This window comes from Pinus tabuliformis, chromosome 3_1 (assembly GCF_031772625.1).
Source record: "Pinus tabuliformis cultivar Carrire ecotype Pingquan chromosome 3_1, CPIR1, whole genome shotgun sequence".
NCBI classification, from domain to species: Eukaryota; Viridiplantae; Streptophyta; class Pinopsida; order Pinales; family Pinaceae; genus Pinus; species Pinus tabuliformis.
This window is the reverse complement of record NC_142301.1, coordinates 293069769-293213947: the sequence shown is the minus strand read 5'-3', so window position 1 is coordinate 293213947 and position 144179 is coordinate 293069769. Positions and strand designations below refer to the sequence as shown.

At 39.6% G+C, this 144179-nt stretch overlaps 1 protein-coding gene across 1 annotated transcript; it reads left to right on the top strand.

Moving 5' to 3' along the window:
* The first annotated feature begins 45116 nt into the window (after positions 1-45116).
* Positions 45117-122491, top strand: LOC149186939 (ABC transporter G family member 28-like). The gene is made up of 14 exons (XM_089411243.1): positions 45117-45772; positions 45905-45981; positions 50009-50284; positions 56898-56961; positions 57072-57218; positions 57534-57568; positions 60766-60839; positions 60961-61892; positions 62504-62800; positions 63080-63580; positions 63700-63848; positions 64120-64409; positions 64516-64649; positions 122223-122491. Exons 1-14 carry the CDS (start codon positions 45567-45569, stop codon positions 122386-122388), a joined length of 3348 nt encoding a protein of 1115 aa, XP_089267369.1. The 5' UTR covers positions 45117-45566; the 3' UTR covers positions 122389-122491.
* The last annotated feature ends 21688 nt before the right edge of the window (positions 122492-144179 follow it).

Genomic DNA, 144179 nt, shown 5'->3' with positions numbered 1-144179 from the left:
TTCTCCACTTCCCATTCTTCTTGGGAACCAACACTAGAGGGGACACCCATTCACTATCTGAGATGGGGTAGATGAATCCGGCATCCAACAGTTTTTGCAATTCTTCCTTGACAATGTCTTTAAGGGCTGGATTCATTCTCCTCTGAGGTTGCCTAACCGGTTTACAGTCCTCTTTGATGTATATATAATGAGTACAGACCGAGGGATGGACTCCTTTCATCTCCTTATAGCTCCAAGCAAAAGCATCTAGGTGGCTGGCCAACAGGTTGCACAGCTCCTTTTCCTGAGAAGGAGATAGGGAGGAGCTAATTTTCAATGCTCTCTCAGGGCCGAACTCCACACTCTTAACTCTGGGAGTGACAGGGTTGGTTGTACAAAGATCCACTAAGGTGCTAGCTTGGGCATCCTCCACCAATTTTTCTAAAGGTAGTGCACTGGTAGGTGGGTTTTGGATCAAGTTCTCGATCAAATCATCCTCGGTTGGGGGATTTCTTCTATTGGTTTCTATGGTACACAGAGGTGCTGAGTACACCTTGTCTTCTTCTCCTTCTTCCAACCAGAGTGGTAAGTCATGTTCCAAAGAGGGTTGGGCAGGAGGGTATAGGACAAGTTGCTTGGACATAGGACCATTTTTTATGGTCATATTTCCGGCACGACAACTGATATAGGCATCTGCAGTGGCTAACCAAGGCCTTCCCAAAATGAGGGGATATCCAGTAAGCTTTGCCTTTGGTTGCAGGACCAGGAAGTCTGCAGGATACTCCCAAGAGTCAATAGAGACCAAGACATCCTCCACAATCCCCTCGGGAGTCACAGTGGAGCGATCTGCTAATTGCAGTACTGTCGAGGTCTTCCTCAAGGAACCTTGAAGATTGAGCTTGAGCATGGTATCCCTGGTCATTACATTAATGGTAGCCCCCAGATCAATTAGGGTGTGGGGTATGATGGTGCCATTGATGTGGACATCTACTACAGGACTTCCAGGATCTAAGTACTTTGGGCAGATGACTTGTCCTAGCATAAGGTCAGACAGTTGTCCTATGACATTGATAGTTGAAGCATCTTTCTTCCGTCTGCCTGGATGCTTGAAACACTTCTCCTTAACCAGCTTGTTATAGATTGGCACATCCTTGATAGCCTGGAGAAGGGGTATCTTCACACACAACTGCTTGAGCTCTCCCAGAAGCTCATCTTCTTCCGGGTTGGGTTGTGTGGTGGCTGTAAGTCTCTCAGGAAAGGGTGGAATGGGCTTTGGTTCACTTTCCTGATGGTCTTCCTCATCCTCTAGGGGAGGAGGTTGGCGATCTGGAAGAGTCTTTCCAGATCTAAGATTGATCTCCTGGATCTCCACAGCATAGGTAGGGCATGAGGTCTCCCCAGTATATACCTGCTGAGCCTGTCTATTGTTGGGGTTCGGGTTCAGTTGAGCAGGCATTTGAGGTTGCCTTGGAGGAGCAGGAGGTAATGGTTGTGGCTGAACTGGAGGTGGAGGCAGAATGGCAGGAGGAGTGTTGTACTGGGGCCTCCACCCCGACTGAGGTGCACTCCATTGAGGCTGTGACTGGGCATGTGAGTGATATGAGTGAGTAGTGGGTTGAGTAGGATACTGAGGTGGATAAGACCATGGAGGAGGCATGGACCAAGAAGGATGAGCACGGGGACCCCAGGAAGGCATAGGAGTCGATTGGTTGGGGTTGTAATAGGCTTGTGGTGCCCCTTGCATTCCCTGCTGATAGGGTCTAGATCCTTGTGGTCTCCTTTGGTTGATGAAGTAGAGAGGTTCAGTGGGGGCTTCAGTCCCTTGGTACATGGCTTTAAACCCAGGTAAGGTGGGACACTGATTGGTAGGATGGTCCTCCTCACAAACAAAACACACTTCAACCGAATGCAATGGGCATTCGTTCTTAGGATGTCTTCTTGTGCACCTAGGGCAGAAGACAGCCAGGGCTCTCTCAGCTTCTTCTTTCTTCTGCTGGATCCTGAATGTGTCCAGCTGCATGGCAATGGTCTGTCTCACCTCACTCTTAAGATCTTCTAATTGGTTTGTAAACTCATGTTTGGAGAAAGGGAGACCAGTGCAGAGGAGATTTCCTCTACCCCGTTTCCTAGCTGCCCTAGAATGATTTCTAAACACAGTTTTGATGTCCTCATAAGGCAGTTGGTAAATGTCCCCCCCAACTAACAGGTGAAGGGTATCTATGAGTTCTTCAGGTACTCCTCGGAGCAGAACCAACTTAAGGGATTCAGGGTCAAGTGTGCACCTGGCCCGCTTGTAACTAAGTTGGAACCTTTCCTCATAATCCTCTAAAGACTCATCGTTTCCCATGGTCATCCGAAAGATTTCCCCTTTCGTTTCCTTGGACCTACAATAATCCCGGTACTTGGTGTTGAAGGCTTGCTGCATCTGGGCCCATGTGGTGATACTATTCCCAGGCAAACCCATGAACCAGCGTAATGCTGCATCCTTGAGAGTGGAAGGGAAAAGTTTTAGCTTTTGTTCATCTTCAGTATAGTCATAGGTTCTACAGAGGACAGCAAACTCAAATAGGAAGGTATCAGGATCCTCAGTGGTCAGTCCATGGAAGTGAGGCAAAGCAGAGGGGCTAATGTTTTTCATTTTCATCTCTCCATTGGTCTCTCGGATGGGGAAATCTCCTTCTATTCTCTCATCTTCTCTATTGTCAGCCATAGCTTCAGATGGAGTGGTCTCTAACTCTTCTTCTTCTATAGGGTCTTGGTATATCTTAGGATGTTCACCTATAGTTTCCTCTGGATCACTGTCGCCACCGAAGAGTGAAGGGTGACTAAGTGATGTGGTGGGGGTGTTAGGTAGGAATTTGCCTGATCTATCTCGGTTCCTACGAGGCATGAAATGGAAAGGACTTTTCTTTTTCGAGTGCTTTTGCTTTTTCTTTGGTACCTGCAAAACTGAAACAAAGTGATCTACAACTAACTATATTGCTCAAATGAAATTGCAGAATTAGAAAGCTAATCTAGGAAAGCGAGAAATACTAGTCTATGAAAGCAGGAAATGCTAATCTATGAAAGCGAGAAATACTAGGCTATGAAAGCAGGAAATACTAAGCTATGAAAGCAGGAAATGCTAATCTATGAAAGCGAGAAATACTAAGCTACTTTTGCAGAATGGAAACGAAATAAACTACTGAGCAGAAGTAAGAGTACGAAAGTAGAAGAAAAGCAACAATTACTAATACTCTGACGCTTCCCCGGCAACGGCGCCAAAAAGATGGTGAGCTCCAGTATTGTAGCAATAATGCTACAACTCCTGGGGCTTCCTGTCTCTCATTTTATCAACCCGGTAGTTCGTACAAACTTGGAAGCGACGGTGCTGTATGCACAAGTACTAGCTCTTGTCGCAGCTGTCACTTGGTCAGCTGGCACAAGTCCGCTAGGGCTCAAGCCAACTTCTATAGGCTCACAGAAGAAGCTTTATCAATGATGGACGAAAGCTAGCTCAAAGGAGACTAATCTACTTGACAAAAATGAACTGCAAGCAAATCAAAGCATGTAAACCTAGGAAACCCTAATTTAACTAATCTAACCTCTATAATGCAAAGAATGTGAAGGAAACTTCTACCAATGCTGTTGTTACCTCTAATAAGTGAAAATGCATGGATCTAAGCTGCTTGCATCATAAAAGACATTTTTTTGTATTTTTCCTTTAAGTGTGTGGAATGATTGTGATTGTGTGCTAATTAGGGTTTGGTTGTGCAGATGGAATGGAGAAGGAAGGAGAACGTGCGACAGGTTGGGAAGGCTAGGAGAGGTCCCTAGGGATCCTTAGCATCCATCCACAGAGGTTCCTCACATTCAGAAGCTCAGCAACCGAGCCAGTGGCCTCCTACAGGATGTCTGCAGGGGATCCTACAGGATACTTAGAGGTTTCTACAGGATGTCTATAAACTGCTACAGGATGACCTACCGTGAGTGTTTGAAGAGATGGAGGAGTGATGGAATGGTAGGGGGAGATGTGCAAGATGGGAATGAGGCTGGTGATGGCTCTAGAAGTGGAGGAATGAGATGAGAAATGAGTGTAGGGGGTAGGTTGGAAGATAGAGGGCTAGGTCAACAAAAGGCTAGGAAATGAAGTTACGTGAGGAGTGGAAGGCTTTGGGAGATAACAGAGCGGGGTAAAGGTCGAGGAGATGTGATGCATGCGTGATCAAGATGGAGAATGAAGTAATGGACGAGAGAGGGCAGTGCAAGTGAAACGAATGCTTATGACTGTTACCAAACTGAAAATGCATTAACCTAAACTACCTGTGCTTGTAAATTCAATGAACAGCAATCCAAAACGCGAAGGAGAATGTGCATGAAGCTGTGGTAAAGGAGTGTGGTGCAGGTGTGAATGACAAGGAAGCATCTAACGTAACGTGACTGTGTTTGCAGTAATCATGAGATAAAGAAATGCGTGTTTTTGGTGGTTAGTCATGGACTACACCCCAATCCCAAATGAGACGGCAGTGAGCCTTAACAACCCTTTTTGTTGGAGCTCCAATGGACTATATCTATCCTCTGCTACACTAAACAACTGTGAACAAACTCACCATAAGCAAATCCTATCTAACTCGTGAAAAAGACCAACTTAACAACCTGTAATTCGAATTGCATGTGCAAATGAAAAGCTCAAAGTGCTGAAATGAAATGGAAACAACACTACAGCAGAGGGGATCTATGGCTCTCAGGTTGGGCCCTAACCTGAGAGCTATAGTCTCCTTAAGAAACTCAGAACTAGATCACAAACTGCCTTCTTTATTCATAATCTGATGTTATGCCAAATTGGCTTACAAAAAGGAATGAAAACTGAACTGTGCTCCAAAATTACAATAGCAATACGAGAGTTTCAACAACCTATCCAAGGCTAAGGCCTCTATACTTATACAAAAACGATGATCCAACAAGTGTCCTTGATTTTAGGAGCTCGGCTGTCCAACTAGAGTTTAACTGCTGATCCTGTAGGACGGTCATAACTGCTGTTCCTGTAGAGCAGTTTATAACTGCTGTTCCTGTAGAACAGCTGGCTGCTTCTTAAGCTCGGAGGGGAGATGGATTGGAGCTCGGAGTTCTTGGTGGGAATCACGAGGAATGTCCCAAGACCGTGGACATCCTCTCCTAAAAACCAGCAGTGCCACCTCATTGTCTCTTTATCTCCTTTTTCGTTGTCTCTTGCTCCCTTTTAATGCCAAAACCTGGAATCATAATGCATTAGTCACGTAGATAAAGTGCCTACCCTTCTTCCTACAAACAACATGAATAAACTAAGAAATGCATGCATAAGCAATAAAAATGAATGGTTTGAGCAAGTAGAATAGGCCAAAATGAGCCCAAATTGTACCAAAATTGGGGCTCATCATATAGCACGGCAGAAGACTAATCCATATACACCTCAGCAAAAAGGAGTTGCGGAAAGAATGAACAAGACGTTGATGGAAAGGGCAAGAAGCATGCTCAGTGGTGCCGGGTTAGGAGAGGAATTCTAGGCAGAGGCGGTGGAGACAGCATGTTACCTGGTCAATAGATCACCTTCATCAGCATTAGAGAATAAGACTCTACAAGAGGTATGGACTGGTAAGAAACCCTCTCTTTCACATCTGAGGGTATTTGGATGTGATGCATATGTACATGTTCTAAAGGAGAAACGAACCAAGTTGGATAGTAAATCTGAAAAGTGCATATTTATTGGGTATAAGGATGGTTTAAAGGGTTATAAGCTTTGGAACCCAGTAACAAGGAAAGTTGTGTACAGTCGAGATGTGGTGTTCAGAGAGGTGAAAGATATTATTAAACATGAAGTTTAGCCAAAGGAACCTGAAAAGATAAAGTTTGAGCTAAAGGAGGAAGAATCAGACTCTACAGCAGAGGAGGAATCAGAAGATGAAGAGCCACAAACTTCGGGTGTGAGAAGATCAGTTCGAGAAAGAAGGCAGCCAGAAAGGTATAGTCCATCTGCTTTCTATTCAAATTTTGCTTTATCTGTTACTGATGATGATCCCAGAATTGTGAAGGAAGCAGTAGATTCAGAGGATGGAAAACTCTGGAAAGAGGCCATGGTTGATGAAATGGCATCTTTGCACAAAAATGAGGCTTGGGATCTAGTGGAGTTGTCGGCTGGAAGGAAACCCATTGGCAGCAAATGGGTGTTCAAGAAGAAGACAAATGCAGAAGGAAAGGTGGAGAAATACAAAGCTCGATTGGTAGGAAAAGGTTATTCCCAGGTGCCGGGAATTGATTTTGGTGATATTTTTTCTCATGTTGGCCAAGGTAACTTCTATTAGATTACTTTTATCTATTGCTGTTGCTTTTGATTTTGAGGTAGAACAGATGGATGTGAAGACAACATTTCTTCATGGGGATCTAGAAGAGGAGATCTACATGAAGCAACCTGAAGGCTTTGCGGTGAAGGGTAAGAAAGAACTAGTATGCAAGTTAAAGAATTCTCTGCATGGGTTAAAACAATCACCAAGGATGTGTTATCATAAATTTGATACATTTATACAGGGACTTGGCTTCACTAGAAGCAAAGTAGATCACTGTGTGTATTTTAAATTAATTGGTGACCGTGTTATTTATCTGGTCTTGTATGTGGATGATATGTTGCTGGTTGGAAATGACAAAGAAATTATCCAGGATTTGAAGACCCAATTGTCCTCCAAATTCAACATGAAAGATCCTGGTGCTACAAACTATATTTTGGGCATGGAAATTAAAAGAAATTGGGCAAAGAGGAAGCTCTGGTTAAACCAGAGAAAGTATGTCAAGACAATACTGCAGAGGTTTAATATGCAGGATAGTAAACCAGTGAAGGTTCCTATTCCTGTAGGTGTAATCTGTTGAACAGTGTCCCAAGACACAAGAAGAGGAAGAGGATATGTCCCGTGTTCCATATGCAAGTGCAGCCGGTAGCTTGATGTATACAATGGTCTGTACTAGACTAGACATTGCACATGCAGTGGGAGTATTGAGCAGGTTTATGTCAAAACTAGGAAAGGAGCATTGGATAGCAGTGAAGCGGGTTTTCAGGTATTTGCGTGGCACTAGTGATTATGGTTTGTGCTACCAAGGAAGACCAGGATTGGACAGAGTTTTGGATAACCGTGGCTTTGTTGATGTAGACTAGGCTGGAGATTTGGATCAAAGAAGATCTACAAGTGGGTATGTGTTTAACCTATTTGGAGGAGCAGTCAGTTGGATCAGTAAGAAACAATCTATAGTGGCACTATCAACTACAGAGGCAGAATACATGGCAGCCACTCATGCAAGCAAGGAAGCAGTTTGGTTGCAGAGATTGTGTTCAAGTATGGGGTTAGTACAGGGAGCTATAAGGATAGACTGTGACAGCCAAAGTGCAATTTTCTTGGCAAAGAACCCTACTTGCCATTCAAAGACAAAGCACATTGATGTTCAGTATCACTTTGTGAGGGATATGATAGAAGACAAAAAGGTGTTGCTGGTAAAGGTGGACACTATGAAGAATACTGCAGATGCATTGACAAAATCTGTGATCTCTGAGAAGTTCTCCTGGTGTAGGGAAACAATGGGTGTTTCAGGGCTGAAAAAATTACTAAGCTCTCTTGTGGCCCCTGAAAGAAAACAACAAGTGGGAAAATGTTGGGTTGTGTTATATTCTTTCCACGGCTAACCTACATAGTGAACCAGCGGGTTAGAGGGGGGGCAGAGCCCCCCTTCATTGCGTTGATTGCACAGCGAGGGGGTCACAGGGGTGGCAACAGCCCCCCCTGTCTGGGGGGTTTGAGGGTGGCGGGTAGCCCCCCTCTACAGGGTCCGGGGTAGCACCCCAGGAAAAAAAAATTTGGACCCTATATTAGGTTGGGCGAACCTACCTATGGTTTTCAGTCCATGGTTTTGGACGCGATGGTTTTCGGTCCATGGTATTGGATGCTTCGACATGTATAAATAAGTATTGTAACATTGAAAGGAACATAATGAAAAATCAAGCCAGTAGTCATGGTTTTGGGATCCAGTGGGAAAATATCTGTGTATATGTGTTTTATGTGTTATGCTCTCACATTGTTTATTTTTATGTGTTTTAGAATTCGTATGCAGGTAATTTCTGTATGGGGTTAAAACCTACAGGATGAGAGCCTCCGCTATGTTCAGTACAGCTACAATCAGACTCTCCGCAGCTCGACTGGACACAACCCTTTTTAGGTGGGCTTGGGATTCTAGCCACTATGTCCCATTGATGTGACCATGCCATTTGCAGCTACTCACGCAGATTCGTCTCATGTCCAGTCCAAAACAAATAAGGCAAACAGCTTCATTGAGCACATCTAACATATTCGCCAGCAGGTCCATGACATTATGGAGAAATCAAATGCCAAGTACAAGTAGCAACATGATCAACATCGGGTGCCGCACCAAGTTTCAAGTGGGCGACAAAGTCTAGTTGCATTTGCAAAAGGAATGCCTTACCAGAGCCTATCGGAAACTCAGACCACTCTGATATGGTCCTTACACCATTACCAAGGCTATGGGAGACAATGCATTTGAGCTCAGCATTCCCCCATTCCTTGGCCTGCACCCAATGTTCAATGTGGACCGCCTTCGGCCATACTTTCCACCATTACTAGACACATCTGACATTGCAGAACAGCTCACACCCACAGAGTTGAATCCAGATTGCATAGAACAGTTGTAACTGATCAGATCATGGACACACAGATCAAGCACACTTGCCAGCAGAATATGCAACTATATCGAGTTGTCAAAGCAGGCCAACTCCTTCACCAGGGCAAGTGGCTCACCAGGGACCAAGTTCAGCAGAAGTTTCCTCATCTCATGGAGGAACTCAATGCAATGGGGACCATTGCTTCCTAAGGGGGGGGGGGGGGGAACATGATCCAGGTGGATATTGGTGGCCACCCACCAATTCCACTTGGACCCCCACCATTACTTCTTTCAGTTTTTTAGTTTCCTTAATTGTAGCACAGTTTACTATTTTTAGCAGTTTTTTGGGTCCTAAACTTCCAGAGCCATTTTGAGGCCCTAAACGACATTTTTTTGGAAATCTACCGCCAACGATTTTCTGTCTAAAATCATCTTTTCCGTCGTAGTCCTCGAAGAGATCTTTCCAACGGGTTATCATGCGCATCAAACAGAGATAATATGACCAAGTCGTGACCCCGGGAAGTTGGTTGTCCAACTCACCCCAACGGGGCCCATAAACTCTTGGTGTTACATCTCCTCGGGTTAGGGTTTTGGTTGTTTAGGGTTTTCTCTTATTGTTCAATAATAAAAAGGCCCTTGAGCCTCATTGTAAGGCAGTTTAGAGGCATGTAGCGTCACATCTCTTCTCAGAGATAAGCTACCATCGCCCTAGCTGGTTTATTTCTAGTTCTGTCTGTAAGCATATTTCAATATTTTACATTAATGAAATGAAGTATTATTTATGTTGCATCTCTATGTTTATGGTTATCTTTGTAATTTGTTGCGTTCTTGTTTAAATCCGGATCAGTATTTGACATGTTAAGAAGAATATTAGCTAAAGAATTTCTTTGTTAGACTTTATAGCATACTCTTTTTTATATTTAGGGTTTTATAAACACATTGAATGTAACTTTTTTATTCTTGAATATAAAGTTACAATTGCTTTCTTGGAAACAAAAAATGTATTTGGTTACGCAATGCACGACTTTGATTAATTATTAGGAAGTGTTGTGACCAATATGAAACTTAATTAAAATTTAAATAGTTATTGGTTGGGATGTTCACCATTGTTTTACACATGGAACCATTAAGTACAATATAAATAGAATTATTGTACATTCCTTAGTAAATTTTCATATGCCAATTCAATGAGCCTCACATTGAAAAATTATTATTATTAGTGGTTTTTTGAAAAAAATCATAAGACTTTTCATCATGAATGTTAGGTTGTGAATCCCTGGACAATCATAAAGTTTGAGATCAATGCCTTGAGAGTTGTAATCTATATCTTTTGTTAAGGTGCCACCCTTATCTTTCTTCAAGGTGTCACTCTTATCCATCAATGAGTTGTCACTAATATTTAAATTTAGATTTGTTTAAATCGATGTACAATATATTGATATCACTCAATGAATGTGTGTTGAAGATGACATAAAGCATTTTCCACCATGTTCTTAACTAGTGTTGTGCTTCCTCTCTTTCTTATTAATGAAATTTCATCGATAATGTATCAATATTAATGTAATCACTTCATACATATTGTGTATTTATCGAATCATCCCATCATTAAAATAATTATCAGAAAAACAAATTAGAACTAAATCAATTTAGAAATTAATTATGGAACAAATCTATTGCTTAAGCAAGCATTCATCCATCATGATAAATAATAATGGAGAGTTTTCTACATGTTGGATATAATGGTTTAGAGTTATCTTTCCATTGAAAATTCACATTACATTGGAGTTAAAATTCATGATGTTTGACAATATGTTTGTAATATATGTGATTCAATGAACCAAATACTTTTTTTAAGCTCAAATCTATTGTTTGTTTGATTTGATTTGTTGTATTGGAGTTGAAAGTTAGATACAATATTTTTTTTAAAGATATGGGTATTGACATTATATTAATGTTGACGGTGCTAGACCCACCAAAATGTCAGGGGATCTCCCCGGTAAGAAGTCCCAGCTAGACCTCAGACCGTTTGGTGTAGGAGTCCCAACAGTGGGTCGTACGATATCACCTTGACCGCAGTTGCACAAAGAGGCAAGTAAGATGTACCTATTGGTAACAAGGGTGTGACATATGCGACATGTCAAGGAAGGTGCATGAGTGGTTCTAACACATGGAGGGTGAGGTGAGTGTGCCACTTAGAAACTTGTGAAAGCACAGAGTTAAGAAGGGAACACAAGAGCAAAGATGCATCACAAACTGGAAGGCAAGTAAGCTAGCAATCCAAAGTGATGGTTAAACCAATAACACATTTCAGTAAGATTCATACATACATATACAAAAAATATCTATACATGCATGCGTAAGAAAACAGATATGTATATCATTTAGAGTAAACAAGATAGATGAAATATAATACGACATATGCATGAAACGTGTTGGCTCTGTTATATTAAGGAGTGAAAGTTCCAGTCATATAATACAACCATCACCAACAACTAGTTCTGACAACGGAACTTTACAGTCACTACCCCCTGCTCCTCCAAAGAGATATACTAGATCTGCATAATGGAGAAGCCAAGGCTCGTTACAATACTCTCCAAGCTTTCTCTAAGATACTCCTATTAGAAGCTTGGCTGACCAAAAGCCTATATAATGAGTTATGAGGGACTATATATAGAAAAGGGTGGGGTGGCCCTTGACATTCCCCTTTGGACTATTCATCTACCCTCATGACTCTTCATCTACTCTATGACTGTTACATCCAACTATCGACACTTGAACTTCCACTTGACAATACATTACATACAATCTACACATGTACCCATGTGAGACAAAATAGGCTTGAGCAAGCCATGTAAGACATCACTATGACTCAGACAACTGTGGGAAGACCAGCTCTTCGACATCCTCACAGTGGTTGACAGTAGCAAACTGATGCCAAGCTCGGTAGTCCGTGATGGTGTCCATGTACTCTATGGTGACATCTTTATGGAAACGAACTCTTGCCTCTGTAGCATCCAGGTACACTACTCTAGCTCCTCTGTCCAACTCATTTGATAACATGCACATCATTTTCTTGAGTGTGGCCAGACCAATGACATACTGATGCATGGTGTCTGCACTGATCACCAAGTCTGCGCTGGTGGCTATGCGCATCAACTCGTCAAAGTACGAGTCAAGCTCCAGTCGGACTTGTGCCTTTGTCTTTGCCTCGGTGAGTGTCCCAATAGATGGGATCGCATGTGCGCACACAACAACATCCATACTCCTGAATACCCGTGCATGGGAAGCCTGCAAACTAGTGATGAGCTACGGGAGATCTTCATAGTTCTGGATCTGACTCCAGATGCATGCCTTTAACTCGACTGCTCTGGGCTTCATCATCTTGGGCAAGTGTAACGGGGCTCCCTTGTATCTCATTGTCCATGTTTGCATGTAGTCAACAATAGTATGCACATTTGACAAGATACGTGCTCTCCTAGCACATCATTGCTACCAACCGTTGAGATGGACAACTACCTTATGCACGGTACCAAACTTGGAATACAATGCCCACATGACTGTCTCAAGGGACAATACTTCATCTAGTATTTCCTTCTTCAACTCTGCTCGGGCGGATGCTATAACCAGTTCTCCTCCTTGCTTGGCCATCTGTAACTCCTTATCCATTCACTCATTCTTAGCTATCAAGAAGCGAACACTCGAGCTAGTGGCTTCGGCATATGCTATGGTAGCTTCGACCAATATTGTTGGATGTTTGTACATGTCAAACACTATCACTTGTTCCTCAAACTACGCAGGAGATGTGTTGTCATCCAGAGTAGACACTTTGCGAGATTGCACAACTCTATGCTACAACTCGTCAAATGATATGTTGTGCATCTCTTCTTCTGGATTGTCTCAAAGGATCTCAGTGTCTCCATGGTCGCTTGGGACTTGCTCCACTTCTGGATTCGGTGAAGATGGTAGGTCGACCTCTTGGTGGTAAGGCATGAGGTCGATGTCTTGCTCTAAATATCACTGCTCCATATATGTATCCATCTGCTTAAGTGCTTGTTCAATCTCTTGAGTGAAGTCATGCTCATGCGACTGCTCACCCTGTCTACTTGGTGCCAGCTATTCGGATGAGTCTACTACCTGTATGGGCGTAGTTTCATCTGTCTGTACATGTTGCACCCCCTGTTGTATCTGTTCTTGCTATGCTTCCTTATCTTGTCTACACAACTCTTGTTCCTTCTAGAGTTTCTCCTTCAACTCATGCAACTCCTTCATTGTTTCCTCCATCCTCTGTTTTTCTCTCTACCTTTGCGTGTTCCTCCTATCGTGTTGTTGCCTCTTCACCTCTATTGCCAAAGCTGCTTTCTGCACAAGTGGGTCTGCTTTGAACTTGCAGATTTGTTCTGCCTCCGCACTGTCGAAAATCTTCCTCTTGCCTTTGTCGCACGCCAGTATGTTTACCTCTATTGCCACTGCTACTGGTGCTCTCCTGGATGCTGCTTCATGTTGCTTTATGAACCATTCGACAGCAATGTCAACCGGTTCATTAGGCCTAGAGAAGTTGTAAAAATATCTCCATGGGTCTTCCTCCACCCAATGACATGCCCCGTGGATCCACTGAAACTATACTCTCGTGCAGTGATATTTCACAATACAATGTAGGTCATACGGATTGAAGCTTCGAACATCAAAAGGATATTTCTTGATCTCCTCTGTTTCGACATCCACATTCTTGAGGTTTTGTATCTCATACAAACCGATATGCAATGGAAGAGTGGGCCAAGGTTCCTTCTTCTTATGGTGCAGCTTAGCTAATAGTCCTTCCGAGATGTGGTATGATACTTCTTGCATGACAAGCTTGTCCATGGAAAACTTTGGCAAAACATGCGGAGGCTTCTCCGCGATGTACATCTGTATGAAGGTGTCGCACGAGGAGGCATACCAATCTGCTATATCGATCAGTGCCTCCATTGTTTCCTTTGACATGCAAGGTGGATCTTGCTCAAATATCATCTTGTACACAGGGGTGACAAAATGATCTGACAGCTGTGTGATAACTCCTCTGAGGCTGCATTCGAAAAACATTTTTCAATAAGTGTTCACAAAGGTTTCCTTCAATGTCCATGCCCACTTCATCCTTGGGAACTCCTGACGAGCGCATATTGCATTGAAGATGTAGGCGGCCATGTAGATTTATGCTTGTTGACCTTTGGGGGGCTGTCAAGCCCCTGTGACTTGTTCCTTCAGCCTGTGAGCCAATATATCAGACCAGTTGCATGCTTTGCCTTCACTGGCCAGTTCATCCAATGTAATCACCCAACTTTGCGGAAAGGTCTCCGTGCTCTCTTGGCCATACAAGCAACATGTAAAGATGACCAGGTATTGATACGCCTTCTGCAATATCGCTGTCTTGTAAATTTGGTTGGGTGTCATCCTGAATTTGGCTGGCTCCTTTACCTAGTTCTTCAAGATATCCCTGGAGTTAGCATTGTTGTTGGGTAGGTTGAAAGGTGTCCCCACGGTGATCACTGACTTTGACAAATGGTATATCTGTTGATAATCATGTGCCCTGAAGGTAGAAATCTTTGTCCCGCTGACACTACTCAATGTCATTGTCTCAGGATCAGTGTGCGAGATGATCCAATGTATCATTTCCGCGCATGGGAACATGGGGTACCTGCATGTAATCTGATACAAGCCGAACTTGTGAATGTTCACATAAACTTGGCGGTCTTCGAGATCTTCCCCAAATGTGCCTGAGAATGCATCATTGATCTCTTTCCATTTCATCTTGATCTCTTTGTCTACAACTAGCTTGATGTCTTCATAGATCGACAAACTTGTAGACACTCGCTCAACTGCTGCTCCACTTGCGCTTTCGTCGGTGTCCTTTGACCCTGCTCTCTCGGAGACCGTCGATCTTGAACTGCTGAGAGACGGACAAAAACCTGCTATATCTAGAGACATGGCGACATGCATGGCAATAAATCTGTTAGCTAAAAACAAAGCAAACTTGAGGGATGACATGCCACATCCCTAGGGATTGACTGGCAAGGATTGCGCAATTTTCATTGGGAGGCTGGGAGACTGGTTGTCGAAACTCCACAAAAGGCAGTCTGCACTGTCTGGAGGTTGGCTGGCTACTGGAATTGCACAATGCACAATCCAGACTAGCTTGCTAGGTGCTGGGATTGCGCAATGCACAATTTCAGCTGGCAAGTGTTGCAGGCCCAAGGACTGCATTGCACAATTTTCTGGGGTAGTAGTGACTGCCTCTCAAAATTGCACGAGGCAAGATTGGATGGCAGTCACTGGCTAGAATTGCACATTTTCTGGGAGGAAGGTAGAGCCTTCCCTCTCAGAATTGTGCAATGTTGTCTTGGTGAGGCAGAGTCTGGGCCAAGGTTGCCCAGACCCACCGACGGGCAACTGAAAGCAAATGTAGGTGTGAATGCATGGCGATGTTAAGTGTAAGCAGAGGTGAATGATCATGCATGCAAATAGTGAATGCAAGATTCAGAAAACGGAACAACATGCATGTGTGTGAGACGGGTTGTCGAATCGGCAACCGTTTGTGCAAAACATTGGCATGCATGCGACAGCAGTGAGATGCTAACGAAAACTGAAACGGTGCTAGTACAAGATAATATGCATGTAAACCACAACAAGTGTTCACATAAATCAAGCAGACATCACTCACACAAGCCAAAACACAAAAAGCGACAGAAATGCTGCAAAAGACAAGTAAAGCAGACTTACCTGGAAATAGCTAAGATGGATGTGTCAAAGACTCCTGGATGTGTTGTGGGATGTCAGAGCTCCAAGATCGATGTGAAGAGTGAGCTCTGAAGCATCGAATAAATAAGTTTGAGGTTCATGACGTGCATGCCACAAATCTAGGAAAAATGACACTTGGACGAAAGTTTCTAAAACTATATTTGCATGTAACCTCCAACTGCTAAAAATAGCTCCCTAAAATCTAGGAATGCTTTTTGCATGTTGCCTTTTGCTATTTTGGGAAAAACAACCCATGCATGCAAATCAAGTTTTCTTGGTCCCAATCATCCTAAGGGGAAATTTTGCACAATTTCTAGGATGAAGCTGGGCTGGCTGTCTAGAGGGATTGCGCAATTTCTGGAGGGAAGGTTGGTTCCCCTCCAGAATTGTGCGATTTCTTGAGGGAGCTACTCAACTAGCAGCTGGACCAAGTCCGGAGTAGCAGCCTGTGAGGGGAGTGAAGCAAAGAATCATGCACAGGTTGACAAATTGCTTGAAAACCAGTGAAGCTCATGTACTTGACAGTGCAAGACATGTTGTTGAGGATGGTTGGTAGGGAGGCTCCAAAACGAAGCTAAGGAAAAAATTTGGAGGGGGGATGTAGCCGCTACAACACTTGGTGACACACTAGTAGAACTCTAGCTCTCTGAATGGACCTTGTTCATGAAAAAGCAAGTCTAACACCTCTGGAATTATTGTTCAGTTCTCAGTTTGTCATAGTTTCCACACTTGCTTGATTGTAAGATGTAGCATCTGCCAAGCTCTTGGTCTATCGACACACATTCCAAGCCAAGTCAACATAGTTGTTTCGATTGGGGATGAGGGGTATGTTGGTGCACAAGCAGTTGCTCCGCTGCTAGTGGGCTTGGACAGTACCTCGACGAAGTCGCGTAGGAACACAAGCATCACTCCACCGCCAGTGAGCTTTTGATAGTACCCCGACGGAGTTACTTGCATCACCTCTCTGTGCAGGAAGCCTTTCACTTCTTTCGCCTTATTCAATTTTATTTATTTATTTTATTTATTTTTTAATTTTTAATTTTCAATTTTTTAGTTTATTTATTTATTTATATATATATATATATATATATATAGTTTTTTGTTAAGGACTTTTTCACTTTTCATTTTTGTTTTTCACTTTTCATTTTCATAACTGTGCATATCACTTATTCATTTCAGAGGCGGAAGAGGGATCTCGACTTATTGAGAGCAGAAGAGGTTGTTCCTTCAAAGAAGTAGTTTATATATACCTCTGACGTGCTTGTTAAAGTTTCCCCCCTCACCTTACTCTACTTGACTAAGCTAACAATGATTAACGCAAAAACAACTAACTAGAGTAGGTGACACTAGTTAGCGTGCAAGCATGGTGTTTTCACTAAGGTTCACTTCGAACAATACGTATTTTCCATCGACGTATAATGGACTAAGGATAACAAGTTCTTCACAAAGAGGCAAGACGATAGATGACCAAGTATTGATAACTACATAAGTCCTCTTGTACATTACCAAACTTGTTTCAAGAGTCACACAGGGTTTCATGCCAAACTAACCCTATGAGCACAAAACAGCAAACAAAAACACAAAACAAAGTGGAAGCAGAAGTAAATGCAAAATTAAAGCAAGTAAGAAAACATGCATGCAAGCAAATGAACATGCAAGGTAAGAAGCAAACACACATGCAAGATAAGAAGCAAGCATACATGCAAGCAAACACTACTCCTACACCTAAGCTAACGGTGCATGGGCCTGATCACGTGAATGGATACTTCCAATGCAGCGACCAGCGCATTGGTCGACCCATGTTGGTGAAGGTATGGTTCACGAACAACACATTTGTGCGAACTAGCAAAAATGAAAGATATAACAATGAAGACAAACACACTCCAAGTTTAAATGTGTCCACAGAACATCAGTGAGTATCAGTGCATGACATGCAATCCGTGGACTTATCATAGTTTTGTGCGACACTGCATGCAGCTGTTAAGCATACGCATACTCTTGATTGTGACATGCAAGCAAACGAAAGAAACAAAGACAACTTGTGTCGTGCACGTGTGCTTGCAATGTAAGATTCCTCCAATGCATGAGCGATGGGATCGTGTAGTTCAAGTGGAGGAATCATGATCTGCGTGTGAGATTGATCTTCAATGCATACATATGAGTGATGAGGAGCCTTGGGTGTTTCAATAATTTCCTGATCGAAAGTGAAACCAACCTCAGGACAGTGAGGGCCTGACATAACCATAAGCTCAGGCTGAAGTGCCTCGACAGTTTGGGGGGTTTCAACTTCATCGACAGATAGATCATCATAAACAGGTGGCTTCGAAAAATCAAATGCGATAGAATCATCATCATGATCGAATACGGGAGTAAATAGATCACGACAGCTATGATCAGCAAAATCAATGATTTCATCGGCATCCTCATGATCTAATGAATCAAACAGAGGGGTAGATGAGAAGCACACAAATTCACCCTCTATGTTCCTGGAAAAAAAGCAGATGAAAATTCAAGTGGATTTTCAATGAATAATTTATCCTCTTTGTTGTCAGATGATGGACTGACATCCGGTGTGTTCTGTGAATGATCAACAATGGGTGCATCTGTAGATGGAGATACACATGCAAAATCATGGATGACAGAATCACCAAAGATGTCAGGAAGACATGGAGGAGGCTCAGACAAAATGAAGTTATCCTTTGCTGAGGATTGATGCTCAAGCTTCCAGTCATACTCTTCATGAATGACAGCGCATGTTGTTTGCGCAACACCAACTCCTTTGATGGCTTTATCCTCGTTCACAACAAGTGTAGAGTTCGAAATGGAAGAATACAAGACAATGTCATCCGGAGGATCATCCGAGTACGAAGACGGAGGTTAAGGTACAAAATACATGTGAGAACCCAATGGATTCACAACCAAGCTTGCACGAAAATCGGAAGGAGCGATGTCGGGAGGATGTGACGATTGAACAGATGTGTGTGCATGCTCTCCCACATCACTCTGCGATGGTGGATCTATTTGATGAGGGGATAGTGGATAATCACTTGTGACAGCGACCATGTCCATTTGTGATTGTGCAACTCCATCACTGAAGTATGATGAGTGGGGCTTGGGCTCGCACTTCTTCTTTGGATTGACAGATTTGTTAAGACAATACTCGAATCTATCCCAAAGATATGGAAATTTCGTCTGGATTTTCGGAGCTTCAAACTGCAAATCACGAAAGCGCTGCAAAAAATCCATAGGTGATTCATGCAGGGCCTTCTGTTGTTGTAATAGTTTTTGGTCAAGAGGTTCTGGATCAAAATGATGGAAAGTAGATTCAATGAGATCACAAAACTATTCAAGTGAGTGCACGCTGTTAGCTGGCAGATTGCAGCACCAACGTTGTGGGGATTTACGAAGTGTGTATGCAAGCAGCAGGTTGGCCTCTTCATTAGAACATTCATCTGCCTTGTCAAGCATGGCAAAGAAGTCTTGTAAGAACACAGGCCAAGCCACTTCACCTTCACCATCATACGTGAATTCAGACAAGAGATAAAAAAAACTCCCTCGTGATGTTGAGAGGTTCGGCATGCAAAAAACATCGTGGAGGGGTGAGTGTAACAGAATCCATGATAGATGTGCAAAGGTTCAAAATAGGATGAGAGGACACAACTTGTCATATGGCCCTCCTTCTAGCGCCAGAAATGTTGACGGTGTTGGACCCACCAACATGTCAGGGGATCTCCCCGGTAAGAAGTCCCAACTAGACCTCAGACCGTTTGGTGTAGGAGCCCCAACAGTGGGTTGTATGGTATCAACTTGACTGTAGTTGCGTGCAGAGGCAAGTAAGATGTCCCTGTTGGTAGCAAGGGTGTGACATATGCAACAAGTCAAGGAAGGTGCATGAGTGGTTCTAACACACAGAGGGTGAGGTGAGTGCGCCCCTTGGAAACATGTGAAAGCACAGAGTTAAGAAGGGAACACACGAGCAAAGATACATCAAAAATTGTAAGGTAAGTAAGCTAGAAATCCAAAGTGATGGCTAAACCAATAACACATTTCAGTAAGATTCATACATACATATACAGAAAATAGCTATACATGCATGTGTAAGCAAACAAATACATATATCATTTAGAGTAAACAAGATAACTGAAATACAATACAACATATGCATGAAACATGCTAGCTTTGTTATATTAAGGAGTGAAGGTTCCAGTCATACAATACAACCATGACCAACCACTAGTTCCAATAGCGGAACATTACAGTCACTATTGCTTGCTCCTCCAAAGAGATATGCTATCTCTGCAAAGTGGAGAAGCCAAGGCTCATTACAATACTCTCCAAGATTTCTCTAAAATACTCCTATCGGAAGCTTGGCTAACCAAAAGCCTATACAATGAGTTATGAGGGACTATATATATCAAAGGGTGGGGTGGCCCTTGACATTCCCCTTTGGACTATTCATCTACCCTCATGACTCTTCATCTACTCTATTACTGTTACATCCAACTATCGACACTTGAACTTCCACTTGATAAGACATTACATACAATCTGCACATGTACCCATGTGAGACAAAATAGGCTTGAGCAAGGCATGCAAGACATCACTATGATTCAGAAAACTGTGGGAAGACCAACTCTTCGATATTCTCACGGTGGTCGACAGTAGCGAATTTATGCCAAGCTCGGTAGTCCGCAATGGTGTCCATGTACTCTATGGTGACATCTTTCTAGAAATGAACTCTTGCCTCTGTAGCATCCAGGTACATTGCTCTAGCTCCTATACCCATATGATAACATGTGCATCATTGTCTTGAGTGCGACCAGACCAACATACTGATGCATGGTGTTTGCAATAATCACCAAGTCTTCATTGGTGGCTATGCGCATTAAGTCATCAAAGTACGAGTCAAGCTCCAGTCGGACTTGTGCCTTTGTCTTTGCCTCGGTGAGTGTCCCAATAGATGGGATTACATGTGCGCGCACAACATCCATACCCCTGAATACCCGTGCATGGGAAGCCAGTAAACTAGTGATGAGCTATGGGAGCTCTTCATAGTTTCGGATCTGACTCCGGATGCGTTCCTTCATCTCGACCGCTCTGGGCTTCATCATCTTGGGCAAGTGTAACAAGGCTCCCTTGTATCTCATTGTCCATGTTTGCATGTAGTCAACAGTAGTATGCACGTTTGACAAGATATGTGCTCTCCTAGCACATCGCTGCTACTAACCGTTGAGATGGACAACTGCCTTATGCACGGTACCAAACTTGGAATACAATAAACACATGACTATCTCAAGGGACAATACTTCATCTAGTATTTCCTTCTTCAACTCTGCTTGGGTGGATGTTGTAACCAGTTCTCCTCCTTGCTTGGTCGTCTATAACTCCTTAGCCATTCACTCATTCTCAACTATCAAGAAGCGAACACTCGAGCTAGTGGCTTTGGCATATTCTCTAGTAGCATCGGCCAATGTTGTTGGATGTTTGTGCACGTCAGACATGATCACTCGTTCCTCAAATTGCGCAGGATATGTGTGTCATTCGGAGTAGACACTCTACGAGATTGCACAACTCTATGTTGTGACTCGTCGAATGATATGTTGTGGATCTCTTCTTCCGGATTGTCTCCAAGGATCTCTGTGTATCCTTGGTATCTTGGGACTCTTTGTCCAGATTCGGTGAAGCTGGTAGGTCGACCTCTTGGTGGTAAGGCATGAGGTCGATGTCTTGCTCTAAATCTTGTTGCTCCATATTTGTATCCATATGCTCAAGTGCTTGTTCAATCTCTTGAGCGAAGTCCTGCTCCTGCGACTGCTCACCCTGTCTACTTGGTGCCAGCTGTTCGGATGAGTCTACTACCTGTATGGGCGTAGTTTCATATGTTTGTACATGTTGCACCCCCTGTTGTACCTGTTCTTGCTGCACTTCCTTCTCATGTCTGCGTAGCTCATGTTCCTTCTGGAGTTGCTCCTTCAACTCATGCAACTCCATTGTTTCCTCCATCCTCTATTTTTTCTCTTTGCCTTTACGCGTTCCTCCTATTGCATTGTTGCCTCTTCACCTCTATTGCCAAAGCTTCTTTTTGCACAAGTGGGTCTGCTTTGAACTTGCAACTTTGTTCTTCCTCCGCGTTGTCGACGATCTTCCTCTTGCCTTTGTCGCGTGCCTGTATGTTTACCTATGCTATTTCTGCCACTGGTACTCTCCTGGATGTTGCTTCACGCTGCTTTGTTAACCATTCCAAAGTGATTCCAACCGATTCATTGGACCTGAAGAAGTTATAACAATATCTCCATGGGTCTTCCTCCGCCCAATGACATGCCCCGTGGATCCACTGAAACTGTACTCTCGCGCAGTGATCTTTCACAATATAATGCAGGTCATATGGATTGAAGCTTCAGATGTCGAAAGGATATTTCTTGATCTCCTCTATTTCGACATCCGCATGCTTGAGGTTCTGTATCTCATACAACCTGATCCACAACGAAAGAGTGGGCCAAGGTGCCTTCTTCTTCCGGTGCAGCCTAGCTGACAGTCCTGTTGAGATGTGGTATGATACTTCTTGCATGATGAGCTTGTCCATGGCAAACTTTGGCAAAACATGCGAAGGCTTCTCCGCGTTGTACATCCGTATGAAGGTTCCAGACGGTGAGGCATACCAATCCGCTATATCAATCAATGCCTCCATTGCTGCCTTCGACATGCAAGGTGGATCCTGCTCAAATATAATCTTGTACACCAGGGTGACGAAATGATCTGGCAACTATGTGATAACTCCTTTGAAACTACATTCAAAAAATAGTTTACAATAAGTGTTGACAGAGGTTTCCACTGATGTCCATGCCCACTTCATGCTCGGGAACTCCTGACGGGCACAGATTGCATCCAAGATGTAGGCAGACATGTAGATTTCTGCTTGCTGACCTTTGGGCGGTTGCGGAGCCCTTGTGACTTGTTCCTTCAGCTTGTGAGCCAATATGTCAGACTAGTTGCATGCTTTGCCTTCATTGACCAGTTGGTCCAACTCTATCACCCAACTCTGCGGGAAGGTCTTCGTGCTCTCTTGGCTATACAAGCGACATGCAAAGATGATCAAGTATTGATACGCCTTCCGCAGTATCTTTGTATTGTAAATCTAGTTGGGTGTCATCCTGAATTTGACTAGCTCCTTTACCCAGTTCTTCAAGATATCCTTGGAGTTGGAATTATTGTTGGGTAGGCTGAAAGGTGTCTCCATGGTGATCATTGGCTTCGACAAATGGTACATCTACTGATAATCCTGTGCCCTGAAGGTAGCAATCTCCATCCTGTTGACACTGCTCAATGTCATCATCTTGGGATCAGTGTGCGAGACGATCCAATGTATCATGTCTGCGCATGGGAATGCGAGGTACTTGCATGCAATCCGATACAAGCTGGACTTGTGAATGTTCACATAGACTTGGCGGTCTTCAAGATCTTCCCAAAATGTGCCTGAGAATGCATCATTGACCTCTTACCATTTCAGGTTCATGTCTTTGTCTACAACCGGCTTGGTGTCTTCATAGATCGAAGAACTTGTACACACTCGCTCAACTGTTGCTCCAGTTGCGCTTTCGTCAGTGTCCTTTGACCCTGCTCTCTTGGAGGCCATTGATCCTGAACTGCTGAGAGACGGAAGAACACCTGTTATATCTAGAGACATGGTGACATGCATGGAAAGAAATTTGTTGGCTAAAAACAAAGCAAACTTGAGGGATGACATGCCACATACATGGGGATTGACTAACAAGGATTGCGCAATTTTCAGTGGGAGGTTGGGAGACTGGCTTCCAGAACTATGCAAAAGGCAGCCTGAACTGTCTGGAGGCTGGTTGGCTACTAGAGTTGCACAGTGCACAATCCAGACTATCCTGTTGGGTGCTGGGATTGCGCAATGCACAATTTCAGCTGGCAAGTGTTGCAGGCCCAAGGACTGCATTGCGCAATTTTCTAGGCCAGCAGTCACTGCCTCTCAAAATTGCGCAAGGCAAGACTAGAGGGCAGTCATTGGCTAGAATTGCACATTTTCTGGGAGGAAGGCAAAGCCTTCCCTCTCATAATTGTGCAATGTTGTCTTGGTGAGGCAGAGTCCGAGCCAAGGTTGCCCAGACCCGCCAATGGGAAACTGAAAGCAAATGTAGGTGTGAATGCATGGCGATGCTGAGTGTAAGTAGAGGTGAATGATCATGCATGAAAACAATGAATGCAATATTCAGAAAACAGAACAACATGCATGTGTGTGAGACGAGTCGCCGAATCGGTGACTATTCGTGCAAAACAGTGTCATGCATGCGACAACAGTGAGATGCTAACGAAAAATGAAACGGTGCTAGTACAAGCTAATATGCATGTAAACAACAACAAACATTCACATAAATCAACCAGACAACACTCACACAAGCCAAAACACAAAAAGTGACAGAAATGTTGCAAAAGACAAGTAAAGCGGACTTACCCATAAATCACTGAGCTGGATCTGTTGAAGACTCTTGGATGTGATGTGGGATGTCAAAGCTCTAGGATTGATTTGAAGAATGAGCTCCGAAGCGTCGAATAAATAAGTTTGAGGCTCATGACGCGCATGCCACAAATTGAGGAAAAGTGACACTTGGAGGAAATTTTCTAAAATGATATTTGCATGTAACCTCCAGCTGTTAAAAATAGATCCCTAAAAGCTAGGGATGATTTTTGCATGTTACTTTTTTCTATTTTGGGAAAAATCAACCCATGCATGCAAATCAAGTTTTCGTGGTCCCGGGTGGAACCGGTCATCCTGAGGGCACATGCAACAGCCTGCATGGCTGAGGGGAAATCTTGCGCAGTTTTTAGGAGGAAGCTGGGTTGGCTGTCCAAAGGGATTACGCAATTTCTGGGAGGAGTAACTAAATGCTGCCCAGAATTGCACAATTTTTGGGCTGAGTAGTCCTGTTGGGCAAGATTGCGTAGTTTTCACTCGGAAGGTTGATCAAGTGCTCATGTCCTAAGTGTCGTAAAATGCTCAAAATGAAAGTGCTCAGAACTGGTTCAAAATTAAACGACTGGAAAGTGCTCGTCCTCCTGATTCCGGCGCCGCAAACGGTTCGAAAAACAGTCACCGTATGAGAAAGTTATGCCAAAAACAAAATCGCCCAATAACCCTTAATTTTTTAATTTTTCAAAAAATAAAAATAAAAAGAATATTCCACAAAATATTACTTGGAATATTCCAGGGAATATTCCTTGGAATATTCTAGGGAATATTCCTTTTTGGGCAGCCAATCACAGGTTGCCACGTGGCAGGCCGGGAGGCTGCCACGTGGCCTGGGTGACGTCAGCAAAGGTATGCGGGTGCATATGTTTAAAATTTTGGTGTGGGTGTGAATCGAACGCACGACCTGTCAAACACAATTACAATGCTTTACCAATGCACCACACAGGCAACACTTGTTTAATGTGTGGAACAAACTTGAATTAAAGTTTCAATTGGTTAAGGGTGGGGCCCAAGGGGGCCAGCCCCCATACATATGACCATAGTGCGCAGAACCGGGAGCTTGTTCATAACCCGCCAGCACATATCAGTTATGTGTTAAATACGTGGTCACATATATGCAGAAATCAATGGTAAACAAACAGTTCAACCAAAAGTTTGGCTCAAACTCCGAGGTAAACCCAAAACCGCCAAGAACGTTCACATGTGCATTGAAAGCCACTAACAGTTAGCTGGCAGTCATGGTTATTATGGCGGAGCGCTCCAAAAATGGCGGAATTTCCAAATTTAGCGGGGTTATCTGGCAGTTAGCCAGTTTTATCTGGAGTTTTTCTAGGGCAGACTGGAGAAACTTTAATGAGCCATAACTTTGGCTAGGAAAGTCGGTTTTGGACGATTTTTTTTTTTTTTTTTTTTTGGGTATCTTCGACATTCTGAAGCCATTGGCACAGGTCTTACAGCCATCTGAGGTCATTTGCAGAGGTTTTGGAGCCGTGGAAGTTCTAGGAGCCACCAGGGCCCAATATTGGGAGAACTGTATAGGGTTGCAGGTATCCATTGGAGGTGAACCAATAGTCAATCCTGAAGGATTCAAGTGTTCTGAATCCGTTTTTACAATCTATTCCACCTGTAGAGACTTTTATTCAATTGTATATTCATTTTGAGCATTTAATTAAAATGAGGACAGGCCCATTTGGGAGCCTTGGACCCAGCAGACGTAGCCCAGGAGGGGTGAACTGCTTTATCAACTTATTTTGCATCTGTGGTTGATTTATTTTGCAGAAAAAATTCGTTTTAATGTGTTAAATAGTAAAAGGAAATAAATCTGCTATACTTAAATGGGTAATGAACAATTGAAAATTTCATTTGTTTTTTTCCTGCAAGACATGGACATCTTTTAAACATGTATATTACTGAATTGAATACCTTGCAAACCATTTACAAGTAGTTTCAAATTCATATCAAGTTGGTATCAGAGCTATGTTGTTGTTTCTTTGTATCAAAAGCAGTCAAATAAACTATAGACAGAGCCTGAAACGAGCCAGGAAGCCTTCGAAATGCTCTTGTTATACAATTGCAAAGTAGATAAATGCTCTTTCAGTCAATCTCTGGTGTAGTTGTCTTTTGATTGTTTTTGTGCAAAGATCTTCTAACTGTCTTGCAAGTATTGATGCTTACCAGGTTGAAACTTAAAAGAGGGGAAGGACAGTTGACTAGAGAACGAGAGAATCCTCAGTCAAGGAAGGCCAGAGAGCCATCACCTCCACCTTCAATTTCACCCTCAAGAGTCTTAGCAGAAGCTTCAAGAATGTTTGAACATGAAGGAGAAATTCCTGCAGACATGGATCCAAAAGAAGAAGAAAGAGTCTTCAGAAAGGCTTTCTTGGACCTCACTGAAATGGTGAGGATATTGTACCAAGAAGGAAATGAGAAATTGGCGTGAGAAGGGTCCAAACATCCACATGAAGGAGAGGGCTCTTCAGGAGGTAAGAAGGATGATGATCATTCCAAGAAAGGACATGGAGGTAATGGTGATCCACCACCCCCATCGTCACCTTCTTCCTCTTCATCCTCGTCTTCTTCTTCTGTGCATAAGCATAGATCCTTTGGAAAAAGTCCTTTTTTGAAGCTTCATGTAAAATTCGAATTACCTATGTTTAATGGTGAAGTGAATGCAGAAAAGCTTGACAACTGGATTAGGCAGTTGGAAGTTTACTTGAGGATCCAGAATATGCATGATGATGCCACCAAGATTCAGTTGGCTTCTTTGAGAATGGATGGAGCAGCATTGGTCTGGTGGGAGGCCAAGACTAAAGAGGAGATCAAGAAATTTGGTAAGGTTACCTTAACATGGCCTGAATTTCTGTTAGCCATTAAAAAACAGTTTTATCCTCTTGCTCACATGCAGAAAGCCATTATGAACTGGCAAAATTTTAGACAACTTAAGGGTCAGAGTGTCCAAGACTACACCCAAGAATTCAGGAGAAGAGCTCTCTTGTTAGGGGTAGATTTACAGACCCAGGAAACCTTGCTGAAATACATTGGTGGCTTGCATAGCTACCTTAGACACACCATCTTGATGTTTAACCCTACTAGCCTAGACGAGGTTTGTGTCCAAGCTACCCATTTAGAGGCAAGGGGAAAAAACACATTTGAAGAGGGTAGAAACAAGCCCCCCAAGGGGAAAAACAAAGAAAAAACCTCCAAGGGAAAGGGCAAAAAGGATGCATCGGTCAAACAGGAGAGTGAGAAAGTGATCTGTAAACACTGTTCTAAACCAAGCCATGAGGAGAAAAACTGTTGGAAATTACATCCTGAAAAAAGACCTCAATTTAACAAATCCAAAGGGAAACAGAAAACTGCTGCTACTACATCTACACCACAGGATTTAGGGGATGATTCAGGTGATGAAACCAAAATTGCAGCCATGGGTTTGAAAAACTTGAAGGGAAAAGAAATTGAAACTCAAGCCAGCACTAGTACCTCAAACTGCCATGTACAAGCTCCTAATGAGGAAGAAAGAATTGAACTGTTTCACGTGAGGGTGATTTCAAAACATACTAAAATTGACACACTTTTTGATAGTGGGTCACAAGCAAACCTTATATCAGAGGATTTGGTCAAGCAGCTTAAACTTGAGACTGTTCCACATCCTAAGCCATATCCACTTGGATGGATTTGCAAGGATGCAAATTTACAAGTTTCAAGAAAGTGCACATTGCGCTTTGCAATTACTGCACATTTTATTGACACAGTTGAACTTGATGTGGTACCTTTTGATATAGCAGGAATTGTTTTGGGAAGTCCTTACTTGTTTGACAAAAAAGCTATCTTTCATCGCCATGAAAACAAATATCATATTTTCAAAGATGGCAAGGAGTTCATTGTTAGAGCTCATCGCAAGAAGACAAATATAACAATGGTGAATGCAGGACAGGTAAAAAGGCTGGTCAATTCAAGTAAGAATTTTGTTCTTCTTATGATTAAGCCCAAGGTTGATGTGAATCATGAGTCATTTGACAATTGTGATCCAAAACTTAAATCAGATCTATATGATGTAGTTGATGCATATCATGAGATGTTTCAGGAGCCAACAGGTTTGCCTCCTAAGAGGGAGATTCAGCATGAAATCCATTTGCATCCAGATTGTCCTCTTCCAAACATAGGCATGTACCACATGTCAATTATGGAGAATGTTGAAATAAAGAAGCAAATCAAGGACTTGTTGGAAAAGGGTTTCATAAGGCCAAGTACTTCGCCATGTGGGTCACCGATTGTAGTGATTCCAAAGAAAGATGGCACTTGGCGTATGTGTGTTGATTTCAGGGCCTTGAACAAGATAACGGTAAAGAATCATTACCCACTCCCAAGGATAGATGATTTGCTAGACCAGCTGAAAGATGCTCGATATTTCACTAAGTTAGACTTGCGCAGTGGATATCATCAAGTAAGAATTGAAGAAAGTGACATTTGGAAGACAACCTTTAAAACCAAACAAGGACTCTTTGAGTGGCTTGTGATGCCGTTTGGTTTGTGCAATGCACCTGCAACTTTCATGTGGGTAATGGATGATGTCTTGCGTCCTTTTCTTGATGATTTCGTTATTGTCTACTTAGATGACATCTTACTTTTCAGCAAGTCTAGAGAATATCATGTCATGCATGTTAGGAAAGTACTTGATGTTTTGAAGAAGAATCAGTTATTTCTTAAAATGTCAAAGTGTGAATTTGGAAAGACTTCTTTGGTTTATTTGGGACACATAGTAGGAGGAGGTGCTTTGAGAATAGATCCTGCTAAAATAGAGGCTATTGTGAATTGGCCTACTCCCAAATCCATAACAGAGGTAAGAAGTTTTTTGGGTGCAGCTCAATATTGGAGGAAGTTCATCTCTAACTTCTCTTCTATAGCAGCTCCTATGAATGCAGTGACAAGTGTGAACCATGCTTTCCAATGGGGAGGCAAGCAGCAAAAAGCTTTCGAATCTTTGAAAGAGAAGATTAGTTCAGCTCCGGTCCTTGCATTACCGGATTTGAGACAGCCATTTGAGATACAAATTGATGCTAGTGATTATGCCATGGGTGTAGTTCTTCTACAGCATGGTAAGCCTATTGCTTTTCATTCTGAAACTTTTAATGGTGCTGTTGTAAATTATCCTACATATGATAAGGAGTTGTATGCATTGGTACAAAGCGTCAAAAAGTGGAAACACTATTTGATGGGCAAAGAAATTGTTATACATACCAACCATCAGCCCTTACAGTACTTGCAATCACAAAGCAAGTTACAACAGTCACGACACTTCATATGGATGGGCTTCTTCCAACAATTCCATTTGGTAATAAGGTACAAGAAAGGTACTTTGAATAAAGTTGTTGATATGCTTTCAAGGCCTATTATTGGTGTTGTTACTTTACTTAAGAATGATTCCATCGTACATGATAGTTACATAGAAAAATATGCATCTGATGATGACTTTAAAGATGTGTATGCTAACTTGAGTAAAGGGAATCGTGTAGAGGAAAATGAATATCACATGCATAACAAATTGTTGTTTCATTTGGGAAAGTTGTGTATACCACAGGGGGAGAGAATAAATGTCATAAGAGAAGCTCATTCTTCTCTTATTGCTGGCCATTTTGGTGTAAGAAAAACAATTGCACATCTACAGAGGTATTGTTATTGGCCTCGCATGGTAGATTCTGTTTCAAGGTTCATAAGAGGTTGTTCATTATGTGCTACAAGCAAGCCTAGTAATAGGAAGCTTGGCTTGTATACTCCTTTGCCGGTACCTTCTAGACCATGGGAGAGCATCTCTATGGATTTTGTAGGAGGTTTTCCAAAATCTAGAAAGCAGCATGATTATTTATATGTAGTAGTTGATCGTTTCAGCAAAATGTGTATACTTATGCCTTGTAAGAAAACTATAACTGCTGAACAAACTGCTGAATTATTTTTTCATCATGTATGGATTCACTTTGGTTTGCCTACTTCCATTATTAGTGACAGGGATTCTAGATTTGTGGGGAATTTTTGGTCCAACCTATGGGAGATGATGGACACAAAGTTGAAGAAAAGTACTGCTTTCCATCCGCAAACAGATGGACAAACAGAAGTTGTGAACTGAACCATTGTGCACCTCTTGAGAGGTTATTGCAGCAAGCATCCCAAGCTTTGGGATGAACATTTGCACTACATACAACATGCTTACAATCGTGCCAAGCACTCTTCCACAAACACCTCACCGTTTGAAGCTTGTTTTGGTTACTTGCCAAAATCACCTCTTGATTTCATTCTTGAGAAAGATGTCGCCATTGAGGGACATAGTGATATTGACAAAGCTCATTCATTCATTGAAAGAATTCAGCAAATACATCAGCAAATTCAAGAACAGCTTGAGAAGAGTCAAGGCAAGTACAAGGAAAGACACAACAAGCATAGAGTCGATCACAAGTTTCAAGAAGGGGATGAGGTATGGTTGTACATTAGTAAGGAAGGGATGCAAGGAGAAGGTAAAAAGCTGAAGCCTATTCGTTATGGTCCATTCAAAATCCTCAAGAAGGTTGGAAATAATGCTTTTCAATTAGATTTGCCTTCCTACATGCAAATGTATTTTGTTGTCAATGTGCAGAACTTACGTTTGTATGAACCTCCTTTGATTGTTGATCATGAAAGTGTTGTTCATCTGCCATCTATAGAAGATTTCTTGCCAGAATTCTTAGATGAGCTGAAAGAAGATACAATCCTTGACAGAAGGACACGCACTTCAAGGAGGGGCAATGTAGATTATGTTCGGGTTGGTTTCAAAGGCAACAAACCGAACAAGGCAAAGTGGATGGAGGTGGACAGAGTGAGGGAGCTGTACCCTCACCTATTTAACAGGTAGTTGAAGGCTTTTGGGGTCCAAAAGCTTCCCAATGGGGAGGCGTGATCAGGGGCTCATGTCCTAAGTGTCGTAAAATGCTCAAAAATAAAAGTGCTCAGAACTGGTTCAAAATTGAACGACTGGAAAGTGCTCGTCCTCCTGATTCTGGTGCCACAAACGGTTCGAAAAACGGTCGCCGTATGAGAAAGTTATGCCAAAAACAAAATCGCCCAATAACCCTTAATTTTTGAATTTAAAAAAAAAAAAAAAATATATATATATATATATATATATATATATATATATATATATATATATCTATATATATATATATATATATATATATATATATATATATATTCCACGGAATATTCCTTGGAATATTCTAGGGAATATTCCTTTTTGCGCAGCCAATCACAGGTTGCCACGTGGCCTGGGTGACGTCAGCAAAGGTATGCGGGCGCATATGTTTAAAATTTTGGTGTGGGTGTGAATCGAACGCACGACCTATCAAACACAATTACAATGCTTTACCAATGCACCACACAAGCAACACTTGTTTAATGTGTGGAACAAACTTGTATTAAAGTTTCAATTGGTTAAGGGCGGGGCCCAAGGGGGCCAGCCCCCACACATATGACCATAGTGCGCAGAACCGGGAGCTTGTTCATAACCCGCCAGCACATAACAGTTATGTGTTAAATACGTGGTCACATATATGCGGAAATCAATGGTAAACAAACAGTTCAACCAAAAGTTCGGCTCAAACTCCGAGGTAAACCCAAAACCGCCGGGAACGTTCACATGCGCATTGAAAGCCACTAACAGTTAGCTGGCAGTCACGGTTATTATGGCGGAGTGTTTGGCGGAGCGCTCCAAAAATGGCGGAATTTCCAAATTTAGCGGGGTTATCTGGCAGTTAGCCAGTTTTATCTGGAGTTTTTCTAGGGCAGACTGGAGAAACTTTAATGAGCCATAACTTTGGCTAGGAAAGTCGGTTTTGGACGAATTGTTTTTTGATTTTGGGTATCTTCGACCTTCTGAAGCCATTGGCACAGGTCTTACAGCCATCTGAGGTCATTTGCAGAGGTTTTGGAGCCGTGGAAGTTCTAGGAGCCACCAGGGCCCACTATTAGGAGAACTGTATAGGGTTGCAGGTATCCATTGGAGGTGAACCAGTAGTCAATCCTGAAGGATTCAAGTGTTCTGAATCCGTTTTTACAATCTATTCCACCTGTAGAGACTTTTATTCAGTTGTATATTCATTTTGAGCATTTAATTAAAATGAGGATAGGCCCATTTGGGAGCCTTGGACCCAACAGACGTAGCCCAGGAGGGGTGAACTGCTTTATCAACTTCTTTTGCATCTGTGGTTGATTTATTTTGCAGAACAAATTCGTTTTAATGTGTTAAACAGTAAAAGGAAATAAATCTGCTATACTTAAATGGGTCATGAACAGCTGAAAATTTCATTTGTTTTTTTCTGCAAGACATGGACATCTTTTAAACATGTATATTACTGAATTGAATACCTTGCAAACCATTTACAAGTAGTTTCAAATTCATATCAAAGGTTGACTGACAAGATTGCACAGTTTCTGAGCCCAACAGGATGCCAGTCAGGATTGCACAGTTTCTGAGCCTAGCAGGCTGCCAATCATTATTGCGCAATTTCTGGAGGGAGGGCTAGTTCCCCTCCAGAATTGCGCAATTTCTTGAGGAAGCTGCTCAACTAGCAGCTGGACCAAGTCCGGAGTAGCAGCCTGTGAGGGGAGTGAAGCAAAGAATCATGCACAGGCTGGGATACTACTTGAAAACCATTGAAGCTCATGTACTTTACAGTGCAAAACACATTTTTGAGGATGGTTGGTAGGGAGGCTCCAAAACGAAGCTAAGGCAAAATTTGGGAGGGTGGTTGTAGCTGCTACAACAATTAATAAAGCTCAGATCTGGTCCAAACCATTAGAATTCATTCGAGAACAAGAGATACCATGATTCCTTGAAGTTTTGGGATAGAACAAACAAGATCATCCCAAAACCTTACTTGAGAACCCCACAATACAAAAAAATTATTTCCATTCCAACTAAAAACTTTCAAAAAACCCCCTAAAATCTAGATGTATTTGCATCCCATTCTCAACTTCATTTCATTTTAGCTTGGATTGGCTTCTCGTTATCCTTGGAGAGTTATTTTATCCAGATCATTCCAAAACCTTTTTTGGGAACCCCACAATACAAAAAAATTGTTCCCATTCCAACTAAAAACTTTCCAAAAAACCCTTAAAAATTCAAATGTATTTGCATCCCATTCTCAACTTAGTTTCATTTTAGCTTAGATTGGCTTCTCGTTATAATCTGTTGGGTCCCTATAATACTAGTGATTACCCCATTACTATTGTAGTTATACCCCTTATTTATATTGTTGTGCCCCTATTACCCCCATGTTGTTATTTCTGTGCCCCATAGAATCCCTCTATTGTTATTTTTGTGGCTTTATATTATTATTGTTAGGTCGGCTGGATTATATTGTGACTCCTTAGACTCCTATATATAGAAAGGAGGTTTTGTCATTTGAGTCATCCAAGAATTGTTCATTTATGTAATGTAAAGGAGGTTGCCCCCTCGAAGAGGCTGAATTCTAAGGCGTTGATCTATCTTTTCTATCTTTTCTTGAGCTGGTTTCATAACATAATCCTTGGAGAATTATTTTTCATCTTTTTTCCAACTTGGATCCAACCTAAGCTTTATGGAGAGTCCATCTTATCATTGTTATTTGATTGATCTCTACTAACATCTTCCTTCTTTTAAACTAATGAAGGCTCTTCCGCAGCCATCTGATCCACACAAGGAGGGGATTTTTCGAACTTTTTTCCTGTAGGGACATCCTTAAAGGGGATGTGCATAAAGATATTATTGTGCTTCTCCTTATTTGGATGCTCAACATCATTGTCCTTTTTTCCAAGAAAGTTCATTAGAGAAGCACTCGGGGAAGCATTCATTTTACTATCTTTAACTGTGATGTCAAAAACCTCGATATTATTGCTTATCTTTGCTTGATTTGCTACTAAAAATTTGTCTTCTTTGAAAGGAACTAGAGGGGGATACTCCTTAGAGATTTTATAATGGTCATAATTGGTGCCCTCCCACCATCGTGGTTTTTAACTAGTTTTCTTTGCTTTATTCTTCCCAGCTTTGGGACAATATTTGAGGTATGCCTAGTCTCATAACAAGCTCTACAACGAAAATACAGTTTTTTATAGTCCATTTTTTGCATCCATACATATCCAGGACATGTTAACTTAATTTTAACAGGAAATCCTTTATTGAAATCCATTTCCACACATATGCAAGCATATGTGGGCTTTAGGTAGTATTTTGTGTCTTCACTATCGAAATAGAATTTTCCTAAGGTGTTACCAATTGCAGTAAAAAACAAAGATTCCACATATGCAAAGGAAGATTGGGTAACTTCACCGAAACCGAAGTAGTCAAAATTGATGTCGAGGGAGGGTCGAAGGAGGCAAATGAAACTACATAAAGAGACATGCATTGCCCCAGAAACATGGGTTACAACCAAAAATAAAAGCTTTGCCTTCAACTTTGTCGAATACTGCAATAAAAAAACCTCTTGCCAAAGGACATATGTTCAAATCATAAGAAATTAATGGCTTCCACTACTCAGAATTCCAGGAATGAATATCTACGAGCCTTGGCCATATAATGTCGAACTTGCAAAGCAATCCAACTTCTAAAGAAAAAAAATTAGCTTCAAAGCCTAAACCATTGGTGAAACCTCAATCACAAGAGTTTCAATAATAATAATCTTTGAGGAGTGGGATCCAAAAACAGGGTTCAAAAAATCATGAACAGGTGGAAAAGATGAACCCCAAGGGAGACCATGAGAGGTGGATTTCACAATGTCACAAAAAGTCATAGGAGTTATTGCCAGATGAGAGCCCTCCTAGCTTGAGGGAGGGATGATGCTCATATCACCAAGAACTGATACAGATGACAAAGCTGAGTCTGTCGTCAAAGTTGCAAAGAACATTACATTATCCATGGAAACTCTAGAGACGAAGTTCGAAAATGAAATGACGCCTATTGCCAAGTAGAAAGACAAATCCATCCCTAGAACTTTCAGCGAAGACCTATTACGCACTGACAAAGTGGGTAGGGTTGAGAGCTGATTCAAATCAATAGTCGTAGACGAAGGTGAGCTTGAGGTTTTAGGAGCAACGAGAGCTCGAATAAACTCCATCCACAAATCCTGGAAGAGAAGAAAGAAGTGACCGACTAGGGCTGAACCCTAGTTGCCGTACAAGAGAAGAGTTGCATCACCATTTTTTGATTAATTTTGGATACAATTATTAAGCATTTATAATTAAGATAATAAATATCACTCAAAGAAAGCAGACACAACTAAATGTACCAGAGCCACTCTTTGCTTATGAATTCAATGGGTTATGGGCCCACTGTGCTTTCATTGCACCACTCTAATTTCGACATAGTATATTAAATTTCAATCACGTTGCAAATCCTATGATATTAGATCACTCAAAATATGGAATTTTTAACATGAATGATTTTTTTTTTTTTTAATCAATTTCTGTCTGTATCGTGATGTGATCTTAACTAGCATAAATGTCACTAAAAACAAAAATTGTAATTCATGTTTACAACTTTGTTCAATTTTTTCACACTTGCATTACAAAATGCAAAGTGAGGTTTCATGTATTATGCAATAGAGATAACAACACGGTTGAAAATATTCCTTATGAAAATATGTTACATAACAATCAATATATTTCAACCATAATTCCATGTTGAAAAATGGCCATTAATCTTTTGTTGATATCCAACTATAGCTAATAATTTGTTTCCTTCATCCACAATTTATGACCCTAAATATTTTAAATGAAATGATTGCTTCATTGTTGTTTATTTTTCTTACATTCAACTATCTCTATCTCTATTAAATATTTCGCTGGTACAACACTTTGTTTTCATAAATGAAAATCTTCATTTCATCTTGTAAATCCCTTTGTACATCCAAATATATCAACACTTCACAATCAACGCACATACTACTAATTACTAGATTATTTGTTGATAAACCTCTCGAGAAAGTAAGAATGTTTATGTTTAAGACAATTAAGACCAACCTTCATAATAAACTTTGGTCTCTTCAAATAAAATCCATGTAACTTTTCCAACAAAACAAGATAGGTTTCAAAAACCTTTTCATGTCTAATAACTTTGTACCATGTCTTTGGTTTGCTTTAATCAAGAGCACAATTCTTTGCTTTTGCAAGGTCTAATAAAATGATATGGGAGAATTAGGCGCAAGGAACTTTAGTTGGTAGTAATCACTATAAGTGTGCACAATTACATTTGTTGAGTGACACATAAATAACGGTAGACAAAAATTTATAGTAAGTTTACTTATTTACATATTATTCCTAGCAATTTTTTATGCAAACGCTTGCTTAATTATGGTTGGTAGTAACGATAAATATGTTATTTAACTAAGTATGAACTATTTTTAAAGATTTTAATTTTAAGTAGTTTTCCTACAAATTTTAACATTTAAAAATCACTACACAAATATCTAAAAATAATAACATGAATATTGCAATTGTATCTATAGATTATGATAAAAATATATATATAACATAATTATCTACCCAACATTTTTTTCCCATGGAAAAAAGTCATAATTTCTATTGATATATAAGAAATTACATTTTGTAGATGCTAGGGCATATGCATATGGAGGCAGAGTTGCCTGTCAAGTTCAAAAAACTGTTGACCAGAAAAAAAGAAAAGAACAGTTGTATCTCCACGCAGGGAGTCTGTTATCTGTTGTACTGTGTCTATGCCTGCTCTCTAACATAGAGAGAACAAGATCAAAATTGAATGCTGTCTCTTCGCAGAGAGAGAAACTAAGTATCAAAATCGGAACTGTATGTCCAAAGTCATAAATATAGACCAAAAAGTTGTAAATATAAACATGATATATACAAGATTATCAGAAAATATTATAGGGCTTAAAGCCCATTTTCTCTAAGTTCCACAAAAGGTCTGTGGTAATGCTGGTGGAAGGTCCCATCTATTTCCTCCTAGATCAACCAGTCATCGCCCTGTCTAAGCGCTGCCTCTTTGGAAAGGTGATCTGCCCCCGTATTTTTCTCCCTGTAAATGTGGCGACAGGTAAAGGAGTCAAAAGAAGATATCAATCTTTGTGCTTCTTCTAATATATGCCTCAATGAAAATGCATTACAGTGGGATGCATTATTTAACCAATTACAGACGATTTTGGAATCACCAAACAGCTGTAGATGTCTGCAATGCTTTTCCAATGCAAAATGAATGAGATGTTTAGCAGTACAGAGTTCAGCATAATTATTAGTTCCCCTGCCTAAACTTATTTGGATCTTGAAGCAATGTGTATCATTTAGGTAGAGTATGGCTCCGCCACCACATCCTGCCTCCTGCGCAGAGCCATCAAAATATGCCCATGGTTTTGATTTGTCTATGATTTCTGGTATAATGGTGCGGGGAGGGGCATTGGAGTCCTCCTCGGGAAGAAGATCATAATCCGCAATGGTATGGAGCAAGATGGCAGGCCAATGGGGTGTTTTGTGGTTGAAAATAGAATGATTTCTAGCAATCCATAATGACCAACAAACTAGAAGAGGCATGTTTTTGGATTTTCCATTTTGGTTTTGACACCATGTACTCCAGGCATCCAGAATGTTGTGTCCATGCCAGTTTTTTAAGCTTGGATAGTGAGTAATGATGGAATTCCAATGTTCCTTGGAGGTGGGGCAATTTAGGAAGAGATGTTCAGTACTCTCTTCATCATTGCGACACAGGTGACACCAGAAAGGGCCATGAAAAGATCTTTTCATCAGATTTGACCCCGTAGGGATCTTATCAAACAAAATGTTCCACATCAGTAAGCAGGTACGAGGGGCCGCCTTAAGCTTCCAGAGTAATCTCCAAGTCGGGTTTATGTTCTGGGGTTTGTATGGTTCCATTAATCTAATATAACCCTCTTTTGGAGAATATGTTCCGTGTTTGGCGAAGGCCCATATAATCTCGTCCGGTCCTTCAGATAGTCGGATATGTGCCTGTGTAAGAGCATCCGTGTAGTCCTGCCAATCGAGTCGCCACTGTATAGGGATGTCCAGATCAAGAGCCGATTTCCATGCCTGCTGTAGAAAGGAGGAATTGTTTCTGTCACCGATGTGTTTGATGTGGGTGATACCCCTGCTGTGTAAATGCCTTATCAAATCTGCCGGTAGTCTGTGTGCATTGCCACAACCAACCCATGGGTCCGTGCCAATACGAACAACATTTCCCTCCTTTATTCTCCACGTTATGCCTTCATGTAGGAGTGGTAATGCATTTATAACTGCCTTCCATATATTGGAGATGTTATTACTTATTCTGTGCTGCTGTCTGAACCAGTCCATCAGGTTCATGGGCCAGATGTATTTCACTTGTGCAACCCGGGACCAGAGGTTGTTTGTAGTGATAAGATGCCAGCCGAGCTTTGCCGCCAGAGCTTTGGAGAAAAGTTCAAGCCTTTTGATGCCCCATCCTCCCCATCTCTTAGGCTTTGCTATTGTCTCCCATTTGACCCAGGCAAATAACCTACCCGGTTGATTGCCTTTCCATAAGAATCTGCAACATATGCTTTGTAGTCTGTTCAGTATACCCTTCGGAATCCAAGCCAGGGTCATCCAGAATACAGGAGTGGCTTCAATCACATCTTTAATAAGGACTAATCTTCCTACACGAGATAGGTATTTATGGTACCAAGCCTGAAGGCGCTTTTCCACTTTTGCAATAAGCCACGTCCAATCCGCAATCCTGTATCCGTGAGGCTTAAGCCTAAAGCCCAAATATTTAAGACCGTCTTCCAGATTCAAAGAGGTAAAGGGGAAGCGCTGTGAGGTAAATACAATCTCATGTTGTGAGCAGCCAAACGTAGTAATCGCAGATTTACTATCATTTATTGTCATCCTGGTTGCCTGTTGAAAAAGATTGAAGATATTCTGGAGGATTGTGGTATCTCCTATACTGCCATTTAAAAAAATGAGAATGTCATCAACAAATAATAGATGGGCGAGAGAAAAATTCTCAGTGATCTTGATGCCAACCAGTTGATTTCTATTGCACGCAGATATGATGGCCCTGCTTAATCCTTCCATGATAAGTAAGAAAAGTAGAGGGGAGAGTGGACATCCATGCCTGAGTCCCCTCTCCGAGAGGAAGAAAGATGTGGCTTCCCATTTAATAACACACTGTAAGATACATCTTTAATGCAGCTCATGATCCATTTAATATATGCATAAGGAAAGCCTAGGTGAGTCAGTAATAATCTAATGTAGAGCCAATTAGCTCTATCAAAGGCCTTTGTGAGGTCCACCTTCAGAATCATGCCTTTCTGCTTCTTCATCTGCATAGTGTGGAGGAGTTCCTGAGCTGTGGCAATAGCCTCATGAATCTGTCTGTGTTGAAGGAAAGCAAACTGCTTAGAGGATATGTGTCTGGAAAGGATAGGCTTCAGTCGGTTTGCTATGATCTTTGCAATAATCTTGTATTTTATCTACCCAACATTATTATACCAAACTTGCAATAAAACTTTCAAATTATAATCCAATTAACTATTTTAAAAAATCATTTTTTAATAATATTAAAAAATACAATTTTTTTTTTTTTTTTTTCTAAGTAAAGACTAAATCTATTAAGAGAAGATGAAAATAAAGTTACAAAGAGGCAGAGGCCTCAGACATGAGCATATGAATGCTTTCAGGAGAACTGGGCCATCCCAAACTTGGGAAAAGACCATTACAGTGATGCTTAAACCAGCCATAGAAGCCTGACATAGATTGGTAAGCCATGGAGCAGAAGTAGGATAAACTCTTTGAAACATTACAAAAACCAAGCCTATAGTTAGCAAAACTGTACAGACCAGCCGGGAGATCATGAGATATTGAGCCAAAAAGACTTAAAACCAGATTGTCGAACCACCTGAGCAGAACCAGAATCTTAAACTTCTGAGTCACAAAGACATGGAACCAGTTTGCTTGACGCCGATACAAAGCCTGAGCATCCAAAAAACAGAAGAGACCGAACCTTACCCACGACCAAAAGGAGAATGCTGAGCAGATAGGAAGGAGACCAAGTGGCATCACATAGGGATGTCCTGGTCCAGCGGCTCCTCGATGACAGGGCATGCATTGTCATGCCAGAAAACACCATCACGTTCCACATCTCCCACTCCGCTGCCATCTGGAGGAACCGACTCAGTATGGGTGCCACTGGAGCTGGCAATGAAAGCCATCGAAACATTGACTGTATGAGGGTTGCCACTTGGAACGTGATGGTGTTTCCTAGAACCAAGGCTAGTCGCACCTCTGAGAGCGCCCTGAGTATGCTCTGCTACATTACTCTCCGGAGGCCGAACCAGAGCTTCTTCCTCAACGAAAATTATGGTAATATTAGCAATAATAATGAGCTTATTTAAGCTACTCTAAAATTTGAAGTGGGTAGATTGAAAAGCATTATGTGGGAAGGGATTTCTAGCAGGGCTGGACGGGGGAGAAGGCGATTGGGACGAAGGCGAAGAGACATGGGGCGAACGCTGAACCATAGAATGCGCTGATCGTGGCTGTGCATGACCACCCCTGTTTCCGCCATGACGACTTCTTATTCTATGCCTAACCATGGTTAGGCGACAAGGGGAGAGCATAGAAGCGCATAAACTTCTACGAGAATGTCGGGGGCTGAACTGCACAACAGGAATCTGAGGAATGCTCAGAGAGCAGGACAAAGAGTGGGAGCCGGACCTCCCAGAACCAGAATGAAGAACAGCCAAGAATCGACACTGAACCTCTGAGAATGAAATCCTGTAGGGGAATCCAGCAGGAGGCAAGCAGCAAATATGAGACGGGTCACAGGCAATGGAATTGAAAGCCGAAAACTCCATGATAAAGCCAGCTCCTACGTTGTCTCAGCGGATGCGAGCATTAATATCAACCTGCAAACTGATTAGCTCGCACCTGAGGTGAACCATCATGCGCCAAGTAAGGTCTTGGAGATTAGCGCTGGCCAGCATGTGACATGACCTAGCACCATCGCTCATTAATATCTACATTAATAAACTCTGAAATCACCCACATCCCGGTTATTTTTCAAAATTATTACTAAACTAATAAAATCAAATTAGAAATCAATGAAAATCAATTACTACCATTGATATAAGCTAATAATAACTCAAGTTAACTTTTGAAATTCATAATGGACACATCTTTCACCATCAAGGATCCATCACTTCAAACTTTCAAATTCAATTAAAAAAAAGCTGCTCGCGCAAAAGTCAGATTATTTGTGTGAAATATTCAAAAATCAACGTGATGAAAAAAAATGAACGAAGCGTTCTAAGCGGACTTCAACACGTGTTAAGCGAGGTGATCTTGATGAGTGTGAGGAAGGTATCAAATGAATCACGTTAAAGGTTTTGATGAGTGTGGGAAAGGTATCAAATGAATGGCGTCAAAGGTTTTTTTATTCATAAAGTTGAAATAATGAGAAACGGACATGGGCATATGTTACGAAGGTTTTAAAATGTGTGATTAAATGCAGTTAAAACGTATAAGTGGTGGTCATTTTTAAATAAACTATTGGAAACATGATATTTATTATTTTAATAAAATAATTATTAAAATTTTATATAAAAAACGATATATTTAATAAATACAAAATTAAATGGTTAATAAGTTTATATATAGTCAAGATGAAATTTTTTTAGTGTGGTTTATGGACAACCAAGATTATGACTGCTATGTTTATAAAAGTATTTGGGCAGATCTATTTGAAGGGATCACATCTCACCTAGCCCCAAGGGCATAAAGGAGAATTGACTCTCCCACAGGTACTCTACCAATTGAACTAACTCTCGAGGCTAGAGTTGAGTTGGTAATGCTAATCATAAAGAAAATATTTTGAAAACGAAAGGGAAAAAACTATTTTTTAATCATATTTTTTGAGATCTATTCATTAGTGAGAGCACTTTTACTTCTTCTTTTTTCATGAAAAAACATTTTTACTTATTTTTTTAATAGATTTACCTTTTTTAGGGACGCTCAAACTCAACAATAAAGCTTCAACTCTTTACAACTAAGCTCATCATGTTACTTGTGGGAATTGAACCTAGATGGGGAGGATAACATTCATTCATTTTAACCATCCAACATAAACCCAATTGACAACACTAAAGTTTTACTTCTAAATGCATGGTTAAATTTTGTATCCAAAGTACCTACTCTATTGAAAACAGTGTAGATTTACTTCTAAAATGCATAGTAAAATTTTGTATCCAAAGTACATACTCTACAAATTTTTGATAAATCCACAATGTAATAAATTGAAAATGTGTTTTTTCATGTACTTCCAATTTTTGGGTATACTTACACTTTTTTATGTATTACAAGGTAAGTTTATAAAAAATATGCAAAGTGTTACTCATTGAGTGCGAAATTTAATCCCATGTTTAATAAGTGATGCATCTAACTACATCATACACTTAAATTTAATTAACCTTATAAGAAGATAAATAAAAAAAATAATTATGAAAATAGTTACTATTTCTTTTCTTTTGAAAATTCACATTTCTTGTTTTATTAACTATTATTTTATTATTCTCCCCCAAAAAAAGTCATTCTAAATTTCTAAATTTCTCTCTGGTAATATAATTACTAAATTACATTATATGAATATACACAACATAATCTTATAATGTTTTTGTTTTTTAATGAGCATAAAGCACATTAATGGACAATTAATGTAGTTGAAAATGATTGTCAATATGTAAATCCCTACCATTCAAATTATAAATTAAAAAGTGGATATCATATCTTGGGGTGAGGGATAATATTTTAGAGCCGTTGACAGATGGTCTTCTTGAATTCTATTACTAATATCTTATCAAATGACAAGGGAGAATATTTTAGAGCTGTTAACACATGGTCTTCTTGAATTCTCTTAGTAATCTCTGATTAAAGACAATTATCATATATATTGTAATAGATGAGATAAGTCCTATTACACATTAAAGTTACGTTTTGTATTAAATGATATTGGATAAAAAATGAATTAATACTAATTTATCGTTAATTGAAAAAACAACTTCAAAGAATGAAGTAGAAAACTATTAATCTATAATGATGCCCATATTTATATCAAGGTGTTTAAGCAAACTCCATAGAACTATCATTGCATCGAGGTAGCAAGTTGTTGTTTATTTCTTAAAATGGAGGTCATGGGGGTTAGCATTACCATTTCTTACGAGGCATGAGCAAGGCTAAGTGATATTCTTTGTGGTTGTGTTTTGATTATATGGACAACGGAGTAATAATTGTTGCAATATATTATGACTTGGTGTTGAAGGTTGGAGGAAACATGTCAACCATTTAACAAAATGTTTACTAGTGTTAAAAAGATGTTCCAACGATTTGAAGAAATGTCAACCATAAAATCTTGTGATCAAAACAAGGATATACAAATCTTTATTAAAACTTTAAGGATCACTATCACTCTAGAGGTGGAACATTTAGATTTTGTCCCCATTATCAATGCTAAAATGCAAGATAATGAAGGGATCTTCATTGTCCATCATAGGCTGATTTTATTTAGACACCAACTAAAAGACAAATGCACATTGAATAAATATGGCATTCAAAAGAATTTCACGTTACTCTTATCATCACATGTTTAGGGAGGGCTTTTATTAATGGCACAACCTCTTTCTCCAACATAGCCCTTTTAAGGTAGTTCAAAATAAATCACTATCTTCGATAGATCATAAACGTTCTCATTTTGGAGCTTTGTTGTGGATAACTAAGAAGTTGTCCCAAAGTTGAAGGTGGAGTTGCTAATAGTTAATGATATAATGAAAAACTTAGGTAATGATTTAATTTGCACATTCAATGAAATAAGACCAATTTTTGTGGATATTTTGAATTGGATTACTACTCATCAGATGAGAAACTTCAAGATAAGCCTTTGTTATAGAGGTTTCTTCATTGTCATTTTTCAAAGTACGAAAGAATGAACATTGATAATGAGAACAAGACCATGGTTCTATGGCACTGTTAGTCTTTTTCCTTAGGAACAAGTCCATGTTTTGAGGTCAACACTAGTCATTTTCTTAAACCTTGGTTCCCATAATTTGACTAAGCTAAAATGTTTGTCTCTACAATATTAGTTTGGGAGAAACTATGAAATCTACCAATCTACTTATCACAATTTTTTTGAAATTAATTCTAACCAAGTTGTAAGGAGAATCATCTCCTCTATTAAAAACATGTATAAAATTAATTTAAGTAAAGCTTTACCTAATTATGTCACAGGTAGAATGTAAAATTTTTTAATAGCTTATAAGCATATTACAAGAACATATATTTTCATTATAAAATTTATAAATAAATATCTTATTTACGAAATTCCTATTTAATAATCTCATAATTAAAAAAAACACACACAAAACCAATAAAATAATAATAATTAAACACACAAAATCTATAAAACAATAAAATAAAAAACCTAAATATGGAAAAAACGTGTGAAACCATCCAAATCCATAACATATTAAAGTGTATGACCTTTCTTTAAAAAATTATAATATAAATATAAATATAACAAATTTTCTTATCAATTTTCTATATAAACGAAACAAATTTTCTTATCATATAAATAACCATTTCACACTTAAAATATAAAATAATAAACTAGATTCTTAAAATAATGAACTAAATATTGCACGTAACCATTTTAGATAGAAAGAATTAAAATAATGAACTAGCCAGGTCAGATTACACAAATAAAAAATATCAACATTTTAGATATAGATTAAACATTTCAGATTCTAAATACTAACCTAGCCATTGCTGAGTCCTCAAAAGAATATATTTATCTCATTAAAATAAAACATAGTTTCCAAAATCAATTGCACACAGATTAATTAAATAAATAAAATTAATTTACGGTTTTCACTCCAAATCCCTTCAAAGCTATAACATACAAATTTACAAATTGCAAAAGTAACAAAGGCATCGTTAATTAAATATACCATATACACAAATTACCATCCACTACAACGAAACAATTAATTAATAATTAATTAATTTTAGGCACTAAAATCAATTTTCGCGCGCTCTCTTCGGATAACATATCAATTCAAAAATGAAAATGCATTTTAATATTTTAAACCCTCGGACCGATTCTATCATTTAGTCTCACCCCGACTTCGAAACTAGCTTTGGGGGAATTTTTACCCTGCACAATGCCTGGTAAGTACCATGGACCTTTCCTCAGTTCAGATTTTCATGGTTGGTCAACTCATACAACCAGAAAGATGCCGGGGATTAAAGAGAATGGCGAGGACATTAAATGGTAAACGGCTGAGCAGTATTATAACATTCAGACCTCAAAAAATCATAAAACAAATACGAAGACCGATTCCAATCGCAGCAGGAGGGATGACGTCTTCAGATATGAAGAAATCTGAAACTTTCTACGCTTCAAGGGAGGCGGCCTTGAATATTTCAGTGCCCATCTTGAACTCCTTCAAGCCCTTCAGCCCAATTTTTTATGGGTTTTCTTGGCAGCTCTGTGAAAATATAAATGACTTGTCCTCGAACAGAACAATAATCGAATCCATGATTTCAAATGAAATAGCTATATTGCCCTGCGACCTCGCATTCATTGCATTGAAAGAGCAGGGAAATGGGAAATTCAACTCTATATTTACACGCGATATGTGGTTTTATTGTCGTGCTTGGCGTTATGGCACAGGTGAACGATATTGCGCCAGTAAACGGAGAAGATCTAATATCTCAATACTCTAGTCTCGCATTTGGAAAAATATTGGATATGACAACCAACCTCACTAACGAAGTGGCCAGGCGTTACAATTTTTGTATAATGAATATGTAGGTCGTGTTGGTTTTTTTGGGGTGTTACTATAGTAAAATCCTGACAGATTACCTGTAATGAAACTTTTTCCTTATCATTTTGGCTGGAAGATCTTATTCATGAATTCTAAGAGTCCTGTAATTATGCAGACAAGATGAAAGGAACGATGCATTTAATTTCTCTGCAAACTTGGACTTCGTAAATAAGTGCATCTTGGAAACAAAAGGTACGGCTTTTATTCTTATCATTCATGTTTTTGTCGGGGTTTCTTTTGGTTAGCCTTTACTTGGTGCTTAGTAGCTCGTGAGTACGAAGGAAAGGTATGGCTTTTATTCCTATCAATCATGTTTTTGCTGTGGTTTTCTTTGGTTTTTGTTGTGATTTTTTTGGTTGGTTTCTCCGGGTGCTTAGTAGTTCTAGAGTTAGGAAGGATCTATAGTGGTATTAGCACATATTATCTATCTCTGGACTAACCTGCACCTCAATGTTTGTTAGGCGGGATGATGCATATTTTGTGGTCCACTGTTTGATATGTCGGCCACCGGAAAACCTATGAAGTTTGGATATTCAACCTAGAGAGTTACAACTTTGATGTTCACATTTGATGGGCTGAACTTATGTTGATTGCGGATTCTGAGAATATCCTGAAATCTAACTTTCAGGAGAAAAGTCGATTGTTAATCAGATTTTGAGATATTCTCAGAATCTGCCATCAACATAAAGATTTCGATGAGTTTATATTAGTGTCTATATTCAAACACAATTCACCATCTAGATTCAATATACTGTTACACGCAGAATTGATGGTTCATTGCACCCCCACCGAGGCTGTAGAATGCAGCTCGTTTCTCTAGGTACAATGGAAATATAGACTTTAATGTAAAAAGCTATATATGTGTCATCGGTGGTCATGAACATCTGTAGATCTCGGAGTCCTGAAATATTAAAATGAAAATATATTCAGGTCAGGCAGTTCTAAGACGACACCTGAACAGCTGAACAGAACAAAACGAGGGAAACAAAGTATACACAGCAGACTTAACTGGAAAATGAGAATTTTATTTCAATTTCTGATTCATATACTTGCTAAATTACATACAAATAGGCATAATGTTTGGATTTACAAGTTGTTTCATTTCTGGAGTCTATTCAAACGATCGGTTCTCATACTCCTATTCCAATGTAAACAACCTGGCTACCTATTACTAATATTCTCACTTAGCCAAATTATTTAAAATGTTAAGTGAAGTCAAACTGCATCCGCTATCAAGTTGAAGTTGTTCTTGCAAAATTAAAACCTTCATCATTACATCTGTGATCATTTTCCTTGTCTCACAGAGCTACGCCTGTGCGTTGCCTTTTTCAACTTCATCATGAACAATATGATACTTCACTTCAATGTTGGGAGTTATAGCATGTAATCTTGGTGATGTACACAGAGAATCAACAAAGAAAGAAATTCTGTTATAGATTCTGACATCAAATACATGACACAATCAGATTACACAGCAAAAAATGGAATTAATACAATTTCACGGGAGAGATTCGATCGGACAGCAACAATTAAAATTTGCTTGTATTATAGAACTCATACCAGACGATCAAAATTTCAGTGCTGTTCCACCATTACAATCGCCTGATTTAAGTTTAGACATTACACTGCCCATTTATTCCCTGGAGCCAGAAAACTCATTCTCTAAACTACCAGCTAATCCCAATGCTTCGAATTAGGACAAACAATCTCTAGCCTCACACAACAAATAGAGAAGGCAATTTATGCTCCAGAATCAGAAACACGATATTCAACCACTACAGGGCCAAACACCAAGCTGTCCCTTACGAGCGATTCTGCTGCATTCGCTCTTTGTCCCCTTCCCCCAAGTGGCACATAATAACAGTTGATTATAAACAGCAGGTCATCCACATCGATTGCCAAGTTGGGTCCTCCATCTCTGAATCAGGTGATGCTAAAAGGAACAAGAAAGATTGGATCTCACCCTTAATGCAATATTTTCAAGAAATGGCAATTTCAAAGATAAGAGTCGGTGCCTGTTGATGGTGGCGACGTTTGTTGGATGAGAACGTGGCTCGCTGCCCCCTTTTTCCACTATTTTCCACGTAAATTAGGTGAAGTCATGTTGGTGTTGAAACCCCCAACCACTAGCAAAATAACCTCGTTCTGGATAAAGCAAACGTGGCTCTCTGGCCCCTTTTTCTACTATTTTCCACGTAAATTAGGTGAAGTAATGTTGGGGTTGAAACCCCCAACCACCAGCAAAATAACCTCGTTCTGGACAAAGAAAGCACAATAAGGGGCTTTCTTGGTTATCGGATAGACGAAGCAAGCTAACAGAATGTCAGAAATAGAAAGGTATTGGGGGAGACAGATGTAATGTAACGCTCTTTTGTAAGAGAGGATATGATATGTTGTAATCGGTAGTGAGATAGCCATATATGTTTTGATGCTATTGGGAGAAGTCATTGTTGTGAAAGTTAACGGTGTTTTGATGAGAAGTACAATAGACTGGTTGAGATAAGTTTAATTATCTATAATTGATAGTGTCTTTTTACCCTCATCTCGAGGTTTTTCCCACTATACACTGTGTTGTCATAGACTGGGACGTGTTTTTCTTTGTTTTATGATTTTTGATGATTATAACGTGATGGAATGTATGATGTAATGTGATTGAATGAATGACTTTTTATGCTCATTTTATGGTAGGTTGAGATTGTGACGATATGTTAAAGTCTTACCTAATCCCCATAAGTACATAGATAGGTCGCTATATATTGAGGCCATCTCAATTAAATAAGGCCCATGTAATAGATAGAGCGTGAAAGCTGTAATTGTAAGAAGGTTTACCAAAAGGTTTTTCTTACTAGAGAGGTCCTAGGATATTAGATAGAAACTATATAATAAAGTAATGGGATATTGAGTGAAACCTATTGTAATGGGAGCTTTGCTCATCGAGAGATTGCCCCTCAGTTGGAGAAGGACTCTAAGGTTTGAGTATTACAGGGGTATATACTATCTCACACTCTCGGCATAATTAGAAGAAGGATCTCAATAGTCTGTCTCGGCATATATACTATAAACACAGTCACAGTAATCACTGTCTCACAGTCTTGATGTATTCATGATAAAGAGGATCTCAGTGATCATACAGTCTCGGTATACCTTCTAGATACAATCATGATCCCAGTCAAAATCATGGTCTCGGTGGTATTCTAATGAAGATCTCGGTGGTAGTGCAACAAGGTGCAATAATGATGTAACAGTAATGGTGGTGCTGTAGAGATGATTTTTGGTGAGAAGGCTGTAATGATCTAAGTGATGATGGAACAATGATGAAGTAGCGGTGATGATGATCTCAACAACAACGAAGAAGAGGATTGGTGTCTTGGTCTTGGAGTGGCATCATAAGTCAAGGGTCATGGTCTTGGTATTCGTCAATTGGAATCTCTATAAGAAGAATTTTGTGCGGGTTTTCCTCTCCAAGAGGGAGAGGTTTTGGCCCTGGCAGAAAGCGAAACATCTTGTGTTCTTGTCTCTTTGTTTTGGTAGCTATTTGATGAACTAAGAAGACACACTCTAATAATAATAACAAGTGAAGATTGTGCTAAGAAGTAAAGTTAAATAACTCACAAATAGTTATCATGAGAAGAAGAATCTCATTATCTACATTGCTTTAGATTCTTCAACAGTGTTTAGCTTCTCTTGGGTTACAGAAAAGATGATGAATGGGCATGAGCAAGGGATTATGAGAATTGTTGTCAAGGTGGAGATTGTTAGTAATGATAACAATTAAAAGTTTTTTTTTGTAAATGTAAGTTTATCGTTCAGACAATTATGTAATGATAGGAAGTTATGTAATGATGTCTTCATATTGAAGTGATGTTGCTTGAGAGGCTTGTTGTATCGGTGGAGAGTCATTGTTGACCTTGAATAATAAGAATTCTAACTCCTTGCCCTGTGGAAATTTCCTTAACACACTGTAACACATAAAAATTCCGTGTCTATTTGTGTAAATTTAGTTTCTGTTTCTAATGTGCATTTTCTTTCTTGTTTATGAAATTTATGGGCTCAAAATACCAACATGTCTCACCTTCACTCCTATATTATATTTGCAATTGACATTTTGTTCATGTTCTAAAATTTGTGTACTGACAATCATTTTAGGATAATACATGATATTTTATGTTTTCCATTTGAAACACTTTACCGCACATCTCACTTTTCAATTTCGTAACAGGTGACATGGTGAACCGACTCTGTAGCGTGGCAGAGATAAAGTTCTACTTCAGTAACTACCTAGCAAATCTTCAAAATGGTGGTTTAGCAAAACCAAATAAAAATTGCAATATTTCATCATGGGTTTCAGGGTGTGAATCAGGATGGTCAAGTACTTTATCACTTCCATTTCAGCAACCTGGTCCTCATGATTCCAGTGAAATACCTCAGCGAACTGCAAATTCTGAGCCATGCTGCGAAGGATTTTTCTGTCCTCCTGGTTTGACCTGCATGATTCGTAAGTTTTAAAACATTTTGTACTTTAGCTTTCTTTCTTTACAAGAAATTGCTTACATTTTTTCTAGCTTGAATTTGAATATGTATTATCTGCTACTGAAAACAACTTTTAAATATATTATGTGGAAATTCCCAGCTCCATCATAAATTTGCAATGATATAATTATGACTTTATTTTGAAAACATGCATCTTATATTACATTATTACACAGAATGATACGTCAACCAATACATCCTATATTAGATCTATTTTACGATAAATTAGAAATGCAAAACGCAATGTGAAATCGATACAATACGGGAAACTTAAACTCTCAGGAACCATTTCAGGTCCTCTAGTTTTTTTTCAATGTATATTAAAAAATAAATAATTTAAAAAGTCATTCAAATTTCTTCAAGTACATGTATAAAGGCTTTATATTCGTAACAATATGATGTATTTTATAATAATAAGAGGATATTGGTTTCACTTAAACATTGGCAAAAGATTACAATACCTTCAGATTGACATAAGAGGGCATAAAATTCTGTTCTGTAACTATACAAACATATTTGAACGAGTGATTCAACTGAAAACATGATATCCAACACACACCGAATATCATACTCATATGAATCAGTAATAGATTCCATTTGATGGTCACATTTCATTTGTTATGCTCAAGGAGAGATGGCATTTCACATATTCCAGATAAATCGAAAATGTTCCTCATGTTAACGTTTATATTTACATTCTACATAGAATTTTAAATAACAGTCAGTCAAAGAAGATGGTACAACGACATGAAGCTCAATGGAGGTAATCTTAATGACCAAACAAAAATCATTGCAATATCCTTGATATGGCGAGCTCTAGGATATCTTTCCATGCAGTTGGGAAAAGATCACCACAACTTAAGATTGGCATGAGAGTAAATGAAACTCTGTTATGAAATTTGCACAAATATAGCTGAACGATTGATTCACCTAAGAACATGAGGTCAAACACAACGAATATTAGATAGTAGTTTTTAACATTGACACATATCATGAGTAAAGTTTTTGAACAACAAACATAAGCATTTGATAAGCAAATGTGAACTTGGTAGCTAAGTAAAGATTTCATAGCAGATGAAAGAAACAATTGTGTTTCTTGAGAAGTACAGGTGTGCCAGAGGTCACTGGGATCTGATTTTGGGCTTCCTGAAATTATATCCTATGCAGCCTTTTTCTTGGAAGGCCGCCGTATTATGGGATTTTGATGTTGTTGCTCCATCTTGCTTCTGAGGAGTGTGACATCTGATTCCTCCCAGAGGATAAAATGTATTGCTGTTTTCAACAACTCACAATTTTCTTTAGAATCTTTCTGTGGGTTGTTTGCTGAACTTAAGGTCCAATTTATGGCAAAGGGCTCTCCCACTAGGAAAGATAGTAACGATTGACTGTCGGGCTCAAACTATTTTAAGGAATTTTTTGTTATCTTTTAAATAAATGTGAGTTGGTTTTTAACTTTGTGTTTTTGATGTTACTATGAGAAACATTTTTGATTTAAAAAAGCTTGTGTGAGCAAGAACCAGCCTATACTTACATTGTCAAGTAGAATACAAAGTAGGTGTTATTGCAGCTTGCAAAATGGTTTGGCTAAGAAGAACAATTGAACATGAATAAGAACTTACAACCCCCTTATTTTGTGACACTCAAGTATGATAAAGCCGACATAAAATTGCATCTTCCATGCCAGAACAAAGCGTATTAAAGTTCACCTACTTCATTGTCGCACACAATGCCAGGTAGTAGGCATGGTAACCAAAGCATTGGCTGAAGACATGTTCCAAAATTTTCGAAGTATTCTTGGAGTGAAAAACAAAATAGTCATGAATGGGAAAATGTTTGAATACCAATGATTATTTAGATTTGTTTTGTTTTCAAGTTATCCGTATGCAATGGATGATGTAGGACTTTTTTGGAATAAAATTCTTCAAATTTATTTATTACTAACGGTGCATTTCATAAAAAAAAGTCTGCTAAAGCAACTAACATGAGCAAAAAGCTCAGGTCTTGGTGTAAAGTTTTCTAGCCTTAGGTGATTGCTGTCCTAATGTTCATGTGAAAATTCGTGTGACCCGAATTCCTATTGCAACAACTGATTAAATTCCTCCTACTTGTTAATTTTTGAATCAAGTTATTTATAGTGTTACACAGTAAATATCGAAATAAAATTATTGCAGCCTTCACAATATAAAATACTATGGAAACAAACTACTGCACAAGAGAGAAATAAACACACACACAAATACACCGTTGTTTTTGGACCAATGTCGCCGAAAAAACCCAACTTGGAAAAACCAGTGCAACAATTGAGGGTTTTATTATTAAGCAGTAGTTTCTGAGTACAAATCTCTAGATGCCAAAACTGACAATCTGATATAGAGAATAAACTGGCAAATAGGTAGTGAGAAATATTCTCACGCTGTCACTGGCAATCTGAATCTGGTCCAAGCTCTGGATGGCTAGCCCCACATCGCCTCTGCATAGTCTTTGCGTCAGCCTACGCAGATCTGCGCCACAGCTTCTAGTAACTGCGTCACCCTTCCAACTGATTGATCTGTTGACTCGAACTTGACTCTTTGGCCCTCTGGTCTCACACCCCAACTTCGACACTAGATCTCGACTGCTCCCAATAAAAATTACGGACCCCCTTTGAAGCACTGCGCTGCCTCTTTGAACCTATTGTTGCCTTCTCTGCCTTGTACTCTTCGGAATTGGAAAATCCCCTCCGGTTTACTATCCCTGCCCCTCATTGCAAAGATCACTTGATCTCTCTTCGACAACTTAGTGCTGCTACTCTTGAGAAATTTGATCTCTAGATATCACCATCTCTGTGTGTTCTTCAAGTGCCCATCAAACTCCTTATAATCTTTCATTGGAGCACCAACGACCAAGATTAAAACATAATCAAAGGCTAAGATTAACTGGGAGTTGATCCTCATCTTCTTCTAGAAGATTCACAACAAATTTAATTAATACCCTTTAATTAATCACATTTCCTAAGTTTAGACTTAGGAATTGTTAATTTTAGGTATGTTCTATGCTTAGAGAAATTTATTTCAATTTTCACAGTTAGCTCAATATCTTTTCCGGATTAGCAATCACATCAGCATTAAAGTAAACTGCAGATAGAACATAAACATAAATTGCAGAAGACGAGCCAGGACAAGAGGACACAAGATGTGGCACTAGCCAGGGACAAACCCCAATGTGGGGAAACCCTTGATCAATTCTTCTTCTATGTTCTTCAATAGTTCAACAAAGAGAGAGAGAGAGAGAGATAGTACATTTACAACAGAAGTCAATAGTTTGACTTTCTAGATAAGAGAATAGATCAGCTCTACATGAGATCAGTTGAAGACATGCTGCTTCAACTGATTCTCCAAGGTGACTCCTTCACCTATCATTGTGCTACATCTCATCCATGTGCTGCACCTCACCGTGCTGCACCATGCTGCACCCATCATTACTATGCTGCATCTCATCATGCTTTACCAATCATGACTGTACCCATCATTGTACTGCATCATGTACCATTGCTGTCCCAATGTGCTTGCTGCACCATGCTTGCCACCATGTGCTTGCTGCCATGTGCTTAACATACTGCTGTCCTAATGTGCTTTCTGCACCATGCTTGCCATGCTGTCCCATTGTGTTTGCAGCACCGTGCTTGCTGCTGCCCCAATGTGTTTGCAACACCATGTACTTGCTACACCAAGTACCATTGCTGCAATATCACTATGTATTAGTATGCATTCAAGCTTCATGGGTCACCTAGCTGTCACATCTTATCATGGACTGTATTGGTTCATAGTTAAGGATCTCTGTTTTCTATGTAGGATGGAAGATGGGACAACCTTCATCAAGACAGATCTAACATCCCTCATACATAGACAACAACATCCATGCTTGTCCAACCTTGCTTGCTATTAACTGTTAGTGTCAGACTGGTTAGGGCACATACCTGTGGCCTTAATCTTCTCCAAGTTGCCCCAAACAAACCTTGGAAGACTGTGGCTTGCTGAAGGTGAACTCCTCCCTTACTAGGTTGCTGCCTTAGGGCATATGACAACAAAACAACCCACACTATTTCTTTGCTGTGGTGGTATGGCTTGCAGCCTACCACACAGCCTTGCTGTAGCATACGACCTCCTCCAAATGTGCCCAAACAGCTAGCGTTTTACTCCTCTTCTACTCAGCCTAGGAGCCTATCCTTTCGGCCCTAGTTTCAGCATTAAGACACACCAAACTCGACTTCCTATAGCAAACCTCTTCCACGTTGTTCCTTGACCCTTTCTGTTAGCAATTAGGGCTTGTATTTGGCCTCCTCCTTGACTGCGTCTAGGGCATAGCTTGTGGCACTTGTTGGACTGCGACTAGGGCTTGAGGAGACCTTCTCTAGACAACGTATAGGTTTTCCTTAGACAACCTATAGAAGGCTTCTCCTAGTAGTGTGGATAAACCCTCCTTCCAACACTCAGTCACTTGGAGTTGATCTCCAACGTCTTTCAAACCCTCGTTGGCTTGTCTTTCTTGCGGCGGCTAGGGTAGCGTCCTTTCCTCCAAATCTAGGGCTTCCTCTCCTAGATTTCTCTTCCACTAAAACACAAAGCGAGTGGAGAGAAATCAAGAGAGAAGTGTGTTCACAAATGATCAAAGGGTTTCCCCACACATTGTGGGGTTTGTCCCTGGCTAGTCGCCACATCTTGTGTCTCTTGTCTTGGCTTGTTTTCTGTTGATCGTTTAATGTTCTCTCTGCACTTTACTTTATGTACATGTGATTGCTAATATGTGGAATATAATAAGAAAAAGAAGTAAATTGTTATAGGCATAGAACATACCATAACTTAACAATTTTTAAAAACAGGGTTCACATTATATTAGAAGAAGTCGTGGAATACAAATACCTCGGAATTGACTTCAACAAAAATCTAAGTTGGGATGGTTGTAGAAAGAAAGAACTTTGGGAGGTTGGAAAACATTTTATGCTTTTCAAAATAGGTGTAGAGAGACAAAGTTATGAAACTGGAAAACCACTCAAACTCTTTTTAGACTTTTAGTGATTCTGGTGATTCTCTATGGTTGTGAACTATGGGCCAGCAGTACATCCGACATGCAATGGAAACAAATTGAGAAAATTCATAAGTGTTTGATTACAAACAAATTCAAGATTAAAAGTGTAGTTCCTTATGCTATCTTGTTAAATGAAACATGGGTTGCTCCTATTGAAGCAATTGCTATGGTGTGAGTCATAAGGTATTTAAAAAAAATTGAACAAATGGAAAATGGTAGATGACCGAAGGTTGTTTTTAATGACATATTGTGCAACAAAAAAAAGACTTGGATGCAACAAAATAACAATTTGTTTAGTAAATTTGGTATTTGCTTGAACACGTGTCCCATAAACAACAAAGAGATAAAATCTTTTGTTATGGTTAAGTTTCACAAGCGTACTTGGGATAAGGAGCTAGGAAGAAAGAAAAAATACTATATTGAAGTGTTTAATCCCATTCATAGTCATCAACCAAAAGCATACATAGAAGCCAATATCTCTTGGAGAGCCAAAATTCTTATTGCTCAGTTAAAGACTAATTCTCATCAACTCCGTTGTGAAATAGGGTGCTGAAAAAGGCCAAAAGAAGTGTGGGAAGAAAGTGTATGCATTTTTTGTTCTTCCGGAAAAGTGGAAACAGAAAAGCATTTCATTTTAGAATGTGAGGCCTTCGAAGACAACAGGGAAAATTATGCAGATACACTGACAGCTAGCTCTTGGGACAATTTATTTAGCGAGGGGTTTGTTGAGAAGCTGGGAGCATTTATTGGGCCGAATACATGAAGCAGATGAAGAAGCAGTCTGTTCCATAGACTATCTTTAATCTCGTGGATATTAAAAGAATTTTCATTCTTTATTATTTTGCTAGATAAAAGTTTTCTAGCTATATACCAATAGTGCTAAGTTTACTTCACTGATAAATACTTATACTTTGTTTCAAGTAGAAAGCAAACATAACCTGCATATATATGCATAAAAATCCTACGAAACAAAGAAATATTAATAACACTATCCCAGCCGTGGGTACTCCAAGGAAGACGTTCCCCACGTCATAATGTTTTTGGGTTATGGTTTGATAAGTACTTTGTTTCAAGTAGAAAGCAAACATAACCCTCCATATATATGCATAAAAATCCTATGGTTTGATAAGTACTTTGTTTCAAGTAGAAAGCAAACATAACCCTCCATATATATGCATAAAAATCCTACCACACAAAGAAATATCAATAACACTATCCCAGCCGTGGGTACTCCAAGGAAGACGTTCCCCACGTCATAATGTTTTTGGGTTATGGTTTGATTTTCTGCTGACAAATCGTCATTGTATTCTTATTTTTCGAAGTCTGTCCCTAACAAAGAAACATGTAGGCAGATTACATTTGTCTTTTATATGGACTTTATTATTTTATAGACGTTGCTTTTCTTGATTCAAGAGCATTTCCCTGTATATTATGAAATTGCACGTTAAATATCTTTGTGAAGATTTGAGGATTTTTTTTCCTAATAATGATTGTACATATGGTTTTGAGGAAAGCATGTCCTTTAGGCGCTTACTGTCCAAAAGCCAGGCTAAATATTTCCACCGGCTTATGTGACCCGTAAGTTGAGATCTCTGGCACTACCGATTTTTTTATCCGTATTGTAACTTCTTAATATGACAAATTTCTCATAAATCCAAAACTGTGCAAATCTTGAGGTATTCGTGAAGATATGGCTACCGATTGCCACCTGGAAAGGACAATCACACCTGTGGAGCGGCAGATCTATGGGGTGATGTTGGGAGCACAATAGATGTTTTCTGCCAAGCTGGATCTTACTGTCCAACTACTACGCAAAATTTATCTTGTAGCAGTGGGTACTGATTTTCTCTTTTAGCTGTATTTGCTTTCTTTGTCTTATTATATGTATTGCACAAGGAATGGAAGGGCTGCTATTTTGTGGCCTAGAGTGTATAGCTGATTTCTTAGGTACATGGTTTTGAATAAGTTTTCTGTTAAGTTTGTCTTCACAGACATGTTACATCCATGGTTTCCTTAGTTCAAACGAGAAAATAATTTTCCTGTATGAGCTTCTGATGAATTCCGACATTATTTGTATCAGATTCTGATGAATTCCGACATTATTTGTATCAGATTCTGATGAATTCCAACATTATTTGTGATTTATGCAGACAATATTGCAGACTGGGCTCTACTTCAGAGAAAAGTAAGTAAACTGTAGATCCAGAACGCAAGCTAGATCCTTCCACGTTTCTTACTGTATACATGTTTTATGTATATTTGCACAACTATTTTTAATTTTTTATAATAAATCGGCTGATCTCTTTTTAATTCTTCAAAGCCAAGCTTTCTGCATTTTGGAATCCAACATTTCCCATTTACCGCAAAAATAGTTATTTAGGCCTATAAAATAGACCTACGATAAATGGTTAAAAACAGTGAAGCCTATCAGAAAGAAGACGACCATTAGAATGGTTAATAGTGAAGATCTACCAGAAAAACCTCGTCATTATGTAGAAATGAAGTTAACGGTGTCAACCATCATATTGATAACGTTGAGAAAATAAAAAATAATGAAGAGAAAAATTTGACGAACAAGACAACAGATGGTAAAATAACTTAATAAAAATGAGAAGCAATAACCAACACAACACACTTTCATGTCAATGAAAAACGAAGATAGAAACATCAACAACCTAAATAAATTAGAATAGAAATTCGAAGATTTATAAGCTCAGCCGTTGACCATCCAAAATCCACCAGCGAGCCCAAACTCATCCATCACATGACGTTCAATTAAACCGAGTTAGTACTGGGCACGTAAACGTAGTAAAAAACCACCAAACTATCGATAAGAAATGGATTCTAGGTGAGAAAAGTCCTCATATTAATACAAAATAGTGAATGAAAAGGAGTAGAAATCTTAGATACAGAGTATAAAATCACTTTCAAGTTCAATTTAAAATCCAATGTTGATGAAGCATACCAATAATTTTGTTAGCAACAATTTCATGCAGTCAACATTACAACAAAGGATAGTTTAAAAGGAAATTATTACTTGAAAAGAAGATACACAAAAACCCATTTTAAAATATATTTCACTTCATCTAAGGAATGTTGATAGACCTGCAGATCCAAGAAGAAAAACAAAGAAACTTAGATTCTTTGCTACTTGTCGCAAGGAGGGGAAGATTGCAACATAGGACTCTGAAACCCAGCATAATCATAAAATATAGGAATGGCATAATATACTAGTAGGATTTTGGTAGCACATAACTTTGTAGACTCCAATATGTTTAAAAATCAAAACCTTTTTGTATGTCCTACCAAAGATGTTATTAGTACTATAGCAAATGGACAAGAAATCAAAGAAGTTGGAAGATCCCACAAGGTTTTTTTCGGACCATTACTGAAATTGCTAAGTAGGATTCTATGCTTCACCATTTAGTGGGATGGATATGGTATTAGATGTTGAATGATTAATTCAATTTGTAACTTATGCCACAAATCTGAAAGAATAGTTCATGCTATTTAATTGGCAAGTAGAAAGTTACTATACATACTTGAGAGCTTATCATACAAACAAAGTGTTTCACAAGTTCACTTACAAAAATGGAAAAAAAAACATGCAAAAAAAATATACAACAATGGCATTGAAAGACATAAAAAGACTTATTCAAAATTTCTCATTTTAATAAAGTATTATGCAAATGAGCATCAAGGTTTCATATTAAACAACGAGGTCAAAGAACTTCAAAATATAATGCACGTTTTAAAAAAGAACCTAACCATCATTCAAATCAAGATCTAGGTCAAATCTTTAAAATCAGATAAAGAATGATGGTCAAATCTTAAAATCAGATAAAGAATGATGCTTCGGAAAGACATGATCAATTGTAGCAAATCCTATTTACGATACTCAAAGGAAAAAGCACGCTTTAAGGGCACATGAGGAAAAAGCAAGCTCAGCTATGAAAGCACCTTGTGAAACTTTTAAGCCATACGCTCGAGCACTTGCAGTAGTAATGCTGTGAGTTTGAAGATTGCAACCACACAGTAACATTACAGTTCGGTTTCAGCGAAAAAGTTGCAAGTGAAGGCTGGGGGAACGAGCTGTAGTAGAAGACTCCAGGAAGGCACAGCAGCAGAGGGTTGTAAGATGGAGCCACAGTTAAAACTTAAAAGTCAAGGGTAGAATATCATTTCAAAGCATTTTTAGCATCAGAACGAATCTGGTATCAAAGCTTAGCAAACCTGTTGCCAAACAAAATTTATATTTGACATTAGAGCAATTCAAATTCCTTGGGAAGATCTGCAAGGAAACATAAATCGTCAGTGAAGCTTGTTGATGGTCTGCAAGGGAAAGAAATTGCCAGTGAAACTCGTTGATGTTCTGCGAGGGAAAAAAATAAAAAATAGCCAGTTAAGCTCCTTGGAGAAACTGACACAAAGGCAGAGAAGCTAATTGAAGTCAAAGTTACCAAAGGAAGAAGGGCTCCAGTATGCTCTACAGACATGAAAGATTTCTCTCCAAAGTCATTTTATATACTGGTTAAGGACTTTAATGTCCAATGTATGTCTTAATCTTGTTTTATAAATTTATGCAAACGTTTGAGAGATATTTTCCTAGGGGTTGTATATTTAAATATTAAAATTTGTTAGAGCCAAGTGGGATCTGTTTTGGTTAATGGACCTTGGTTGATTGGTAGAAAGAGGGTGTTGTACTTCCATCGAGATTCGCATCTACACGCTGGACCCTCGTGAACTGCAACATTTGCATCAATAGGGTATTTAGTGTGTTTTGGAGCACGTGCAAGTGCTTAGCCAAATTTTCAAACAGGTTTGACCAACGTGGACTCGAACATTTTCATCACTTGATGGTGGCCAAGTGCAAGTGCAAGTGCTTACCCTAATAATTTTAGTCCCGTGGACGATAAAATATTATTCATTCATTTAGGCTGGTGGACGATAAAATATTATTCATTCATTCCCAAAGTTGTAAGATGTATTTGTTTCATTAATATGTTGTCCAGGAGGGTGAGACTTATACGTGTTGACAAGAACCATAAAAAAACCAAGGTCTGTTTCCCATCTTAATCTCTGGATAAAAACCATACAGGTTACCAAATTCCAGTGTTCTTGCTGTTATACTGAAAACATTCTGGAAAGCACACGCTTTTGCAAGCAGCCCATAAGGCTTACCCCAATGCAGCAGGAACTAAGAAGCCTCAGATGCAAGACTCACTAGCCGTTATGAAAATCTCTGCATATGACACATTTTACAATTGTAGCATGATAAATACAAATGAAAATGGGAAAAAATCAGGATGTTTGAACTTTGAAGCATAATCTATCTGCTTTCAATTTTTGATTAAATGAATATGGTATCCTTATATTTTGCAGGATGCTATCCACTGACATCATGTTATCCAAATACGGTCAGCCAAAACATTCTACCCTATGGAATCATGCTTATTGTAAGTCACTATGTATGTTATGCAGAATTTTGTACTATTGAGCTGTTATCGATGATTAGTAATTGCTATTTGATTGTTGAAGTTGTTAATGGGAAAATACGCTTTCTGAATAAACTTTCAGGTTGTGATTATAGTTATGCTTCTGCTCATCTATAGCTGTTCCGATCGCGTTCTTATCATTCGTGAAAGAAGAAGAGCCAAATCCAGAGAAGCAGCAGCTTTTTCGGCAAGAGCGAGGACAGAAGCACTTGAGCGATGGAGATTAGTGAGAGAAGCTGCAGTGCTAAGGAAAAGAAGCCTTCAAAGACGGTTCAGTCGTAAATTTTCACGCAACAAATCTATCAAGCCTGTAGAAGAACAAGAGATGTTGGCTTCTGGTAAATTCTTCTCTGATGATGCATCAACATTTCCGCTGTCAACTGCTGCTGAAGATGAGATGCCCCGAGGATCATCCATAGAAATAGAAATTGTCTCTAAAGAAGAAAGTGACCTGTATGGAATCTGCCATGCCTCTTTTGATGAGCTAGATGATTTTCAGGAGGCTCCCGCATCAGATTTAAGTGCTTACAATGTTAAGAAACGCAAAGCTCACAGACCTCGTACTGGCCACAGAGTTTCTCATAGTTTGGAGTATGCTTATGGTGAAATAGAAAAGGAAAAGATGAGAGAGAAAACTAACCTGACATTGACAGGGGTAATTGAAAGGGCCAGTTTATATGGGATTCAAACTCGACCTAAAATTGAAGTTTCTTTCAAGGATTTAAGTCTTGCTCTCAAAGGGAATGAGAAGAAAATATTAAGGAATGTTACTGGGCAACTAATGCCAGGACGTATTGCTGCTGTTATGGGTCCATCCGGAGCTGGGAAAACTACTTTTTTAAATGCTCTTGCGGGTAAGGCGACGGCCTGTGTTGTGACAGGTTCCGTGTTTATTAATGGAAAACAAGAATCGATACATTCATACAAAAAAATTGTTGGTTTTGTGCCACAAGATGATATCATACATGGAAACTTGACCGTAGAGGAGAATCTTTGGTTTAGCGCAAAATGCAGGTTCTGTCTCCGTCTCTCTTTCTTCTTCCCTTTTTCAACTTTCTATGTTTTTCTCGCAGTTAGGTGTTAGATTAGCCCTTGTGCTGCTCACGCTTTTGTAGAATCTCTTCCCTAGATGTGCCTCTTTTCTGCCCTTTTCTGACATACATGTTTCACTGAAGAATGTTTTACCTTTAACATATGAACTTTTATTACATTACACACTATGGGTCAGTCTTATATACACTTTTAATCACCATTATGTTTTATCAGGAATTCTGATAAATCTAATTGGCCTGATTCTCGAGCATGGCTTATAACCACTTTTTGCAATTGATAACTAAATGGAATGGAAAGAAAATAAAATGTGCAGCATAGTTTAAGTGGCTCTTTTCTAAGCGTTTTTGTAATGTTGAATGGGGAAATAGACGGGGCTACCAAAGAGTGCAGTTTTAATGCAACCGGCGTGATCTTTGTGGATGCTTTGACTTCATTTTCATGAAATAAAATCTTATCTTTGTTATAGTTGATAACTTTGTGGATGCTTTGACTTCATTTCCTTGAAATATAATCCTATCTTTGTCATAGTTAATAACTTTTTATGGCTGACACGATACACTGCCACCCTGAAGGCTTCCTGTGAGCATGCGAAGAGAAGACAAAGTTTTAGTCGTTGAACGTGCCATTGAAACTTTGGGGTTGCAATCTGTACGAGATTCCTTAGTTGGTACAGTGGAAGTGCGAGGGATCTCTGGAGGACAGAGAAAACGAGTAAATGTTGGACTTGAGCTGGTAATGGAACCGTCTCTTTTGTTCTTAGATGAACCGACATCTGGTTTAGACAGTACTTCTTCACTGTTGCTATTAAAAGCTCTTCGTCGAGAAGCCTTAGCAGGAGTAAACATATGTATGGTACTTCATCAACCAAGGTAAAGTTTTATATTAATCATGACTGGCATGTGTTTCTTCTTGAAGTGCAGCATGGCTTCAGATGAGCAAAAACGAAAATGTGAACGAATTGACAGTTTTCACTCATGTACTGAAGCATATTAACTTAATAGATGTGCCATTACATGTGTGTTTTACTTGCATGATTAAATAGCTTTTAACTTACCTCAGATCTTTTAGGAATTGACTCAATGCCAGTTTGCAAATGGTCCTTTTTTATTTCAAGATTATGTAACAGATATGATTGGTTTATTTTTCAGCTATGGATTATTCAAGATGTTTGATGATTTAGTACTGCTGGCTAAGGGTGGACGCCCTGTGTATCTTGGACCTGTGGATGAAATTGAAGAATACTTTTCTAGCCTTGGGATTATATTCCCTGACCGTGTTAATCCTCCAGATTACTTTATGGACATCTTAGAGGGGATTGTAAAGCCAGAAGGAAGTCCAAGTTTTGATTGCAATATTCTTCCTGTTAATTGGATGTACCACAAGGGGTATGAGATCCCAAGAGATTTACAGGAAGCTTTTGCAAAAACTGGAATCTCGACAAGCAGCGAAGCAATCGATGAAGGAATAAAGAAAGAATCTTTTGACATCGAAAAGAAAAACCAATCCTTTGGACAAGATTTTTGGAAAGATGTCTGGTGTAATATTGAATTGAAGTGGGATACTATTAGCCATAGCTTCCTGAAGTTTGAAGATCTTTCCAATCGTCGGACTCCTAACTTCTTCAAACAATTTAGATTCTACTTAAGCAGGTAACAGATCTCTTTAAAAGATGTGTATGACAAGTTTTAGGGTCAATGGTTCTTAACATCTTATCTTCTTGCTAAAACTTTGCACTCTTGATTCACGAGTACTTGTTTACCGTTACCAGAATTGCTAAACAGCGTTTCCGAGAGTCCAGGATACAATCACAAGATTACCTTATTTTATTGCTTTGTGGAGCATGTATCGGGATCCTGGCTAAAGGAAAAGATGAAAGCTTTGGAATACTTGGGTACACATATACATCGATTGCAATGCGTAAGTATCAGATCATGCTTACGTGCCTAGCATTCAAGGGAAATGATATTTTTGTCTTATGCTGAGTGCATTTATTCTGGTATTCTGAGTCTGAGATTGAAGGTCATAGTCTAAAATCCATTGTTTTATCATAGTATCGTCATAGAAATCTGTATGGTACTCTTTAACTCTTTTATCTTATGCATTTGTCCCCAATTCATTATTAGATTTTGAATTAACTCTGTACATTTGATTTTTTTAACTGAAGTAGTTCTTGGTCGTTGACATGCAGCTCTTCTATGCATGATAGCAGCATTGAGAACATTTTCTCTGGACAGACTGCAGTTTTGGAGAGAGAGTGCGGCTGGCTTGAATAGATTGGCATATTTCGTTGCAAAGGATTCTGTTGATCTCTTCAACATAGTGATTAAGCCGCTTGTTTACCTTTCAATGTTCTATTTTTTCAACAATCCACGATCAACCTTTGCAGAAAATTATATTGTGACACTTGCCCTCGTCTACTGTGTGGTGGGAATTGCATATATCTTTGCCATCGCTCTTGATCCAGGATCAGCTCAACTTGTAGGTTATAGTAGCATCTATTACATATTTGTTTTTAATTTCAAATTGATTTGGTAGATGTTTCCTTGTATGCTTAACAAACGTTTTCTTTTGGGTGCATTAACAGTGTTCTGTACTTATTCCCGTTGTTTCAACACTGATGGCAACTCAACCAAATTCAAATGGTATTTTGAAGTATCTTATCGACTCAACTTATGCAAGCTGGCTTCTCGAGGCATATGTGGTAGCGAACGCAAAAAGGTGGGATGCACTCTGCTCTTCATTTCGTGTACTTCAAACAATTTATACGTTTTCTAAATGTTCAACATTTATTGCATTCCCACCTGATATCATCCTATGCAGTTCTTAGCTATAAATATAACTTTTTGTACATCAATAATCAAGATGATTCTGCGTCCAGCAAAGTAGGTCAGCAGTTTACTAAAAAGGCATGAAATATATCTAGGTCAGGCTGGTATAAGACGTTGTTTGGTCCTATACTACAATTTTTCACTGTGAAAGTGTGAAAGGGCTCAAAGTCAATGTGAATATAAATGGAAAATCGATTGTATATATATGGCAAAACAACCATATATGCATAGTAGATTTCTCTGTCCGACGTTTCAGGTGGACACTTCACCCATCATAAGGGATCAGAAAGCAAACATATCATATGGGTGGAGTGTCCACTTGAAACGTCAGACAAAGAAATCTACTACACAGTTCACACCCGAAATACTCAGACAATATGAATAACTGTGAAAATTTCCACTCTCAAACAACTATATATGTAGCCTTAATTGGTAGCCCAGTTGGTTGAAGCCCTTGCCAAATCATTGGCCTATGTCATGAGGCTTGGGTTCAATTCTCCTTGGGTCCATCAGGGTCAGACTCCCAGTTTTAGAATCGACTGGGCAGGTAAATTAGACTTGCCCAACCAAAAAAAACAACTATATATGCATATGTTTTTTATTTCCTTGAAACAATTCTAAAAAAATCATGTCCATAAAAATAAAATACGTATCGAAGAATATGGAGGAAGAAGATAACAGCGATGGGCATCTAGCGTATTTGGTGGGTTCCTGCTCAATAAGAGAGGCTTACTATCCTCTGGATCATTAAGGTCGCCTCTTATGTTAGAGTAGATCATAAAGGGCACCAAGGAGTTCCACCAGAGGTCTTTGATGGAGTTATTTCGGCGATAAGAAGCTCCCTCTTACAAAGATGGCTCCATGGATCGTATCTTGCTTGTCCAAGTCAACTTAGGGTAAGGTGAGAATTTTTCCACATATTGGTTTTTTCTTTTTAATTATTAAAAGGCAATAGATGAGGATGTTTTGCTCAAGGGAGACCCACAGTATTAGTTGTCCTCGGGTTTGGTTCTTTTGCTTCTGTGTTTAGTTTAGAGTGGGCTATGAAACATTTACTCTTTCTGTAGGTTCTGCTTCGCATGCCTCCTGCTTCATCTCTATAATGAAAAGGTCTTATGAATGTGTTGTAGTGGCTGCAACACCCTCCAAAATTTTGGCCTGCATCCAATTTCAGAGCCTCCTTTGGATTTTTACTTGATGTTTGCAAACACTCGGGCTCACTCCGTGGGCTCATGTGAGTCTTTGCACCCCCCTTTGCTTGACCGTTCAACGAACAACTTTTTACATGTTGGTCTCAATCCACGTTTGTAGCCATGTTCTGGTCATGCACAAGGTCCTCGCTTTGTGTGTACATGTTGTATTCGCTATGTGAACATCCGTTGCACTCGCACACGAAGTTGTATGCACTGTCGCACAAGCGTCATTGCGGTTGTTCAACGATCTATCACAAGCGTCACACTTGTCGCTCGGTCAGTCATGTTGAGCATATGTTGTCTTGATGTTTTGAGACGTCTTGTCAAGTTATGTTGAGTGTGTGTTTGCAAGGTCGCGCACGCACAAATTCACTTGCTCACATACTTAAGTCATTTTGCTGAAGTTCTGATGACTAGATCACCCTCTAACAGTCGGACCTCCACCCTGCAATCGACTCAACCGATTGTCACCCAGAACAACGCAGAAGTGTCCAACAAGCCATTTCAATCTACGCTGCTCGCAAGTTGATCAGCCAACCCTCCTGCTGGTCAACCAAAGAGTTTCACTGGACAGTGACCCCCGGACTCACTCCTCTCAAAAATTGTGCAGAAGCTGTAGACCTTGCCCCCTCTGCTGACTGAGGAAATTGCATAGACAGGTCGGACAAACACCAAGTGCCCGTCCCTGTCTCCCTCAAAAAATTGTGCAGTTTTTCCAGCTAGCCACCTAGTCAGCCGACTAGTTGCTCACCCAGAAAACTGCACAGATTTCATGAGCAAGCCCCTTAGCTGCCTAGCATCTCGCTCAACTCAGAAACTGCGCAGAGGTGTTCAGCAGGTCAGCCTCCCAGCAATTGCGCAGTTTTTGTCTCCAACAATCTCGCAGCCTGCTGCCAGCTCCCTCCAGGAATTGCGCAGTATTAGTTGCCAAGCCTTTTGAAGCTTGCAACCAGCTCCCTCCAAGAATTGCGCAGTTTTTGTTGCCAAGCCCCTCTGCTGCCCGCACTGCCTCCCTCCAGAAATTGCACAGATCTGCCCTCTAGCCGAGCTAGATCTCGCGAACAGTCACTGTTGATCCAGATTGTCCATCTCAGTCTCCTAGTGACCTCTGCGCAATTTTCACCAATAGTGCCCAGAGCCCGCATCCCAGCTTGAAACTTGCCTTGCACAGTTTCATAGCCTTGTCCTCTCTCCCGGTCACCTGCATCCGAAAGCGAACGACCATGCATCATGGTAGACTAGGAGGTTTATGGATTTGATGTCGTCTCATCATGAGTGACTGCAGATACAGGTACATGAATAAGACATGATGCGACGACAAATGGGATGAACAAGGAGAGTACATGCGAGGAGAATACTTCGCAAACGGACGAACATGTCAAGCATGCCAAAGTACAAGCAAAGGAGCAATGTGCACATGCAACATCAAGCGAACACCAATGACCATTGAAGACTCCGCACACCTTGCCATGCAGAGGTGAAGCTGTGATACACCAAGAGGACATCCATCACTTAGCAGCACTGCAGCTCGACATGCACATCACCAACAACATGAGAATACCAGCATTGTCGTGTCGAGTCGTGTCATGAGTCATGTCGGCCACATCACTTCTGTGGGCCATACTGTTGTAAATCAATGTAATGTAACATGGAAGTCCAAGAGACCCACTTGTAATCTGAAGAGTCATGAAAAGTTGAAAAGTCATGAAAATCAAACAGTCATGAGGGAATTCGAACAGTCACAAGGGCCAATTTTACTCTTGGCTATAAATAGCCCTCATTTGTACATGCAAGAGACTTTTTCACCTTGGCTCCTCCCACATAGCCTTGAGAGTCTATAGTCTTTTTTTTAAGGAGCGAGTAGTGGCTCCAACGCCCCGCCTACGGGGTTAGTGATGTATGGTGTATCGATGTGTCTTGGAACTTTTGCTTAATTCAGAAGCTTGATAACAGGCCAACATGTTTTCACACGTGTTGTAACTGTTTGTAAGATTAATCTTGAACACTTGTAATACATGTTGCTTTAACCTGTGTTAAACAATTGAACTCATTCAGTTGCTTTAATACATATATTTATGAAAATGTGTTGTATAAGTTGTTAACGTTGTTCTGCCCGTGTTGGTTACCTCCTTGGACATTAGACATAATCTTTCATGTAAACTTGTTATGACGACCGTTGCACTCGCGCGGACTGTGCCGCTGGGTGTTGTATGTGCGATCTTCCCTTGTGTGTTGTGACTACCGCATCCGCGTGGACTACTCCTCCAGACGCTGTGCAAGTCCTGTTGTGTTGTGTGTCTCTGACAAAGTTGGGACTTCCTCCCTTTCGACTGGAGACTCACTTCCACCCTCTCTCTCTGCGGTGAAAGAACCTTGACACAAGTAACACTAGCACTCACCAGGCACACGAACCTCGCTGTTCGAAGACAAAGCAGACCACTCTCATGTGCTGACAAGCAAGAGCTAAGGCATACATTTAAGATAATGGCAATCGGGCCATCATACCGGATGGGATTCCCACACCAAATGGTGTGAGGTCTAGTTGGGACTTCATACGAGGGTGATCCCCTGAATGTTGGCGGGTCCAGCACCGTCAAAAGGACAAGCTAGGGTCTTGAATCTTTAGCGATACAGTTCCACATATCTTGGTTTAGATGTCTACTAATGGAGGTTTCTGGAAAGATATTATATTGGAATGACAAGGACAAGATTGAGCTGAGATTTTAGACAATGAGAACCTTCCTTTTCGATGTTGGTTTGCCACCGACGAGATCATATATTTAGGGAGTACCCTCTAAAATATTATGCATATTAGAATGAGAAGAAGGGCAAGAGAACATGAAAATTTACATCTTCTGCGGATTAGCTGCACGTTGGTGGAGGGCATGGGATCGAAGTTTATCTTTGTAGATGAGGAAATCAAGACACTGATGATGAACAAGCCATGGAGAAATGGTGGCCGTGGAAAGGGAGATCAGGGCTCATGATTCTGTATGGGCTACAACAAATGAGCCTTTGGATCAGTTCAAATTTCTTATCCCAAGCATTGATTCCTCAAGACGTAAGTTTTGTAGTTCCTTTTCTTTTTGAGTACACGACCATGTTCTTAGAGCTTTTTGGCAATAGCACATGTTCGGATCTTCATAGGCTCAGTGCGGCAGTCGGCTATAAAGTATGACAAATATTAAGCCGCTTCATATTGTCCATTGGATGAGAATAAAGTACTATCCAATGGACAAGATGAAAGGAACTAAGCCAATCATTGGCTTAGTGCATGGTGCTTAATATTTTCCATAATGTATAGGCTCAGTTGCTACTAGGTTGGGGAATGAGGCTCGTAATTTTATTCTGTTCGGGATTTGATGACGATTGAGGCACCTTGTTTGGAAGAAGCAGGTTGTGGTGGTGTAATTCTCATTACTATACCATTTATTCTTCCTTCTCTTTATGTCAATGATATTTTTTTGATGGCGAGTTCCTATCACACCTTCGCAAGTAAATAAGTGGTGTAATTCTCATTAGTATGGTCATTTATTTTTCTCTTTATGTCAATGATATATAATGGCGAGTCTTGGGAAACCTTCACATGACAAGGACAATTTGGAGAAGTGTTTTCATACAAATATCTTGAAATCTATATTTATCACAAGCTTCAATGGGACTATAACATTGAGAAAAGGATAAATAGAAGGTAGAAAGCTTATTATGCATTTGAAAATAATTGTAAATTAATAGAATTTTGGATATTTGGAAAAAGCTCCTCTTTGAGACTTTTGCTATTGCTATTATTTCATATGAATGTGAAGTTTGGGGATGTAGTACCTCTTGAGAATTGTGGAGAAAGAATGAGCAGATCCAAAAGACTTTTGTCACTTAAATTCACAAAATTAAAGAAAATGCACCTTATCTAATCATTCTCATAAAATCAACCCTTTCTCCCTTTGAGAGTATAGCGAGGACTACATACCTAATGTATAAAAACAAATTAAACAAAATGGAAAACAAGGTGCTCCCTAAAATTGTTTCAAGCCCTAGCCAAAACAACTTTTAGTGCAAGGCGTGATGGCATAAGGATGACTAGTCATGGCTAAACCATTGTAAAATAAAGGAAGAGACAATATTACAAAATAGGGATAATATTAAAAATATTATTACTTGTAAATTAAGGAGAAATTGTGGTGCAATAAAGAGTTGGATAACAAAAGAAAATTATGATATTATAAGATGATTGACCCTAATCTAAAAAATCAAAAGTATCTCTTTCTTTTGATTAATATAAAGGAAAAAAATCAACATGGCTAAAATGAAAACAAATTATCATGAGCTCCATGATAGTGAAAGTGGGTATTGGACAATTCCTAAAACATCCATGATAGTGAAAGTGGTATTAGACAATTCTTAAAACATTGTGGGATGAATGAATCTGTCATTTTTATAATATTAAGAGGGTTGAAAATGAAAAATACTTTCTCTTAAAATGTATAGTTTATCCCCAAATTAGATCACAATTTCAAAAGATTTGTCACACTATCAACCTTCCTAACCTTATAACTTAACAAAATTATGGTGATATTGGAACACTAACACATAAATAAAATTTTAATGAATGTCAAAGTAATCCCTTAATTTTTCAAAATATGATGAACCAAATTTAGTTTTGTGGACAATAATTATTATTAACAATAACATCAATATCAAAATATTATAAATCATATAATATAAATATATATCTATATATATATATATATATATATATATATATATATATATATATAAGCACACACACATCTATTTGGAACAAAGCTTCCACAATTTTAATTTAACCAATATAAATCCATCTTAGCCATGGATCTAGCAAGCACAAAGAGGGACCAAATCTTTTGAAGTGCAAACCCTTTTAATAATGCAAAAATTAAAAAATTTGCACATCCAAAGATTTGATACCTCTTGGGACTTAATAAATCATGGTTAAGATGAATCTCTCTCTCTCTCTCTCTCTATATATATATATATATATATCTCATTCTTAAATTTTTTGTTTTGAATGCAACAATGTAAACTTTGAAACGGGAACTATACTAAGCACACACTTTTTTGAGGTAGCAAAAAATCATTTGATTTTAAAAAGTGCTGATTTAGAATAAACCTTTTTTTGAACATATTTTTGACACTTTAAATTTTCTTATGTATCAAGTACGAACATTGTTTTTAAATGTTAGTGATTTTCATGCTTTTGAAAAAGTATTGATGCGGTGTCAACCCCTTTTTTTAGAGGTCTTTTTTTGACACTTTAAATTTTTCTAATATATTAAGTGTGGGTAATTTTTTTTAAATGTTGGTGATTTTCATGTGGATTTTTTTTTTTTTTTTCTTCTAAATCAACATTCCGTTCATTCATCAGAAAATAAGTACATCGGTAGCAAAATGCAAGGAGTCTCACCTCGACCAGGTTTGTTGACTACCGCGAACAACATATGACAGAGAAACAAAAACTAAACTAAGGACACCGTCCACAACCTAAGAGGCCAGAAGCACCAGAAAACACATAAAACTAGGAGAACACCTGTAACCATGCTAGTCGTCTGACGTAATTGAAGTTGGGTTGTCCGGGGTTGTTCTCGGAGGAGGCGGAGGGCAGAAAGAGCATTGGACATGTTCTTTGAAGTGAGCCATCTAGGACTTCGGACTCCAGATTCTCCACCTTCTCTGTTAGAAAATTCTGTCCGCGCTAGAACTCCACAACTCGTTCTTAGACATGGCATTGAAAGTAATATATTATGTTCAGAGTAGCTATGAGTTTTGCGTGTTCTTGGTGGATTCGGTCTCTCGTTTCCAACTGCTCCAACATTGATTGAATCAGATCCATGCAATTCTCCAAACAATATTCATGAACTTCCCTTAGACCTTGCACCACACTCCTTGCATTACCCCGTCGACCCGTGCTGCCACGTTGTGAAAATTCCTAAATCGGAATCCCTACTGCAACAACTGATGATATTTATCTTATTTGTTAGATTCCTTTAAGCAAATTACTTGCAGTGTCCTATGACAAATATCAAAATACATACACTACGGCCTACCTCATTAAAAATAATATGGCAAAGCAAGAAACTGAGCAATAAAAAGAAACAACACAAATGGCAGTTATTTTTGGACAAATGTCCCTGGAAAAACCCAATGCGGGAAAACCAATGCAGCATATCTGAATGTTTTTTATTATTAAGCAGAAGTTATTTTTGTATACAACCTCTGGATGCCTTGTTGGCAATCCAGTACAGAGAATATCACTATGCAAAAGAAATTAGTGAGATTACCTCACTCTACACTGCAAGTCCCGATTGATCCGACCACTGAACCAACGAGTTCCCGACTACTTTTGTGCTGCCCCTACGTAGTCATTGCATGGGCCTACATCAGAGCCTCTAAGGCACTGCATCACCTCTTTGTTGAATCGATTTGCTCTTAGGAGTTGACTCTAGCCCTCCCGGCTCAAAACGTCAAACCCTCCAACAAATTTCAGACCTTTGCGTGGAAGGCTTTGCGCTGCTTTGCGTCACCGTCTCTAGGCACTGCGCTGCATCCCTTTGTGTGTCTCTCTGCCTCTCTATTGAGTATTATTGGCTTAGGAGAAGATACTCCAGCCAAAACTCTCTCTGCCCCTCTCTGCATGATCACTACGAAATCACTGCACTGCTCTAGCTTCAGCGATTCGATATGATTGATCAACTCTCTGTGTGTCTTCCAAATGACCTTCAAGCATATTAAATAATCTTCTCGTTGACATTCAACAACCCAGATTAGAAGCTAATCAATGGATAAGATCATTTCTGTTTGATCTTCGCCTTCTTCTAGAAGTTACACCCACAGTTAGATTATTACCCATTAATTATTTTAATTTCCTAAGTTTATACTTAGGGACCCATTAAAAATAATTAAGTATTTTAATAAAAAAGTCTCTGGGTGGAATTTCCCAAAAAGATTTATGGGTTCTTTGGAATACATGTGCCCAAGCCTCCCTGCAAAATTTGAGACTTAGAGCACATCCTATGCTACTAGAAATCAACACTCCCTCTTAGCGAGGAATGTACTCTAGCAATGCCTCCCACTTAAGCATCACCTTGATTTCATAACATCGTCCTCTGCGCTGTTGATGTCTTACATGCTGTCCACCAACTACTACGCTGCCGCTGCAACTATACTACTGCTGACACTGCCATTGTCAACACTGCATCTGTATTACAGCTCCCTTTGAATTTCTGCATCCGTGTTGTTGCTGGCACTGCCACTGCCAACTGCCCCTGCATTGTAAACCGTGTTGCTATTGCATCACCAACGAAAAAACATCCCAAATTACTAAACAAGTGTTCAACATAGATGCATCTTGATGCTGACGATCTGAGTGCTACTAGTCCCACGCTATCCCTCTGAAGCCACTGCGCTGTTGCTGCTACTGCACTGTGCCTCCCTGCACTGTTGCAACTCTGCACTATGTTGTTCAGACTTGGCATTCTAGCCATTGCATCTATCACTCCAACACTCATCTGCACCAATTGACACGGATCCATCCTGCTACTTCTGATCTGGGCTCTTGTAGCAAGGAATTGATCTGAGAGTTGGGCTCCTCAAGGATCTTGTCCATCTATAGCTCTTTTGAATTACAACTCTAAATCAACCCACCTCCCTCTTGGAGGTATCTCGACTGTCATGGAAAACTCCTCGTCAATTTTCGCGGGTGCAACCTTCGGATCGTGCTTTTCATTTTTGTCCTTCTTCCCGAGAGGACACTGTGTTGCGTAGTGACCCATTTCACCACACTTGAAGCATTTGATCTTCGAGACATCCTTCTTCCTCTTCCGCTGCTCTCGTTGCCCCTTGGATGCAAGGGTTGCATTCTCTTCCTCCTCCTTGGGCTTCGACCCACTGCTGCTGCTTCCGTCAAGCTTACACTTGACTAGATCTCTCCTTAGCTCTTCCTGCTTGAGAGTTGCCCACATACTATCCCAGTCTGGCAAAGTTGCCTTGCCCAGGATGCTCTGGACAAAGACTTGCCACTCTTCTGAGATTGAGTTTAGGGCCAGTCTCACCATCTCGAAACCTTGAGGTGTAGACCCCACAACTGTTAACTTGTCCCGGGTCTCTTGAAGCTTCGTGAGGAACAAATCTATGCACTCCCCCTTCTGCATCTGTGCAGATTTCAATTTCTGCTCTAAGTACATCTTCTGCTGCTCGGAAGATCCTTGATACAACGTCGCCAAGGCATCCCACATCTCCTTAGCAGTCCCTTTGCTAGCGATGTGACAGACTACATGATCCTTTACTCCATCAAGGATCATCCTCTTGGCCTTCGCTATTTTTCCCTTGTACTTCTTCAGTTGATTTGGATCTGTGGGCTCAACCACCATGCTGTCAACATAAACCTTGAGAAAATGTTCATCTAGAAGGCACGACATCCTTGCCTTCCAGATCACATAGTTGGATGCCCCATCCAACCTGTCTTGATCTCTCAGTCCACTGGCTGCCATCTCTGCCACGAAAATGTCAAACTGCTCCTCTCTGTTTCTTACTGCTGTTGCTCAGGCAATAAGAAAACAAACTTCTTGGCGGGAAGTCTACTGAGGAAAAATTCCCTCACTGTGCTTCTCCTCTCTTTTGACGATTTTTTGCCCAAGAAACTGCCTGCAGAAAAACTGCGTCCCACCAGCTCTTTCCTCACGCTGAGGCTGCTGTGCTGCTCCGTCTGGCACGACAAGATTTCGATCTGTAAGCCCTTCCTCTCTGTCGACTCACTCATAGAGTGTCTTTCCTCGAAAATTCAGCCCTACTGGCCTGGACTCTGCAGTCCCTCTGGGCATTCAAACTGCTACCTCATGCAACTATTCGATCTCCTTCTCTGCTCATCGCTGGGTTCTCTGCCATTGCTCTTCTTGTTTCACCTGCACTGCTCTAATACCATGTGAAAATTCCGAAACCGGAATCCCTACTGTAGTAACTGATGATATTTCTCTTATTTGTTAGATTCCTTTAAACAAATTACTTGTAGTGTCCTATGGCAAATATCAAAATACATTCACTGCAGCCTACATCATTTAAAATAATATGCCGAAACAAGAAACTAAACAATAGAAAGATACAACACAAATGACAGTTATTTTTGGACAAATGTCCCTGGAAAAACCCAATGCGGGAAAACTGGTGCAACAGATCTGAAAGATTTTTATTATTAAGCAGAAGTTATTTCTGAATACAACCTCTGGATGCCTTGCTGGCAATCCAGTGCAGAGAATATCACTCGGTAGAAGAAATAAGTGAGATTACCTCACTTTACGCTACAAGTCTTGGTTGATCCGACAGTTGAACCAACGATTCCCCGACTACTTCTGGACTGCCCCTACGTAGTCACTGCATGTGCCTGCGTCAGAGCCTCTAAGGTACTGTGTCACCTCTGTGCTAAATTGATTTGCTCTCAGGAGCTAACTGCAGCCCTCCCGGCTTGAATTGTCAAACCCTTTAGCAAATTTCAAACCGTTGTGTGGAAGGCTCTGCGTTGCTCTGCGTGAGCCCTTCCCGGCTCTGCGTCACCCTCTCTGGGCACTGCGCTACCTCCTCTGTGTGTCTCTCTGCCTCTTTGCTGAGTATTCTTGGCTTCGGAGATGGTACTCTAGCCAAAACTCTCTTTGCGCCTTTTTGCGTGATCACTACGAAATCACTATGTTGCTCTAGCTTCAACAATTCGATTTAATTGATCAACTCTGTGTGTCTTCGAAATGATCCTCAAGCCTCCTTAAATAATCTTCTCGTTGATATTCAACGACCCATATTAGAAGCTAATCAATGGCTAAGATCATTTTTGCTTGATCCTCATCTTCTTGTAGAAGTTACACCCATAGATAGATTAATACCCATTAATTATTTTAATTCCCTATGTTTATACTTAGGGACCCATTAAAAATAATTAATTATTTTAATAAAAAAGTCTCTGGGTGGAATTTCCCAAAATGCTTTTTGGGTTCTTTGGAATACATGTGCACAAGCCTCCTTGCAAAATTTGAGACTTAGAGCACATTCGATGCTACCAAAAATCAACACTCCCTCTTAGCAAGGAATGTACTCTAGCAATGCCTCCCACTAAAGCATCACCCTGATTTCAGAACATTGTCCTCTGCGCTGTTGATGTTTGACATGCTGTCCACCAACTACTGCACTGTTGCTGCAATTGTACTGTTGCTGACACTGCCATTGTCAACGCTGCATCTGTATTACAGCTCCCTCTGAATTTCTGCATCCATGTTGCTGCTGGCATTGCCATTGTCAACTGCCCCTGCACTGCAAACCATGCTGCTACTGCATCAGCAACGAAAAAACATCCCAAATTACTAAACAAGTGTTCAACATAGATGCATCTCGATGCTGAAGATCTGACTGCTGCTAGTCCCACGCTATCCCTCTGAAGCCACTGCGCTGCTGCTGCTACTGCACTGTGCCTCCCTGCACTGCTGCAACTCTGCACTACGCTCCTCAGACTTGGCGTTCTAGCCACTGCATATGTCACTACAACACTTCTCTGCACCAACTGGCACTGATCCATCCTGCTACTTGTGATCTGGGCTCCCGTAGCAAGGAATTGATATGAGAGGTGGGCTCCTTAAGGATCTTGCCCATCTGTAGCTCTTTCGAACTACAACTCTAAATCAGCCCACCTCCTTCCTGGAGGTATCTCAACTGTCATGGAAAACTCCTCCTCAATCTTCGCGGGTGCAACCTTCGGATCGTGCTTTTCATTTTTGTCCTTCTTCCTGAGAGGACACTGTGTTGCGTAGTGACCCATTTCACCACACCTGAAGCATTTGATCTTCGAGACGTCCTTCCGCTTCCGCTGCTCCCGTTGCCCCTTCGATGCAAGGGCTACATTCTCTTCCTCCTCCTTGGGTTTCGACCCACTGCTGTTGCTTCCGTCAATTTTACACTTGACTAGATCTCTCCTCGGTTCTTCTTGCTTGAGAGTTGCTCACATACTATCCTAGTCTGGGAAAGTTGCCATGCCCAGGATGCTCTGGACAAAGACTTGCCACTCTTCTGAGACTGAGTTTAGGGCCAATCTCACCATCTTAGAACATTGCGCTGTAGACCCCACAACTGCTAACTTGTCCCAGGTCTCTTGAAGCTTCGCGAGGAACGAATTTATGCGCTCCCCCCTCTGCATCTATGCAGATTTCAGTATCTGCTCTAAGTACATCTTCCGTTGCTCGGAAGATCCTTGATACAACGTCGCCAAGGCATCCCACATCTCCTTAGCAGTCCCTCTGCTAGCGATGTGACAGACTACATGATCCTTTACTCCATCAAGGATCATCCTCTTAGCCTTCGCTATTTCTCTCGTGTACTTCTTCAGCTGATCTGGATTCGCGGGCTCAGGCACCACGTTGTCAACATAGACCTTGAGAAAATGCTCATCTAGAAGGCAAGACATCCTTGCCTTCCAAATTACATAGTTGGATGCCCCATCCAACCTACTCTGATCTCTCAGTCCACTGACTGCCATCTCTGCCACGAAAATGTTGCATTGCTCCTTTCTGTTTCTTAGTGCTGCTGCTCAGGCAATAAGAAAACAAACTTTTTGGCGGGAAGTCTATTGAGGAAAAATTCCCACTATGCTTCTCCTCTCTTCTGACGATTTTTTTCCTAGCAAACTGCTTGCAGAATAACTGCGTCCCACCATCTCTTTCCTCACGATGAGGTTGTTGTGCTGCTCCCTCTGGCACGACAAGATTTCGATCTGGAAGCCCTTCCTCTCTGTCGACTCACTCAGAGAGTGTCTTTCCTCGAAAATTCAACCTTCCTGGCCTGGACTTTGCAATCCCTCCGGGGATTCGAACAGCTGCCTCATGAAACTATTCGATCTCCTTCTTTGCTCAATGTTGGGTTCTCTGGCATTGCTCTTCTTGTTTCACCTGCACTGCTCTGATACCATGTGAAAATTCCTAAACCGGAATCCCTACTACAACAATTGGTGATATTTGTCTTATTTGTTAGATTCCTTTAAACAAATTACTTGCAGTGTCCTATGACAAATATTGAAATACATACACTGCAACCTACACCATTTAAAATAATATGCCGAAACAAGAAATTGAAAAATAGAAAGATACGACACAAATGACACAGTTATTTTTGGACAAATGTCCCCGAAAAAACCCAATGCGGGAAAACCGGTGCAACAAATTTGAAGGTTTTTTATAATTAAGCAGAAGTTATTTCTGAATACAACCTCTGAATGCCTTGCTGGAAATCCAGTACAGAGAATATCACTCGACAGAAGAAATTAGTGAGATTACCTCACTCTACACTACAAGTCCCGCCTGATCTGACAGTTGAACCAATGAGTCCTCAGTTACTTCTGTGCTGCCCCTACGCAGTCACTGCGTAGGCTTGCGTCAGAGCCTCTAAGGCACTGCATCACCTCTTTGCTGAATCAATTTGCTCTCAGGAGTTGACTCCAACCCTCTCAGCTCAAAACGTCAAACCCTCTAGCAAATTTCAGACCGCTGTGTGGAGGGCTTTGCACTGCTCTACGTGAGCCCTTCCTAGTTCTGCGTCACCCTCTTTGGGCATTGCGCGGCCTCCTCTGTGTGTCTCTCTGCCTCTCTGTTGAGTATTCTTGACTTCAGAGAAGATACTCCAGCCAAAACTCTCTCTGCCCCTCTCTGCATGATTACTACGAAATCACTGTGCTGCTCTAGCTTCAGTAATTCGATCTGATTGATCAACTCTCAGTGTGTTTTCCAAATGACCCTCAAGCCTCTTTAAATAATCTTCTCGTTGACATTCAACGTCCCAGATTAGATGCTAATCATTAGCTAAGATCATTTCTACTTGATCCTTGTCTTCTTCTAGAAGTTACACCCATAGTTAGATTTATACCCATTAATTATTTTAATTTCCTAAGTTTATACTTAGGGACACATTAAAAAGAATTAATTATTTTAATAAAACTTTCTTTGGGTGAAATTTCCCAAAATGCTTTTTGGGTTCTTTGGAATACATGTGCCCAAACCTGCTTGCAAAATTTGAGACTTAGAGCACATCCGATGCTACTAGAAATCAACACACGTCTCTTCACCTCACCTCGCTGCTGAGGCTGCAAAGGGCGATTCCCACGCCCAACCACCTCGACTTCGACTGTTGTGGACTCCAGACGTCGCTCGCGTCGAGCAACTGACTGTCTTACCACTCTGGCCAACCCCAATTTTCTCCTCTTCCATAACCATTGCCTATAATTGAGGCCCCCAATTCCCTTGTCCAGCCAAGCTGGGCTTTGCTGGGTAGGAGGATCGTCGAAGATGAGGAACTGGACGCATTCTTGCAGAACCAGAGCCGGTTTGAGGAGGTCTAGCAAAGCAATTGACGAGGGTGCAGATTGCAATTACAACCCCACAAGTCTGCCCTTCCCTTGCCGATGAGGCTCCACACAACCAGACCCACCAAAACCTGCAAATAGGATGGATCTGAGCACGCTCTCCACCACCCTCGTGTTGACACTGGACAACAACAAGCCAACCTACCTAGAAGCCTTGCGACCACGACCCCTGACGTAGAGACCGCCGAAGTTTAGAAAATCTTGGAGAAGAGATGTGCAGGGGGGCAAATCGATTGGCATGCAAGAACAAAGAAGAGTCCTCTCACATGCACTAAAACCACTGTATAACCTCAAATTGCGGAGGCCACGCTTTGCTCGTGCACGAAGGCGCTAAATTCTACACACCAAAGAAGAAAGTTGCCACTACACAGACCCAAAACCCAGGGAGGGAGCGTCGATGGCAGGGTCACCATCTTTCCCACACAATAAACCTTTGCCGTTTCCTACTCTTGCTCACAGAATACCCATAACACACAATGCACTGGGACCAAGCCCAAATACATCCACCATCCGCCATACGCTACCGTTGAACATCGCCTCTGGCTCGGGTTGAGGTTGATTGAGATTTCCCACGGATCACCTTAACTCCTCTCGTACGCGTTAATGTTAGAGGACAGGGAGGCTGATCCTCGAACCTGTAGCCAAGTGGTGACTTTCATCGCCCACGCGTTGCCTCGTGCGTCCGATTCATCATCCCCATCAGAGAATTTTCATGTGGATTTTGAAAAGCATTAATAATTTTTTTTAAGACATATTTTTGACACTTTTAATTTTTCTTATGTCCTAAGTATACATAATTTTGTTTTTTGAATGTTGATTATTTAATCATTTTTCAAGTTGTCTTATTCCTCTTCATGTTTTTCGTTCTAAGATATTTGGTTTTTAAGTGTTTTCCAAATTTTTGTTTTATTTTGCAATGATTTTTTATAATGATTTTTTTTTTTTTTGCAAAGTTAAAAAAATAATAAAATTAATACTTTGAGGTTAAGATTTATTTATTTATTTATAGATTGTTAATTAATATTTCAACACACATAAAATAATTGTTACTAAAAAATAATAATTTAAAAAACTCGATAAAAAATACACATTTTGCATAAAAGATATAATTTATAAAATATGTATTTTAAGTCATTTTCGCTAAAAATAACATGTTAAATAATTTTTTTTAATGGAAAATTCAATATTTTGTTTTGGAAAAATAACAATTTTTTTTTTTTTTAATTATAAAAATGATGACATTTGAAAAAACAAGAAGAAGATTTTTAATAAAATTTTAAGTAAAAAAATTAAAATAAATTTAAGCATACAATTTAAAAAAAATAAAAAAGAAAAAAGAAGAAGAAAAAAGCCATTAAAAATAAAAGAAGAAAAAAAAACATCTAAAAAATAAATTAAGAAAAAAATGACATTAAAAAAAAGACCATTTAAAAAAAAAGACAATTAAAAAAAATAAAAGAAACACAGATAATTAAAAAATTAAAATTAAAAAAAATAATAAATATTATAAAAAAGATATAACAAATTTTAAAAAATTGAAAAAAAAATTGCTCCCTTGGGCGGGCTCAAGTTGATTCTCCGAATTGGATTGAGCCCTCACCCGATTTCAAGAATCGGCTTGAGCCTGCCTAGGGGCTCGAGGGGTCAACACCTTGGGCAGGGGGGGCTGTGTGGAATCGACCTCAGCACGTCCAGGTGCACGAGGTGCTGCAATATATATTTTTTATAATTATTATTATTTTCTAAATTTTTTTAATTAGTTTTGTGTTTTATTTTAGTTTTTTCAATGTTTTTTTTTGTTATTTTGATTTTTTTATTTCTTAAATTTAATTTTTTACTGTTTTTTTTGTTTTGTTATAATTTTGTTTAATGTTTTTAATTTTATTATTTGAATTTTTTTTATTAACATGTCTCGCCAACGGGGCCGTCCTTGCCGAGGGAGGGGTCAGCGAGCTCAGGCTGGTCGTCCTGAGCCTGGGCACTCTTCATCTTGCGCCAATTTGGCTAGTTGAGAAACTGAGGACGTTGAGGCTATTTCTCCAGCGAATTCTCCATGCAACTTTTGTAGCTCCGGACTCATTGGACACTATCGAAGAACAGCGACGCCACCTTTAGCTTGATATCGATATCTTCATGGACCACAGGGATGAGGACCGCAATGAGATTGCAACGTATCTGATAGATATTCAATACAGTCAGAGTGAAATCCTGGAATAACTAGACAACCTTCCGCGAAGTTAGCAACGTACAAATGACCATCTTTGTAGCTTGGAAGCTCGAGTGGAGCACATCGACTTCCACATTCATGACCATGTAGGGTATTTCGCAGCTCCCCCTGTAATGCCTGCCCACCCCTCCCTGACATGCTGCTGTCAACTCAGATTTTTTTTGTGTGTCTATGTTAGTAGGCTAAGGCCTTAACACTTATAAGAAATAATGCATGTAATCTATTCTCATTGGTATGCTCTAGTCCCCAATCTCACAATCTCTGTCTATCCCAAGAGATCGGGGACTGTTGAGATCTTTTTTGTAAGCTATGCTATTTTGAAAATCTAATGAAAACACTTTTGAACGACAATTTTTTTTTTTTGAAGTGCGATTTTTAATCTATTATTTATTTATTTCTTTTAATGTTTATTTTATTTTTTAATTTTCAAATAAAGTATTTTTTTGTTTCTTCCGATATTTTTTGTTTCTTTAATTATGTTTTTTGAAAATATTTTTTTTTTATTATTATTTTTTATGTTTTTAATATATATATATATATATATATATTTTAACCTTTTGTTAGTTAATTTTGTTTGTTTGTTTTATATTTTTATGTTTGATTTTTTTTTAATATAATTTTTTATTTACATTTTATTTTTTTTAAATGTTTTTATTTTTATTTTTATTTTCGAAATTTTAAGGTTTTTAGGAGTTATGATATTTTATCTTTTACACTATTATTTCAAGGTGTTTTTTGCACAAAAAAAAATGGTTTTTACCGTCTTTTTTAAAAAATGTTGAAAACTTACAAAAAAAAATTCCAACATAAACACTTTTGGGTTTTTTGCTAGAGTTCTCGTTTTGAGTTTACAGTTCCCGTTTCAAAGTTTACATTGTTATGCATAAGTGGATTCAATCCAATTGCCTTTTCAAATGCATCTATGGATTCAACTTGTTGAAAATTCCTTGGATACTTGAATTGTGTAAACAACATAGCTTAAACATTCAATTCCAACAAATATTTTCTTGATTTAAAATTAACACTTTAAAAAGGCTAAAATTTAAAATAATGATACTTGAAATGCTATAACAATAAAAGTGTAATTTTCAATTTTTTTCGTAAGTGGTTCATTCATTGACCCCAAAGATCGACGACCACTATGTCCATAGAATATTTATATCATGCAAATCCACACGAAGAGATCACTTCCTATTGGCTCAACCCCGAGAGTGTCTAGAGAATTGAACCCATCACCTCTCAATAACAAAGGTGCTTTAATGACGAGGATTCAACCAATTGAGTTAACCCTCGGGGCCATTTTTTTTTCCAATTGCTTTATATAATATATACACATTTATTATTATTATTATTTTAAACTTAAATTGTTGACATTGAAATAGTTTAGTTTAGTTTTTTTTTTACGAAAACGGGTATGGGATATTTATATTTCTGCTGGACTGAAAGCCAGTAAACTTATTACATTGAGGTCATCTGTATTCTGATGCGGGTCACTTTTGTGAGTGAGCCTGCATCTTATTCTTACAAAATTCTTCTTTGCTCTAGATTGCATGGTTTTTATTGTTTCCCCCCACTTGGAGATACAGACGAATTTCTTTAAAATGAGGCAATAAAACATTGGAGCCTACAGGTTAGGGGATGGGATCCCATGAATCTTCTTTATCTTCCTGCTTGATTCCTGCTGAGAGTAGAGTGGCCTTATTGGCCTCTTTGTCTGCCTCTTTATTGAGTGCTCTCAGCACATGAAAAAAGTCTAAATTCTGGAAGCATTTTCCTATTCCCTTGATTCTGATTATCAGCCTAGAAAGTTTAAGATCCTTTACTTCAATGCTGGTTTTCATTGCATCTATAATAACTTGGGAGTCTCCGATTACGTTGGCTGTCTCTATACCTGTTTCTTGGAGGATCTTGAGGCCTTGATATAAAGCTAGCGCCTCAGCTTGCACACTGGTTGTGTGTCCCAGCCCCCATGCAAAGGAATGAGATGTTTCCCCATTTGGATTTACTATGACTCCTCCTGCACCAGCTTTGCCTGGGTTTCTCTTTGCTGCCCCGTCAAAGAAGAGGGTATGTCTTGACATCGCTTTGAGCCAATCTTTAAATTCATCTTCTGATTTCCTTATGTGCCAGTTTTTATGAGGAGGGACAGCTCTGTTCGCTGGGTGAAACTGTAAGCCAATGTTTGAGCCCCAGGAGATATCTTGTGGACTGAGATTTGCATAATCTTTTATGTCAGTCAGGCATTCCTTAATTTGACTTATAACTTTGCCCTCTATAACCTTGTTGTTCTGGTTTGTGCCCCTGAATAATCTTCTATTTCTTTCTAGCCAAATTTGCCAGCAAATTATTTTTGGTAGAATGCCCCAGGCTGTTTTAATTACCTGGTTTTTTGGCGGGTGACCTGGATATCTGTCTGTCCATTTCGTGAACATCTCCACAATGGTGTTTGGCATTAAGAAGGTGCGGCTCAGGTTCTGCACGAAGGAGCTCCAGATTTGCTTGGCGAAAATACATTCCAGCATGATATGTACTGCTGTCTCAGAATTTGCCTTGCATAAGTGGCAAATAGTGGGGCCGTAGATCCCTTTTCGTTGGAGAATGTCTTGCGTGAGGATGCGCTCATGGCAGAGCTGCCATGCGAATGAATCGGTCTTCGGCCAAGATGGGGTGCGCCATACCCCATGCCACGGTGCTGGATCGGGCGGCACATGAGGTATCTCAATCAGTTTTCTGTATCCGCTGGCCACTGTATACCCTTTAACGTTTGTCCCCCATCCCTTTTGATCGTGCCTGCTCTTCTGCGTGGGGGCCAAACCGTGGAGGTGGTCTGTCAGCGCCTTCCAATCTGTTTGAAGGTGATCTGGCACCGTCTCTCTTTTCCAGCCCGCCCATTTTTCATCTTGCCACCATGAGATGTCCCAGAGTGTACGCAGCCCTTTGAGTTCCATCCACCTGCGCAGATCCCTGGAGACCAGCCTAAATTCCAGAGGCTCCTGATTCATAATCCGATCTGTCCATATGTTTATCCTTCTGCCGTTTCCGGGGACCCAATAGGAGTGCTCTCTGATTAGGGGGCCTGCTTTAGCTAGGATTTTGTGGAATGCTGAGTTCTGTTTGATGAGAGTAGAGTTCAGGGCTTGAGGATTACTTTCTAGACATCTTAGCCGATATCCCCTGAAGTACTTCTTCCATAAGGCGATCTGAGCCCAGCCTGGTTTGGGCGCAATGATCCTCCAAATGATCTTTGCAGCCATGGCCACGTTCTGGTGCTTGATGCTTTTGAAATTCAGTCCACCTTCCCACAGAGGCTTGGCTATTGTTTCCCAGCTGATGAGGGGGATTTTCCTTTCATTTTGCTTTCCGCCTTTCCAGAAGAATCTGCGCATGAGCTCCTCCATCTTGTTCAAAATGGTTAGAGGGGCAATGAGACCTGCAAAATGAAATATAGGAAGACTGGAGAGCACAGATTTCACCAGAACAGTCTTGCCAGCTGCGTTGAGCCAGCGGAAGCCCCAGGATTGAATTTTAGATTTGAACTTTTCAAGCTGTGGATGCCAGTCTTTGACAGAGAGCCTTTTGTGGCTGATCGGAAGACCCAGGTATTTAAAAGAAGTCCAGGTGGATGAGGCAGCAAAGTCGAGACACCTAGATATTGCAGAGAGAACCCTTGGCGGGGTATTCCAGCTATAAATGTGACATTTATTCTTATTGAGGGCACTACCAGAGGCCTTAATGGAGACATCCAGGGCGGCTTTGAACTTGGAGGCGGTGGAGTAGGTGGCGCTGCCTAATAACAGGGTATCATCAGCGAATAAGGCATGATTTAAACTTTTGACTCCTCTAGCTATACTCAGGCCATTGATTTCTTGGTCATGCATTTTTTTATCTAGCAGGAAACTGAGGACCGAGGCTTGGATGACAAAGAGCAGGGGGGAGAGGGGGCATCCCTGCCTGAGTCCCCTCGAGGCTTTGAAGAATTCTGTGGCTCTTCCGTTTACTAGGGGGGCAATCCAAGGCTCTGAAATGGCAGCCTGGATCCACTTTATAAATTTTTCCCCAAAACCAAATTTATACATGACATTCCATAGAAATCTATGATTGACTCGATCAAAGGCATTTGCTAGGTCGAGTTTGATCACCATACCTTGTTCCTTTCGGTGGAGGCTTGAGTGAATTGCCTCTTGAACGAGAGTGTAGTTGTCCACGATTTGCCTTCCCTGAATGAAGCCTCCTTGGTTTTCCGGGATAATTTTTGGAAGGATGGGCTTCAGCCTGTTTGCAATGACCTTGGTGATTATTTTGTACCCAATGTTGCAAAGCGAAATCGGACGAAATCTGCTGAAATTATTGGCTCCTTTCTCCTTTGGTATGAGAGCTAGGAAAGCGGAATTAGTGCTACCTCCTATTTTATGAGAATTTTGGGACTTTTGAACCATTTTAAAAAGGTCCTTTTCCACAATTGGCCAGCAGACTTGGAGAAATCTGGCTGAGAAGCCATCTGGCCCCGGGGCCTTGTCCGGCTCCATGTCAAAGAGGGCTTTTTTAACTTCCTCTTTTGTGATTTTAGCCTCTAGTGCCGCGTTCATACGAGGAGAGATTGCTTGCGGGATAATGCCTAGCAGCTCTTGGTGCTGAAGCGGCTCCTGGTCTTCAGTAAAAAGCTTTTGGAAGTGTAAATAGGCTGCCTTTTTGATATCTGGAAATTCCTTGTGCGTATCATTATCTTCCTTGATCTCAGAGATAGTGTTGAAGCATCTCCTAGCTTGAGCTTGCTTATGGAAAAAACTCGTATTCCTATCTCCTGCTTTTAACCAGAGATTCCTCGATTTTAGTCTCCAATATTCTTCTTCGGCCAGGCAGGCTTTGTGGTAGCGCTGCTGGAGATTTATTTCCTGGTCCATCATCTCCTTTGTAATTATGGCGCTCTCCATGCAAGATTGATGAGAGGCTAGGGAGGATTTGATGGCTTTCCTTTCTGTTGCTGGATTTGAAAGGGTTTTTGCCCAGCGCTTCAAGACTCCTTTTACCCTTCTGAGTTTTTCCTCCCAAATGTAGGAAGGTGAGCCTTTAACAGGTTGGCTCCAACATTCTTTGATTGTTTGCATGAAAAGAGGCTCCCTTATCCAGAGAGGGTTGAATCGGAAGGGGATGGGTCCCAGATCTGAGTGGGCCAACAGCTCTAGCTTTACCGGCCTGTGATCCGAGATGCTGCAAGGAAGAATGTGCATTCTAGGTTCTAGACCAAGCAGCAAAAAGGAGCTTTGGATGAAAAATCTATCAAGTCTGGCAGCTATATGACCAGGACCTATTCTTTTGTTAGACCAAGAGTACTTACCTGATGAGGGTTTGATGTCTAGCAAGTCCCAATCTTGCAGCAGATCCTCCGCCCATTCTCTTGCCTGGTCTCGAACAGTGCTTCCTCCCCTTTTCTCAGATGAGTGGAGAGTGAGATTTAGGTCTCCAGCAATGATTACATTTTCCATACTTGTCAGATCTGCTTGATGTTTTATAGTTTCCCAGCATTCCTTTTTCTCCCTTATGTTGACTGGAGAATATACATTGAAAAGCGTAATGATTTCCTTTGTGTCAAGGTTCTGCATTTTTTGCATCAACCAGTGGGTGTTGCTTGCTTCATAGCTGAGTGCATATATGTTGGGATTCCATAGGATTCCGATCCCTCCTGAAGCACCCCTGGCTGAGATTGCTCTTGCTTCGCTTCTGGGCCATAAATTTTTGCTGATTTGCAGGAAGAGTTTGTCTTCCAGTTTGGTCTCCTGGATGAGAAGTATGTCTGGGGCTTCTGTTCTTGCTAAATTCCTTACGGCTTCTTCCTTGACTTTGCTCCCCAGGCCTCTACAGTTCCAGGAGATGACCTTCATTATTTATGTTTCTGGTGGGCTCCCTTGGAGCCTTGGGGCTGATTTTTCATCATTTTAGGCTTTGAAGCGAGGAGCTTTTCCAGTGTTGGTTGGCTGCCCTGTAGCTTGTCTTTGTAGGTCTGCTGCTCTCTTTTCTCTTTATCTGTTTTGCGCCCTCTTGCTGATCTTCTTATCGAGGTTTGGGAATCTCCTATTTCGCCTTCTTCTTCTGACTCCTCTATTTCTTGATCTTCTTCTTCATCTTCTGGGTCCGTGTCTTTAGGGTTCTCAGCTTCTTTTGGAGAAGTTGGAGGTGAGCTTTTCCTTGAGGATTCTGGCTTTTGAGTCTCTGTCTCTGGAGTGTCTTCTGTCGGTTGACTTAGGAGGATAAATTTGTTTTCTTGCGCCTTTTTTGCAGGGGGTTTCTGGGCATTAGATTTGCCTGTTTGCCCACCCTGCTTCTGTCCCTTTTGATTGCCTCTAGCTCGTCTTACTTGATTCCATCCTTCTTCGTTTCCTTTCTCTGGCTCTGGATTGGTCGGGCAGTTTCTAGCAAAGTGCCCGTACACATGGCATTTCCTGCATTTGAAAGGCAGTTGTTCATAATCCAAGATCTGCACGTGGGACCAGCTGCCTACTTTAATTTTGACTGCTTCTGGTAAACCTTCCTCTAAATCTACCTCCACGCAGATCCTGGCACAGTCATACTGATCCTTGTTGCTTGCCCGGTCAATGAATTTCCCGAGGGAGTTGCCGATGTGTTTCAAGGATTCCCAATTCCAACAGTGAACCGGCAGATTTGGGAGACGAACCCATACTGGAACAGCCTTGGGGACATCTACTGCTGGGTCGAAATCCGGTGTCCATTTGTTCAGGTAGAGACCCTGAGGACCCATGAAGTACGGTCCATTTCTAAAGATCAGGTCCTTGTCTTCTCTGGAGGTGAATTCGAAAAGGAAGAAACCTCTCCCTAGGAAGTAAGAGGTAACGCTTTGGCTGATCAATGGTGCCCAGTTCCGGTTTACCCATTGTTCTGTAGATTTCGGGGATGGCCACAGTCCTGTGAATTGGCCAATGAGACCCCGCTCCGCCAGTGATATAGCGACCTGCATGGGGGTCTCCGGGGGCAAAGAGATCTCTAGGATCTCATCTATTTTCTTGACGAATCTGGAGGCTTCGGTTCTTTTCTTCGGAGGCAAACCTGCCAGAAGATGGTTAAAAGCCTCAGCTGCAGGTCCTGGGGGAGGATCATGGCCCAGGGACTCCATCAAACCTAAAGCCGGCCGCCTCAAGGGCAGCGCAGCAAGGAACGCCCTCTAGCCAGAGGGACGGCTGACAGTCAAGATCCGATCTGAATCGATCTGACAGGAGCCGATCCGATCTAGGGCCGAGAAGCCAACAGAGAATTCGCAGCGGAAATGGCCCGCAGGGGGCAGATCCAGAAGCCGGGATCGAAGCGGGGGGCAAAGCACGCTCTCCTCAGCGCAGAGAAGGGCCGCTCAGAAGAGGACCGATCCGACTTGAGGTCAAGGAGCCGAGAGGAAGGGAGGATCGCAGGGGGCAGGGCCCGCAGGGGTAGGTCAAGGAGCCGAGGCTTGAAGCAGGAGCCTGGGCGCTCTCTCAGAGCAGATAATTTAATCAGGAGTTTGCAGCCTCTCATTTGAAATAGTTTAGTTAACATGGGCATTGAGATGTTTTATTTATAGATTATATTGTACAAAATAAAACTTTTAAATGTCACATATTAATTTTATATTGTACACATCTCCCTCTTATTACTTATTATTGTGGAATTGAATATTTTTATTTTCAATTATTTATTCTCTTAAAGCTTCGAAATATTTTAATATTTTATCGCAGTGTATATGTGTGTGTGTGTGTGTTTTCTTTAAAGTTCATATTAAAATATATTAGTTAACATGGATATTCAAATGGTTTATGTATGTATATGAAAATATAAATAATATTATTTTTTAATTACTTTAAAATAATTTTAAAAGTTGATATAAAATTATCTTATTTTACATGAACATGAGAATATTTTATTTACCACTAAGAGTGAGCGAAATACTTTTATCATATCTCTTTTATATTGAGTGGTGGGACTATGTTTTATGATACTTTTAAGTAAACTAACTAAATAACTATATTGGTTTTTAATTTTGATTTAATCAACATTGTTTCTTAATTTAAAAAATATTTTATTTTTGTTTTAAAAGGGACATGTGGCAAGTCCACGTTGAGCAGGGACAAAATCATAGATTGCCCTCATATTGGGTTGTAGAATGCACCTCTTGAAGCAATTATCAATAATTATTAGGTGGATGATAAGGATTTAATCTCCACCACATGTCTTGCAATAGGGCTTGTTAGTTTTTGTAGCATCGGATGTGTTCTAGCCTTGAAATTTTGTGGAGAGGCTAGAATATATGAGATCTTCAAAACCCATAAATCGTTTTTGGAAATTCTGCCTAGAAATGACTTAATTAGATTGTTAACCAATTTCTTAAGTCTAAATTTAGGGAATATGGTTAATTAATCAATATTAATTAAGTCAAAGCGTGAATGATTTAGAAGTTCACACGGATCGACTTCAAGATGATCCTAGCCATCGATTAAGATTCAATCTTGGTTGTTGTAGTATGTTAAATTTGGCAACTAGGGCCAAACTCCATGTGGGTCATCTTATTTATTGCAGCTGATATTTTTCTTGGATCCTTCTCATCGAGAGGTGTAGGATTGATCTAAAGATCATCCGATTCTGATAAGTATTTATGAAGATATGAATTTATTTAGATTATGGACAAATTGTCAAGTCGGCTAGCAACTTATGTAGGCTCAAAAGCCCAACAATCATGTCTATTCAACCTCTACGGTTTTAGTATAAATAGAAGAGGACTTGAAGTCATTTGTCACACACTCTTCATGTGATCTCCTCCTCTCCACGTCTTTGGGTTTTGGTGAAGGAGAGGCACTAAGAGTATACGATGGACTAAGTAAGAATGATGCCCTAGTCTCAGTCAACGGATGTAGCCACAGAGAGCCGCAGTCATAAAGAGGAGCTGTAGTCATCTGAAATTCCGCATGAAGTTGACCGCAACAAAGGGTTTGACTGCACCTTGATCGAGCTTTAGGTGTAGTCATAAACTCGGGTGCTTAAGGGACAGACAAATCTCGCATTATGGATGTATCATTGTGTATTTACATAAGAAAAACAGAGGCACTGTTTTGGCATCATAATAAACAGTATTCGGTCTCCTAGCAGCCTCAGTGTATATATGTATATGCTTGTATTTCGGTGCTCTTACAATAGCACTTAGTCAAGTCATACAAAGAGATCTGGCCGCAATTAAACAGGAGACCTGTAACTGTCAAGAGGAGTACCAATACGCAGTATGAAGGTGTCCCTCATACGTTGTCCTAAAGTTCTTATTACGCAGCCCTTATTCACTGTTCTAGGAGGCCATTATATGTTGTTCTAAGATGCCCTAAATCAGCATATCCTTTGAGCCTTCATTCACAACTAAAGTGTGATCATATCCGCTGATTAGAGGAGTCACTCATTCCACAGCAAAGAAACCCTATATGCAACAAATGAAGACTGGAAATAGCCTAGCTACTTTGCTAGGTTGCAAGCCATAGCAAGCAGCTAAGGCTGATATACATATGGCAGTGTAATGAAGCAACAGAAGTATAGCAACAACATGATGTAGCAACAAGGTGTTGCAGCATGATGAAGCAATAGAAGTATAGCAGCAGCATGATGTAGCAACAAGGCATTGCAGCATGATGATGTATTGAGTATGCCTTGTGTGTATGATTGGGTGAAAACATAGTGACAAGTGCAACTGATAATCAAGTATAGCATAGCAGGCATTGAGTGCAGATCAGCAATGTGTACAACATTAGATGCAGATCCGTGATAAGAGCAGCTCAATGAGTGGAGCAGCAAAGTGACAAGAGCATCTACATGAAGTGCAGCATGGTGCAGCACAACGAGGTGCAGTATGTAGACAAGATGCAACACTATGATAGGTGAAGGAGTCACCTTGGAGAATCAGTTGAAGCAGCATGTCTTCAACTGATCTCATGTAGATATAATAAGTCAAAGTGTTGACTTCCGTTGTAAATGTACTATCTCTATCTCTCTCTATCTGCTGAATTATTGAAGAACATAAAAGAAGAATTGATCAAGGGTTTCCCCACATTGGGGTTTGTCCCTGGCGAGCGCCACATCTTGTGTCTGGGCTTGTCTTCTGCGATTTATGTTTATGTTCTATCTGCAGTTTACTTTAATGTTGATGTGATTGCTAATCTGGAAAAGATATTGAGCTAACTGTGAAAATTGAAATAAATTGCTCTAAGCATAGAACATACCTAAAATTAACATGGTATCAGAGCTGAGGTGAAGACAATGCCCAAGCAAGAGTGAAAGAGCAATCACCAAAGACAGTTGGGAAAGGACAAAAGGATCAGTGGATTCCTCATCCCTCTTCAAATTCACCAAGGGTGAAGTCGAAGCAGAGAATATTATCAGAATGGCGCAACGGAATATGGCCTACCTAAAGATCACTTCATTGGAAGACCGGATCTCAGGGTGGAAGGAAAGGCAGATAACTAGTTCGGCCATTATGCGAAGGAGTGTCCGAATGGAAGGGACACATCACTTGATGATGATAACAACAGGGACATCTTCAATGATCAAAGGAATGACAGGTAATGCAGGTCATCAAGGAAATGGCCGACTCTTCATAGAAAGCAAGGAACCTTGGGTATGAAGAATCAAATGTTGTTTTTGATAAGATAAAGAAGCATTATCTTGTATTGGCCCTCTCCTTCAGATTCTTCGGGAATCTGGCTTATTGATTGTAGTGCTTCAAGGCACTTCATCGGATAGAAGGGTGCACTCTCTAATTTGGTAGAGATGGAAACAATCGTGGGATTATACTTGGAGCCGATGTCACCTATCCCAGAAAGGGTGTAGGGAATGTTACCCCTCAATTGAATGAGGGTAACTCGATTCAATACAGAATCTCTTTTATGTACCTAATCGCAAGAAGAACCTGGTGTCCATTTTAGCAATGGAAGTCGAAAGTTACAGGGTGGCACTCATAGATGGAAAGGTACGTTTTTGAAAATAAAATTTTCAAAGATGTTTTTGAATTCAGGGTTGTATCAAGTTGCAGAAAGTCCACTGGCGACCATGTCCATTGACACATAGCACCGGAGGTCTATGAGTCAGATAATGACAGGGATGCCTGAATTCAAAAAGAGCATGAAAGTACATGTCTGAGATGTACCGAAGGAAAATCTTACAAGGGGACCATTCCCCTCATATAGCAGGTCCACAGGTTTGGAACAACCCGAGGGGTTTGAGATTGATGATTAGGAATCTCACGTATGCAGGTGGAAGAAATCCCTCTATGGCTTGAAGCAAAACTCCTCGGGCATAGTATGAGAGGATTGATAGCTGTCAGATGAAGCTGAGATTCACTAAGAATGAAGTCAATCCAAACCATTGTTTGAAGGTTGTGGATGATAGACCTCTCATACTAACACCTCATGAGGACGACCTATCTCTGACAGGTGCAGACCCTCTCATTTGCAAAAGTAAGAGGGAGTTGGATTCTGAATGTGGAATGATAAACTGCAAGCTTGTGACTACCTCAAGGATCTTAACTTTCAAAAGTTATATGGTAGTGATGTCGGACCAGATCTGGGAAATGCCTCTGAGTTTCATAAACTCATTCGCGTTGATGTTCTTGGTGAACTTCCGTCTGGACATATGTTTTGCAGTTAGCATGGTGAGCTCATATTTGGTTGAGCCTCACTAGATTGATGCCAAGAATCTTCTGAGATATCTTCGGGGCACAATCTCTCATGGATTGAGATACACTGCCTGAAATATGAAACTGCATGATTATTTGAATGCTGAGTGGGTAGGCAGTGTGGAGGATCACTAGAGCACTTCTTAGTGCTGGTTTTCTTTGGATTCTGCTTCGATATCATGGATGAGCAGGAAGCAGAAATCGGTTGCTATAAGCACCACCGAGACCGAATACACAACTATGAGTATGATCTCATGTGAAGCTGCATGGTTGCAGAAGCTCTTAAGTGAGCTATTTGTACACATGATGAATACCATTGTGATTCTCTGTGACAACCAGAGGTGGGATTCGATTATTGAGGAATCTCGTATTCGATGATTGCTCCAGCAGATAGACATCAGATACTGCCTTATCTGAGATATGGTAAGTCGATGAGCGGGGAGGCTCCATCACATTGAGACTGATGTATAGGTCGCAGACATTTTGTCAAAGCCCCGGGGAAAGGTCAAATCTGTGACTTTCCCAAAAAACTTGGAGTCATTGAGTGACCTTCTTATAAGGATCCTACATGTTGCATGCATTGAGCTCTAGGAGCTCTGGGGGCTTGGGGTACTTACTGGAGCAACATACGACCACAGGGTGACTCACCTTCCCCTGGTGGTGCGCTATGAATAGGATGATTAGTTCTCTTGTGGGCTAGGATGATTCGTTCTCCATGGCGACTGTGGAACAGGATGATTCGTTCTCCATGGCGACTGTGGAACAGGATGATTCGTTCTCTTGTGGGCTAGGATGATTCGTTCTCCATGGCGACTGTGGAACATGATAATTCGTTCTCCTGTGGACCAGGATGATTAGTTCTCTGTGGCATCCACTGGACAAGATGATTCGTTCTCCTGTGGACAGGATGATTAGTTCTCTTATCGAGGCATCCTACCCATGCAGTCTGGGACTCATGGGAAGTACCTCTCATCTGATCAATGAGCAGGGAAATGAGGATAAGGACCATAGTAGTTCTATCGATGGACACATTGTTGTATCTACCGTACTCCCTGTGCTAGGATGACCTCCATTGATTTGGGATCAATGAAACTGAAAAGGGATCAGTATGAGTGGTTTGAGACACTCTTGTGATATTGATCTAGGATCAATAAAATTGACTTCGGGTCAGTGAGAGTGATGTGACACTCTCTTCAGATGAGACTGACTTCGAGTCAGTAGAGAATGATATAAGACATTCTCAATCAATTCTTCTTCTTCATGGTTCAGCAGAGCTGAGTAGAGCAGAGCTAAGTAGAGCAGGGCACTGATGGCAGAGATAGTACAATCGAACATATGGATCAGCGGATGGAGTTCTCCCTAGTTGAGAGAGTGTTAAATTTGGCAACTAGGGCCAAACTCCATGTGGGTCATCTTATTTATGGCAGCTGATATTTTTCTTGGATCCCTCTCATCGAGAGGTGTAGGATTGATCTAAAGATCACCCAATTCCGATAAGTATTTATGAAGATATGAATTTATTTAGATTATGAACAAATTGTCAAGTCGGCCAGCAACTTATGTAGGCTCAAAAGCCCAACAGTCATGTCTATTCAACCCTCTATGTTTTTAGTATAAATAGAAGAGGACTTGAAGTCATTTGTCACACACTCTTCATGTGATCTCCTCCTCTCCACGTCTTTGGGTTTTGGTGAAGGAGAGACACTAAGAGTATACGCTGGACTAAGTAAGAATGATGCCCTAGCCGCAGTCAAGGGATGTAGCCGCAAAGAGCCGCAGTCAAGACATGTAGCCGCAGAGAGCCGCAGTCATGAAGAGGAGCCGTAGTCATCTGAAATTCCACATGAAGCTGAGCCGCAGCAAAGGGTTTGACTGCACCTCGTTTGGGCTTTAGGTGCAGTCATAAACTCGGGTGCTTAAGGAACAGACAAATCTCGCATTACGGATGTATCACTGTGTATTTACATAAGAAAAACAGAGGCACTGTTTTGGCATCATAATAAACAATATTCGGTCTCCTAGCAGCCTCAGCGTAGATATGTATATGCTTGCTCTTACAATAGCACTCAGTCAAGTCATACAAAGAGATCTGGCCGCAGTTAAACAGGAGACCTGTAACTATCAAGAGGAGTACCAATACGCAAAATTAAGGTGTCCCTCATACGTTGTCCTAAAGTTCTTATTACGCAACCCTTATTCATTGTTCTAGGAGGCCATTATACGTTGTTCTAAGATGCCCTAAATCAGCATATCCTTCGAGTCTTCATTCACAGCTAGAGTGTGATCATATCTGCTGATTAGAGGAGTCACTCATTCCACAGCAAAGAAACCCTATACGCAGCAAATGAAGACTGGAACTATAGCCTAGCTGCTTTGCTAGGCTGCAAGCCATAGCAAGCCATAGCAAGCAGCTAACGCTGATATACATATGGCAGTGTAATGAAGCAACAGAAGTATAGCATCAGCATGATGTAGCAACAAGGCATTGCAGCATGATGATGTATTGAGTATGCCTTGTGTGTATGATTGGGTGAAAACACAGTGACAAGTGCAATTGATAATCAAGTGTAGCATAGCAAGCATTGAGTGTAGATCAACAATGTGTACAACATTAGATGCAGATCTGTGATAAGAACAACTCAATGAGTGGAGCAACAAAGTGACAAGAGCATCTACATGAAGTGCAGCATGGTGCAGAACAACGAGGTGCAGTATGTAGACAAGATGCAATATTATGATAGGTGAAGGAGTCACCTTGGAGAATCAGTTGAAGCAGCATGTCTTCCACTGATCTCATGTAGATATAATAAGTCAAAGTGTTGACTTCCGTTGTATATGTACTATCTCTATCTCTCTCTATCTGCTAAATTATTGAAGAATATAAAAGAAGAATTGATCAAGGGTTTCCCCACATTGGGGTTTGTCCCTGGCTAGCGCCACATCTTGTGTCTTGGCTTTTCTTTTGCGATATATGTTTATGTTCTATCTGCACTTTACTTTAATGCTGATGTGATTGCTACTCTGGAAAAGATATTGAGCTAACTGTGAAAATTGAAATAAATTGCTCTAAGCATAAAACATACCTAAAATTAACATAGTACCAGTAGAGGATTATAAGAAGAGGTCGATGGGTACTTGGAGAATACACTTGAGAGGTTTGATTTCATGAGCAGATCAATTTCCAGTGTAGCAATAGTTAGTTGCCGGAGAGAGAGCTTGAGATCGAAATAGTGAGAGAGGGGCAGAGACAATGAAGTCGAAGGAGGATTTTCAGATCCAGTGAGTGCATTTGCAGAGAGGTAGAAGAGCCACATAGAAGCTGACATTGGGGCAGTGTAATAGCCTCTAGAGGCAAAGTCGATTTGCTAGGAGAGATTGACGTTTTCAGTTCCAAACGTCGGGAAGGAGTCCCAGAGTGCCAGAGAAGCATCTTTTTGGTCAGCAGAAGGCATAACAACTTCATCAGAGTCCAATCCGAGGATAGACGTCCAACCAGCTATGCAGAGGTTGACGCAAAGGCTCAGAGGGCCAAAATTTTGAATGTAAGTTGTGTCGGGAGATTGCCTGTGGGGCGAGGAAAATTCCTCTCCAGATTTTTGCTAGTATTTCTTTGTACGATTGTCAGTTTCAGCATCCAGTTTTACTCAAATTATTTCACTGCTGCTTAATATTAAAACCCTCATTTGCTGCACTGGTTTTCCCAAGTTGGGTTTTTCCGGAGACATTTGTCCAAAAATAACTGTAAGGCACAAAACTGCAAATTTAATACCAACCTAGATCCATTTTAACCACAGATTTATGAAGCGTCGAGAGGTATCAAATATCTTGAGGTGCAAACCTATTTTTTGAATGCAAAACTTGAGGAACGGTTTTCACCTCGAGAGATTTGATCCCTCTCAGCTCTTCATAGATCCATGGTTAAGATGAATCTAGATTGATTATTTAAATCTAAATCGTCTATATTTTTCGAGTGTATGTTTTTTGATTCAATACTCTTAAATTTTCGACAACAATGTTCATACAAAAATACATCAATGTCAATATTTTTGACATACAAAATAATTACTTGAATCTAAATCATTTACATTCTCCGAATTGTTATGCTCAACATTTTCATTTTTTTGATCTATATGTTGGTAAGACATTACTTATTACATATAGACATTGTTCACTCAGAAAGGGTTTGAACCCAGATCCTAAAAAGACCAAGAACTTGAGGAGACCAAAAGCCTTGCTCACACAACCATCACCAATCAAGATACCTCACCTACAACAACCATCACCAATCAAGATGCCTCACCTAAACGTATAATGCTCGACATCTTAATACAATGCCCTTGAAATTCCAATCCAACCCCAATGTTGGTATTATGCGGCAATGGAAGTGGTTGCCCGACATCTAAAATAATTTTTATGAAAAGGAAACATCATTAAGTAAATCACTTTGAGCCTTTAAAGTGATTGTATAAATTTTTAGGAAAAAGATACGGAGCTAAAATAAATCAAAGTTTTAACGGATTCAAAACAAAATTCTAAAAAGCTAATGTACACAACATTGATTTGAAAACGAACAATAATATATAGATTTAACATTCATCAATTCTTAATTAAAAGTGAAAATTTACATATATTTAATATTTTTAATAATTAATAATAAAATAAAATATCCAAAATTTTTATAAATCAATGCCACCCTTTAAGTAATATATCGCCAATCCCTTCGGGATTACGAGTAGCATAGCGATGTATTACTTATAAACAATTTTGAATCTATATAAATTAACCAGATGGATGTGACCAATATGAGCCACATAAATCCCCGTGACAATATAAATGAACAAATATTCCCAATGCAAAGTAACTCCATATTTTTTAGGTTATACACACTGTAAATATGACCGAATCTTCCAGAAATAAAATAAAGAAGGTAGATAAATACAGAGATATAATTATTAAAACATTCACAGAGAACCAAATGATATAGGATGAAGAAGGTACATAAATATAGAGCTATATTTATTAAAACGTTCATACAAAACCAAATGATATAGGATGGAATTTTACAAAACATGCATTGTAATCAAGAAAAAATTTAAGATAATATTGGCAAGTGTGATAATTTGGTATGTTTTTATCAGAAAAAATATTCATTAATTTCTATTTAAAAAAAATAAAATTTACTCGTATAAAATTATTTTACTTTTATAGAGAATATATAAAATTATTAAAATTTTGAATATTTAATATTATAATGTTATATAATTAACATTAAAAAATGATAAAATTCACAATTTCTATCCCAACTTGCATTGTGAATGTGAGAATGAGGGTCGGAGACCAGGACAATTACAAAGGGTTTCGAGTCCAGGAAGACCACCTGTGAAGGTTTGCCCTGGATCAACGATTAAACTACTTATCAGGGGCCTCCTTGTGCTGGCCAGCCATTTACGACTTTGCTTTAGCAACTTGTCACTTAATTTTTGAAGGCATCGTCCTCGATGCCCTTTTGATGGTATCTTCAACCTGTGTACCTTGAAATATTATTGCCGTACTGATATTTTCCAATCTCGATCTTTTTCATGCTCCGCATTAAAGTAGGGAGTGTTACTTGCCCTCTACCTAACATTTTGGCAGGTCCTATCTTCCCTAGACACTGGTCAAGTCAATATAGTACTGTTGTTTTTTGCTAAAATCGGCAACTAGGGCCAAACTCCATGTGGGTCATCTTATTAATGGCAGTTGATATTTTTCTTGGTTCCCTCTCATCGAGAGGTGTAGGATTGATCTAAAGATCATCCGATTCCGATAAGTATTCATGGAGATATGAATTTATTTGTGTTATGGGACAATTCGTCAAGGTCGGCTAGCAACCAAACAAACCCCACTTGTGCTCAACGTTTTAGTATAAATAGAGGTGGCTTTCAAGTCATTTCTACACACTCACTTGGGATCTCTTCCTCTCTACTTGTCTTTGGGTTTTAGTAGGAGGAGAGATCCTAAGTGATAATGTTGCCTTGATGGAGGAAGGATCTACGCTGCCCTAACAGAGATCTACGCTGCCCTAATGGAGATCTATGCAACCCTATGAAGAAGCCCTAGACGTAGAAAGGAAGGGAGATCTAGAATGGTGAAGGAAGCCTACATAACGCAAGCAAGGAAAGATCTAATTGCTGGTCTAGAAAGAGACCCTATCAATTGTACTAAAAGGCTCCTGCACGCAGCCCTAAGGAGAGACCTATACGCTGTTCAAAAGAGCCCTAGTCGCAGTTCTGTTCATGCCCTAATCACAGTCCATATACGCCCTAATTGCTGGCCTTATTCCGCACTAGATGTTTCCCTACATCCGCAATTTAAGAAGACTCTTATATGCTGGAAATAGGAGGCCTTATCTCCCTAGACACAATCCTCTAATACGCAATCTCAAGAGGCCTCTATGCTGTCCTAACTGCAGTCCTCAAAGGTGATATAATGCACATTCAATGAGGGTTCTATCCAGCAAGAGGAGGATTCCTATACGCTAGAAAGAGGAGCCCTTAACGCAGTCAAAGGAAGACTATTCAAGCATGCCCCAGCCGCAGCCATGGAGGAGTCTTACCACAACTATCAGACCTCAGATTTGGACAACAACAACGTCAAGCTTCAGGCAGATGAGGAAGGTCTAAAAGTGGTTTGTATGACAGGGAGAAGAGTGTTGAAGGGTATACGTTGAAGTTTTTCCAACAAGGCAACATATGTTAGGACTGTGTTCATAATAGTACAGTCACTTGGATGGAGAAAGGGGTGTGAACTTGATGAAGGTTATGAACGGTAAATTCTATGAGAGAAATCACTGTGTTGAAGACCTTGGTTGGAAACCTTTGGAGCAAAAAAGGGGACTGTTAGAGGGCAGATTAATATAGGCTTATGTTTAGTGACATTGGTGGAACTTTGTCAATAGAAGACAGATTGAAGAGCGGACCGTATGAAGGTATAGACTTCCTTGTGAGCAGCAGAGGAAGACTGTGTGTTAGGACGTGGGCCATAACACCACATTCAATATTTTGTATGAGTATTTGAGTGCTCAGATCATTAGCATAATATTTATGGAGCTATCATGTTGCTGAAGCTATTAGAGGACTGTTTGATGCCGCTGTAATATAAGATGGACAGAGCTAGTGTCATGGGTTGGTTCAACTGACAAGGAGCAAAATGATGATGTAAGGGTCTCACCTTGAAGGACCTTATGCTACAAATCAGTTGAAGATTGAAGGCTGCTCTCCGAGTTGCAGTCCTTGGTGTCAAATGTATCACTGTATTGTGTCATCTTCATGGTGAAAATCTTTGCTCTTATCTAGTCAAGTCAAAGTGTTGACTTCTGATGTATATGTACCATCTCTCTCTCTCTTCGTTGAACTATTGAAGAAGATATATGAAGAATTGATCAAGGGTTTCCCCACATTGGGGTTTGTCCCTGGCTAGCGCCACATCTTGTGTCCACTTGTCTTGGCTTGTCTTCTGCGATTTATGTTTATGTTCTATCTGTAGTTTACTTTAATGCTGATGTGATTGCTAATCTGGAAAAGATATTGAGCTAACTGTGAAAATTGAAATAAATTGCTCTAACTATAGAACATACCTAAAATTAACATGGTATCAGAGGTGAGGTGAAGATAATGCCCAAGAAAGAGTGAAAGAGCAATCACCGAAGACAGTTAAGAAAGGACAAAAGGATCAATGGATTCCTCATCCCTCTTCAAATTCACCAAGGGTGAAGTTGAAGCAGAGTATATTATCAGAATGGTGCAGCGGAAGCTTTTGATGGCCTACCTTCAGATCACTTCAATGGGAAGTCTGGATCTCAGGGTGAAAGGATAGGCTGATGCCTTGCTTGCAATAAGTTCGGCCATTATGCGAAGGAGTAAGGACACATCACTTGATGATGATAACAATCATTCCAGGGACATCTTCAATGATTAGAGGAATGACAGGTAATACAGGTCATCAAGAAAACGACCGACTCTTTAGAGAAAGCAAGGAACCCTAGGTATGAAGAATCAAATGTTGTTTATGATAAGATAAAGAAGTGTTATCTTGTATTGGCCCTCTCCTAAAGATTCTTTGGGAATCTGGCTTATTGATTGTAGTGCTTCAAGGCATTCCATCAAATAGAAGGGTTCTCTCTCTAATTTGGTAGAGATGGAAACAATCGTGGGATTATACTTGGAGCTGATGCCACCTATCCCGAAAAGGGTGTAGGAAATGTTACCCCTCAATTGAATGAAGGTAAATCTTTTTTATGTACCTGATCGCAAGAAGAACCTAGTGTCCATTTTGGCAATGGAAGTCAAAGGTTACAAGGTGGCATTCATCGATGGAAAGGTAGGTGTTTGAAAATGAAATTTTCAAAGATGCTTTTACTCATGGGTTCAGGGTTGGAAATTTGTATAAAATTGCAGGATGGTCCATTGGGGACCATGTCAGTTGACACATAACACCGGAGGTTTGTGAGTCAGATGATGACAGGGATGCTTGAATTCAAAAGGAGCATGAAGGTACATGTCTGAGATGTATCGAAGGAAAATCTCACAAGGGGATCATTCCCCTCATGTAGCAAGTCCACAGGTTTGTAACAACTCGAGGAGGTTTGAGATTCATGATCCGTAATCTCATGTGTGCAGGTGGAAGAAAGCTTTCTATGGCTTGAAGCGAACCACACCGGGTTTGATATGAGAGGATTGATAGCTGCCAGATGAAGCTGAGATTCACTAAGAGTGAAGCCGATCCAAACCATTGTTTGAAGGTTGTGGATGTTAGACCTCTCATACCGGCACCTTTTAAGGACGACCTATTTCTAACAAGTGCAGAACCTCTCATTTGTAGAAGTAGGAGGGAGTTAGATTCCAGATGTGGAATGGTAAACTGCAAGCTCGTGACTACCTCGAGAATCTTAACTTTCAAAAGTTATATGGTAGTGATGCCGGACCAGATTTGGGAAATCCCTCTGAGTTTCATAAACCTATTTGCATTCATGTTCTTGGTGAACTTTCGTCCGAATATATGTTTTGCATTTAGCATGGTGAGCTCATATTTGGTTGAGCCTCACTGGATTGGTGCCAAGAATATTTTGAGATATATTCAGGGCACAATCTCTCATGGATTGAGATACACTGTTGGAAATATGAAGCTGCCTAAGTCACCGGATTCGTCCTAAACCCCCTACGAATCACGAATCCAACGAATCTGACACGATTCGGTCCGGATTCGTGTCCAAATCATATGACACGTCGTGTCCTTTTCCGACATGTCGAATCCAAGGTCGTGTCACGATTTTCAAAAGCGTGTTGCGATGTTGGGAAACGTGTCCTGTTCATGGTAATGTTAAATTCTTAAAGTAAAAGTGACATTCTCCTTGATCTTCATTTTCATCATTTTACTTTAATTTTTAACATTACCATGAAATGACTTAGGATGTTTGAGAGTGGTTCCGGCCTCATTGGATTTCATATGGAGAAAGTAGAATTTTAGATTTCATTCAAAATCCAGCAGACTTATCAGTTTTTCAGGATTTTAGGATTGGGGGATTGCAATGTTTCCATTGAATTTTGTCATGTATTAGGGTATGGAACTCGTATTTAATCAAGAGCACCAATCCCTCTATGTACCTTGATGTTAGTGACATTGGTTGTCGAACTCTTGTATCATGACCCTCCTAAAAATGTACACATCACTCAAACAAAATCTTGACCTGACATGTTATGCTTGTTCTATCTTATGTTAATGCTTAAAGGGTGATATTAATGACAAAGATCCCTATACAGATACAGAGGTAATGACAAAGATACCTCTGGATATTAATGCTTAGAGGGTGATATTGATGACAAAGATCCTGATTTTCCAACAAGACTAAAAAATTAGACATTTCTCGTGGTGGCAAGAGGGCCAAGCATAAGAAATAGATAATAGATTGACATGTATTTGAATTTTGTATGTACTATGCATGCTAATAGCTATAGATGAAGATCTATGTTTGGAATCAATAAATTTGTATCATTAATTAAAATTTGTGTAAGAAATATGATAATATCTAATTTTTAATATATATATATATATATATATTTTAATAAAATAATATATAACGTGTCCTAATGTGTCCTGTTCTGGGGGGTCAGCGTGTCCGAATCCGACACCACGAATCTCGAATCCTACGTGTCCTGAATCCCCGTGTCAGGTAACTTAGGAAGCTGCATGATTATTCGAATGCTGAATGGGTAGGCAGTGTGGAGGATCACTAGAGCACTTTTGAGTGTTGGTTCTCTTTGGGTTTTGCTTCGATCTCCAAGATAAGTAGGAAGCAAAAGACGGTTGTTTCGAGGACCGCTGAAACCGAATACATAGCTACGAGTATGATCTCGTGTGACGCTGCCTGGTTGTGGAAGTTCTTCAGCGAGCTGTTTCCTCTGTGACAATAAGGGGGGGATTCGATTGTTGAGGAATCTCGTATTCAATGATTGCTCAAGCAGATAGACATCATATACTACCTTATCTGGGATATGGTAAGTCGATCAGCGAGGAGGCTCCATCACATTGAGACTAATGTACAGGTCGCAGACATTTTGTCAAAGCCTCGGGGAAAGGTCAAACCTGTGACTTTCTCGAATGACTTGGAGTCGTTGAGAAAAGGGCCTTCCATGTTGCATGCATTGAGCTCTGGGGGGCTTGGGGTACTTACTAGAGCAACACATGACCATAGGGCGACTCACCTCCCCTAATGGTGCGCTGTGTACAGGGTGAATGGCTTAGCCTTCCCCTGCGATACCCCGTGGCGACTTTGGAACATGATGATTAGTTCTCCTGTGGGACATGATGTTTAGTTCTCCTGTCGAGGCATCCTACCTATGCAGTTTGGTACTCATGGGAAGTACCTCTCATCTGATCAATGAGTAGGGAAATGGGGTTAGGGACCATTAGTAGTAACTATCGATGGACGCATCGTTGTATCTATCGTATTCTCTATGCTAGGATGATCTCCATTGATCTTGGATCAATATGAGTGGTTTGAGACACTATCTTGTGATATTGATCTGGGATCAATGAAATTGACTTCGGGTCAGTAAGAGTGGTATGACACACTCTCCTCATATGAAACTGACTTCGGGTCAGTAGAGAATGGTATGAGACATTCTCGATCAATTCTTCTTTTTCATGGTTCAGCAAAGCAGAGCAGTGCAAGGCACTGATGGCAGAGATAGTACAGTCGGACATATGGATCAGCGGATGGAGTTCTCCCTAGTTGAGAGGGAGTGTTAAAATTGGCAACTAGGGCCAAACTCCATGTGGGTCATCTTATTAATGGCAGCTGATATTTTTCTTGGATCCCTCTCATCGAGAGGTGTAGGATTGATCTAAAGATCATCCGATTCCGATAAGTATTCATGGAGATATGAATTTATTTGTGTTATGGGACAATTCGTCAAGGTCGGCCAGCAACCAAACAAACCCCACTTGTGCTCAACGTTTTAGTATAAATAGAGGTGGCCTTCAAGTCATTTCTACACACTCACTTGGGATCTCTTCCTCTCTACTTGTCTTTGGGTTTTAGTAGGAGGAGAGATCCTAAGGGATAATGCTGCCCTGATGGAGAAAGGATCTACGCTGCCCTAATAGAGATCTACGTTGCCCTAATGGAGATCTACGCAGCCCTAGACGCAGAAAGGAAGGGAGATCTAGAATTGTGAAGGAAGCCTACATAATGCAACAAGGAAAGATCTAATTGCTGGTCTAGAAAGAGACCATATCAGTTGTACTAAAAGGCTCTTATACGCAGCCCTAAGGAGAGACCTATACGCTGTTCAAAAGAGCCCTAGCCGCAGTTCTGTTCGTGCCCTAATCACAGTCCATATACGCCCTATCTGCTGGCCTTATTCCGCACTAGATGTTGCCCTACATCCGCAATTTAAGAAGACCCTTATACGTTGGAAATAGGAGGCCTTATCTCCCTAGACGCAATCCTCTAATACACAATCTTAAGAGGCCTCTATGCTGTCCTAACCGCAGTCGTCAAAGGTGATATAATCCGTAGTCAATGAGGGTTCTATGCAGCAAGAGGAGGATTCCTATACGCTGGAAAGAGGAGCCCTTAACGCAGTCAAAGGAAGACTATTCAAGCATGCCCCAGACACAGCCATGGAGGAGTCTTACCCATAGTTTTTAAACCGGAACCGGTGACCGAACCGGTCCACCTAATGAACTGGTTTACCGACCGGAACCGGTCTAACCGGCACTGGTTTGGTCTAAACGAACCGGTTTTAAAAAAATACATTAAATAATTAATTTTTAATGAAACAAAACTATTTTTAAGATGTAAAACCATGATTCCAAGCCAATAGAGACAAAATATGCAAAGTTTGCTCATTTATATACCACCATGTAAAGGTGAATATATCAAAATGGCACCGAGTGCAATACATATCATCGACAAAATAGCAAAATACATAAGAATGAGGCTCTAAATGGCCTATAAAGTCTAAAAACAATGTTGTAAGCTATAAGGCCATTGGCCTACTACAAGCCTACAGTGTACACATGATCAATCATCAAGTTCATAACCACTACTAGACACAGGATCATCATCAGGAGCTACATAGACATCATCTGGTTCAGAGTCTGAAGATGCCTCAGCCTGATCTGCAACCTCAGTATCAATGCCACCAATGACAATAGAAGTGGACCTAATGGAAGCACGAGTTTGTCGACCTGCATGACTAGTGCCTTCCATTGGTTCTTTGCCTTTCCTTGATGCCACTACTGATCCTGGTTCTGATGCCACCACATAATCTGCTTCAACCCCTGCTAAAGCCATGTCGATATCAAAATCAACCTCAAACACAGGTTCTTCAGTCTCCTCCACCCATTCTGATGTTGGATCAATATCGTCCAACACAATGGGATCTAGATTAGGAGTTTTGCTCATCATTTGGAGCTCTGATTGCATTTATTGTTTACCCCCAAACCATGAAATCCTGAAAACCATTAAGTCTGCTGAATTTTGAGTGAAATCTAAAATTCTAGTTTTTCCATATGAAATCCAAAGAGGTCGAAACCACTCTCAAGCATCCTGAGTCATTTCATGGTAATGTTAAAAATTTAAGTAAAAGGATGAAAATAAAAATTAAAGGAAATGTCATTCTTAAACATGACCATTAATTGCCAACATTGTTAGGGTTGAAACACCCTTAGTTTCCCCCCAAAACCCCTAAACCACAATCAAGAATATGCTTTTTGCAAGTTTTGGTGGGCATGCCTAAAACCGGCCAGTTTAGGACGGTTCCGTCCTAAACCAGCTGGTTTTTCACTGGTTAGGGCAAAAAATGGGCGAAAGGGCCTTTCCAACTGGGTTTTTTGGCCGGTTTAGACCGGCGGCCTTGCTAACCGGCCGGTTAGACCGGTAACCGGTTTTTTAAAACGGTTTTGAAAACTATGGTCTTACCACAGCTATCAGACCTCAGATTTGGACAGCAACAACGTCAAGCTTCAGGCAGATGAGGAAGGTCTGAAAGTGGTTTGTATGACAGGGAGAAGAGTGCTGAAGGGTATACGTTGAAGTCTGTCCAGCAAGGCAGCATATGTTAGGACTGTGTTGATAATAGTACAGTCACTTGGATGGAGAAAGGGGTGTGAACTTGATGAAGGTTATGAACGGTAAATTCTATGAGAGAAATCACTGTGTTGAAGACCTTGGCTGGAAACCTTTGGTGCAACAAAGGCGACTGTTAGAGGGCAGATTAATATAGGCCTATGTTCAGTGACATTGGTGGAACTTCTTCATTAATAGAAGGCAGATTGAAGAGCGGACCATATGAAGGTACAAACTTCCTTGTGAGCAACAGAGGAAGACTGTGTGTTAGGCCGCAGGCCATAACATCACAATCAATATTTCATATGAGTATTTGAGTGCTCAGATCATTAGCATAATATATATGGAGATGTCATGCTACTGAAGCTATTAGAGCACTGTTTGATGCTGCTATAATATAAGATGGACAGAGCTAGTGTCATGGGTTGGTTCAACTGACAAGGAGCAGCATGATGATGTAAGGGTCTCACCTTGAAGGACCTTATGCTGCAAATCAGTTGAAGATTGAAGGCTGCTCTCCGAGTTGCAGTCCTTGGTATCAGGTGTATAACTGCATTGTGTCATCTTCATGGTGAAAATCTCTGCTCTTGTTTAGTCAAGTCAAAGTGTTGACTTCTGATGTATATGTACTATCTCTCTGCTGAACTATTGAAGAACATATAAGAAGAATTGATCAAGGGTTTCCCCACATTGGGGTTTGTCCCTTGCTAGTGCCACATCTTGTGTCCTCTTGTCTTGGCTTGTCTTCTGCAATTTGTGTTTATGTTCTATCTGCAGTTTACTTTAATGCTGATGTGAATGTTAATTTGGAAAAGATATTGAGCTAACTGTGAAAATTGAAATAAATTGCTCTAAGCATAAAACATGCCTAAAATTAACATTTTTTCTGAGTCTGCCTTCGAATTGCCTATCCTGTAGCAAGTTTGTAGGTGGTTTCTCATCTCTCTTTGTTATGCAAGGAATCCTCCTCCCTTATATCCCAATTTTCTGACTATTTCTTGCACTAAAACTCCCAAGTTCTTCCTCCTTTGTAGGACGACCTTTTTTATTTTGCTGCAAATTCGACCGTTGTCTATTTTGCAACCCCTCTAGCTTTTAAACAATCCATCTCTTCACTGCATCCAATTCAATGAGATATACACCGGTTTCTGTTAGCATGATTTCCTATGGATAGTCACTTTCAGATGCATGAAGGATGCTATTATATGTTTTTTCACTGTCTATATCTAACGCTACCTATTTTTCGTTAGATGTGGTTGTTAAATTTTGCATCCATAACGCAACACCGGCATTACCAATGTCTTCACAGCGGTGTTACCAATATCTGGAATAAGGAACTGATTACTTCCCAATCCCAACCTCGGCCACATTGTACCTATTTCGTAGAATGAAATGGCCCTCCCACACTCCTTCCAATCATTTTCTTGTGCATACTTTCCAAGTCAGACTTCTATTGAACTCTTGCGGCCAAGCTACTTGTAGTGATGGATAATTTCGAAGGGTTCATTCATAAAGCTGATTTGCGGATGGCGCATCTTCGATATAAGAGAAGACACCACCACCTTGGTTTTACCGGTGTACACTTCCATTCCCACTTCTTTGCAAAAGGTCTCTAGTGCCTATAGATGTTGCTATATAAAATCTGTAACATTCTTATGGAAAAGCTGAATTCACCTGTATACATCTGCATAGAGAAGGATTCATATTATATCATAGGATAGTTTAAATGTTAGATATCATTTTTTGGGATTCAACTGTGTTAAGTAAGTCATTCAAAGTATGACCATTTCCATGAGAGGTAGTCGTAAAGTGACTAATTTCTCATGATTTTTGAATAGTTCACTTAGCACTCATTGCATCGGGTGATGCTCACAGGGGTGAAGAAGTGGGATTGAAACTAGTGAGATGTGGAGAACGAATCACATAGCATCAATCATCACTTCCGGGGCTTGCACCCGGTAACCAGGACTTCCCAGGAGGTCACCCATCCCAGAACTCCTCTGGCTCAAGCGCGCTTAACTGTGGAGTTTTTCCCACAATCAAGCCCACTTAGCTTGCTACCCCATTTGCAAAACCTTAGCAAGTATTGTGCCTCATGAACCATTCAGGTAGAGATCCCTTGACTCTTTTTGAATTTAAGTATGGGGGATTTTCGCAGTGCATTATATTAGATATCATTTTTTGGGATTCAACTGCGTTAAGTAAGTCATTCAAAGTATGACCATTTCCATGAGAGGTAGTCGTAAAGTGACTAATTTCTCATGATTTTTGAATAGTTCACTTAGCACTCATTGCATCGGGTGATGCTCACAGGGGTGAAGAAGTGGGATTGAAACTAGTGAAATGTGGAGAACGAATCACATAGCATCAATCATCACTTCCGGGGCTTGCACCCGGTAACCAGGACTTCCCAGGAGGTCACCCATCCCAGAACTCCTCTGGCTCAAGCGCGCTTAACTGTGGAGTTTTTCCCCACAATCAAGCCCACTTAGCTTGCTACCCCATTTGCAAAACCTTAGCAAGTATTGTGCCTCATGAACCATTCAGGTAGAGATCCCTTGACTCTTTTTGAATTTAAGTATGGGGGATTTTCGCAGTGCATTATATTAGATATCATTTTTTGGGATTCAACTGCGTTAAGTAAGTCATTCAAAGTATGACCATTTCCATGAGAGGTAGTCGTAAAGTGACTAATTTCTCATGATTTTTGAATAGTTCACTTAGCACTCATTGCATCGGGTGATGCTCACAGGGGTGAAGAAGTGGGATTGAAACTAGTGAAATGTGGAGAACGAATCACATAGCATCAATCATCACTTCCGGGGCTTGCACCCGGTAACCAGGACTTCCCAGGAGGTCACCCATCCCAGAACTCCTCTGGCTCAAGCGCGCTTAACTGTGGAGTTTTTCCCCACAATCAAGCCCACTTAGCTTGCTACCCCATTTGCAAAACCTTAGCAAGTATTGTGCCTCATGAACCATTCAGGTAGAGATCCCTTGACTCTTTTTGAATTTAAGTATGGGGGATTTTCGCAGTGCATTATATTAGATATCATTTTTTGGGATTCAACTGCGTTAAGTAAGTCATTCAAAGTATGACCATTTCCATGAGAGGTAGTCGTAAAGTGACTAATTTCTCATGATTTTTGAATAGTTCACTTAGCACTCATTGCATCGGGTGATGCTCACAGGGGTGAAGAAGTGGGATTGAAACTAGTAAGATGTGGAGAACGAATCACATAGCATCAATCATCACTTCCGGGGCTTGCACCCGGTAACCAGGACTTCCCAGGAGGTCACCCATCCCAGAACTCCTCTGGCTCAAGCGCGCTTAACTGTGGAGTTTTTCCCCACAATCAAGCCCACTTAGCTTGCTACCCCATTTGCAAAACCTTAGCAAGTATTGTGCCTCATGAACCATTCAGGTAGAGATCCCTTGACTCTTTTTGAATTTAAGTATGGGGGATTTTCGCAGTGCATTATATTAGATATCATTTTTTGGGATTCAACTGCGTTAAGTAAGTCATTCAAAGTATGACCATTTCCATGAGAGGTAGTCGTAAAGTGACTAATTTCTCATGATTTTTGAATAGTTCACTTAGCACTCATTGCATCGGGTGATGCTCACAGGGGTGAAGAAGTGGGATTGAAACTAGTGAGATGTGGAGAACGAATCACATAGCATCAATCATCACTTCCGGGGCTTGCACCCGGTAACCAGGACTTCCCAGGAGGTCACCCATCCCAGAACTCCTCTGGCTCAAGCGCGCTTAACTGTGGAGTTTTTCCCCACAATCAAGCCCACTTAGCTTGCTACCCCATTTGCAAAACCTTAGCAAGTATTGTGCCTCATGAACCATTCAGGTAGAGATCCCTTGACTCTTTTTGAATTTAAGTATGGGGGATTTTCGCAGTGCATTATATTAGATATCATTTTTTTGGATTTTCCCAGTTAAGCGCGCTTGAGCCAGAGGAGTTCTGGGATGGGTGACCTCCTGGGAAGTCCTGGTTACCGGGTGCAAGCCCCGGAAGTGATGATTGATGCTATGTGATTCGTTCTCCACATCTCACTAGTTTCAATCCCACTTCTTCACCCCTGTGAGCATCACCCGATGCAATGAGTGCTAAGTGAACTATTCAAAAATCATGAGAAATTAGTCACTTTACGACTACCTCTCATGGAAATGGTCATACTTTGAATGACTTACTTAACGCAGTTGAATCCCAAAAAATGATATCTAATATAATGCACTGCGAAAATCCCCCATACTTAAATTCAAAAAGAGTCAAGGGATCTCTACCTGAATGGTTCATGAGGCACAATACTTGCTAAGGTTTTGCAAATGGGGTAGCAAGCTAAGTGGGCTTGATTGTGGGGAAAAACTCCATAGTTAAGCGCGCTTGAGCCAGAGGAGTTCTGGGATGGGTGACCTCCTGGGAAGTCCTGGTTACCGGGTGCAAGCCCCGGAAGTGATGATTGATGCTATGTGATTCGTTCTCCACATCTCACTAGTTTCAATCCCACTTCTTCACCCCTGTGAGCATCACCCGATGCAATGAGTGCTAAGTGAACTATTCAAAAATCATGAGAAATTAGTCACTTTACGACTACCTCTCATGGAAATGGTCATACTTTGAATGACTTACTTAACGCAGTTGAATCCCAAAAAATGATATCTAATATAATGCACTGCGAAAATCCCCCATACTTAAATTCAAAAAGAGTCAAGGGATCTCTACCTGAATGGTTCATGAGGCACAATACTTGCTAAGGTTTTGCAAATGGGGTAGCAAGCTAAGTGGGCTTGATTGTGGGAAAAACTCCACAGTTAAGCGCGCTTGAGCCAGAGGAGTTCTGGGATGGGTGACCTCCTGGGAAGTCCTGGTTACCGGGTGCAAGCCCCGGAAGTGATGATTGATGCTATGTGATTCGTTCTCCACATCTCACTAGTTTCAATCCCACTTCTTCACCCCTGTGAGCATCACCCGATGCAATGAGTGCTAAGTGAACTATTCAAAAATCATGAGAAATTAGTCACTTTACGACTACCTCTCATGGAAATGGTCATACTTTGAATGACTTACTTAACGCAGTTGAATCCCAAAAAATGATATCAATATAATGCACTGCGAAAATCCCCCATACTTAAATTCAAAAAGAGTCAAGGGATCTCTACCTGAATGGTTCATGAGGCACAATACTTGCTAAGGTTTTGCAAATGGGGTAGCAAGCTAAGTGGGCTTGATTGTGGGGAAAAACTCCACAGTTAAGCGCGCTTGAGCCAGAGGAGTTCTGGGATGGGTGACCTCCTGGGAAGTCCTGGTTACCGGGTGCAAGCCCCGGAAGTGATGATTGATGCTATGTGATTCGTTCTCCACATCTCACTAGTTTCAATCCCACTTCTTCACCCCTGTGAGCATCACCCGATGCAATGAGTGCTAAGTGAACTATTCAAAAATCATGAGAAATTAATCACTTTACGACTACCTCTCATGGAAATGGTCATACTTTGAATGACTTACTTAACGCAGTTGAATCCCAAAAAATGATATCTAATATAATGCACTGCGAAAATCCCCCATACTTAAGTTTAAATGTTTTTATCTTTTATCTTTTCAGGTATATATCTTTTGATTAATTTTGTTTTAAAATTGCTAAAAATGGTTAGAATTTTAAATTTGATTTGTTAAATTTATATAATTTAAATGTTTTTTTGTTTGTTTTTGTTTTTTTTTTTTGTTTTTTTTTTTTCATTGTTTCTAAATAAGACTATTCTACTATTCGCATTAAAAGTGTAAAATTACAACATAACGAGCAAAATGCACCAGCTGGCCAGAAGGGAAGGCCGCATGAAACAGAAAGTGTCCAGAGCACAGATGTTGGACAAGACCATGTTTTGCAGTCCCGCGCAGGGGATCCAGAGGAACACAATTTAGCCTTCCTGAGCTTATCAGATTTACAAACAGCAGAAACAAAAGATTGACCTCGACACAATAGCAGATACAAAAAATTGACAGTTTTGACAAAAAAGCCCTCGCTACTGGGCCGCATAACCTGTTAAGAAGCTGCAAAGCTTGATTAAACTTCCGGAATCTCCTCCACGATCCTGCACCATCCACCGTCAGCCAGGTCCTGGGCTTGGGCCTCCTCATTCTCGTTCGAAACCGGAGGCGCAGGCGCCATCATTGTGTCATTGACGATGCTGGCTAGCGGTTCCATGTCTCGCGAGGAGCCTGCAATTGGCATCGGAACTGTTCCCTGGTCCTCCCGAAGAACACTGGATTCGCCCTCTTCTTGGGCTTCCTCTAGAAAGAGCACTGAAACATGGGCAATGATCTGAGGACGGTTAAGGGAACAGTTGAAAGTGAAGATTGCTGAGCCGAAGGAGGGCGAAGACGAGGAACCTGGGGAGCTGGGTTCAAGAAATTGGCTGGGCCTCAGAATGCTCCCTCTTCCGCTGCGGGAGCGTGGGTGCTGACTCGAGGTAGCATCACCAGAAGAAGGGCGTGAAGGAGCGCCCCGAGCGGTGCCTCTGCGGCTGAGCATTCTTTGGCGGAGCCGAGGCATGACAGCAGAGACAACACCGTAATGGATTACAGAACAGACCACCAGAGAGATATATCTCAGTCCAAACACACAGGCTAGCGGATGGGAGCCCAAAGCAGCAGCGGGAGACGGAGAAGTAGAGCAAGAGCCCAACCAACACGGAGGCTTCGAGCTAGCTGAGCCCGAGCCCAACCAACACAACACAAGGAACAACAGAGTAAACCCATGGCGGAGTCTGGTTAATAAGCATTTTCCCCTGCCTCGAGACCCTCCCGCCATAACTATGGCATTCATGGGAGCCGAGAGCCGATACCAGCCAGCGCGTGCGGAGATGGACGGCATATTAATGTTACCAGCAAACATTCCCTTACACCCTGTTAAACCCACCTGCATGTGATCCTCCCTCCACATGGCTCCTTGTCCGCTATACAAGGCTGGCAGGTGGCATCTTTGCTCCGCCCACTCCAGTCCTATCACGCCCCCAGGCCTGTGGTAGTCTTCCAACCGCTCTTGGCGAGGTGCGGCACCACTGAACACTTACTTTTCACCAATACTAATGTTCATGGACTACGCCTAATTCACTTTCTCTTACTTAGTTTGTGTTTCGCAACCAAGTATTATTATGCATAACCTTTATACTAATGAACACCCATACTCATTCATTATCATCAGCAATTATAAAAGAGAACAACAATTGCACAGTATAAAGGGAGGGGCAACTCCTTGAACAATGAGTCTGCCCAACAATATATATTAATCAATCTTTCTTCAATAATACAAGCTTCACAAGTATCCTTGGCAAAATCCAAGTCTATACTTAGCCAATTTTACAATAGAGGCAAAACAACCTTTTACAACCTTTGTGCACACCTTGCACGGTGGGAGGGTGCTCACCCGAGTCACCAAGACTCTCTCCTCAAGTCTCACACAAATCTGCACTTCCACCAAGTCACGAGAATACCTTGCCCACCCTTCGTTTCATCCCAAGTGCGACCTTAAACATGTGCACAAGACAACCTTAAGCGCATGAGGAGTGCGCTTTTCCTCTTGTCTCTAGTGCGCACTCTTTTCTGCGCCTTGAGTGAAGAAGCTTGATCGAATTGCGTTATGCCAAATGAACTTACACGCTCCAATATATACGCATGCAAGTGTGGGTGGTGGCTCACCCGGCCGACCACCTAAACTGTGTTTACACACCCCTTTCACAAGGCTTGAATGCCCATAGGATACGTCGGCCAACCCTCCAACGTGCCCATGCTTCGTTGGGTATAAGCTCCCTTCTATCGTCCTCATTTCAAGCGTTGTTTACAAGTGTCGTAAATATCGCAGAACTTTCGTCGCACAAAACTTGCCCGAACGTCGCACCGTCATGTAGGCCAGCTCGTCCGCGCCCGCGCCCTGCCTGCGTGCAGCCTAACTCGCGCGCCCGCCCGTGTGCAGCCCGACTCGCGTCCCCCCCGCGCCTTTGCCCGTGCGCCCGCGAGCTTGCCCGTGCCCGCGCCCTCGTTCGACTGTCGTGCGGCCCGACTTGCCCGCCACCAACCGCGCCCGCTCGCCCAACTGCGCCCAGCATAAACAAAGATCTTACATCCTCCTCCACCTAAAATCGTTGTCGTCCTCGACAACATACCATCCTGGTAGCCATCTACCAAGAACATCACTATCCACGATGTCAACTCCTCCACATACGGCAAATATCCCTGCAACATATGTAGAACTCCATCTCCATCATGTCTCACCTTAGTGACCAACTGCCACCAAGCTCTCCATACCAAGGTATACACCTCAACGGTATGCTATGTATCAGATATCATCTCGATCCATGATCATCGACCCCTTTGCCACAATCTCCACTGCAACATCCTGTGTCGACCTCATCATGTGTCATCCCTCCATGTAGTCTCTCATCAGATGCTAGCACATGTGTGCCAACATGTCGACTTGATAGCAACATCTTTCTGCACATTGGTACCCCTCATGACTCGAACTAGTCGGGTGATCAGTCCAACCATACGCCCAAATCACAAGAATGCACATCCTTATGCCACCATAAGTCTTTCCTTGACTTCTGCTACATCTCGGACTCGTCAAGAATCTGCTCTCAATCCCATGCTCAGGTCCATGGAAATTCTATCCCATCTGCAACATGTCCCAGCCATGGTCTTGTTGCACAAAGGTGTACAACCTTTCCACTAGCTCATACATCTCCATGTCATAACAGCATCTGCACAACATCCTTTGCTTCGACACTCTCATAGAATGTCCATGAATGACACCTTTACACATGCTCCTGCATAATGTCCCTGCACAATTGTCATGCTCCATGTCTCCACCCTGATGTCCATGACTGTAGTTGTCCATGATGTCCAACCCATGTAGACTCCATCCCAACATCTGGTCATTTGCATCCAAGTCTGCAATCTGTCATAAAGAAGCCTCCTTCCAAGGCCCCTTGCAAAGTTGGTGTGGTTCCTTCCTACCAAGGCCTCCACACCAACCTTTCTCCAAGGTTGTCTATAGAGAAAGGAGGGCCAGGAAGTTTCCTCCCTGACTCTCATCCACCCATGTGTCAGATTGATGTTGTGTCCTCAAGTATCTATGCACAACCTCAATCTCCTCACATGTACATCCAAGCTCACCTAGCTTGTCCTTTGTCAACTGAAAGTCATATATGCCCATAGCATACCTGCAAAAGTCCACTATACCAGCAGGATCTCTACCCCCATAATCCTCATCAACCACTGCCTCTGAAGTAGTACTCGGACTCCCTTCATTTGCAACTCCTTTGTGAAGATCATCAGTAGAAGATGCTCCTACCAAGTGTCTCCATGTTCGTGAGATTGCCTTCTCACTTCCTTCATCCTTCTTTCCGGCTCTTGCAACGAAGTCAACCAGCTTCCGTTCCTTCGCTGTTTGAGTCACACTCCCAAGTCCTCTTTGCTCCACATCCTCATGCTTCACATTTGGATCTTTGGGATACAAAACCATAGAAGTCATCCTTGGCCTATACCCCAAGCAACTTCTTCTATTCATCGGTACCATCATGGTTCTCCCTTCAGCTGTGATCAAGAGAATGTCCCGGTCCACCATTGGTATGGCTTGTGCAAGCTCCATAAAGTCCAGCCCCAACACCATAGAATGATCATCCATGTCCACAACCCTCAAGTCCAACTTTCCAAACCACAATCCCACTTTCACCTGAGTGTTCTTTAACACACCATCAACAACTCTTATGGTAGAGTTGACTGCTTTGAAAGCACTCCATTCCCTCTCCATCTTTTCTTTCTTCCCAAAAGACTTTGCTGCCTTCCTGCTTAAGAAGCTATGAGTAGCCCCTGTATCCACCAATGCTGCAAATCTCTTACCTTTCACGGTTACCTGCACAAAACTTAGCTTCAAGGAATCACCTCCCTCTGTTGGCTTTGTCTTGCGCCTTATATCAACAACCTTCTTCAAGAATTCGGCCTCAGAAGTGTCAATTGGCTCATGTTCCAACTTGACTTTCCTCCTAAGGTACTTCACCTCCTTGCTTGGCTCTTCTAAGCAACTCGATCCTGGTCCAGCTTGACTTCCTTCAAGTTTGTCCTCCATCGCATCTTGCTCAAGTGCACCAACCAAGTGTCCACTGACTAAGTTCATAGAACTAAACTTCCGAATGTCCTCTGGATTGTCTCGGTAGTGAGTTCCCAACCTGTCAATGTAGTCGAGCTCTTCCTGCTCAATCACAACAACCTTCTTACCAAGAAGCTTCTTCTTTATTTCTTCCTCAACTTGCTTGATTTCGGCTTCCACCCTGGCACTTTCCTTCCTTAACCGGGCTCTTTCATCAAAGAGCTCTTGAAGACCAAGGCCACTTTGTCGGATCTCCTCATCAAGTTCCTTGAGTTCAACATCTGTCGTACTTCCGCATTGGCTCTTGAGTTCTTCAAGTTCCCTTCTTAGTTCCGAACAGCTCTCCCGAATCCTCATGTTCTCAGCCTTCATCGAAACCCAGTCAGAACTCCATCGACTCATTTGCTCCAACACTTTGTACCGGAAGGCTTCAACTGCATTATGGCTAGACTCACCTATCGTAGGTTCATCCACCATCTCTGCCTTTTCAGCCATCTCCATGTTCACCAAGTCCCTGCAATCATGAACCAGCACTTGTTCCACTTGTATGTGAAACAACTTCCTTCACCTGCAAGTACCTGTCATCAACTTTCAAGTGTGTGCGCACTTGCTTCACCCAGCCTCCTGCAAGACTCCTCCAAGCCTTTAGACTAGCTCTGATACCAATTGTCACGCCCCCAGGCCTGCGGTAGTCTTCCAACCGCTCTTGGCGAGGTGCGGCACCACCGAACACTTTCTTTTCACCAATACTAATGTTCATGGACTACGCCTAATTCACTTTCTCTTACTTAGTTTGTGTTTCGCAACCAAGTATTATTATGCATAACCTTTATACTAATGAACACCCATACTCATTCATTATTATCAGCAATTATAAAAGAAAACAACAATTGCTCAGTATAAAGGGAGGGGCAACTCCTTGAACAATGAGTTTGCCCAACAATATATATTAATCAATCTTTCTTCAATAATACAAGCTTCACAAGTATCCTTGGCAAAATCCAAGTCTATACTTAGCCAATTTTACAATAGAGGCAAAACAGCCTTTTACAACCTTTGTGCACACCTTGCACGGTGGGAGGGTGCTCACCCGAGTCACCAAGACTCCCTCCTCAAGTCTCACACAAATCTGCACTTCCACCAAGTCACGGGCACACCTTGCCCACCCTTCGTTTCATCCCAAGTGCGACCTTAAACCTGTGCACAAGACAACCTTAAGCGCATGAGGAGTGCGCTTTTCCTCTTGTCTCTAGTGCGCACTCTTTTCTGCGCCTTGAGTGAAGAAGCTTGATTGAATTGCGTTATGCCAAATGAACTTACACGCTCCAATATATACGCGTGCAAGTGTGGGTGGTGGCTCACCCGGCCGACCACCTAAACTGTGTTTACACACCCCTTTCACAAGGCTTGAATGCCCATAGGATACGTCGGCCAGCCCTCCAACGTGCCCATGCTTCGTTGGGTATAAGCTCCCTTCTATCGTCCTCATTTCAAGCGTTGTTTACAAGTGTCGTAAATATCGCAGAACTTTCGTCGCACAAAACTCGCCCGAACGTCGCACCGTCGTGCAGGCCAGCTCGTCCGTGCCCGCGCCCTGCCCGCGTGCAGCCTAACTCGCGCGCCCGCCCGCGTGCAGCCGGACTTGTGTGCCTTCGCCCGCGCGCTTGCCCGTGCCCGCGCTCTCGTTCGACCGTCGTGCGGCCCGACTTGCCCGCGCCCAACCTCGCCCGCTCGCCCAACCACGCCCGGCATAAACGAAGACCTTACAAGTCCCATCGCAATGAAGGCAGCCTTAGACACCCGCATCCGAGGTGTTTTTGGTGCTTTTAAGACCTTGAATGCATTTATATATTCAAACGTGCAATTTAAATAACTGAAAATTGCAATCGTTATATGACTGGATTCCAAAAAATAAAAAAATAAAATATTTAAAATTCACGGTATATAATACGTACTCTTCTTAGGCCTTTCTCTATTCTCATTAATCCACTTCTCTGTTTTGTCAATGTATTAACCAATAGTGTTGGCCAAAGGGAGCAGGTTTTTTTATTTTTTTTATCTTCAAAACCAATATTGACCTTCCGGATGATAACTCCTCGGATCTTGATCGTGACCTTAACCTACACGTATACGTTGTGCACTGTAGCGGTCCATTCGCTCGACACCCCAGCTCTATGAATTATTCCATTTGTTTCTCTCAAGAAAATGTCAATGAAGCAGCACTACACATTTTACTCGTTGGCATTCCAAGTCTTTTCTGAATTTCTATCACGTCTCACTATTAGGCAATGGTCAACTGTGAAATGATTGGGCCTAAAACTCACTTGTCCTATGGCCTACTTCTTCTCTTACACCCACATACTGATTTTCCTTCCCCGGATCAGCTTAGTGAAAATGGAGCTAATCATGATGTTAGTTTCTTGGATCATTCTTCTTCCCCTTTGTGGCCAAGGATGATGAAGCTTGCCACCCAAATCTTCTGAATTTCTATCATATGGTGAAAACGGAGCTAATCATGATGTTCTAGTAGTTTCTTGGATCATTCTTCTTCCCCTTTGTGGCCAAGGATGATGAAGCTTGCCACCCAATCTTTGGAATTTCTGTCATATTTCTCAGTGAGGCAATAGTCAACTGTGGAATGCTTGGGTTTAAAACCCACTTGTCATATAGCCTGCTTCTCCCTCTCTTATGCTCACTGATTTTCCTCTCCATGATCCCCTTATTAACTTAGCGAAAATGGAGCTAATCGTGATATTTCAGTGGTTTCCTGGATCATTCCTCTTCCCCTTTGTGGTTCGGGATGATGAAGCTTGTCAACCAATCTTCTGGAATGCCCTCTGAAATCATTTGGTTCGGCAAATCTGTGATGTGATGGCATTCTAGGCCCATGTCAGCAGCTATGCTTGTAAACCATATATGTTCTTTGCTGTGCTGGATGTTAGCATTTTGATTCCCTCTATTACATCATTTTTCATGAAGGCTTCTCCCAGAGTGTTGATCGTCAAGGGATCCAAGAAAATTCTTGCAGTGCAGATCTTTTTAATAGTGGAAATTTTTAAGAGATTTGGACCATGGGGATTTGGTCCCTATCTATGTTTAATAGATCCAGGTTAAAATATACCTAAATTAATTTTTATATATTTTATTTTTATTAATTGGTTAGATGATAGTATTTTTTATATTTGAAATAGTCAACATGGTATGAACATTATTTTTAATCTGTTTAGTCTAACTAGTAGATTAAATGACCTTTTTCTGACCATTTGTTCAGGTTAATTTTGTTTAAAATCTGGTACAGATTTTTAAAAATCATTAGTTTAAGTTGTAACAAGAAATCACAATCTCACTAGAAATTATATTACCTGATCCCAACAAAAAAAAATCATTTCATCTATTAATTAGTTGGACTACACCTTTTCAATCATTTATAATAATCTCATCCATATTAAATTGTAAAATCCACTTCTCTCAACACAGTGAATTCAAAGATTTCAAAATTCACTATCATTGAATAGATACAATGGATTCCTAATGAATGAAATTATTGGGTGTAGTTAGTAGTTAAATGTAAGTCATTCTTGTATCTTGTTTGATAAATCGTTATCTTCATAAAAATTTTAAAATTCACTATTATTATAAATTATATGTACAACAGACGTACTGAATGAAATTGTTGCGTGTATTCCTTTTTTTACCAGTTGTCCAACTTTCTGTAGTAGCTTTTAATGAAGGTCAAAGTCATTCTCGTATCCTGTTTGATAAATCGTTATCTTCATATTCACCTCAAAATTTATTTTCCCCATTTGTTATAATTGATCAACTTTGTTGCCATTTCTTCATATGAAATTTTTTACCATGGGAGTTCATGTTTTAACAATCATTAACCTTGTGATATGGATGATGTGGATCAACATACCATTGTAAAACAAACAGACCTCTATTGTTGAAGGCTTGTGTCTAATTTTCTGGATCTTAAGAACCATCGATGAATTTAATCTTTGCCACAATAAAAGTAAGTGGTGAAATATTTACTTCTTGTGGTAACAGTTGTACAACAGATTGTGACGTTGACATTTGTGTATCACTCCAATACTTAAGGCTACGTTCCGTATTTGTATTGCATCCAGTAATTGATTCATTTGGTTGGATTTACCATTAGAACCCGCAAATTTATTTTGCAATTGATCCACAGCTATTGCGAGTACCGAATGTAGACGCCTCAGCCACCTCTTGTCATTGTTGTATAATGATTACCAGGGTTATTTCTGCTGTGGAAGTTGATCTCCCGCTTCTAGTTTCTATTTGAGGCATATCTCTCGTAGTTGCTCTTAGTGAGAGTATTATTGTCTTTTCCAAACCTTAAACCAGCCTCTTTTGTCTATATTATATGTAAACTAGCTGTGATACCCAACATTGATCTAGGAAGACTTTGTGTTTTGATAGGCAAAATAACTAGAAATGACAAAGCAATAATCACTTGACATTATAATTATCGACAGAATTAAGACATAAATAACAGAAGCATATTTAGATTGCTACTAACTTTTGGCCGAGGAGACCTTTAGCTTTTGATTCAGGCAGGCTGCCTCAAGTCCTTGAATGAGGATTTTTTCTCTCACTAGAGACAGATGCTTTGTCTTCAAACATTACTACCTCTTATATTAAGTGAGTTCCATTTATCCATGGAAGGAAAACTGCTAAGCCTGATTTCAGATTGCTTTTCATACCTATTTATATTGGTTCTCTATCCTGTTGCTAATTTGGAAGAATATTTGGTCAGTTGGCTTTCCACTCCAGGCAGTCAAAACCTGTATCCAAATCCCTATATTGATTCTTGAATCATATATATCAATTCCTTGATGGATATATAGAGAGGTATTACCCTCCACCAATAACTTTACAGTGTAGCAATTCCTAAACAAAATCATGGTATTGTATTCTGATCCTGAAGTTCTGAAACGAATACTGCATCTTTAACCCAGGAAACTTGTTTTTTCAAGAATCATAACACGTGTTATTGTTTACTATATCCAATACGACCTATTAACTGCCACAAGAAGGAAGCACTCAATGAGTATTATCATTATTATTACAATTGTTTTAACGTGAATCTCATGACATATAGAAATACTATTTCCTATGATCATTGAATTATTTGTGAATGCCTTGCAGATATTCTGGTGTGTGGATGATATCTCGTTGTGGCATACTGCTGAGAAAAGGCTACCGTGTAGATTACTGGGTTCGTTGTATCAGCGTTCTTATTGGCTTTGGAGCATTAGCTCGGATGATTGCTTTTAGCTGTTTGATTTTCCTTAATCGAAAAAGACAAAGGTGATTTGTAAATCAAATTGAGGATAAAGGTGATGTGTAAATCAAATTGAGGAAAGGGGTTGTACATGTTTATTTTGGGATATAATTAGTAAATTTATTTATTTAATAAAAGATTTGGTTTAAGTGGTTTCATAGTCAAAGCTCCCACATCATAATTCTTGTTGCCACGATTTTTGTAAAATAAAGTCATAGTTCCTAATTGACAAAGGAACTATGAACAACAAATGAATGATTCCTGAAGTCATTGTTCATGAGGGTCAAAGTTCTGGAGGTCATAGTTACTATGTGTCATAGTTCTTAAGGGTTAAAGTTATCAAGTTCATAGTTCTTATATGTCATAGTTACTATGGTCATAGTTCTTGTGGGTCGTATTTTCTATTGATTAGAGATCCCAATGATAAGAAGGATCATAAAATTTCTTCAATGAGAGTCGATGAAGTGCCTGTTGGAAAATGAGAGAGGGAGGGAAATATAAATAGAGAGAGAGAGAGTGAGAGAGAGCAAGACTAGAAATGTGTAAATGAAAATAGAGAAATAGAGAGTGTTGGGAATAAATTAGTCATAATGGTATAAACATAATTACATCCATACGATTCCATTCCATCAAATTCCACAATACGAGGGTTTTCAAATTCCATAAAAGCAATGTTTTCAAATTGCACAAAACTAAGGTCTTCAAATTTCACTTCAATATACATTGACATGCATTGCCAACTTGTGATCCACGGTCAATATGGTGTGTTTACTCACATTTTTTAATTATGCACTCAAATTTGAACTCACTATGTTGGAGTTTTCACATTCCACAGTGCTATGGTTTTCAAATTCCACAAAGTTTGGGTTTTCGTAGTGCATAAAACTAAGGTTTTCAAATTTCATAATTATATTTCCTAATATTGCACACACACTTTTGAGCCATGCTAAGCAGGTAGCCTCGTTGGGGTCCTAGTTGGTACCTTGGGCCTTATGGACCCTAGATAACTAGGAACACGTGTGACTTCCTAAGAACAAGCACACATTCTTGTGGACATGTGTTCCTCATGATTGCCCCATTTCCACTTCTGGGGTCATCATTCTTGTGCAAGTTCCCTTAGTTGATTCTCACTAGTTTTTTCAATTATGCATAATCCTTCTCAAGTTCTTATTATAGAATTTCTTACAATATTCCTTCATACACTTCATGCTAGGTGTTTTCTCATTAGTCTACATAGTTTCTTTATTTTACCACATATGAATTAATTTCCACACATATGTGATTCCACAACCACTTGCCACATGTTAATGTAGAATATAACAGTAGAGTGCTAAGTTATTTCATCATAATCATTCCCTAATTACAAAAGCCTCCATCATGTTCTGGTTGATTTCTTACACTTGTTTGAGAAACTTCCACGTATTTAACTTTATGTATCTATATTTTACTCTTTTATGTTTATCTCATCATTCTAGATTGGTCATGGTTATGAGCACTGCAATAGGTTATCATCATTCATTTCTTAAAACCCCCATTTCTTTATACTTATTTTTCTATCTTCTCATAGATTTGTATTCTTTGAGGGGTAAGTTTCTTCCAATTTTGACTTCATTCATATGTAATTTTGGGGATTGTGATAATATTTCTCATTTATAATTTACCTTGTTTCAGATTGAATTATTATAGTGTTCTTCTTCTATCTCAATACTTTTAGAGTGGAAGAATTAAATGAATCAACTTATACGATCTTTTTTATTAATGGGTCCTAATTTGGGTATGAATTCTTCCAAAGCCATTTTGAGGCATTAAATTTATTTATTTATTTATTTTTATTTTTATTTATTTATTTATTTATTATTATTTATTATTTATTATTTTTTTTTGGGTAAAAAAATTCTTGCTTGTGCAAGACCATTTGGTATTCGAAGTTTGCATGCAAAATTTATGCCTCTCGCAAGTTTATCTACCATACTGACCACCATGGTACAAGTCGATGTCATGTTAATCCACATTACTCGTGCATATGGGGCGAGCCATGTGTGGAATTTAAAAAAGACTCTAGAAGTTCCAAAATCTTAATTCTAGTTGAGGGTCGAGGGAGTCAAACCTTTCATATAGTTAGCTATTGGGTTATGTTAAATACCAGGCCGCTAGGAGTAGGGGTTACATTTCATATTATTATATTATCTTCCATATTTGAGCAAAGCAATTGGGAGTGGGATGTTAGAGAGAAAAAAAGGGCTTAAGATTTTGTTGCAACTTTATAAGCTATAGGTCTTAGGTAACTCTATAGAGAGTACCTCTTTCTTTGTATCTACACATTTTTCCATACTAGAGAATAGAGATCAAAGCAACCTCACCTTCTAGCTAGGTTTTTCCCGTAAGGGTTTCCCAAGGTAAAAATTGTGCTTATCTTGGTTAGTGTGTGTATTTATTTTCTCTCTATATTGCTTGGATTTCAGCTAATTTATATTTAAGCATAAAAACAATAAATAAAGAATATGAGATCTAAAAAGAAATAATATTCATAGCAAAAAATTCAATATTTATCGGATCTATTATGATGAATTGTTCCAATGGAATATCCACGATATTTTTTATGGTCATCTCCACATCTTGCCTAACGACTAGTGTCTTCTTTACTACCACATGTTACGTCAATCAATTTAACATATTATGTGATTCTATGTTACTTCATCTTTGATGTTCTTTTCTTAATGTGCATGGTTAGGCTTTTATCTCCATTTTTCCCATCTTCAAAATGCAACATCCTCAAAGCAAGAAAATCCAATAACCATTAATTAGGAGTTATGCTCAACAACCATCTTGAATCCTTTTTATATTTGAACCCATCATTCATATCAACTAGAATTGCATTTTCAAACTCTGCCATGATCATGAAAAGTAAGAAAACTTTCGGTAAAATCATATCATGAGAGTTTTGTTGACGTGTTTCGAACCATCCAATGTGGTTCATCGCTAGAACAAGATGAAGAATCCGATCTTGGCATCAAGTTAAATAGATGGAGAGAAAATTTTTAATCGTTATAATATAACAGTTAGATATGACTAAATAAATAAAATTTTAATATAAGGAAATAATTGTTAGAATGTAGTTGTTAATATTGGCCATGATTGCCAAGTTGTTACTCTCATTAATCGTACCAGAATACTCTATTATGAGGACAAGTATAAAAGACAAATAATACATAACATAATTACTAAAATTTATTTTCCGACACATTACAACTATTTATTGGTCGTATATATATTCCATTGCCCTTGTAGGACTAAATAAGGTTCCAAATTCCTTTATCCTCCCTTAATTAACTATATAAACCTCATTGTGTCTAAAGTGTAACAATAAACTTTTATATTCACATAAAGTTACTCATATTCATGAAGTCGTAATTTCAATTTACTTTTATTTTTTGAATGGTTATACATATTTATCAATATTAACCAAATTATCCTCATCATAACTTAGTCTACAGTTCAGTAAAATTAATATTTATACAAAAATATAAATCACAATAAAGATTAATGTAAAAGTGTTTCCCAAAAATTTCATATGAAAACATTGACTTCTTACATATTAACTTGTTGCACGTCTTACTTTTTTTTAACTTGTTATAGAATATTTGAATTCATTTTAATCATTCTTCCGAATTGTGGAATATGCAATTCTCTAACTTCAAAATGTTGTTAAAACCATTACACTAAATTATATCTTAACAAATATCATATAAATACATTACCAATTAAATAAAAATAGAAATAAAATTAATCTCATTTAAAAATATTATTAGTTAAATGGAAATAAAAATAAAAATAAAACACAAAAACATTACCAATTATACTTTACCAAATGTATCATGAAAACACATAAATCATAATCATTGAAAAATATTAAAAGAACATTACCAAGTGAAAATGTATCACAAGAGATCAATAAAAAGTATCGATTCACCTTAGAAATAATTTATTTTCCTCTTTTAATTTTGTTTCAACATTTTCTTTAATCAGTAGTTATCTTATATATAAGAAGAAGTTATACAATATGGATGCAAATGGGTTTCCTAAGGGTGGCAAAAGTGTGCCCAGTCTTGGCTAGACCATTGGGAATAAAGGGGCGATCATATTGCAAAATTTAGATAATATAAAAAATAATATTGCTTCCAAATTTAAAGAGAAATTGTGGGAAAATGAAGAGTTGGAAGGAAAAAATGAAAGTGCAATATTATAAGGAGGTGATCAACCCTAACCGGGAAAACAATTGCTTCCAATTTTAAAGAAAAATTGTGGGAAAATAAAGAGTTGGAGGGAAAAAAGGAAAGTGCAATATTATAAGGAGGTGATCAACCCCAATTTGGAAAACCAAAAGTATCTCTCTGTCTTGACAAGTGTTAAGATGAAAATGAACATTTCCAATATTAGAACCAATTCCCATGAGCTTCATAGTGAAATTTGGCATTGGTGAATTCTCAAAACACCGTGGGATGAAAGAGTTTGCCACTTGTGCAGGCATTGGTGAATTCTCAAAACACCTTGGGATGAAATATTGTCACCAATAATAGGAGTGTTGAAGATAAAAGACAATTTCTCATATATTGTCCATCTTATATTCACATGAATGAGTTTTCTACCAAGCCTAGGATGGTTGAATCTTGTACTCACATTAAAACACTTTCACTTAGATTGTCCATCTTATAATAAAATTCACCTTCTCTTAGATTGTCCATCTTATAATCACATTAAAACAGTTTATCTTAGATTTTGCACCTTATACTCATATTCAATACCATTCAAGATTATAGGAATTACTAGTCAGGCATTCAACTTGTTCAAATTTTTCCCACATAGTCTAACATGTCTTCAAATACTAGAACTTAGATGGAGGGGGAATTAAGCCCGCTAGCTACCACTAGAGCTATTGTCCTTTAGAAACCTTCTTAACATTTTAACTCATAAAAAATATGGTGATTTGGGAACCTTCTCTCACTTCTTTTTGCACATATAAATAAAATGTTAAAGAATCCTATTTAATCTATTACCTTCTTAAGGTGTTGATGTTGCCGATTAACAGCAGGCACTGGACCAAAATGATGTCGCTGATTAACAACAAGCACTGGTCTCTCAACCCTGTAGGTTACGACCCCCCTTAAACAGTCATTGTGGAATGTTTTCGCACAAGAGCTCAGCCTTTTCCCTTCACCAACTCTTTCTATCCTCTTTCCTTTGGTTTTGTTGGATTTATTGTGTAAATCCTTTAAACCGATGCTTTTATGGTAGTAAAGCCTTTACAAAGGATTTACGCACAAACACGCGTAAAATCCAATCACCCCACCAAATCCATAGGCTTGGCACAGTTCTTGAGGTTCCACTTTATCGCAATCGGGTGTCGGCGCTTCCGCGGGTTACAATACCTAAGTTTTCCACTTCCTCGATGTGCGATTGCACTATCGGGACTCCACAAACGCGCCGTTTACACTAAAATCCCGTTCCGACCACTTAGGTCAGATCTCAAATTCTATGTATTAGGGCCTATAGATATCGTCGGGTCCGCCTTTCACCTACGCTCATTCTCCCCCGCTGATAGACTCCTTTTAAAAGGTAGCGATGCGATCACGCCGATGATCGTCGACCAAACACTGCCGATTAGCTCTCCACCGTTGATCTTTCCCACAGATCCAACGTCTCTCGTGCAATCGCTTGATTGCAATCGACGTTTGCCCATGGTCGGGACTACTCCACTCGTCAACTTCAACTCCTCCGATTTAGTCTCCGCCATCGATCTGTTGGCGTTTACCCATGGTCAGGACTACTCCACTCGCTGACTCCAACTCCGCTGATTTAGTCTCCGCCGTCGATCTGTTGGATCCAACAGCCCCTGAGCGTCACCTCCTTAACCTTGTGCTCCTCTGTTTTTAGGCCTTTTCACGCTTCCACTGCATTGCGAACAAGTTTTTCTCTTTGTGCGCTTTCGCCTCCTTGGGTCCGCCGAATTCACCTGCAAGGATATATATATTTATAGAAGCTATAATTCACATTAAATTTAACCTTTGTTCATTTGAAATATAGTTACACGGATCCTAGTTTGAAATAAGATTGCACATAACAAACAAACAAAGGAAATATTTCGAGACTCTGTCTCCCTCTGTGATTTGCTCGCCTAACACCGGTGGCCTCTCTTATAGTCTGCCCATAGGCTTACAATTCTTCTCCACTCGGCTAACCCCTTACTCTTCATTCTTGTTTCCTTTTTAATACATCAGTGGCAGTTCCTCTTACAGTTCGAGGAATTGTTTTTTTCAGTTATGAGACAGTTTCCTCAAACTAATTCTCATCTAATCCTATCTTGTCTAATTCTAAACTAACAATGGTTGATTCAACCTTCATTTACAATAACACAAAATGAAACTAAATAAAATAGAAATTTGAGCTATTTTCCTCTCTACTTGTCAAAATAGAACGAGAAAATAAAAAAAATAAAAAAACAAGAACCAACTCCCAGCTGTTGCCTCTTCATTCGGGTGCTCCTGCATTAGGTGTGATAGACTATATAAACCTTAGTGGGCATTAAACATTATAGTCATAATCACTACACATCCAAATTATCATTTCACTCCTCTTAATATTATTATAGTAATACCATAAATTTTTATTTTTATTTTTATATATAATAATTCATAAACTATATAATTAATCTTTTATTTTTTAAAATTTTATATTACTTTTAATTTATCTCTACATTATTACTTTAATAATAGTTATCATTAATTTATAACAAATTTAACTAATTTTTAAATCCAAAACTTTCACGAAATTAAAAACATATAATTTAATTATTAACCAAAAATAATTACATAATATATATATAATTTTTTGAAACAATTTTTCATTTTTTTTTAAAATAAGTCAATAGTTATAATGAAAATATTTGAAGTCCAAAATAACCTTTATAAAATAAAATTTATTGAATTATACATTTTTTAAAATATATTAACTTTACATAGATGAACCACTGGAGTAACGTTTTTGGTAAAAATAATTATAAATAATAATTAATTATATATTATTAAAAGATCATAATTAAATAATTTAAAATTCAAATATTAGCATAGATATTCATTTCTCTATATTTAATAACAAATAATTATTTTAATTTATAACATAATAATATATCAATATAAAAAAATATCAAATCAATTATATCTATCTATATTATAGTAGTTGTAACAATTTTCAGGGTTTGCCTCGTGTGTGTGTGTGTGTCTATATATATATATATATATATATATATATATATATATATAGACACACACACATGCAAACCCTGAAAATTGTTACAACTACTATTATTATTGTCATAAATTTTACAACATCTTAATCACATATTGGAATTCAATATTTTCATATTCACCAACTTATAACTTCTTTAATCCACTCACTGGGTATATATATATATATATATATCAAAATTATTTTTTAATTTACATGACTTTCCTTCATACCGTTAAGATTATATATATATATATATATATATATATATATATGGGGTTATTTTTCTAAGTGGACAATATCATATACACTGAGATTTCCATTTCATAGAAACTTAAACCATGTTTTTACATGGTAATAGGGTTTCCACTATGTTAACACTCTAGAAATAACTTACTCAGACCTAACTTGCTCCATCCTAGATTTGTGTGTTAGCAGAGGAACCACAGATAGTCCAAATTCCATGTCTTGAACTTTGCATTAAATGGATCTAGGACAAAGGAAAAATATTAAATGTCACAATCTACCAAGTATAGAATAAGTTATATGTTGTAAAAGTTTTCTGACAATCAACAATTCTTGTATTAACACCAGCATCCGTCTATTCAAAGAGTGACAGAAAAAGGTGGGCCCGAGCAACAATGTACACAGATTAAAAAACCCTGCAATCGAGATAAGGGTTGCCCTTTTATACAAATACAACCAATTCTAATAAAATTGGAATAGGATCAACTATTAAAAAATGACGAAGAAATATATGGTTCCTTTTTGCTTAACACACGCTAGTGGGATGGATTCTCAACTCTGGAAAATTTTATGTATGTTTAAGGGAACACAAAACAATTTGATTTAAGTTAGTTGCATCTTTATGTTTTACAACTATATATTTGAATTCCTAAGTCTCCTGGAATCCCTAGTTGTCCCAATATGGGATCACATCCCTAACTGCCTCCATCAATAGTTTGTTGTGCATAAATCCCTCAGGACCCTTCCATTTTTTCTCTTATGGGGAGTTTAGATAGCATGTAATGCCCTGATCTTTGATTCCTCCTAGCTTTCTGTCGACATAAACAACTCTTCAATCATGGCCCTCTTTAAAGAATTTTCTCTTGAGCCCTTCCCTTCTCTCGCCCCTCTCACTCCTCCTTTGATCTTTGGTCTTCCTTTCCATTTGGCTTCTTTGATGGAGCTAGTTCCTTTGGGTCATGTCGCTATAGAATAATCATTTATCTAGAACCTGATCACCTCTTCATATTCCTATGGTTTGGTGGAAAGGGTTTGAATACTAGGGGCCGAGCTTCTGCCCTATGGGGTACTCTCTATTGTGTTTCCTATATTGGATTGAATTTCCATCTTTGGGGACTGTAAAGTTATTATCGATTAGGCCAATAACCGATATAAACTCCAAAATCCGAATCTTCTCTCCTAGAAACAACGTATCAAAACTATATCTCAATCATTCCTTCTGATTTCCTTCTCTTAAATCTATCATGAGCACAACAAGGAAGCTGAAATTTTGTCCAAAAGCAGATGTTATACCTCGCTGGGCTCAATCCACTTCCAAGAATTGATCTCTTCTTCGCTTGGGACAAATCATCTACAAACTCTTCTCCTGATCCATTTTTGAGCTGGGCCTCCTGCTTTTTGGCCCTTAGCATTTTTTTTATTGTTGGTGCTTTCTCTTGATGTTGCTTTCTGCTACATGTTCACTGCAGTATTATTTCCTTTTTGTTCAGACATTGGATGTGGAGCTTGTTATTTCATTGCATCAATAACTTTGCTGCTATGGATAATCTTCATGTATTTGTTTCTACTTTCTGTTATTGTTGTTATTTTTAGGAGGATGCATATATGTTGCTTAAGTTGCATGCGAGGAATTTCACAAAAGAGCATGTATTACCCAATGAGAAGGATGAATCTTGCAATGTGTTATTCATCTTTTAGATGCATAATTAATTGGCTAAATTCTAGAGAATTGCACAATCTTTTAAGAAGGACCTAGTCTTTTAAGTGATGCCTTGAATTCTTAGACATATAGTGACAGATGGCAAGCCAATGGTCAAATCAGATTTAAGGTTCCTCAGATTTTAGGTGGATAAACTTTTGAAAATCTAGGAACCCATTCAAATTTAAGGATAGAATCTTAATAGAAGGAATATCCTTGATAATAAACTCTATAATTGAAAAACATACAAAAAAGACTAATTTCTCCTTGTGATTTCAAAAGATCTCATCAAATTTAAGCAATCTTCTTAAATTTGAAGAAGGTTTATGTAGTATACCTAAGGTATATTATAAGAAATATTATCATAATGCAGTAAATAAATATTATGTAATAATTATTCTATAACTAATCAATATTACGTATTAATGACTATATTACATAATAACTGTCATATGACTATTGTTACATAATACTTATTTATTACATTACGATCATAAATCTAATAACATATCTTAAGTACATTACATTTTTTGAAATAATAAAAAGGACATGTTTTCTTTTGGAAGTCAAATGTTCAAATCTAAAAGGGGTTTCCCATATTCACATTTATTTTATAGTAGAGCCAAAATGATTGAAATATTTTTTTTATAATCCAATTTTTTTATTTTTTATTAATATTTTTAAATGCCATATATTAGTTTTATATTAAGAATTGAAAGAATTGCACACCTCTCAAATGTTCAAATCTAAAAGGGGTTTTCCCATATTCACATTTATTTTATAGTAGAGCCAAAATGATTCAAAATTTTTATTTATAATCCAAATTTTTATTTATTATTAATATTTTTTAAATGTCACATATTAATTTATATTAATAATTGAAAGAATTGCACATCTCCCTTTTATTGTTTCTATTAGGAATTCTTGATAAGAAATAATTGCTTTTCTATTTTTTACTTTCAATATATATAATTATTTTCTTTCATATATATAATAGTATGGATATTTCAATAGTTTATCTAAATCTTGTATTGAAATATTCTTAATAAGTATAAAAATTATACATCTTCCACACTTAAAATAGAAATATATTTATTTTCTATACTTTTAATTATTTTATTTTTAAAAATTGATATACAATTTTGTTATTTCACATTAACATCTAAATATTTTATTTATAGTTGAGTGTGAGACTGAAATATTTTACATCTTCTAAGTTGTAATGTAATTTAAAGTGATCAAATAGGTATATTCATTTTTATTTTTAATTATAGTTGACATTATTTTTTTATTTAGAAAATATTTCATATTTATTTTATTTTATTTTTTTCATTTTTAATCATTTTTATCATAAGGCTTCTTTTGTATGCAGATGACCTTATTCTGATTGCTAAATCGGCTCTTGGTTTGCAAGAGCACTTACTATCCCTTGAGCATTTTTGTAGAAGTGTGGGGATGCAAGTCAATATCAACAAAACGAAAGTAGTGGTTTTCTCTAAGAAAATAAAACATAACCAACATAAGTTCTACTTTGAAGGCAACATTCTGGAAGAAGTTGCGGATTACAAATACCTCGAAATTGACTTCAACAATAATCTAAGCTAGGATGGTTGTAGACAGAAAAGAACTTTGGGGGGTTGGAAAGCATTTTATGCTTTTCAAAATAGGTGTCGAGAGGTAGAGTTATGGGACTGGAAAACCATTCAAACTCTTTTTGGGCTTCTAGTGATTCCAGTGATTCTCTATGGTTGTGAACTATGGGCCAACAATACATCCGACATGCAGTGGAGACAAATTAAGAAAATTCAGAAACGTTTGATTACACAAAAATTCAAGATTAAAAGTGCAATTCCTTATGCTACCTTGTTAAGTGAAACAGGGGTTGCTCCTATTGAAGCAATTGCTATGGTGCGAATCATAAGGAATTTAAAAAAATTTGAGAAAATGGAAGAGGGTAGATGGCCTAAGGTTGTCTTTAATAACAGATTGCAAAAAAAAAAAAAAAAAAAAAATTGGATGCAACAAAATAACAAATGGTTTAGTAAATGGGGTATTTGCTTGTACGCGTGTCCCATAAACAACAAAATGATAAAAACTTTTGTTATGGAAAAGTTCCACAAGCGTACTTGGGATAAGGAGCTAGGAAGAAAGAAAAAGTATTGTATTGAAGTGTTTAATCCCACTCATAGTCATCAACCAAAAACATACATAGAGGCCAATATCTCTTAGAGAGCCAAAATTCTTATTGCTCAGTTAAGGACTAATTCTCATCAACTTAGTTGTGAAACAAGGAGCTGGAAAAGGCCAAAATAAGTGTGGGAGGAAAGATTATGCAATTTTTGTTCTTTCGGAAAAGTGGAAACAGAAAAAACATTTCATTTTAGAATGTGAAGCTTTCAAAGTCAACAGGGAAAGTTACGCAGATATCCTGGCAGCGAGCTCTTGGGATAATCTATTTAGCGAGGGGTTTATCAAGAAGCTAGGAGCATTTATTATGAAGCTTCATAGAAAAAGCACTGAATACATCAAGCAGATGAAGAAGCAATCTGTCCCATAGGCTATTTTAGCCTCGTGGACATTAAAATGATTTCTTTCTTTCATTTTTTTAAAGTTGATATAAAATTATGTTATTTCACATGAACATCAGAATATTTTATTTATGGTGAAATATTCTTACCACATCTTCTGAGTTATAATATTGACACAAACTGAGTGAGATTATTTATATTTTACTAGTACAACCACATTAAAAATATTAATGTGGTTGATATAACCGAAGACTTCATAAATATAACAAAAAAAAACTATTGCAACATGAAGAATGTCTTACCAATGCACACATGTATAAAAAGGTTATGGGTCAACTTTAACTTAAGAAAAAAAATAATTATAAATTAATGTGATAAATAATAATGAGGAACTTACATTGAGGAAATTATTAGAATTGGAATAATCTCAAATCCCTAGGAAATTGGTGGGTGGGGAGCCACTTGTCATGAATCTAATTTTTTCAATTTATTAAAAGTAATGGATGACTTTGCTAAATAAAATTTGTTTATATAGAAGAAAGAAGAAGAAAGAAAGAAATTATTTTAACGTCCGTGAGGATAAAGATAGCCTATGGGACATATTGTTTCTTCATTTGATTAATGTATTTGACCGTTTTTCTGTGAAGCTTCACAATAAATGCTCCCAGATTCTCAACAAACCCCTTGCTAAATAGATTATCCCAAGAGCTAGCTGCCAGCATATCTACATAACTTTCCCCGTTGTCTTTGAAGGCCTCACATTCTAAAATGAAATGTTTTTCTGTTTCCACTTTTCCGGAAGAAAAAAATTGGCATACTCTTTCCTCCCACACTTCTTTTGACCTTTTCCAGTACCCTGTTTTACAACAGAGTTTATGAGAATTAGTCCTTAACTGAGCAATAAGAATTTTGGCTCTCTAAGAGATATTTGCCTCTATGTATGCTTTTGGTTGATGACTATGAGAGGGATTAAACACTTCAATATTGTACTTTTTCTTTCTTCCTAGCCCCTTATCCCAAGTACGCTTGTGGAACTTATTCATAACAAAAGATTTTATCTCTTTATTGTTTATGGGACACACGTTCAAGCAAATACCCCATTTACTAAACCATTTGTTATTTTGCTGCATCCAAGTTTTTTTTTCTATTACACAATCTGTCATTAAAGACAACCTTATGCCATCTACCCTCTTCCATTTTCTCAATTTTTTTTAAATACCTTATGACTCACACCATAGCAATTCCTTCAATAGGAGCAACCCCTATTTCACTTAACAAGATAGCATAAGGCACTGCACTTTTAATCTTGAATTTGTTTGTAATCAAACACTTCTAAATTTTCTCAATTTGTCTCCAATACATGTCGGATGTACTGTTGGCCCACAATTCACAACCATAGGGAATCACCAGAATCACTAGAATCCCAAAAGGAGTTTGAGTTGTTTTCCAATCCCATAACTCTACCTCTCTACACCTATTTTGAAAAGCATAAAATGCTTTCCAACCCCCCAAAGTTCTTTTCTTTCTACAACCATCCCAACTTAGATTTTGTTGAAGTCAATTCCGAGGTATTTGCAATCTACAACTTCTTCCAGAATTTTGCCTTCAAAGTAGAACTTATGTTGGTTATGTTTTCTTTTCTTAGAGAAAACCACTCCTTTCATTTTGCTGATATTGACTTGCATCCCCACACTTCTACAATAATGCTCAAGGGATAGTAAGTGCTCTTGCAAACCAAGAGCCAATTTAGCAATCAGAATAAGGTCATATGCATACAAAAGAAGCCTTATAACAAACTTTCCCAAATAGATACCATCACCCCCTTGCGAATTTAACCACTCCTCAAGCTTGTCGATATATAAACCAAAAAGGGTATGAGGCAGTGGGCAACCTTGCTTGACCCCGATATCGCTGATAAAACTTTCAGAAATGTCTACTGAATCTAATTTTGACTTTCACCGCTTCATACAACCTATGCACAACTTCTCTCAAATGTTTAAGAACCCCAAGTTCCTCCATTCTGTGTCAAATCTTATCCCTAGGAACCGAGTCAAACGCTTTTCTGAAATCAACAAAGCAACATAAGACTTCTTCCTTTTTCTCCCAAACTTTTTCAATGATGTGCCTTAAATTTATACAATGATCAACTGTGGAATGCTTAAGTCTAAAACCTGCTTTCCCTTTAGCACGCTTATCTCTTTCTTCTGCCCACTTGCTAATTTTATTTTCTAGCATGCTTCCAAATAGCTTTGCAAACAAAGGGTTTATCATGATGGTCCTATAATTGCAGGGATTATTGACATCACCGCTCTTGAAAAGAGGTATTTCCATACTAGTTGTCCAATCTATGGGGAGGCCCTGTTGTATGATGTTGTTGAAATTTTTTGTAATGTGAGGTGCAAGGATCTTTGAGCCCCACTTTAGATATTTTTCTTGGAGTTCAGCTAAGTCTTTTGCTTTTCCAATACCCAACTTCTTGATACCCATCTCTACCTCTTGCACCGTGAAGAGTTCAGTATCAATGTTGACCAAGGGGGGAGGGTCAACCTTGGGATATAAATGAATGTTATAAATAATAATGAGAAACTTATCATGGAGTAACTTATTAGAATTGGAGTAATCTCAAATCCATAGGAAATTGGTGGGCGGGGAGCCACATGATTATATTTTTTTAATTTATTAAAAGTCAGTGCAACCTAACAAACTTTTTAATACACTATAATGTTGATCAACATTAAGTCTAAGCATATGTTGAACACATTCCCTTGAGAATCAATCTAGAACCTCAATTAAAAAAATTAATAGATCCTCATCCACCTTAAATTGAACTAAGAAGCCTTCAACAATAAGGCTTTTAATTCCTCGGATGCGGGTGTTTAAACAGCTATCACCTGGGTTGGGACAGAGGTGGCGCGAGGAGCCATGACACTTGCCCACCCAGTACAACGTAATGAATCAATTCATAAATGAAAGCTCTCGGAATTTGGTTCACGCAGAGTTCATCTGCTCGCTGTCAAACGGCTCTGAAACTCCATCCCTGTTCGGCACCTGGTTTATGCGCTTGCATGCTTCGGCTCGGCTCCATTCATTGCTGCATTTATGATGGATTTATCTCGATGCCTGAATGAGATTGATATTTTAAGGTTCAGTTATGAGCCGACGGGGAAGCAAATTGCGTCGATTCACTTGCAGAACTATCCAAAGTCAGGACGGAGCTCGGATGTCTGCATTAATTTTATGGGTCTCATCCTCCCTACTGCTTCTGGTGGATTGAACGGGGAGGCGGCTCTGAATTCGGGCTCTAGTCCTACGGTAGAGCAACCTCCGTCTTCCTGTTGTTTTTTAACCCAAGCACCAGGCTTGCGAACTGTCGTTTTCCTGATTTCCGTGGGCCTGGTCTTTGTTGTTTCAATTTCCGTTGGCTTGGTCATCATTGTTGCTTGCCTCGCTCCCATACTGTTGCTTCGGATGTCCCAATGCCTCGTCGTCGCCATCGAATGAGGTCTCGACGAGGTCAGCTCAGGCGGGTGCCTTCCAGCCCGTCCATCGAGTCGCCTTCCCCTTCAAGCGATTTCTCTGTTGGGCACTATCCGCGCACTCGAAGTGGAAGAGGGCACCCCTCGTATGGCTCTGCGCTCTTCACCTTTTGCAGCGCTCTGAACTGTCCAAGGATCACCGCGCACATCTCGGTGGTCTTCCATGAGGAAGCCCAAGAGGGAGAGCCTAGTTCTCATCAGGAGGGCCTGAGTTCTGTTCCTGTTCTGGCTTCGAGCATCCAGTTGGGGATTGGTAGCACGTCTTTGCAGGTTCTTGTGGCTCCAGCTAGCAGCACTCCGAATGTGGCAATGGAGCCGGCCGACCCTGGTCCATCCAACCCAACAACTACTCTGGAAGAGGACATGCCTGAGGCAGGTTGGTGCTGGATTGTTGAAGAACCTCCTGATGTTTAGCTTGCTTATTGTTTGTCATGATAGCTCGACAGGCAACTCATACCACTGCGCATGTTTTGGTTCAAACGGGTATATGGAATTTCAGCTCTTTTTTGAATTTTGTAAACTCAATAAATAGTCCAAGAATGAACTCCCTGAAATGGGGCAGTCTCATTCCATGTTTATCTAGACATCATGGCCTCTCTTCAGGGCAATGTTTTGACTTCGGTCTCGCTGTAATTTTACTCTTTTTATGTTAATAGATTAATCTTACTAAAAAAAAAGCTTTTAATTAAAACTAACCACTAACCAAATAAATATATTTATTTTTGCTTTTAATTATGATTGACACTTTTTTTTATTTAAAAAAAGAAAAGAAAAAAAAATACACTTTTATTTTTGCTTTTAATTATGATTGGCACCTTTTTTTTATTTATAAATAAATAAAAAATTACACATTTGCCTAAGTATAAAATATTTTGCAATATTAGCTTATAGAAAATTGAGGAAAAATAAATAAATTTTATAAAGAATAATAATGGTTATTTAAATTTTAATAGAAATTTTAATCGACTTGCCCCCTCATTAGTGTGAATGAGCAAACAACATAATCATGTGTGATAAGTATTTTTTTTAAGTAATTCAATGCGTTAACCATTTTGTGTGCACGCGACGTGTATGTCATAGCGGTGGGGGCGGATGGCTTTCGCTCCCTCTAGCCGCGATCGAATCCTGTGGCGGTTGGTTGTGGACCCCCCGATTTGGTATCTGCGGGCTTCGGCCTACGATTTGTAACAGCTATGCTGTTAATATTCTGTGTTGGTTATCTGCTGGCTTTGGCCTATAATTTGTAACGGCTACGCTGTATATTCTGAATTCTGCTGGCTTCGGCCATATGTTGTAAATATCTGCTGGCCTAGGCCATATGTTGATTTTCCCTCTGAAAAAAACCATTTTGTTGTGTATTTATTCCATTGCATAGGCTAGCATCCGCTAGGTGATGTAGCTGTCTATGTTGAATTTAATTCCATGCCTCGAGCTATCAGTTAGACGACGCTGAGACAACGATGGATGTCAGACTTAACACAACCTTCAGGTTGCAAAAGTTTTCTGAGATAAACAATTCTGATAATGAATATCAACATCCGTTTCCATAAACAGAGACGGAAAGTGGGTCTAAATAGCATGTAAGTATGTTAAATGAATCTGCAATCGAAAAAAGGGCGGTCCATGAGAAACATGTTTAGATTGTATAATATATCGGTGCACAATCTAAACCGATTTATCATGGGACAACCAGCAAAAATATATCATATAATCTAATCATTCTACCATGCAAACTATTTTTCATTCGCTAACTGAAACAAACAAATGTCTTCTCATTCACACAGCTATATCGATGCACAACGATCTAGTGAATCTCTGCACTTCTCTATATGTATCTCATAATAGTTCTTTGCTTGCATAGTAATGGTTAACATTAATGTTTCTAATAAACTCTAAGCAACTTGCTTTTATTGTTTCTAAAATAATTCATGTCTCACTCCTAGAAATGCAGAACTGTGATGATGAGGTCGTAAGACCCCGTAGTTTCATGCTTGTTTAGAGAATTGATAGCTATAACATATCTCGAGCAAGGCTCCCTTTGAAGTGTTACACCTCTAAGACACGTCGATACGTATGACAAGCAGCTCAAAAAGTTACAATACAATATTTATTAAATTTAAATGAAATGTGAGATGTGTTGTGAACAACAAAGCACGTTTTTCGTGTGGATAAAACAATTGCCCATAGTTTATAATTTTTTATTATTTATATTTTGATCGTTTACAATTGCCCATTACCCTGGTCATATATTTTGCTTTGCAATCTTGGCCTTTTATAATAGCCTTCACAATTGAATCATTCTTTCTCTTATTTTAATTATTATAAATTTTATATTTTATTTATTTATATTAATAAATAATATCAATCAAATGTAATAACATATTTTCTATTTCAACATTTTAAGTACATCTTATTGAAAAAAATTCTTTGACAATTGGTGTTAGGCCGACAAATCTTGTTTTGTGGACAAAACAAGATCTCCCTAAACTTGGAAACCAAGCCTAGAAACAAACAAATAAATAAATGCAAACATTCCCTAGTTTACGACTGAATCACAGATATAAGAGGATGCAAAGGCTCATGCTATTTCACGAAATGATCATTGATGACCCTCATTGTTGTGTTTTGTAGCTTCTTGTAATTAATGATAAGTACTTCTTCCATCTTTCAAAGGGATTTATGACCATAGTTCATTGAATCACATACGACCCAAATTTGGCATCATTTGCATAAGTGCGACAAATTGATGTGTAATAGATTGCCCCCTAAAGTACAAAGTCAGAATTGGTATGATGGTTGAAGTGCTTTAACATACAAAGGAAAGGATCAAGGAATCATTGTTTGGAGACCTGCAAATCAACAATCAAAGGGATTATAGTACAATATCATTATCATCACTAAGGTAGGCATTCCCATACTCAAAGTAAAAGTATCTCAAAGAATAAGTACATAAATGTACAAAGATCCATGTCAATAATAGACTTAGTATGGATGCAACCATCAAATATGGATCCATTTTACAATCATGAATATTTAAAACTCCATGCAACCTGGATATATAGACAAGATCCATGTCTTCATCTTTTATGAATTCATTTGAAGTATGAATTTGACCATGTGAATGAATGTCTTGAAGTCGAACATGGTAGAGACCATTTGATTACCAGCCAATGATGAAAACCATTAACAAATGCGAGAGAAACCACCAATAATGACAATGGTTCTCAAGGTACTCAAGTACAATCTACGGGGTGTGAATAAATGTCTTGAGGTCAACACCCATAGAATCATCCGATTGAAGGCCAATGATGAGAACTTGTCATCAGAAGTGAGAAAAATACCATTAAGGTATGCAGGCTCCAAGGTACTAAGGGAGATCTCTAGATCAATTTCCTAGATAATGAGCTGAAGTTGATAGGAAGCGACCTGTCATAGGGGGGCCTACAATGTGAAACACATTTCAAGTTTTAAAGAACAAATTTGGAGTAATTAGATACTGACTCAGGGATAGTCGACGCGATTGAAGGCAAAGATTGCAAAGTAATTATGACTGCGGTTGGACTTCTCTTGAACATACTTGTGACATGACATTTTCACATGGAAACATTGGACTCAAAATAGGACCAGAGTCTAATATGAATATTTTCAATGAGGTATGATCAACTGAGAGGTAAATGGATTTCCCAACCCTAACATGAAAAGTGATAGAGTTCCATGTTCAAGAGTGACATACTATCTTTACAAAATATAAAAGATAAATGTTCATTTCCCAATTTTCCCCACTGTTAGGGCCTAAATCTACCTCAGGCTGAAAAGGTATGATCCAAGGCCAACATCAATCCATGCTCAGCCTGGTAGCTAACCCTACCAGGTCAGGGGAGGGCTCTCTCCGGGTCAATCTCAACAAATAATGATCGATGAGGGCTTGAGATGACTGATATAAATACTAATCTTAGGCTAGGTATAAGTGCAAGAGAGTTTGGTTTAATAAAATGATGTTTTGTTGGCTCAGATGGAAAGATAGATTTTGGGTGCGGGGATTGAGACTCAATCTCGCAGAGGTCTCAATGGGGCAAGGTAGACAATTGATTTTGGCACTTTAAATCGAATGTGATGGAGGGATTAGACAGGTGAGGATTTGAAGAGGGAAAGGAAAGTCATGGATCCTCTCCAAACAACTGAAAACATCAAAAAACTAAAGCAAACCTCAAGTAGAGCACTGCAATTTCAATGGATTCTACTTACACTCTTGTTTGTTTAGTTAAGAAGAAACAAGATAGAGAATGGCATACATAACACATAAGTAAATTCACAATTACAAAAGAAAGCACAATACCAAGACAAATTGCCACATGGATCCCAAAGAGTGCTACAAACCCTGATCTCAATTCCTTAACCAAAATGCTGATATGAGTGTACAATGAAGCTCAAGGATTTCTCAAAAGTCCAACCATGCTAATGACTGAAAAACTACATAATATAGACAAACTATAGCTCATCCTAGCCTCTAGGGGTTGAGCTCACATGTTTAGGAGCTGTTTCAATTAATTCTAAACTGAGAACTAGAAATCAGGGAACATAACAACATGCCTCTAGAAACAAGGGAACTGATTCATTCAGTTTCAAACAACTTTTAAACTGATGAATCTACCTCCATAAGTGAAAATTTGACATATTTACATCATGATCCATCCATGTACATTAAATTACATCACAAATTTGACATTAAGAAGGTGAAAAAGTAAAACTGGCCAAAGTTGGGCGAAAAACAGAGTAATACTTGGTCAAACTGGCAAAATTTCCTCTATGCGCCGCGCTTGATTCTCTATGCGTAGCGCCTGTTTGGACCCACTTTTGGAGTCCTTCCTGGTGTCCAAATTTGCTCCAAGTGTGCTTGTTGGAAAGGTCTACCTGTCTACTTTCCAACCCAAGTGGAATTTTTCAATTTGGCCTCTATTTTCTCCTCCAAAATTCAGCTCTCCCAACGCTGCTTCATGTGTGTCAAAATAGGGGCAATAAGGTCATTTTTTGAGTGTTTTTGACCTTTTTGAGGGCTCAAAACCTGCCCAAATTTCTTGGCCATTGGTAGGCAAGCATATTTTTTCATGACAAATCCAAAAATTCTGATTTTTTGTGCTTTGGAGGATCCTAGCAAAACCGAGCGTCATGTGGTGCAACGCATAGGGCAGAAAACTCTGTTTTTTGTGTCAAAATTTTCAAAAATGCCCCAAATTTTTTGAAATTTGGGCTGAGTCTTCTCTATCAAGAGCTATGTTGGGACAAAGAATCCTCAGCCAATATCTGAAGTCGATCATGCTCCTTTCGCCTCTTTGATGCCTTCTTCAATTTTGCCTTTAAACTCCTGATTCTTGCCTTGCAAACTTTGTTCCTCGCCATGTAATGAAAAGCCATGTGTCTCAACAAGGTTTTCTCCTTGTTGACCTTCTCTAACAATCTCTCTAAGTGGATGTTGGCTCTTTCAAGCCAAGATTCCCGATCGGCATTGATCTCTTGCTCAAGTGAAGTGAGCTCCACCCTCCTCCTTTGGGCAGCTTAGCGGTTTTGCCTTCATGTTTTTGAGCGCCATGGATGAGTGGGATTGATGAGGGGAGGGTTTAATGCTAGTTGTGGGGTTTTAGTGAATGAAAGGGTTTAGGGGATGATATTTAGGGCTTGGGATGGCAATTAGGGTTTGGGGATTTGTAGTTAGGATTTGGGAAAATGGGAATTGGGGATAGGGATGACTGAATATGGGAGTTAGGGAATGGGTGGATAAGCTGAGAAAATGAATGGAGGAGTGAAAAAATGAGGGAGTGGTAGAACAAACTTGGCAGAAAAATGAAAATTACAAACCCTAGGCAATGGATTTTGAGAAATTTCAAGGTATTAGGGTTTGAATTTTCTTTTACACAACCACCATAAACTTTAAGAAAAACTCCTTTACTAGCAAGGAAAAGATCTTGACTTACTTGCACACTAGAAGAGTTGAGTGATTTTGGCAATTTGAGGGAGTTTTTGAGAGAATCGGGCTTGGCAGCTCTATGCGTTGTGCCTCAAACCCAACGCGCCGCGCCTTCTCTATGCATTGCGCCAGTGTATTTTTTGCACTGTGGAGGGCAACCCAATGCGTCGCGCCAGTGACCCAATGCATCGTGCTTTTTGCAGGAGACTTTTGGAGGCCTTCCCGGTTTCCTAAATTATGCGCGGGATAGCTCGTTGGAAATTTTATTGAGTTTAACTTCCAACCCAACTAGAATTTTTCAATTTGGAGTTCATTTTCCCTGTCAAAAATCAAATCTCCCAAGACTGGTCAAAATGTGCCAAATGAGGCTGCCTAAAGGCAGAGTGTTGTTGTAGTCAACTTTTGAAGGTCGTCCTCAACTCCAAATTGAGCTCATGATAGCTCATTGGAAAGATATTTGTGTCTAGTTATCATTTGACTCATCAAGAAAGTCATTTGTCCGACCGAGCTAGGACAAAACTTGATTTTCCCAAGGTCACTTAAGAAGTGCATCAATTCTCCTGAGGAAA

Coding starts and splice junctions, on each gene's coding strand:
- LOC149186939 (XM_089411243.1), top strand. CDS start 45,567: ATGGGAAATTCAACTCTATATTTACACGCGATATGTGGTTTTATTGTC. Junction 45,773..45,904: donor AATTTTTGTATAATGAATAT/GTAGGTCGTGTT, acceptor GTAATTATGCAG/ACAAGATGAAAGGAACGATG. Junction 64,650..122,222: donor GTGGTAGCGAACGCAAAAAG/GTGGGATGCACT, acceptor AATGCCTTGCAG/ATATTCTGGTGTGTGGATGA.